Genomic DNA, 144,179 nt, shown 5'->3' with positions numbered 1-144,179 from the left:
ATGTTGAGATGCTGATTAGATGCCCACATGGAGACTGCCCTTATGAGGTCAAATATACAAGTCTGAACCTCAAGGGAGAGGTCTAGTAGAGAAATTCAGGATTCATTAGCAAAAATATGCTATTGAATGCCTTTGAACTGAAAGAACACCTAAGGTATAAGTGTAGGACTGAGCTCTGGGCTCTGGAAAAATTTAGAGGTAGAGCTGAAGAGAAGGCACGTTCTGGCTTCTGCACTGAGGATATCCACTAGATAGAGGCTGGAAGAGACGTTAAAAGAGCACTTCCTCAGAATCTGCCACAGTGACTGAGACGGTTTGTAGATGGGAATAGGGTCAAGAAATAGAGTCCAGCTTGTTGAACTTTAGTACCTATGGCATCCGGCATCTGGGTTTGAAGCTCAAGAAAGAAGTCTGGGCTGGAGACAGATTTGAGCATCCAGCATGTAGGTCAAAAACTGAGGTCAGTATGAAGAGTGAGAAAAGAGAAGAGACCAGAGAAGAACTTTTAGAAAGACATATGTTGAATGGGGAGGGCAGGGCATAAAATGAGAAAAATCTGTAAAGGCTCAAGGGAAAACTCAGGTTATTAAGTTCAGGTTATTGGGAAAAAGGAATGTACACTGGGACTTAGCATATGGAAAGTGGCTATGCTTCAACCCTGACACTCAGTTGAATAAGGTCTGTGTCAGAAGAACAGAGGCTTTGGAGCTTTAAAAAAAAAAAAAAGGATCAAGGCTGTAAGTTTATTTCCACCATTTAGTAACTGTGTGACCCAGAACCAGTCATTCAACTTTTTGAACTTTAATTTTCTTCTTTGTAAAACAAGGTCAATAACATTTACTTCACTGGATCTCATAGAATGTCTGGCACATGACAAGTGCTCACCACCTGATCCTCTCCTTTCTTCCTCACTGCTCTAAAGTTTCCATCAAGAAGGCAGGGCAGGATAAGATAAATAGCAATTCTGAAAATGGGAATGTCAGAGGCGGGTGAGGCCCTGGTGGGCAGAAGAGGTGGAAATTGTATGGACATTTGTCGACCAGGGTGGGGGGTTCTCAAACTATCAGGGCCATTAAACCACCCCGGGCAGCTTGTTAAAAAGCAGGTTCTTAAGACCTGCCCCCTGGCGGTCTTTAGGTTAGAGGGGGAGTCAAGTGATTCTGCTACAAGCAGAGCGCAGACCACATACTGAGGAGACACTAATTTAGGTAAGTGGAGGAGTGGACAGAGCATCCTGGGGGGGTGGGGCACAGGGATGTACCTGGTTTCATGATATGTTTCTTCTAAGTAGAGGGTTCACGTGACAAATCGCAGCATGTAAAGAAGAAAACTGAGTATCCGGTAAATGAATTCTTGAATCGTGGGCAAGACTGAGAAAGAAGTGAGTATACACACAGCTTTGATTTTAAAGCTCTGCATTTAATTTCATGACTAGGAGGGGTCACAGAAGAAGAAAAGGCCATGGAAAAAGAGATGCAGACAGATCCATGAAAGGGAGAGTACAAGACAGATAACTCTAGAGAAGGGGAACAGAGGAGTGGCTTGGGAAAATACACTGCTACCAAAGAGCCACTCACGTTGAGCAAAGACTTGTTAACCAAAATTTGAGAAATGGAGACATGATTGAAATAAAAAGGTGTTTATTTGGGGTTTGTTAGGACTGCAGCCCAGGAGACACAGATTCAAGAAGCCCAGGGGACCGCAGATACAAGAAGCACTTGAACTGTGTTCCACCAAACTACAAAATGGGGGAGGTCTGTAAAGGCAAAAACTGCAAGGTTCCGGTTAGTTGCATGAGTGGTTTATCAAGAATCATAATTGGAGCCGGCAAGAAGTAAGGGTGCTTATGAAGTAAGGATTGGTTGGGGTCCGAAATGGTTGCATAATTAGTTACAAGGGGGAACAACCCTGAGACTCAAGGTTGCAATTACCAGATGTTGTTTTAAAAATGGCTGGTGTCCTTGGCATAGGCATAGTTCACAGGAAGCTCTGGTTCTCAGTGGTGCAGGGACATGTCTGAGACCAGATACTCAATGGCTACCTGACTCCATTTTTGTATGCCTGAGCTATGATTACTCCATTATAATCTCAATTTATCGTCAGACTTAATGTCACACCCTTCGCTTCCCACATATGGAAGAGACAGGATTGGTTTATAATTCCTGAGATTCTTGCGAGCACCAACTTCCTGTGGTTCTCAGTTGGGTGTGGGGTGTGGAGGAAAGCAGTCCATGAACTTGGATGGGAAAAAAATTACACATTTATTCCTTTCTTTTCACTCACTGGTAACTGAAATTTAGCTTTTCCTTCCATAATGAATAAAAGCAGCATGTGGCCGTAGTACTAGAACTACTTGTGACTTTATCAAAAAGTAGCAAATATCTTTATATCATGTTATTTATATCACAGACAAAAAATGTCTGCTGTGTGTACAACTCCAAACAATCAACACTTTGAAATTATAGTAGTCATTATACGCAACACTAGATCTTATTTAATACATTGATGAAAAGCACATGTATTGTCATATACTCGGCTTTTCGTCTCTCAGTGTGCCTTTTTAATCCTGTATATGCTCTTTTAGCACTTGGAAACATTATTCTGAAATGGGGTCTGTTTGTGTTATCTATTGCTGTATAACAATTCATCACAAAACTTTGTGGCTTAAAACAACAATTATTTTATTTTTCTCTCTCACGGTTCTGGGGCTGACCGACCTCCACGAGGCCAGTCTCCCTTAGGGTTTCTCATGGAATTACAGTCGGGCAGTGTCTGGGGCTGGAACCATCCATTTACGAGTCTAGCTCCTAGGCTGGGAAGACCTGAACCACTGGGGACAAGAACGGGTGGGCTCACTCAGCATCTCTCTACCTGTGCTGTGTATTGGTTTGATACGATTTCAAACGCACTTATTTATGACAAAGACCAAAAAAAAGTTGTTTTTAGAAGTAAAGCTGTGTCATCGTCACATCAGTTGTCCTTGACATGCACAGCTGCTAAGGGGCCCCGCTGGGGGCCTATCGATAAGAGCACGTGGAGAAGCAAGGGGACTAAAGGCAAGGGGACATTTAGACTGTGAGCACCTAGAGTTTGTGAGGAATATCCGAGAGTTTCGGTCTGGGCAAAAGCTACAGACTTTGAGTTGATGATCTAGCTGTCCACTTGCTCCTGCCGTGGCCAGGCTGCTCTTGGTCGGCAGTGGTGTTCAACTGTACAGCAGTCTAAAGAAGAGAAGGGACATCTTTTTCCTGTCTTGAGCACTCCTCGTTCGCAGTGGTGTAAGGTGGGCAACAGTCCCGGAGGGATAACCCTGGGAGGAGCCTACCCTGCCCCACAGGTGCTGTGGTTCCCTAGCAACGAGCTCCAGCAGCAAGGGACTTTCCTTTTGTACTGGCAGCTGAACATCAGCTCCCGTTTGCTTAAGCCTTCTTTCCCTAGAAACCAAACTTGCATAAAGGTACACCTTGACTTAATTTGGACTTTACTTCTGTCATCTCCCCTTGCCCAGAACAAGAGTGTGATTAACCTATCATTGGTTTAGAGTATATTATTTCTTTATTGTCTTATTAAGAGACATGACCCTGTATACCAGTGGCTTGTGAAATTCCTGCAGTGAACATGTGTTAAATAAACTACTGGCAAAGAGAATATCAGTCTCAGCATAATTTGCCATTCCCAAGACAAAACACTGTGTCTTTCCATGTGGTCTCTGTAACGTGGCAGCTTCAAGGTAGCCTGATTCCTCACATGGCAACTCAGTAACCCAAGACAGAGACAGCCAGAGGGAAGCTGTACCACCTTTTATTACTTAACTTCTACTGTACCCTATTAGTAAGGCAGTCATGAAGGCCCATCCAAGTTTATGGGGGAGCATACAGACTCCGCCTCTTGATGGAGAAGAACTAAGCTGCTGGAAAAAGATGAGATCTGAAATATGGTTGAGGCCATTTTTTATAAATATTATCTACCACAGGATTTATAAATTTCAGCAGCCTGTCAAATGAGCCCATGGCATTAAAAAGAAAAAATTAAGAACCCCCCCTTCTAGAACCTCACTGCAACAGAAGTCCACATTACATAACTCACCCTAAAATGCTAATCACCTGGACTGAATCCTGCCTGGTGATCATATCCAGCCTGTTCTCTAGTTCAACTGTTCATCTTGTGTTTTGATGTGGTTTCTTTGAAACTATGCCTTCAATGAACCACACCTCCAAAACAGACACAGACACAGACACACACACACACACACACACACACACACACACAGGCATGCACTCTTCTGCATTTCATTTTTCTGGCATAAATCCTGTCAGAACCAAAGTGAGCCTGTTTGAAACTCACCAGTGAACTCTATTTTCAACCTTTCTGAATTATATTTGCCTAAACAACTGGCCCTCCCTGCTTAGAACGCTGTCAACAAACCCTTCTGCTTTTGGCTCTCAGGCCTGTGGGGAGCCTCACCTCAGCCAGGCCCTCAGCGCACCTGTAGCCTCCGTGCCACGTTTCCCTGAGTGTCTCTGCCATCTGGTGGCCAATAGTGGTAACTGCACCCTGCGGTCCATCATAGTGACTCCCTGCACTGCTCTTTCCTTTATCCGTCAAGCCAGGATGCTCTACTTATTATCTGTTTTAGGTCCCAGTATACTGCACCAAGTTATGCAAGGCAAAATCCTTGAGTTATCAAAACATATGCTAAGTGGTATTTGTGGCAAGTTAACTAATCACAACCTGTAACAGTGCCTGTGGATGTGGTTTGAAGTCTGACAGAGGGGAAAAAGGTAAAAAATACAGGAAAAAGAAAGGAGGGAAGGTAATTCTTGGGGTGTAGTGAGTTCAACTGACCCACTGCATTATATAGCTCTGAAGTTCAAAAATCAAGTGGGAGGGACTTCCCTGATGGCACAGTGGTTAATAATCCACCTGCCAATGCAGGGGACATGGGTTTGATCCCTGGTCCAGGAAGATCCCACATGCCGCGGAGCAACTAAGCCCACGGGCCACAACTACTGTACCCACGCACCGCAACTACTGAAGCCTGCACGCCTAGAGCCCGTGCTCCACGACAAGAGAAGCCATTGCAATGAGAAGCCCAGGCACCACAATGAGAAGCCCATGCACTGCATCGAAGAGCAGCCCCTGCTTGCCACAACTAGAGAAAGCCCATGCACAGCAATGAAGACCCAATGCAGCCAAAAACAAAATAAATGTTTTAAAAAATAAAAATCAAGTGGGAATCCTATATTGCATCATTGAGGACGACAACTGGATTCTGTCCTAGCTGTATAACTGACCAGCTGTGGGCAAGTTACTTGATTTCTCTGATCTGTGGTGCCATCATCAACAACGTCATGATTATAATATTTGCTCTGTATAATTGTTCTGAAAGACAATAGAATACTTCATTTTTTTAAACATCTTTATTGGGGTATAATTGCTTTACAATGGTATGTTAGTTTCTGCTTTATAACAAAGTGAATCAGTTATACATATACATATGGTCCCATACCTCTTCCCTCTTGCATCTTCCTCCCTCCCACCCCTCCAGGCGGTCACAAAGCACCGAGCTGATATCCCTGTGCCATGCGGCTGCTTCCCACTAGCTATCTACCTTACGTTTGTTAGTGTATATATGTCCATGACTCTCTCTCGCCCTGTCACAGCTCACCCTTCCCCCTCCCCATATCCTCAAGTCCGTTCTCCAGTAGGTGAAAGACAATAGAATACTTTAAGAAAAACACCTACTCAAGTGGCTAGCAAGCAGGAAGTGCCCAGTCATTGGCTGCTTTAACTAATGCTACTACAGAGATGGTTCAAAACGTTAGAATCCTTTCTGTTAAGACTAGACAAACTCTTATTACACCCATGTAATAAGTGCTAAAAATTTAGAAGGGGGTTAGATGCTAAAAATTTAGAGGGGGTTTAGATATGCAGGAGAACCTGAGGGAGAATCTGGGACCGGGATTTATTTACGAAGAAGCCATTTAAAATCTTTTTCTAAAAAGGCTTTCCCATGGAAAATGGTAACAGCTCACTGTCCCACCTCATGTCCACTAAAGCGGGGGTCCCCAACCCCCACCCGCAGCCTGTTAGGAACTGGGCCGCACAGCAGGAGGTAAGCGGCCAGCGAGCAAAGCTTCACCTGCCACTCTGCATTGCTCCCCATGGCTCGCCATCACTCACATTACCGCCTGAACATCCCCACGCCCCGTCCGTGGAAAAACTGTCTTCCACGAAACCGGTCCCTGGTGCCCAAAAGGTTGGGGACCGCTGCACTTAAGGAAGAACCAGAGGAAATGAGGCCAAATGGTTTGTTAGCAATTATGCTTAAACCAGAAATAACTTAAAGACATTTATGGATCCTCTTTATGCTTTTAATCTCAAAAAAAATTGTATCTCCCCTTAAACAGAATGAAGTCCCAGATATGGATTGGCATAATATGGTCTGAATTGCCACCGCCAAGGTGGAAGAGGTCTAGCGTTATCAACCTGCCACTGAGCAGCTGGCTGATCTCCTCCAGGTATTGTACCCCACTGAGGGTTCAATGTCATTCCTTGGTACTAACATGCTGGAAATTCAGCCTTGGCGGTAGCCAGTAACCAGTAGGTCAGCCTTGGTGAGAGGCAGCTCCATTCTGTTAGAAAAATACAGAGCCTCAATTCATATTAGTACAGTCACTCTATTTACGGGCCCATTGCTCAAGCATTTGGTGGCCAGGGAGAGATATTGGCTGAGTCATCCTGTCCGCCTGGTTACTGAGCATCTCCACTAGAGTGGATGCCCTTGTATCCACTCTTATCGGTCCACCTACATATCTCCAATCTTCCAGTCTTGCTAGTTTCATGCCCCTGACCAACTAACCAAACTATTTGCTCCCTACCCAGAAGCCTATATATATATCCATATCGCTGGCCATCTCTCCTCCCATACAAATCAAACAACCAAGTATCCCAGCCACAGCTCTGTCCACTGGGAGGATTCCCCTCACTCTGTCCTTGAAGATCAATGTTGAATGACTATTATGTGACAACTGTTCATTTCCTTCTCCCAATATGCTGATCCAACCCACCTATGAACCAGACACAAGAAGTTTCCTCTTCGACCATTGGATCATCTGGAAGCTGCTGTGAGATCAAGTGCATAAGTTGAGGAAGAGGTGCTATGCCACCAAGGTGACACACGCTCTAAACCTGCTTGGGCATGATCTGCATGAACCATTTTCCATCATGCAGTGGACTGTGGCAGCTCGTTATGATTCAGTGGTTATGATGTCGCCCAGCCCATGATGATATCATAGTCACTTGATATCCACGTCTACAGTGTCACAGTAGCCCTCATGGAGCTTTTTTTTTTTTTTACTATGGTGAGTTGTTCTCTGCTACAGAAGGCATGGTGATGTCCAGAACCCTTCAGGTCTGTGCTGTGGTTCCCCTATCAGAGCTTGTCAGAGACTAAACAGTATCCTTTCCACCATGGGTACATCTAGCACCATTTGGTCTGCTGAATCGTTTAGCACAACCATCCGAGCAGACTGTAATGCAACCCTAACCTGTGATAAAGTCCTTTCTTGCTCTGGTCTCCACTCAAAACTGGCTGTGTCCAAAATATAAAGTGGCCCAACAAGCACTGAGCCTCTTTCTTAGTGATTGAAGGTATAAGGTGCTATAAGTTGGTTTTCTCCTTAAAGGGATGTCCCAGCATACTCCAGACAATTGAACCCCTAATAACTTCACCAATACGGCAGGACCCGGAATTTTTTCAATTTGTCTTTCATCCTTTGGGCCACATATGTCTAACTAAATCATCCATAATATTTGCTACTTTCTGTTCACCAGCTCCAATTAACATTATATCAGTGATATAACGGACCAGTGTGTTATGCTGCAGAATATCAAGATGATCAAGGTTTATGAAGGTTATTTTGTGCCAGAGATCAGGACAGTTGATATAACTTTGGTCAAAATCAGTGAATGCGCCACACTGTCTTTTCCACATTGTGAACTCTTTTGATCATCTTCACTGAAAGAACTGAAAGAAAATGCATTCCCCAGACCAACAGCCATATACCAAATGTCCAATCTGCAACAATAAAGATGCCACATACAGTACAGCAGCTATAATTGGGGGTACCTTTGTTTACGTCTATATAGTCCATCTTTACTACAACAATCCACCTGGTTTTTGCAGGGGTCATACAGCTGAATTGAACAGGAATACAATGGAGAAACTTTAAGATATTGAGCTCAGTCCCTATATCTGTGTGGACAGTGCTCAGATAGAAACTGTCTCAGTATATACGTCTATTTGGGGAAGAATTGAAGGAATATATATTGTATATACTTGCTGGAGAGTTGCAGAAGCCTACCTCCAGGGACCCTTCCTCCCCTTCAAGTGATGGGCTTTGGGTCTTAGAACCACTCAAATATGAAAACTGGGAGAAAGATTATTTATAGTGGAAAAGTGACATCAGTCTTTTGCTCACCAATTCTTAATTTTTTCTGGTGATACAAGTCAAGCATCTCTCCAGTTGGCAACCCATTTTTCTCATCCCCCAAAACACCACAGTCTATTAACCAACACTATTGATCCCTGCAGGTCAAGGTGCTCTGCCTGATATTCCACCCTCGCTGTTAATTATGATAATTATGCATACTTTGCATCTGATGTTTACGTGCTGCCACTGGCCTCTGTTACTCTTCCCATTGACACTAGGAAGATTAATTTTGCAAAAGCACCTATGATTGATAATCCCCGCCTACAAGGACAGCTACCACTGAGCTTTCAGTGATTTTGGTGCCCCTCACGAGTACATTCGTTGCCACTTTTATACAAGCAGTGTGTGCTGGGTCTTCTTTGAGAATCCAGCCAGCAGGTGGCTTCTCTGGTCTTATTAATAAATCCATTCTTCATGCCCACCTCTTTGATCATACTGACTCCTTCCTCCATATGCCTCCACATCAGTTCTGGCATCTCCACATCATTTGCTGAAGGTCATCATCATGTTCAAGCTTCCCATCCCAGTGGCATATGGGGACCAGCTGCATGTTTAATCCCAGGTTACGGGAGATGCTCCAGCGTCATTTCACTCTCCCCCATCCGGTTTTATATTCTGCTCCTCCACCACCCTGCCCATCCCGATAGTCTCAAAATCCATTCCTGCACATGCTCCCCTGGTTCTACACAATACATACTAGCCATGCCCTGCAATTATTTGGGTGAATACCTATTTCTCCCACAGTAAGTTTTTTTTTTTTTTTTTTTTTGCGGTACGCGGGCCTCTCACTGTTGTGGCCTCTCCCATTGCGGAGCACAGGCTCCGGCTGCGCAGGCTCAGCGGCCATGGCTCACGGGCCCAGCCGCTCCGCGGCATGTGGGATCTTCCCGGACCGGGGCACGAACCCGTGTCTCCTGCATCGGCAGGCGGACTCTCAACCCCTGCGCCACCAGGGAAGCCCTACCACAGTTAAGTTTTAAACCTCCCCTCCTGGGTTATCCTGAGACCTAACCCTGGTTATTGCCTCCAGGCAATGAGCTGGAGGCTGGGGATGGGAGTGTCAGATCTTGAGAACAAACATCATCTTGTAACACAGTCACCTCATGGGTGGTCTTTGAATGTTCTCCAGGCAAGAGGAGACTGTTGCTTCTGCCAGCCCCGTGGGTTCACAGGAATATAGGGAGGGGTTCAAGGTTCTTAGACACATCCTTGAAAATGTCTTCATCCTGAGGCCCTGACTTTAGCACGGGAGACTGGTGGAGGCTGTGCACTTGAATAGTGTTCTTTGCAGCCCAGCCACCTTATTTAAATCTTGGGCCTGATTTTTAGCGCAGATTGCCCTATAGCTGCAAGAGATAAGACTCTTTTTATATGCTGCCAAGCAAGCCTTCTGGCTCTTAAGCTTCCCTTGAGTTAATAGTTGGCTGACCAGGATGTGCTCTTTTCCTTCAAAGATTCCGAGGCAGACATCCAGCCAACTCCATCAACTTTATAATAGCCACTGCCCATACCACTCAAGTGCTGAGCTTCTGAACAACTCAGGGCTTCCCCTTTCACTTATACCTCACACAACGCACCACACTGAGAGCCTTAGCAACTGTGATGCTACCGCAGGCAAAGGATAACATCACCCACTTACCACTAGCCAACCACCAGTAAGACATTTCCAGAGACCATTTTAATAGCTTGTTTTCTAGGGCTAGTTCTGGTCCAAATATCTTAGTTCAGATTCACCCTAAAGCAGAACTTGAGACTAGGACTTGAGTGCAGGTTGTTTATTCGTAAGATGAGCCCAGGAAACAAGAGTGAAGAAGAGGGGAAAGTGAATCAAGAAAGAAAGAAAAGTCAGTATTAGTGTGCATTGTCAAGGTTGGTCCTATCTTGATTCTTCTGGTACCTTCTGAAAAGTAGAATTTTCCATCTGAAGGATGGAAAGCTGTAGCATTTATTCAGTGGCTCCCATCCCCCATTGGCTGAGGACTGCTCCTGGGGCCATTAACTCCCCTCACTTCCAGGCTGCTCTTGGGGGGGGGCGGGGCCTCATCTTTGAATATTAATTAAAGTAATAATCTACAGAAAAGTATAACCTCATGAATTCTGAGTCTTATGGACATAAATTCTTTCTTTAACCCAAAAGACCCTCATAATCATAGGCTTATAGATAATATTCATCAAGTTTGGGGGTTTTGATACAATTTACTCATGGCAACATTACCTGTTGACTATATAGATTCAGTGAAACCGACCATTTTAAAGCTCCATATCCGTTCTTTACATAAGACTAGAAAGCCATAGAAAAGTAGGCAGTAGAAACGTTAAGTGAATTTTTAGCAAGATCAAACATAGATACCAATTTAACTATGATTTCCATAGGTCTATTATATCTTAACCTTATTGTCTAAAATGTTAATTATCTTGGCACTAAACTTTAGATTTCATAAAGTTGTTCCTATACAAATTTCATGGTTATTAAATGATGTAGTAAAAAATCCAACATGAGCACACAACAGTCACTATAAATAGTCCCTTCAACATCAAACACATACATACACAATTACATTTCATATTTATTAAGACCTGACTGTTAGAAAACAATCATGAGAAATATTTAAGACTAATGAGGAATATGAAAAAATAGTCAAAGAAATAAGAGCTGAAGAATTTATATACATACATGACTATGTAATTCTCTTGGCCAAAAGACAAAGTCGCCATATGTCTGCCTCTTGGGAGATATGAAAGGTAATAAGTATTGAATGGGTCAGACGGTCATTGAAAAAACATGAAAAAAAATGGCTAGTGGGTCTGTTGCAATGGGGTATATATAGGCTGGGGTTCTTCCACACACCGTCCTAGTTTCCTAGTGGCTGTCACTTTATCCAGCTCTTCCTTGTGTGAGAAGTTGTGGCTTTAGGCTTTAAGCCACATTCTTGGTCATGACTTCTGGGAGGGTCCTGCCTCTTAAATCCAATACCTTCCTCTCAGCAAGACTCCAGAGCTACTTTTTTTCAATCCAAGCATCTCAGTGGACTAATGTCAAGAGCACCTGAAATACTGTTGACCCCAGGTTTGAGTATCGTGCTTCTGATTGGTGGAGGCCTGCTATTCGGTCCAGTTTAAGAGAGTGGTCCTCCTTGGGGAGCCTAAGAGGCAGCGGAACGTAAAGCGAAGGGTATGAATTTAGACATTGGGCACATCTGGATTTGAATCCGAGCTCACTGGATGACTTGGAGAAATTATTTATACTCTCTGAATTTCTACTATCTACTACATGAGGAAACTAATGATGGCCATTTTTCAGGGCTGGGTCAAGAATAATTTGTATAGAGCTCCTGTCCTATTTTCCACTCAGTAAATAGCAGTGTGATATGGGGTTGAAAAGTGTGGGCTCTAGGGCTCTTGCCACGTAGTCACTGTTTGATCTTGGGCAAATTATTAACCTCTCCATGCCTCAGTTCCCATGTCTGCAACGTTGGAATAATGACAATACCTTCCTCACTGGCTTGATGTGAAGAGAAAAAGTATTGCTGCTCTTTGTACACTGACCTCTTTCTATTCATCCAACATAAGCTTATTAGTATCTCAAAAACTTTGTGCCTTTTTCCCTGACTGTAATGTTCATTCAAAGACCGGTTTGTTTGTTTGTTTGTGTGTGTGTGTGTGTGTTTATAAAACATTTAGAACAGTGCCTGGCACACAGTTAGTGTTCCATATGAATGAACTATTGATAATAAGGAGAAAAAAAAAAAAAAGATTGAGCTATTACAGTATCACTATTATCCCGTAACCCTATAGAACTGAAAATCCTGAGGTCAGGCTCTTCCAGAACCAGTTCCTCTGTCTTCTAGAAATCTTCAAAAGCTAGCTGAACTGCTGCATGTAAGTTCACTAAGAAATATATCTCTCCAGGACACCTCCATTCCCCAATCCCTTTATCATGTACTTAGTATGTGTGCAAATAAAATACCACATCCACACTCTTGTCCTTGCCATTAATCTTACTTGGCACTCAGCTGGTGCCCAGAGGACAACACTGGACTTGGAGTTTGAAGAGCCAGGTTTCAGACTCTGCTCAGCCTTTGCTGGGTGACCTCTGGATCTATCACATAACTTTTCAGTATCTTTCTTTCTTTGTCTTAAGCACTAATTTCCTCATTATCTGTTGAAAGGATTAAATAAGTAATATAATTTGTATATATGTAAATAATATTGGGTCACTCACCTGTTCAATGGCTCTCCTTTGTCCTCAGAACAACATTTAAACTCCTCACCATGGCCTTTGCCTGTCAGACGCACCCCACTACTTCGCTTCCCCTCTCTCCACTATAAATACATCAAACACACCAAGTTTACTCACAGCTCAGCAGCTTTGCCCTCGTGTTTTCCCCCGTCTGTAATGTCCTTCTCCAGATCTGTTCACAAGGGTTTGGGGGGTCTATCTGTGTGTTTGGGGCCTTCTTCAGATTTCTCCCCAAGTGTCCTCCCGTGGGAGGCTTTCCCCACCTGCCGAGTCTAAGTGGTGCTGTCCCAGCTGCTCCCTATCACATCATCCTCTTTCATTTCCCTCACTGCACTTATCAACATCTGAAATTATTTTGTTCACTTATTTAATATTGCTTCTGTTTTATGTTTCGGTTTTTTGGCTGCAAGGCATTTGGGATCTTAGTTCCCCAACCAGGGATCGAACTCGCACGCTCTGCATTGGAAGGCAAAGTCTTAACCACTGGACCGCCAGGGAAGCCCCTGTTCACTTATTTAACAATTTTCTCTGAAGGCAAGGGCCATGACTGTTTGGTTGACAGCTCTCCCCACAGTGTCTAGACAGCACCTGGCCTATGGGAGATGCTCCTTAAATATTTGTGTATAAATGGATGTGGACATGCTCCACAAAGGGGTACGAATGCTGGTGTCCTAGAGGAGGTATTGCACTGGCTGTGACCACTCACTGCTAGAGCCACAGCCAAGAGAGCAGCTGTTCTCAGGGAGCCAGCCTCAGAATCCCCTGGAAGGCTTAAGACACACATCGCATCAGGAACCCCCAGCGTTCCTGATCCAATTGGTCTGCGTGGGACCCATGAATGTGCATTACTAATAAGTTCCCAGATAGATGCTGATACTACTGGTCCACAGACCACACTTTGAAAACCACTGCTCCCAAGGATCTAAGATCCTCCTTTGTGTCTTCAGAAGCAGAGGGGAAACAAGGCCAGACATTTGAAAAGAGACCATACCAAAAGGCTCAGGAGGAAAACAACCCAACACCAAACCAAAAAACCCACAAACACCCAGAGCTAGACCCAACCAGATAATATGGTTTATATTTTATGGCTTTGAGCTCCGAGAGCCCTCTGAGTCCCAGCTTCCTGACAGATCCAGCCTCTCTTCCCCAGCCCCTTTCTTCAGAGCATATGCACATGCCACATAGAGATAGTAAGATGTTTCACCCCACAGCCTTAGCAGGAACAAAACCAATGAGAACATAATACAACACAAGAATTGCATAATCTGAGCAAATGTGATACATATAATATAGCAGGAAGTCTTTATTTCCTTAACAGTGTCTTATGTATTTTGCAGCTCCCTCCAGTTCCTAGGGCAGGGCTTTGTCCCTGGAGTGTGCCTAATAAATATCAGAAGTGAACTGAGTTATGGCTTATAACATCTCTTCACCCACAGAAGCACAATATACTTTACTGATGTTACCCATTTGTTCTTATCCAACTGTATTTATCCATAGTACCTGGGATCATTTATTATGTTTAAAGTTGCTGTAGCTTTCTAGATAGCACACAGGCTCAATAAACTACACCTTTATCCTTCCTTCTCTCTGTACTGTCTTTCTGGATCATTATCTTGGAAACCTGTGCTTAATTACTAGCCTTGTATTTATTTCAGTTGTCATGGCTTGCCATGACTGTGGGCTGTTTTTGAAGAAAAATATGCATAAAAATTTCTCCCTTAAAGCTCAACAATAAATAATTACCCTTTAATGCCATCTGTGATCCTCTTGAGAATGAAAATTAAACTTCCCACTATGTTTCCCTTCTTATCCTTTTTTTTTTTTTGTGGTTGTGTGCCCCTTACATATAGAGGACCCTGTTTTCTTGCACACAAGTATTTCCAAAAGCCTATTGGTCTTCAAAACATAGACTAAAGCAGGAGTAGGAGGACATGAGGACTGACAAGAGATGACCATAGCATCTAGATGCACAGTAACGTTTCTCTGTGGATATCACTGAGTTCCAAATAAAGAACAAGATAAAGTAATGGACAGAAGAGTACTAGAAGGGGTGCAGATCAAGCTCCACCTGTGGTAGTCATGGGTATACCAGTCCTCTTCACTCCCCAACCCTAAGTCTCAGGCAAAACCTTTGCTCTAGACCTTAAAAGGACATGCCAGGAAGAAACTGGAGTCAAAGCAGGTCTAAGACAAGGAGCAAAAGAGAATGTTAGAGCGTGAAAGTAGAGAAAATGAGTGAGAAGATGGAGAGAGCACAAGAGAAGGAGATAGAGATGCAGAGACTCTTCTAGAAGGATGAATCACTCTTCCGACCTAGCTACACACACACACTCCCCCAAAACACCCTGCAAGTCCCTCAACCTGGAAGTCCAAGCTTCCACAGACTGATTCACCACCCAAGCCCTAAATAAACTGCTTGACTTAGTTCTGAAGAGGATTAATCTTAGCCTTAGTCACTCTTAGATTAGTATTTCCTTTATACCTGCAGTGGCCGCCTGTTTTGTCCACCCAAGGTGATTAATGGACTAAAGTCATTTTTCTGACATCAACTTCATGCAGCCAGGTTTTTTTTTTTTTCTTTTAAGACCATTCAAAGCCTAAATAAAATAGAATGTGGCCTCAGGATTCTCATCCAGATTCAAACAATTGAAACAATTCCTTCATTCCTAGACCAGGTTAGAGAAACATAAACAAAGAAATCACAAGAAGTTAAAATGTGGCAGCTGTTTGCCAACCCTCAGCCAAAAGGTAATCTTTTATGAAAGGATGTCTTGAAGAGCAAGTGTCATGCTTGCAGATCTTTGTGGAATGGAGGGATTTAAGAAATTTCTGACTGATGATTTATGGGTGAAGACAATTGGTATATCACATTTGATCCCCATAATGGCCCAGTGAGAAAAAAGAATTTCATTTTATACATAAGGCAACTGAAGTTCAGAGAAGGTAAGTGATACACCTATGATCACACAGCAAGGACCAAGAACTAAAACCCAGGCCTCCTAACTCATAGTCTAATGCTTGTGAAAGTATGTACAGGCAAAATGCTGGCCCTCCCCAAACTTAAGACAAAGAAATGTATCTCCTTACAGTCAGTACTATTAAAAATCTCCCACAAAAGTATGCTTATACTTACATTCGCCCATAGAAAGCAGAATCATCTTATTAAAAAGTCAAGATTGGGGCTTCCCTGGTGGCGCAGTGGTTGAGAGTCTGCCTGCCGATGCAGGAGACACGGGTTCGTGCCCCGGTCCAGGAAGATCCCACATGCTGCGGAGCGGCTGGGCCCGTGAGCCATGGCCGCTGAGCCTGCGCGTCCGGAGCCTGTGCTCCGGAACTGGAGAGGCCACAACAGTGAGAGGCCTGCGAACCGCAAAAAAAAAAAGTCAAGATTGCTTGCATTTTTTTCCTCCCAAGGCAATAATGTATGAAGTTGAAAGGACAATAATCAAGAACTAGATGTCTAGTTCAAAAACAATGGCAGCCAAAGCAAATCCTCTTTATCCTTTAATTTCCTCTCAGTCTCTCAAAGAATATATTGTTTGCTATGAATCAAGGATAGTCACACATTGTTGAAAGCTTCAATAGGAAAGATAGAGGCCCAAACCAAACATAAAAAAGGGAACCCAGAGGAAACAGGTATAATGTAGGAAATAGCATAAAATATTTTTTAAAAACCATCATTATTTTCATTGAGACAAGAGGAGATATTTCATCCATAGAAACTAAACAGTGTGCTATGGAAAAAGAATCAAGAATAAAAAAAGTTCTTTGAAAACTCAGAGTATGACCAAACAACTTACAAATTCAATAGAGGAGTTAGATGATAAAAATTAAGTAAATCTCCCAAAATGTCTTACATAAAAGACAAAGAAATGGAAATAAGAGAAAAAAGACAAGAAACTTAAAGAGGAAATCAAAGATATCTACCAAGTGACAAATAGCAGCACCAGAAAAAGGAAATAGATAAAATGGAAGTAATATTATCAAAGAACTAATACCCAAAACAAAACCATCCGGAATAGAGGAACATAAGTCTCCAGTTGGAAAGAGCTCACCAACTGCCTGATTTAAACAAACAAAAAAAGACTCACACCTCAGCATATCACAAAAAAATTTTTGGAGGAACAAACTAAAGATTCATACCACTTTCAGACAGGAAAAACAAGTCACAAAGGATGGGGAATCAAAAGGATATTTGATTAAATATTAAATATTTAAATATTAAAATATATATATATACATATTGCCAAGAGAAAAAAGAAAAAATAACTTCATTAAGTGAAGTGCACCGTTAATTCACAACAAATATGTTTTTGAAAACTAGATATGGCTTGGCTGTCTTAGAAACCTTTCTTGTTATTCATTTGCATCAGACTCAGTCATTATTAAAGGAAATTTTGCAAAAAAAGGATATTTGATTCTGAAGAGCAACACCAACACCAAAAGGTGTGAAGACAATTACTTCAAAATGTTTAAGCAACAGTGCCCGCCAAATTCTGTATCAAATTACAAATCAAGTGTGAAGATAAAGACACTTACATACATGCAAGGGCTCCAAAAATTTAGCTCATGTGTCCTTTCTCAAGAAGCCACTGTAGAATGTCCTTCAGCAAGGTAAAGGAGTTTTAACAACAACAAAGGAGATAGCATGGAATACAGAAAACAGGGACCCTACAAAAGGAAGTCACAGAATTGAGAGGCAGAGCGGTGACCAGCAATTCAGAATAGACCAAGGGGACCAAGGACAACAATGGTCAACCTAGAACCACATTCTCAGTAAAACTCTTTTCCTTTTTAGAAAAACAAAAACTAAAATTGCTTACCACCAAAAGACTCTCACTAGAGAAATGTTAAAAAAAAAAAACATACCTGAAGATGGAAAATGATCACAGGTGACTGAAGGAAATAGGAAGGAGGGGATAAAGAAATAGGCTAAGATCCTGGTAAATATAAACACATTAGATTGACTATATAAGTCAGTAATAATGAAGTCTAATTAGGGGGGGAAACAAAAGAAGATAGAATTAAAACCCTGACAAAAATAATGTGTAAGACAAATGCCAAGGTTCTTGAATTCGGGGGGAAACGGATTAACTTAGATTTTGTTAAGAACACACATTAAGATTGTAAGGGTTAACAGGAAATAATTAAACCTTTATACCATCTTTGAAGTAAGAACTGCAATTAAGAGTAACCCAACAGCCCTAGCCAGAAAGAAAGCTCTTCCTTACCATAGAATTTCAGCTAATACATGTAAAAGAAATTAAAAATTAGGAAGTCACCAATTTGTAGCCCCTAACAAAAAAAAAAAAAAATGGGTCCAGCAAGGATTACAAATGAACAGTAAAACCAACAGGTAAAAATTTGATGGAGAATGAAATATTTGCAAAGCAAATATTTCACAGGTTACTTGTGAGTCACAAGAGGAAAAACCAAACATCATGTTGAAGGCATTAGGCTTACCCCATCTGAACCCAGTGATGGATATTCTCATCACTATTAAATGGAATGAGACATTATGTGCAACTTGATGTGATGCAATGGGAAGTAAACAACATTGCCTATGATGTATTCTTGCCAAAAATGCTTAGCCTGAATTTAATCAAGGCTTTAGCTCTCATTTGTAGTTTACAGGAAATACAGGGACTAGAATAACAAGTTAAACAGGACTACAAGGAAGCAGTCAAACAAAACCAGAACTGAGGTCGTTCTACAGTTAACTCGACAATGTCATGAAAAGGTGTGTGTGGGAGGGAGGAGAGGAGTATTCTAGATTCAAGGAAGCTTAAGAGACATAAAACATTATGACCAAAAGATACATACAAACCAAGATTGGATCCTAGTACACACTAAGTAACTGCAAAAGCTATTTTGGAAATAGTTGGAGAAATCTGAATACTGAGTACTCAGTGATATTAGGGAATTATAGTTGATGTTGTTAAGTTTGATGACGATATTGCAAATATGTAGAAATATTCTTATTTTTAAGAGACCTGTATTAAACTATTTAAAATACAAGTTTTTTCCTTTCTGCAATTTACTTTTAAATACATAAAGAAAAAATAAATATATGAAGTAATTATGGCAAAATGCTAATATTTGTTAAATATAGGAGATGTTTTTTTCATTAAACTAGTGCTTCTCACACTTTAAAGTGCACATGAATCAACTGGGACCTTGTTCAAATGCAGATTCAGACTTAGCAGTTCTGGGGGGCCTCGGATTCTGCATTTCTGAGAGGCACTCAAGTGGTACCGATGTTATTGCTTCATGAACCACATTTTCAGTAGCAAGATATTATAATATTTTCTATGCATTTCGGATTGTTAATTAAGGCTATTCACTAAAGAAAAAGAAATGAGTGCATAAAATCCAAAACAGAAGAAACCAAAGTCAAATTGAAAATAAATTCAGAAGAAAGTGTCTCCAGCAAAGCCCACTCTGGGTAATAAAATAAAGTCTAACCTTTTTTTTTCCTTTCCCTTTGTGCTTAGTCTTTCACTTGCTTGTAGGACGCCGCACTCGGAAGCACTGCACGCAGCACTTCAGACGGAGCTCCTAGTGAGAAACGGCTGTGCTGACACTTGCACTCGGAGGACGCGTGCGCAGAAGCGCCGCGCGGAAGCGCTGCGCAGGACGCCTCCGTTCAAGATGGCAGCGGCGGGCTGTGTGCAGAGACGCTAGGCCTGGCGCTGGGATCTGGAGCCTAAGCAGCACAGCTGCGTCCAACATGCAAGAGCTCTGCTCCCTCCCCTCCCCACTGACAAGATCCCTATGAAACACACCTGCCCACAGCCGGTGGGGAGAACAAGTACTCCAGAGTGCTAGCTCGCACCTCTCCATTCTTGGATCGAAGAATAGAACTTTCCTTTGCTTCTGAACCAAACTTGGTCTCATTCTCTTGGCTACAACGACACTGGGCAGGAAGACCCTTTTAGGGTACCAACCCGAAAGGGTCAGTAACAAAAGCAGTGGTAGAAAAAAAGAGGGAATATAGGACACAGCAGGATGAGAAAGCAAAAGATAACTTAGAAATAAATTTGGGCACATCAGGAATCACAAAAAAAAATGAAATCAATTTACCTGTTAAATGACTGAGATTGTCAGACTGGAAAATAAAAACTCTAGTCATATCCTATATACAAGAGAAAGACCTAAAACATAAGAACATAGAAAAACTGATAATAAAACAACTGAAATATAGATAGTACTAACCAAAATAAAAGCTTTTGTAGCTATAGTACTAATACAAAATAGAATTTAAGGCAAAAAATATTATTAGGTTAAAGAAGTTCCCTAGGTTGGTAAAAGTTTCAGGTACTAAATTGTGGTATTCTTGTAAAATGGAATACTCTTAAGAGCAGTGAAAAGGAATGAACCAGAGTAAAAACAGTAAGTTATAGAAAGATGTGTGCAATATTATACCATCTCTATAAAGTATAAAACCAGGCAGAAAATATATGCACACACGTGTGCGTGTGTGTGTGTGTATAATATGCAAATACATGTGTGTGCACGTGTGTATAGTTTAGGGATACATAGACAAGGGAAAATTATAAAGAAGTACATGGGAATGACAGAACATGAATTCAGAATAGTGGATCCTTCTCAGGGGAGAGAAACACGGGAATAACAAGTGTCCTGGAAACATTTTATGTATTAAATGGCTCTGGTGTTTATTACATTAGTCTTCTATATTTCATAATATTTTTTCAAAGATGATGTAATGACAACATGTACTTACCATTTGTTCAAATCCCATTGTAATGGCAGAAAAAAATATTTTTAAAAGAATGAATTCCTAATAGCTTCAGAAGCAACAGCAAAAAGGGGACACAAACCATCAGACTAAAACAGTGCAGGTTCTTACATAGAGTAGTAAGAGCAGGGAAATCATATCCCCAAACCCACAGCAGGACAAAGAAAAGAGCAGTCCTCTGGGCGAGACTGGAAGCTCACAGTCATGACTTGAAAGCACATCTCAGTTGCTAACACCTGGAAAACTCTCCAAAAGCAACTGTTGACAGGCTGACTTAATTAAGTCCACCGGCAGCAATCATCACGGAATAACTGGGCCAGACTGACCCTTCTCTTTCTCCCCCTCCTCTTTAAAGCTGAGGCAAGTGGAGCTCCATGAGATTAAATGATCTGCCGAAGGTCATACAGGCTCTTAAGCGTCAGTCTACACGCCAAGCATCTCTTTCCACTTTACCGTTTAGTCTTCCAGGAAAATAGCTTTAAACCAAATGATCTCTAAGAATGCATTCAATTCAAAAACTCTTTATTAATTTTAAAAAATATTTTTAGTTTTTTCAAACTCTTTAAGATTCTTGAAAATGTTTCACTAGTACCTCTGCCTAGTGCCTGCAAGCTCCAGAACCTTCTACTTCTAACCATAAATAAGTGAATAAATTGGATTATCTTTTTTTGCTTTTTTAAGGCAGGAAAGTATTAGCAATTCAGTTAAATCTATTTCGAGGTAATGAAAAGTAAAGCAACAGTAGCACATATAAAAACGGAGCCCTGGTGAGACAAGACACTGATAGGTAAAAGTTCATGATGAGTTATTCTTGTCCACAGTTTAATAAGACTCAGTGGTTTAGGTATCCATTTCTCCTAATGGCCTGAGGGAAATTGTTTCCTGCCACAGACCCTGGGATTACCACAGTAATCTCTCTAAAGATGTTGTATGTTAAAACATGAATTGTATGCCGTATCTTCCTCATAATTCTTGCCATTTAATTTCCAAAAGGATTGTGGTATGTTTTTGAGTTCATCCATTCTTTTCAGTTTATATTTATTGAGGGCCCACCATATACAGACTTGGGGCCCACCATATACAGACTTAGGCTCTCACATGAAGCCTAGTATCTAGTGGGAGAGGTTGGTCAATGAGAATGTCAGTAACTAAAAAAATTACAGATTTTGAAAAATGCTAGGAAAAGAAAAAAACCAGGATGTTGAAATGTAGAGTTTCTGGGGAAGGATACTTTGGATAAGGAGGTCAGGGAAAACCTCTCTGAAGAAGGGATATTTGACCTGAAGAAACCTGAAGAATAAGAGGGGGCTGGGTAGAAGAGAGCTGGGGAACAGCAGTCTGACATGGGAGCAGTTAATACAAAGTTCCTAAAGTGGGAATGAGCTTAGTATTCTTGGGAGACAGCAAAAGCCGGTGTGACTGAAACACAAGAAAAGAGAAGAACCCTATCAGATGAGGTTCAGGGTGGGCAGGCCACAGATGAAACAGGTCTGAATGCCTTGGAAATGAATCTGGATCCTACTCTAAGAATAATGAAAACCCAAGTAAGTGTGCTAAGCAGACGGGTCTTCCCGTGTCCCTTGTCAAACATCAATCCCCACTTTTTCAACTACACACCTACCAGGAGGGCCAGGCTAGGACCTATAAAAGCGAGGCATCAGGGCCTTTAACGAGCATCATAGGTGATCCTGATGCATCCCCAGTTACAACCCATCACTCTAGATCACACGCTCAGGGAGACATTCCAGTATTTGGTTCACCTGGGGTCAGTGTTAACTCAAAATATAAACAATCCAATAAATTGTTACATTACTTACAATATGGAAAAGCAGTGAGTGTTATTAGCACACCAAAATCTAGAAAAGTCAAACCAAAAAAATGGATACAACTTTCAGGGTTTGGTTCGGAAAGCTGTTTTTCAGTCCTTCCTGGTTAAGAGGGCAGCTATAGAACACTTGGCTGAATCATCCCCCTGGCTTAATGGGATTTACGGGAAAAAAAAAAAAGAGACACTGTACAAAAGAATAGAAAGTCCCAACAGGACTTCAAAATAAAAATATCCATCATCAGGAACGCAGATCCTAATGTTCAGTAAATATAATGTGATTGAGAAACCATCACCGACTGGTTCAAATCATGACCCCTGAAACTAAACTTTGTAAACTTCGTAGCCAAAAGAAAGAAAGGAGAACAAAGCCTCCACTGGGGATGGAGGGTGGAGGGTGGATAGTGAAAATACTTAACAACAGGTAGCACATGGTCATGGATCAGTCAGCACAGAGGCCAGCTGTGAACCCCTGAAGCTACATCTACAGTGTTTGAGCAGGAAGGAGGTGAACGTCAGACCCACTTCCTCTATTCCCACTCTCCTATCCACCACGGACAAACCAAGAGGTCACTCCAAAACTGTAGGACCTCTTCTGAGGCAGTTAGAGCCACTGTCACACCCCTAAAGTGATTATTACTTTCTCTCTATCCATTCTGAGTCTTCAAACCCTAGAAATGCAGCATGAGCAGTGATGCTGATGCTGGCCGTGAGCTTAGGAGGGCTCTGAAAGCAAGTGTTGCTCTCTAGGCATTGTGGTTTTTCAGGTACCACTTCTGATCAAAACAAAGCAAGAAAGCAAATTTCAGGGTTGGGAAGATCTCTCCTTTTTTTTTTTTTTTAATTTTTTTTTTTGCGATAAGCGGGCCTCTCACTGTTGTGGCGTCTCCCATTGCGGAGCACAGGCTCCGGACACGCAGGCTCAGCGGCCATGGCTCACGGGCCCAGCCACTCCACGGCATGTGGGATCTTCCCGGACCGGGGCACGAACCCGTGTCCCCTGCATCGACAGGCGGACGCTCAACCACTGCGCCACCAGGGAAGCCCTAATTTTTTTTTTTTTTTTTTTTTTTGACTGCGTTGGGTCTTCGTTGCTGCGCGCGGACTTTATCTAGTTGCGGTGAATGGGGGGCTACTCTCCATGGCGGTGTGCAGGCTTCTCATTGTGGTGGCTTCTCTTGTTATGGAGCATGGGCTCTAGAGCGCCAGGGCTTCAGTAGATGCGGCACGTGGGCTCAGTAGTTGTGGCTCACGGGCTTTGTTGCTCCACGGCATGTGGGATCTTCCCGGCCTAGGGCTCGAACCCGTATCCCCTGCATTGGCAGGCGGATTCTTAACCACTGCTCCACCAGGGAAGTCCGGGAAGACCTCATTTTTCAAGGAACAGTACACAGAAGACAACACTGCAATACTTATGGAATATTCTGCAACAAAAGAGAAAGGACATTGTGTCAAGCTGCAAGAGAATGCCTTACTTGTTGAGAAAAATATACTTCATAATACTAAAAACATAAAATAAAAATAAAAAGCATTTGCGTTATGTTCAAAGGCAATAACATATAAGAAAACGGTGCCTTTGAATTTAGATTCATAGTGGAAAATCTTTACAAATAATATCATAGAAAAAGAGCCACTCTCCCTAATACTTAAAGAGCTCCCAGAAATCAAAAAGAGAAAAACCAAAAAACCAGTAGAAAAATGGGCAAAGACCATTCACAGAAAAAGAAGTACAAATGACTGTAGATTTATGAAGAGTTGCTTAACCTCACTCATAATGAAAGAATGCAAATTAAGACTATCCTGAGATACCATTTTCCTCCTCTACTAGATTGGCTAAAATTCAAAAAAGTAAAAGCACATTCTTTTAGCAAGGAAGACCGACACTTCACTCTGATTGCTAGTAGGAATTTAAATGGACAACCCCAGTCACTTGTTAAAGTTATTAAAGATACTATTGCAGATTCTTTTAATCCAGCAATTCCATTTCTGGGAATTTATCCTGTATCCATAAATTCATACCTTTAAAGTGACATATATATAAAGTTATTCATTGTACAATATTATTATGACAGCAAAAGATTGGACCATCAATGATAGGGGACTGGTTAGATAAATTATGATTGGGGGAGGAGCTGGGGGAGGAGAGAATCATGTTGCAGAACAGTGTATATAATAACCTTGTGTATATAAAAGAGAAAAGTTTGTTTCATCATTCCTCTATAAAGGGGCATTTTGATTGTTTTCAGTTTGAGGCTATTACAAGTAAAATTTCTACGAACATTCATGTACAGATTTTGTGAACATGAATTTTCATTTTCATTTTCATTTCATTTCATTTTCATTTGAATTTTCATTCATGTACAGATTGTGTGAACATGAATTTTCATTTCTATGGGATAAATGCCCAGGAGTGTGATTATAAGTCATACGCTAAGTGTGTGTTTAGTACTTTAAGAAACTGCCAAAGTATTTTCCAGAGTGGCTGTATCATTTGACCTTCCCACCAGCAATGTATGAGAGATCCTTATCCTTGCCAGCATTTGGTATTGCCACTATTTTTAATTTTAGCTGTTATAATAGGTGTGTAGTGATAGCTCAGTGTGGTTTTCATCTGCATCCCCCTAATGGCTAATGACGTTGAATGTCTTTTCATGTCCTTATTTGCCATGCATATATCCTCTTCAGTGAAATGTCTCTTCATGCCTTTTGCTCATTTTCTAATTATATTGTTTGAACACACACTTGTAAAAAGTTTATGGATTTACTTTATAAATGCAAGTTTATTTTGTAAGCACGAAGGAAATATAACAAGGCTATATGATGATATGGATAATTAAATTAGTTTCAGGAGACAGAATGATGATGTCACTAAGACAAATATTGGGGAGATAGTACCAAGATATGAACATAAAAAGGAAAAATAAAGAGAAAAAAGGAGGGGGAGTGAGGGAAAGTGGATAGAGGAAGAGAGGGAGAGAGAAGAGAGGGAATACAGAGTACAGAGGCAAAGACAGGGAGGGTTAGAACAGAAAGAATAAAGAAGGGAGAATAGCAAGAGAATAATGCCTCCAAGGAGAAAGATGAAATAAATCAAGGCTAAGTACACCCTAGGACTAAGGGCTTTTACTGGGGACTAGAATGTACCTCCAAGACGAGTGGACAAGGAGACTGAGGTTTTCCATAAAGAAGTTTTTGGTATTTTAAAATCGAATTGAAACCTGCAAAGTGGTGAGACTGACTTTTTCAACTAAATCTAGGCTGATTGTTAATGGTGAAGTTGAAAGAGAATTAGAGTCAAAGGATATGATTTTTAATCCCAGCTCTGTCGAAGACTGAGACCCCGGACAAGCTTTTATTTGTAGACTAGGAAATCTGCCCTTTCTCTCTCTTGGGGGTGTCGTATGCTATAAGGCACTTCCTAGAAAACACTTTTGCACCTGTAAGGTATTCTACAAATAAAAATTGTGATAGCTGATATTACAATGACGTTGTGCTCTTCACATTATAGTTAATTTCAAATGTAAATGATACAATAATCTACATAAGTATATAGGACCACAGAGAACAAGGTGGGGTGCAGGAGACATGAAAGAGGTTAGAGTTAATGGCATGGGAGGCTGTGACCCAGTACAGCCTTTGGTGAGAGGAACCTCTCAACCTCTGTCTTCCTGTTATGGCAGTAAGAGGAAAGCCTGGGGTCATCTAGCGGGTAGAGAGGTGGGAAATTCCAGGGGTGGTTTCCCATACTGAACCCTGTCTTCCCAATCCAATTAGACACCAATTCAAAGACACTGTTCTCTTCTCAAAGCCACCACTGGATCAAAATCCTTATCACTTCATACCAGAATTTCAGCATCAGCTTCCAACTCAGCAGAGCATCAGTATTTCCCATAAACCAGCTTTTCCTGATTTTGCCATCTCAGGCCATGACACATTTAGCCTTTCTGTTTAACCTTTTCAGTTTCTAAACTTTAAAGTCATTCCTTGTAAATTGGTGCAGCCACTATGGAAAACAGTATGGAGGTTCCTCAAAAAAATAAAAATAGAGTTGTCATATGATCCAGCAATCTCACTCCTGGGCATATACCCAGAAAAAAATATAATTCAAAAAGATACATGCATCCTTATGTCCATTGCAGCACTATTTACAATAGCCAAGACACGGAAACAACCTAAATGTCCATCAACAGATGAATGAATAAAGAAGATGTGGTATATATATGTACACATACAGTGGAATATTAGAGCCATTAAAAAGAATGAAACAATGCCATTTGTAGCAACATGGATGGACCTAGAGATTATCATACTAAGTGAAGTAAGTCAGAAAGAAAAAGACAAATACCATATGAAATCACTTATATGTGGAATCTAAAATACTACACAAATGAACATATCTATGAGTCAGAAACAGACTCACAGACATAGAGAACAGACTTGTGGTTGCCAAGGGAGTGGGGAGGGGAGTATGGGGAGTTTGGGGTTAGCAGATACAAACTATTATATATAGGATGGATAAACAACAAGGTCCTACTGTATAGCACAAGGAAATATATTCAATATCCTGTAATAAACCATAATGGAAAAGAATATGAAAAAGAATATATATAAATGTATAGCTGAATCACTTTGCTGTACAGCAGAAATTAACACAACATTGTAAATCAACTATACTTCAATAAATTTTTTTTAAAAAGACGTTTCTGAATCATCCTCCTACATATATATGTATATATATAATAAAATTTTATAACTGTATGGTTATAAAGATGGATACAATCCAGACTGGATTCATTTTATATATTCTTTTTTTTCTCGTTTTGAGATAAATTAAAATTCAAACACTGTTGTGGGTTCCCGAAAATATCATGAGTCCTAGGCACTGTGCCTACTGCTTAAGGGGTAAGTGAATCCTGTTGTTCACTAAGTTCCACAGGCTGTGGGACAAAGTCCCAACTTTCTATACAGAAGTTCAGAGCCTTCAAAAATCTGACTATTGCTCACTATTATAAGTGTTTCTGCCTTTGCTTTCCCCAAAGGATACTCTTCCTCTCTCAAACTAGCCTGCCCACTGTTTTTCAAACACAGTTGTTCCTGCTGCCATTGGTAGAGTTGCTTCTAACGTTTTGGAATCTATTTCTCCAAATCTTTACTTTCACTTATATCTGTTATAGGAGGCCCATTTCAATTTCTGGTGTGAGAAAGAAAGAGAGCACGGTATAGGCAGAAGATTGCCATGAACAATCTCCTACTGGGGATTGCCAGAGGTTTCATAAGACATTCTGTCGGTCACAGATATTTGGGGTATGATTGGGTGTATGGGTCATAAGGCTCAAGTGGCAGGGCAACTTGCACCTCAGCCTGCACCTGTTTCAGAATGCTTTCTTGCACTGGAGCTCACTCAAAACTGTCAGCTTGGGCTTCCCTGGTGGTGCAGTGGTTGAGAGTCCGCCTGCCGTTGCAGGGGACACGGGTTCGTGCCCCGGTCCGGGAAGATCCCACACGCCGCGGAGTGGCTAGGCCCGTGAGCCATGGCGCTGGGCCTACGCGTCCGGAGCCTGTGCTCCACAACGGGAGAGGCCACAACAGTGAGAGGCCCGCATACCGCAAAAAAAAAACCAAAAACCTGTCAGCTTCACAGCTTACTAGGTAAGTGGGTTGGAACATTATGCTCAAATGTGGCATATGCTGCCTCCAAAATCCAAAGAAACCCAACATACTTTGTGCTTCTTTGTGGTAGTCAATGCAAGGTGCAGCAACTTGCCTCCCACTTTAGAGAGACATGCCTCAGCCTGTTGCACACATCAAAACATCACACATGTGGAAGGCCCTTGAACTTTCATAGACTTTTGTCCCACCTTCTAGGATGAATGTGACTTACTAAGGCATCTAGGATACATGCTACTTCCTGTTCCCCAGTTCCTATTAGCATTGTGTCATTATTGTAGTGGATTACACTGATGCTATGTAGACTATCAAGATGATCAAATTCCCTTTGGACTGTTTTATAACAGAGCAAGAGGGTTCACATGGCCTAGAGACAAATCAGGAAAGGTATACATTGTCCTGCCTTGAAAAGGCAAACTACTTCAAGATGCTTCTGATTTTTATTAATGATGAGAATGGAAAAAAGCATTTGTCAGGTCAACAGCTATGTAGGTAAATTGTCAGGTAAACAGATATGTAGGACTATATTGATTTGTTCTAGTAATGGTACTCCAGTCAGGCCATGGTTATGATTGTCATTACCATCTGTTTAAGTTTTCAGTAACATCTCCATAAACCATCTGACTTTTATACTAGCCAAACAAGCAACTCGAAAGGGGATATGATAGAATCACACCACTGCATCTCTCAAGTGTTTGATGGTGGCACCAACCTCTGCAATTTCTTTAGAAACACAGCATCGCTTTTGGCTTACTATCTTGATGGGGAGAGCTGTGTAGCTCCAGCGTTTTCACTTTACCCTTTCTATAATAGTAACCACAATGACATCTGCTCCATAACTACAGGAGATGCTCTCATCTTTCAAAATCTGACAACCTTCAGAAGCTTCAAAAGGCTTTTGGATTATCCACTTACAGTTGGAAACTCACTGTTTCATTTCTCCTTTATCTTTCATACACTCTCTAAGGCTGTCAAAAGAAGCCAGGTGGCTCCATGATCTATATAATCATTTATTATCAGCATAATGACTGAATGCCACAGCTACTTGATTTCCCAATGCCTTATCCTCTTCCTGTACTTCATCTCATGCCCACACAGTGATAATCTGAATAATCACAATGCTGCCTTATACCAGGGATTATATTTCCTCTGCCAATAGTTAGTTTCTCCCACATCTCTCGCGTAGCACAAGATTTAATCTGTCCTGCTATATTTCCCTATGGCTCATAAATCTCACCCACATTTGCCCCTTACAATAGAATTTTTCCAAATATGGCCAGCTTGTCCCCATCAGTTATGGCCCACACCTAAGGTTTAGACAGCCCTGTGCCTGAGGGTCTGTAGTACCAGGCTGTCCAGCAGGGTGAGTCCATCCTTCTAGCTGTGCTAAATATACTGTAATGACACAATGCACCGACAGCTTGGACCTTGGCCTGCTGAGCCATTTCAGCCTTCCCTACTGGCTCCCCATACTAGCTGGTATCAACTTTGCAGAAGAGCTTTGCCTAAGGGGCTGGAGGATCAGTAGTTTAAATGCACATCACAGGTGATTTTGATGTACAGCCAGGTCTGGGGACCACTGCCCAATATGATATCTCAGTTGCTGGGGGTTTTCTGAGGGGGTTAATGGCACTGTACAGTGATCTTAGTGTCCACACTTTTGGGCAGTGGAGAAAATATTTTCAGTTTCAAACAGGAACAAATTCGTTCCACCAAATGGGAAGAGAGAAGAGAAAAGAAACTGCCTCAGGCAGAGACTGCAAGTGAGGGGCTTTTTTTTTTTTTTAATTTGGCCATGCTGCGCGGCATGCAGGATCTTAGTTCCCTGACCAGGGATCAAACCCAAGCCACATGCAGTGGATGCTCGGAGTCTTAACCACCGGACTGCCAGGGAAGTCCCACAGGGCATTTTTATATAAGATATTTTAAAATGTTTTCTTATAGAAAACTGATGCAGACTCATTTTATTTTTTAACTTATTTATTTTTGGCTGCATTGGGTCTTCGTTGCTGCGCACGGGCTTTCTCTAGTTGCGGCGAGCGGGGGCTACTCTTCCTTGCAGTGCACAGGCTTCTCATGGCGGTGGCTTCTCTTGTTGCGGAGCACGGGCTCTAGGTACACGGGCTTCAGTAGTTGTGGCACACGGGCTCTAGAGCGCAGGCTCAGTAGCTGTGGCCCATGGGCTTAGTTGCTCCGCGGCATGTGGGATCTTCCTGGACCAAGGCTCAAACCTGTGTCCCCTGCATTGGCAGGTGGATTCTTAACCACTGCAGCACCAGGGAAGCCCCAGACTCATTTTTGAATGAGAACACAAGCAAAGACTTAATGACTCTCTGATGTGGAGCAAAAAGGCTGCCGGTCCAGTGGTGGAAAAGAGCAACCTTGAAAATAAAACTACAAAATAAAAAAGAGGCTCTAGATGGACCAAAATGATTCCTGCTACTACAATGGTTATACACCATTTTCTTAGGAAGAACCAGAGGCTAATATGAGAATCTACATTTGGCTTTTATGGTTTGCTGTATACACAGTTTTCATTATTGAAGGTAGATCCAGTTATTCTTTTGTGCCCTTCCTGCAGTACCTGGTTGAACCACCTCCTCCAACCATGTTTGTTTATTTACACACAGAGACATACACACACACATACCTTTATACACATACTAAAATACAGAAATACTACTTTGACTTAAAGATAATGAAAGCCATTTCTTCACATTCTCAAGAGATGCCGCTCCCCCCCGCCCCCACTCCCTAGTCATACTGGACATGCCCACAGTATACCCACCACAGAAGAGAACAAAAATTCCTAACAGGAAATTTCATACTAACTTACTGGAGCAATGTGCTGGACTACATGCTCTCTGTCTTCCAATTCCAGAAATCTACCCAAACAAACAAGACTGCATGCGCAATGGTTACTCTAAAATTTTCGTAAATGATGTAACATGTAGCTGGGAGGGGCAGTGGACAGTTAGTCAGGCTTCAGGACTGCAAACATCCATAGCTACCAGAGGGGTTATTATGTCTCTACACTGGTAATTTCTTAATGTGAAGGATACTATTTTTAAATTGAGTTACATTTATATATCTGCCACAGACTGGCAGAAAAATATTTCCAATTTATATCAGATAAAGGATTTGTAAGAAAACAACCCCATTTTAAAAATAGGCAGGGGCTTCCCTGGTGGCGCAGTGGTTGAGAGTCCGCCTGCCCATGCAGGGACACGGGTTCGTGCCCCGGTCCGGAAAGATCCGACATGCCGCGGAGCAGCTGGGCCCGTGAGCCATGGCCACTGAGCCTGCGCATCCGGAGCCTGTGCTCCGCAACAGGAGAGGCCACAGCAGTGAGAGGCCCACGTACCGCAAAAATAAATAAATAAAAGTAGGCAAAATATCTGAATAGACATATTACCTAAGAAGATATACCATTGGCTGATAAGCACATGAAGAGATGCTAAGTCAACATCATTATTCATTAGGAATATACAAATTAAAACCATAATAAACTTCAAACCCACTAGAATGGTGATCATCAAAATGGAGTGGTGAGGATGTGGAACCTCCTCAATGAGAACCCCTCAACACCGATGGCAGGTTTATAAATGGTGCAGCCACCCTGAAAAACAGAAAAAACTTGGTAGCTTCTTAAAAATTAAATGTAAATTTACCATAGGATCCATCAATCTCACTCCTAGGTATACATACACTCAAGAAAAATGAAAACATATGTCCACACAAACACAATGCAGATGTTCACAACAGCATTACTCATAATAGCCATAAAGTGGAACCAATAAAGATTGGAATGGGTAAACAAAATTAGTATGGTCATACAATGGGATATTATTTAGCAAAAAGGAAAAAGAGAATGATGAACTACTGATACATGTTACAACATGAATCTATCTCAAAAATGTTATGTTCGATGAAAAAACCCAGACTTACCGACTACATATTTTGTGATTTCACTTACCTGAAAGGTTCATAAAAAGCATTTTTATAGACACAGAAAGGAGATTAGTTGCCTGGGGCTGGGAATAGGAATGGGGAGTGACTAAACACTGGGCATGATGGATCCTTCTGAGGTGATGGGAATGGACTAAAACTAGATTGTGGTGATAATTGTACAACACTGTAAACTTACCAAATCATAAAATTAAACACTTAAGTAAATTTTATGGCATATAAATTATACCTCAATAAAGCATTTAAAAAGTATAGAGATGGAATTATCACTATGTTGTATGAAAAGCTTTTATAGAATTTTACAGAATTTATAGCACAGTGAAGGCTGATACTTTTAGCAGTGATTCTCAACCATTTCCAGGACTAGAATCCTTTTTTAACAGCAAAAATAGTGACAGCCCTGCATATTTATATATATATGCATTGAACATCTGGTATAAATTGAGGAAACATAATTTCAAGAATACTGTGAACTCAGTAATAATTTTAATTGAATTTGCATTTAACTAATCACATCTACACATAAAAATAGTAGATACATATGTAAGATGTATTATTTATTCAGTCTACTGTCAATGCTGAGTGCACATGTGGATTCATAGGCTTCTTGAATACTGGTGGGGTCAGTAGCCCCTGACTTGAAACTTCTTCGAAATTTTTTCATCTCCTAATGCAGCACTGAACCAAAACAAAGCAAATTTACTACTTTAAGTTCAGTTCCATGGTGTTTTAGTCATCTCTGTAGTCCCACATGGGGGCAAAATGTACTTAAGTGGATCATGGAAAAAGAGAAGTCGTATGACTGGAAAAATACAGAAAGTTTGGCTGGTTGGATGCTTGTTCAAACATACAATGGAACTGTTTTGTGGATCCCTGTTTTGTCTCCAATCCATCCCCAGGGCCCATTTCAGTTGTAACCAGTCGTGTCACTACAGTTCTCCAGCACAAACCTTGTATTAGGTGATCGTGACCATGCAGAGACAGCATACTCCCACATGTCTTCCTTCCTCTGGGATTTTCATTTTCTGTAGGATATCCTCTCAACTTTACAGACAGTGGCATAACGTCATTAAATATTTCCAGAACTACCAGTTGAGGGCTTCCCACATATAAATCAATCACTTAATAGGATCTGAAATGTACTATTTTCATTGCCAAGAAATGGATTCCAAAATTGTTTCCAAATTATTTATAAGAAACACTTGTTTGTTTCAGTAAGTCTTGTTTTTGTCACTGTCCACTAGCAGCCGCTCTTGCTGCACCTGCCTTGTTCAGCTGGTAGTCACAAATGTTGCAAAGGCGAGAAACATCGGAGAAACTTATTTTTTAAAACAGTGTGTAACTATTCAGTTGTACTTCCAAATAGTATGTTCAGTATGCTCTTGGATGAAGTATAATAAATACACTATTCTCCCTGTGTTTCCAGATGTTCTGGACACTCTGTAGTGTATCGATTATATATTTTTCTAGAATAACAATTGGACCTATTGCTTTAAATTCAGAGCACTTCATCAGGAAACGTACTGAGTATACTATTTGAAAGTGTAAATAACATAATTTAAGTCAGTTTATGTTTCCGAACTTCGTGGACATGCTGTAATATCCTCTTCTAAGGGACGTCAGTTTTGTCCCGTAGAAGATCATCTTTCCTAACCTCAGCTGGTCCTGGCAATTTCCCCAGGGCCAATTCATTTCCTGTATCAGCCATTGAGGTCATTGTTCTCCACGTTACTGTGATTTTTCTTCATAACACTAAGAGAAAAAAATAACTTTTACAGATTGAAGAAAATATACCCCACAAATAAATTGTGACTAGATTAAATAAGTGAAAATAAAAAGTAGAATAAACAATAACAATTACAAACAACTACACAAATAATGTTTGTAATTTAAATATGCAAGCTTATAATTTAAATAAAAGTTCAGTGTAACGGAATATGCTTTTCTAATTTATTTTGTATTTTTAATTCATTAGCTAATTTTAAAAATATAAATTTTTTGATCATTTGATTTACTAAAGTTTCTCAGTTCCTGTGTCTGTGTGATATTAATTACGGTTGGCAATATGGTATTACTTAGTTTTAACAAAGAAATGAAGGGCAGTTTATAAAGTTGTTACTGTCAGAAATACTTTTTCTAAAGCTCACTATTGTACTCACAAATTTATGGATTTTTTTTAAAAATAAATTTATTTATTTATTTACGGCTGCGTTGGGTCTTTGTAGCTGCGTGCGGGCTTTGTCTAGTTGCAGCGAGCAGGGGCTACGTTTCGTTGCAGTGCACAGGCTTCTCATTGCGGTGGCTTCTCTTGTTGCGGAGCTCGGGCTCCAGGCACGCGGGCTCAGTAGTTGTGGCTCGCGGGCTTAGTTGCTCCGAGGCATGTGGGATCTTCCCGGACCAGGGCTTGAACCCGTGTCCCCTGCATTGGCAGGTGATCTCTTAACCACTGTGCCACCAGTGAAGTCCCTGGATGTTGTTATTGAAGGGCCTATCCCTCACAAATACTAAAAATAGCCGATAGCAAGCCTGACATGTCTTATTACAAATGGAAGGGTTTGCCTCTTACTTTCAGCATATAGGAATTCTGTATCAAGGTTTCTTTTCTCTCCCCCACCAAAGAATTTTCAGTTTACCTATGTCTCACCCACACAAAGCATCTTGGGATAATTTGAAAGAAAATGTCTAAGCCAAAATTTAAAAAATAATATTTATAAGCTCTATGAATAGAGCACCTATGGGCCAGGAGCTTTATAGGTACTGTATTTAAACTAGTAGCAATCTTATACTGTAGAAATCAGTCTTCATTTTACAACTAGGTAAAGTGCACAGAAGGTAACTTCACAAGGAAATTGGCCCAGGGTCACAAAGCTAGTGAAGGAGCAGGGTTAGGGTTCAAACAGATCTTTCTGCCTCCAAGTCTCTCTGCCTGCTACTCTTCCTGACACCAAAATCCACATTGCTTTATTTCAAGGAATGGATTTGCTAATGGTATCTATTAATTTTTTTAAATTAAGTACTATAATTACTTTTGAATTCAGATAAAATTTAGATACAATAAAGTGAACAAATCCTGTTAAATTTTATATTTTTAGATACTTCTGTAACTATCCTTAGATCAGGATAAGGGCAATTCCAGCACCCCAGAAGTTTCCATTGTGTCCCTTCCTAGTCAATACCACACTCTCAAAGGTAGCCACTATTCTGATGTCTATCATCATTAGTTTTGACTATTTTTGTTCTGTTTGGTTTTGTTTGTTATTTTGGGGTTTTTTATTTTTGGCCACGCCGGACGGCCTGTGTCATCTTAATTCGCCAACCAGGGATTGAACCTGCACCCTGGCAGTGAAAGCTCTGAGTCCTAACCGCCGGACCACCAGAGAATTCCCAGTTTTGATTATTTCTGAACTTCATACAAATGGAATCATGAAATATATAATCTTGTGTTTGGATTCTTTTGTTCATCATTATCTGTGAGGTCCATCCATGGATAATGTATAATTTTAAAATGTTAATTACAAATTAATGTTTATGTTCAATTCAAAGACATTTGATTTGCCTTAGAAAATAGAAAAAAGTTATTTTTAAATATTATTTAAATAATATAAATATTGAATATTTGTATTTAATTTATATACTACAAATTAATATTTCTGGAGGTTACAGAAACTTCTAAACCAAATTTTGATGGAATATTGTATCACTTAGTCAACTTTTGAACACTAAGGTACTGTTTGTAATTTTATATCCAATATATTTTTTAAAACCCTCCATATTAGCATCAAGTACCAACTATACATTTTATAATGCAAACTATTTGATTTGAAAGGAAACATTTTTAAGATTATAAAATTTTTTTTACTTTTAAGATTATATAGAAGTAACTGATGTAACCTTATGTGTAGTTTTATGTAATGATATCTTTTGAAAGCCTGGTACTTTAATTCCTTAAAAATTAGTCTTATTTAAGAGATTTGGGGGTGCATAATTTTTTCCACAGTTGTTGATGAAATTGTGCAGCTCATTAGCATAAAGCTAAGTAATCCCAACGTACTCCCCTGACTCCATAAGTTTGCCAGTAAAAATTGTGCAAAACGACCTTGCAACATTTAACATTACTGACAAATTTGAAAATAATGAGTGACAAAAATTCTATGCCACAAGTTATATGGAGGATATCTATAATCTTTTTATTTTTTAAAAAATGTAGCTTTTAAACAGGGCAATCATTCAGTACAGGACTAATGTTACGAGAGAGGGAAAAGACCTAGAAAGAGGGACATAAGGAAAGGATAGAGGTGTGTTCAGGTTAATGTTATTACACATTTCACTTAAGAAGAAAAGCGTTTAGGAACATGGAATATTTGTAATTTTGCACAAATGTGGTTGAAATAATATAGGCTTTGGAGCCACATAGACTTGGTTTGAACCTCAGGTTTTTTACTTATTATCTTTTTGACTTTGGCAAGTTACTTAACCTCGAGCTTTAGGTAAGTCACCTGAAAAATGGAGAACACTAAGACTATTGCTGTTTATCTTTTACAATGAAAAAATATATATAAGCACCAAGTACATATAACAACTTTTTACTCTCCTAATAATTATTACCATATTAGGAGATAATCACTACAACTTACCTTCCCAATACAGCTACTAGATATATCCAGAATTGTTTGCAAACACCTATATTCCTTCCATTATGCAAGAAGGTCTCACAATAACATGAAATCACTAATTAGGAAGATCACAGGTATTATGATTCATATATGGAAATCAATAATCATGGAGGAGAGTACAAAAAAAGTGACTTGAATTCAGGTATATCAGCAGTGGCTAAAAACTTAAGCTCTCTCCAGTGATGCCTGGGACAGTTCTTCAGAAAAAAAGAGAGAAAAGCTCTAAATTTTCTCAAATAAAGAAATATGAAAGTGTGGCAGTGGAAAGGACTGTCAACAGAGCCCTGGAATAGTAGTATGAAAAATAGTGGAGTTATCCAGTCAGCAACTCACATATTTTTCTTAAGCATACTAATAGGCAGAATGGGGTTTGGGATCAGATGATCATGTAGGTTCAAAACCTGGACCTAAACACTTTGTGGATGTATGTCAATTTATTTAATCTCAGTTTCTCATCTGTAAATGTGGATAACGATAGTTATCACTATGCAGGGCCATGATATACATTCAAGGAGTTTATCATGTAAAGGGCTTAGTTTAGAGCACTGTCAGAATACAGTAAGCACTCAATATGTGTGCCTGTTGCCTTTCAGGACACCCTTTCTTGGTTCTCCTTCTACTTCTCTGGTCACTCCTTAGTCTCCTAAACTGCATACATGCAGGGCACAACTCCAGGAGTCCTAGCAGAGAACAGCTGCTGTGAGGCTGAGAGGTAGGCAGAGACTTCAGAGGTCACCCAGTGTTGCAGTTTGGGCTTACCCAGAGGGGAGATTCCTTGGTGAACACCAGTGGCATTAAGACCTCAGAAAATACATGCTTAGGAATAAAAACAATACTCAAGGAGTAAGAGCCAGGAATAAGTGTGAAACTGAAATAGACCACCCCAAGCCTAAACCCAAGTTTTGACAGGATCAAGGTGATCTGCAGTAATTTATTTTTCAGAGGAAGTCTCTATAATGTATCATCCACAATTTCTAGCATACAATAAAAGTTATTAGATATGCAAAGCTGGGGGTAGTGACCAACAATCAAGAGATAAAATAATTAGTAAAAGCAAACAAAAGTGAACAAGAACTTCAAAATAACTGTAATACATTAAAAACATAGAGAAAAAATGTACAAGATAGGTAGCACAGAATATTTCAACAGAGATAAATCTATTTAAAAAAAAGAATCAAATGAACATTTTAGAACTGCAAAATTCAGTATCTGAAATTAAGAATGTATTAGATGGGTTTAAAAGCATACTAGTAGGAATTGCCTGGCTGGTGGTCCAGTGGTTGAGACTCCGTGCTTCCACAGCAGGGGGCACAGGTTTGATCACTGGTTGGGGAACTGGGATCCCATGAGCCTCATGGCCAAAATAAACAAATAAATATAAATATATAAATAAATACACGCCCTTTTCACAGGGAATTATACTCAATATCCTGTAGTAAACTATAATGGAAAAGAATATGAAAAAGAATATATATATGTATAACTGAGTCACTTTGCTGTACAGCATAAATTAACAGTGTAAATCAACTACACTTCAATAAAATTTAAAAAATAAAAGCATACTGAACACATTACTCCTGTTTATATAGAAGACAGAATTACGAATGCAAAGAAAGGCCAATAGAAAACATACAAACAAACAAACACAAAAAGGAAAAAACATATAGAAAAAAGAAAGCAGAGCATGAGAAAGATGTGGGACACACTCCTATGTATATAGAATGGGAGTGCTAGAAGGAGAGGAAAGAATAGGAAAAAGCATATTTGAAGAAATAATGGCTAACGACTTTCCAAATCTCTTCAAGGACACTGACCAACAGATATGAGAAACTCAGAAAACCTTAAGTAGCATAAATAAGAAATTCATACCTTAGAAATCAGTCAAATGGCTGAAAACCAAAGATAAACAAAAAACATCTTAAAAGCAGGTTTCACATCATCTGACATTCCATTACCTTCCTGATCTTATCTCTTTCAACTCTCCAACTTAATCACTCCCTTCCTTGCTGTCCCTTGAACACACCTGGCACAGTCTTGCTTCAGAGGCCTTGTAGTGGCTGTTTCCTCTGCCTGGAACATTCTTCCCCAACATGTCTCTCTAGGCACCTTATTTAAAAAGACCACTTCCCATCCCCTTGTGCACCCTCATTCCCACCCCATCCATACCCTTAGACTCCCAATCACCCTACCATGCCTTATTTTTTTTCCCACAGAACTTTTCACCTTCTAACATTCTGCATTCCATATATAAACACATATATATGTTCTTCTGAAGAACATAGGCAAACAACCAAATTGACATCTTCATTACTAATAATTACTAATTACTTCATTTCCAGTTAATAATTACTAACTCATTACTAATATATATATACACACAAAATCACAGTAGCAATAATAATATCAGTTATTTAGTGCACTCATAGTTGGCACAGAAATATTAATTAATTTGTACCAAGTCACACAGCTAGTAACTGGCAGAGCCAGGACTTAGATCCATGCTGAGTTCCAATAAAAATAATTTTTAGATTAGAAAGGATAAGACCTAAAGATATGTAAATAAACTAAATATAACAAAGTTCAGTCTGTTGAAAAAACAAAATCTCTCTTAGCACTGAGAATGAAATGCAGATATTAGTACATGTCACTAGGTGATGCTCTTCATTAAATTTCTCTCCTGGTAAGGTAAGCTGAGGAATTATAACTCACTCAGATGGGGAAGAATTTATGCTAGGTCTAATAATAATTAAGCTGGCTCATTAACCACAAAGGTTACATAGTTCAGAAAACAAATTTACAAACAAAAAGGTAAGCCACACAAATTTACGGTAGAAAAACTTTCTGTAGACTGTAAACTTAGAGGTTTCTATATCATAAACATGATATCTCTCTCCATTTATTTATTTATTTATATTTATTTATTTTTTGCGGTATGCGGGCCTCTCACTGTTGTGGCCTCTCCCGTTGCGGAGCACAGGCTCCGGACGCGCAGGCTCAGCGGCCATGGCTCACGGGCCTAGCCGCTTCGCAGCATGTGGGATCTTCCCAGACCGGGGCACGAACCCGCGTCCCCTACATCGGCAGGCGGACTCTCAACCACTGCGCCACCAGGGAAGCCCTGTATCTCTACTTTTTTATGCTTAAAATATTTTAAAGTAAGTTGACTATACACCCTTTAATATTTCAATATGTATCTCTCAAATAACATTATTACACCTAAGCAAAATGATTCCTTAATATCATCTATTACCCAAAAACCAATGGTCAATAAACATTAAAGGGGGCTCAAGCTCATTAGTAATTAGAGAAATACAAATTAATATGACAAAGACATATGTTGCACACATATCTGACAAATTTAAAAGTATGATACCAAGTGTTGGAAAGGATGCAGAGCACAGGAACTCTAATACATTGCTATGGGGAAGGGAGATAACAATCCTTCTGGAAAGACAGCATTACATAGTACATAGTAATAGTGAAGATGCATATATACCTGATGCCCTCTACCACTGCTAGACACACCTAACAGAAACTGTAGCAAGAAACAAGAGAAGTACACCAGGAAACATTTCAATCTTCTTCTATTACATACCTAACAGAAAATATACCAAGAAATAAGACACTTATACCAAGAAACACTTAGTATTGTTTGTTATAGGAAAATTCTGAAATAACTCAAATGTCCCTCAGTATTAGAGAGGAAAAATGTAGAATAAAAATGTAATCTTAACAAATCAGAGCTCTTGCAACAACATGGATCAATTTCACAAGTTTCATAATAATGAAATAAGAAGAGATACAAATTAACATGCATAGTATAAGTCTGTTCATATAAAGTTTGAAACCAATGCCTGCCACTTATTTTCAAATGGTTCAGCAAATAAAAAATATATCCATATATCTATTCAAATATAAAGAAAATGTGGCAAAATGTTAACAATTGTGAATCTAAGTGAAGAGCATACAAAGGTTCACTGTACTACACTGCTACTTTTCTTTAGGTTTGAGATTTTTCAAAACAAAAAGATAGAAAAAATGTTCAAAAATCAGACAAAGCTAACTTATATTGTTTAGGAGTATTTTATTCACGTGGGTGATAAATGTATGATTTTTCTTTATGTGTTAAACTCTACATATAGATTTTATGCATTTTTTTCTGTATGTAAATTTCATAAGCGAAAAAAGTTAAAAATAACGTGATAAGATACATAAAAACATTTTCAAAGAAAAACTGCTATATACTTGTTAAACATTATTATTAAAAAACAAACTTTTTGCTTTACAACAAGCAAGCGTAAGCAAGAGGGCTTTTGTTATGTGGGACATTAACCTGAGATCAATCTATCAAAAGGTACCTCCTGAGGACCAATTTTTGAGGCTAGCAACATAATAATGTCATCTGATTTTTCCATGAGATAGTTTCTATATAAGCATCAATTCTGAATCTTGCTTAATTTGATACTAGATAGTATATTCTTCTAAATAATTCCCATGAACTGCAATACGATACTCCAATACTCATTTTGGCAGATATACTAGCATATGCTACTTAAAAATGTATTATAAGAAAACTCTGGATGAAAGTTTTATCACTATTCAAATATCATACACAATTCATATTGTCCATGTATTTTCTCTATGTTTTTCCAATGTCCTTACTAGTATTCCACAGTATTTTTCTTTAAACCCTCAAAATCAAAGTTGTTCAGAATTTCATGCTTCCAAACTGTCTTTTAATATAGTTATATCAATCCATCTGATTGTCTTCTTCTGTGTCATCTAAATCAATATCAAAATCTAAATCATCACTTTCTTCATTTCTTCTGCAGCTTCTTCTGTGGCTGGAACGTTATTTTCAACATTTTCTGTCTTTTCTGGTTCTATATTAAACCTAAAGATGGAAGAAAAAAACTTTATTTCTCAGGATTTCATTGTTTAACTGTGTAGACTGAAAAGACTTTTACACTACATTTCTTGATTAATAGGAGTCTAATGAAATAAAGAGGAAAAGATCCTTGAAGATTAACTTAACTCAAGAGCCAACCAATTATAATACAGTTGTCAATAAAGTATGATCAAAGAAATTAACACATGATGTCCATTAAAGAGAAGAAGTTATATAATGAGTAATTCTTTTGTAATGTGTAATAAGTGTGAACCTCATAAATATTTTAACTTTCTAAAAATGATGTTTCACTTTTATTATAATGATAGAAATATTTAACAATTAATTAAGATGTTCTTCCTGTTGGGTAGACATTAGTGTGACATTAGTGTGACATTCTGCATCTTAAGACTCTCAGAGCAACTGAATGTTTCCTTAAAAGAAAATTCACATATTAATTAAAAGAGTAAATCCCAAACATAAAAAGAAATACTCACGGAATAACATCTTCTCTCTTTCCACATTTGGCACAAACTTCAAGATCACAGGCACATGGTCTACACATTATGTGATAAGAATCCTTCACTGTCTTTTGTGAACATTTAACACTAAAAGTAGAAAAGAAAATAAAATCTTAATTTTTTACTCATTATCTAAGGTTTATTTAATGAAATAAGGGGGTGTGTGGCTAAGTGTATAGCTGATAAGCCTCAATCTCATATATTACTCTCATATGTTATTTAATTACATAGCATTTCTAGAGAACAGTGTACAGCTCAGAATAACAGTAGATTCTTAAAGCTTTTAAGAAATGTCATCTGCAAACATTAACAGTTTTACTTCTTCCTTTTCAATTTGGATTCCTTTTATTTCTTTTCCTTATCTGATTGCTCTGGCTAGGACTTCCAACACTATGTTGAATAAAAGTGGCAACAGTGGGCATCCTTGTATTGATCCTGATCTTAGAGGGAAAGCTTTCAGTTTTCACCACTGAGTATAACGTTAGCTGTGGATTTATCATATATGGCCTTTATTATGTTGAGAAACTTTCCCTCTATACCCACTTTGTTGAGAGTTTTTATCATATCATTGTGTGAAATGCTTTTTCTGCATCTATTGAGATGGTCATATGATTTTTATCCTTCATTTTATTAATGTGCTGTATCATATTGATTGATTTGAGGAAATCGAACCATTCCTGCATGCCTGGAATAAACCCCACTTGATCATGGTGAATGGTCCTTTTGATGTATTGTTGAATTCAGTTTACTAATATTTTGTTGAGGACTTTTGCATCTATGTTCATCAGGGATAATGGCCTGTAATTTTCTTTTCTTGTGGTATCCCTGTCTGGTTTGGTAGCAGAGTAATGCTGGCCTCATAAAATGAGTTTGGAAGCATTCCCTCCTCTTGAAGAGTCTAAGAAGGATTGGTATTCGTTTTTTTTTGGAAGAGTTTGAGAAGGATTGGTATTAGTTCTTCTTTGAATGTTTGGTAGAATTTACCAGTGAAGCTGTCTGGTCCTGGACTTTTGTTTGTTGGGAGATTTTTGATTGCTAATTCAATCTCCTTACTAGTAAGTGAACTTTCAGATTTTTACTTCTTCATGATTCAGTCTTTGTAGGGTGTATGTTTCTAGGAATTTACCCATTTCTTATAGGTTGTCAAACGTGTTGGCATACAATTGTCCACCGAAATCTCTTAAAATCCTTTGTATTTCTGTGGTATCTGTTGCAAAGTCTCCTTTTTCATTTCTGATTTGATTTATTTGAGTTCTCTTTTTTCTTGGTGATTCTAGCTAAAGGTCTGACAATTTTGTTTATCTTTACAAATAACCAGTTCTGAGATTCATTGATCTTGCCTGTTGTCTTTTCAGTTCCTATTTCAATTATTTCCAATCTGAACTTTGTTATTTCCTTCCTTCTTCTAACTTTGGACTTTATCTATTTTTCTAGTTCCTTTAGGAACAAAGTTAGGTTGTTTAACATATATATGGAATTTAAGAAAAACAAATGTCATGAAGAACCTAGGGGTAAGACAGGAATAAAGACACAGACCTACTAGAGAATGGACTTGAGGATATGGGGAGGGGGAAGGGTAAGCTGGGACAAAGCAAGAGAGAGGCATAGACATATATACACTACCAAATGTAAGGTAGATAGCTAGTGGGAAGCAGCCGAATAGCACAGGGAGATCAGCTCGGTGCTTTGTGACCGCCTGGAGGGGTGGGATAGGGAGGGTGGGAGGGAAGGAGACGACGCAAGAGGGAAGAGATATGGGAACATATGTATATGTATAACTGATTCACTTTGTTACAAAGCAGAAACTAACACACCATTGTAAAGCAATTATACTCAAATAAAGATGTAAAAATAAATAAATAAATAAAGTTAGGTTGTTTAAGATTTTTTTCGTTTCTTGACGTAAGAATTTACTGCTAGCAACTTCCCTCTCAGAAGTGTTTTGTGGGTTAACATAAAATATATCCTGGAGAATGCTCCGTGGACACTTGAGAAGTGTGCGTATTTTGTTGCTTTTGGTTGGAATATTCCACATGTACCCATATAATATTGTTTAAAAGGCCATACTACCAAAAGCAATCTACAGATTCAATTCAGTCCTTATCAAAATTTCAGTGGCATTTTTCACAGAAATAAAACAATCCTAAATTTGTATGGAACCACAAAAGGCCCCAAATAGCAAAGCAGTCTTGAGAAAGAAGAAAAAAGGTAGCGGCAGCACACTTCCTGATTTAAAACTATATTACAAAGCCACAGTAATCAAAACAGTGGTACTGGCATAAAAATAGACACATAGATTGATGGAACAGAATAGAGAGCCCAGAAATAAACCCATTCATATATGGTCAATTAATTTATAAAAAGGAGCCAAGAATATACAATAAGGAAAGAACAGTCTCTTCTATAAATGGTATTGGAAAAACTGGACAGCCACATGCAAAAGAATGGAACTAGACCACTATCTTACACCATACAAAAAAATTAACTCAAAATGGGTTACAGACATGAATATAAGACCTAAAACCATAAAACTCCTAGAAGAAAACTGGCAGTAAGCTCTTGACATCAGTCTTGGCAATTTTTTGGAAATCATTTTGGAAATAAAGTCAAAAAAAAATAAACAAGTGGGACTATAACATACTAAAAAGCTTCTTCACAGCAAAGGAAAAGGCCAACAAAATGAAAAGGCAACCTACAGAATGAGAGAAAATATTTGCAAATCATGTATCTGTTAAGGGGTTAATAACTCAAATATACAAAGAACTCATATACCCCAAAGGCAAAAAAAAAAAAAAATCTGATTAAAAAATGGGCAGGGCTTCCCTGGTGGTGCAGTGGTTGAGAGTCCGCCTGCCGATGCAGGGGACATGGGTTCATGCCCCGGTCCAAGAAGATCCCACGTGCCGCGGGGCGGCTGGACCCATGAGCCATGGCCACTGAGCCTGCGTGTCCGGAGCCTGTGCTCCGCAATGGAAGAGGCCACAACAGTGAGTGGCCCGCGTACCGCAAAAAAAAACAAATGCAAACACTAATCAGAAGAAAGCTACATTATTATTGAAATAGACTTCAAAGCAAATAAAACTGTCAGGTTTAAAGAAAGGATGTTACATGACAATGAAGGAATCAATTTTCCAAAAGCATGAAATAATCCTAAATATTTATGCACCAAAAAAGTGTGTTGAAATAAATGATGCAAAAGCATTGAACTAAAAAGAGAAATAGACAAATCCACAATTACAACTGGGGACTTCAACACTTCTCTCTCTGTAAGTTAAGAAACAAGCAGACAAAAATCAGTAAAGATATAGAACAGCTGATTGATAGAAGCCTATCAATCAAACTGACATTTACAGAACACTCCACCCAACAAGAGCAATATATTCTCTTCAAGCACACATGGAACAGAATCTAATATAAACCATATTCTGAGCTATAAAACCAACCTTAACAAATTAAAAACAAAAGCCTAAAATTTATATAAAGTATGTTCTCTTACCACAATGAAATTAACCAGAAATCAGTAACAGAAAAACATCTGGAAAATGCCTAAATATTCAAAAATTAAGCAAAACAATTCTAAATAACCTACAGGTTAAAGAGGAAGTCACGTAGGCCATTAGAATACTTTGATTGAATGATAATGAAAACACAGCACCAAAATTTATGGAATGGAGCTAAAGGTGTTCTTGGGAAACTTATATAATTAAATGCTCATATTAAGCAAAAAGAACTATCTAAACATCCATCTTAAGAAAGAAGAAAAAGAAGAGTAAATTAAACTCAAAGTAAACAAAAGGGAGGAAGCAATATCAATATGAACAGAAATTGATGAAATTGAAAAACAGAAAAAGAGAAAACCAATAAAATCCAAAGCAGGCTCTTTGCAAAGATTAATATAATTCATAAACATATAGCCAGACTGATCAAGATAAAAAAAGAGAGACCACAAATAATCAATTTCAGGAAAGAAAGAGGGAACAATACTAGAGATGCAACAGATATTAAAGAATAATAAGAAAAATATACTAAAAAATCTATGCCTATAAATCCAACCACTTCATTGAAATGGACAAATTTCTGGAAAGACACAGTATAAAAACTTGCTTAAGATGAAGTAGATAATCTAAAAACTCCTCTACCCATTAAAGAAAAATTTAGTTATGTTTAAAAACTCTCCCAATAAATAAAACTCCAGGCCAAAATGGCTTTAGAATTGGTGAATTCTACCAAAATACTATTTTTACACAAATCTTTCCAGAAAATAAAATAGAAAGAAACAGTTCCCAACTCATTTGATGAGGCCCTAACATCAAGATAAAAAAAAGACAAAATTACAAACGAGTATTGGTAATGAACACATGCAAGAAAATGTAACAAAATGTTAGCAAATCAAATCTAGCAATATGTAAAAAGGTTACACATCATGATCAAGTGGGGTTTATCTAGGGACATGAAAGGCTGATTCAATATTAAAATCAATAAACATAACTCATCAAATCAATTGTTCTAAGGAAGAAAAACCATATGATCATCTAGATGCAGAAATAGTTATTTGACAAAATTTAACATCTATTCATGAAATAAGCTCTCAGCAAACTATGAATTGAAACTTCCTCAACCCAGTAAAATGCATCTAAAAAGAATCTACAGCTAACATCATACTTAATGATAAAAGACTGTGTATGTTCCCCATAAGATCAGGAACAGGGTAAGAATATCTGCCCTCATCACTCCTTTTCAAAAACATACTGGAGGCCCTAGGCAGTACAAGAAAGCCAAAATAGAAATAAAAGTCATACAGACTGGAAAGCAAGAAATAAAACTGTCTTCATTTTTTATCTTTTTAATTTTTTCCCCCCCTCACAGCTTGCGGGATCTTAGTTCTGTGACCATGGCAATGAAAGCGCCAAGTCCTAACCACTGGACCGCCAGGGAATTCCCATGTCTTCATTTTAAAAAAAATTCATTGTCAGGCTTCCCTGGTGGCGCAGTGGTTGAGAGTCCACCTGCCGATGCAGGGGACACGGGTTCGTGCCCTGGTCCGGGAAGATCCCACATGCCGCGGAGCGGCTGGGCCTGTGAGCCATGCCCGCTGAGCCTGTGCGTCCGGAGCCTGTGCTCTGCAACGGGAGAGGCCACAACAGTGAGAGGCCCGCGTACTGCAAAAAACAAAAATAATCATTGTCTATGTAGAAAATATCACAGAATATACAAAAAAAAGTGTTAGAAATAAAATTGGAGCTCGGCTGCATGTTCGTGCGCTGTGCACCCTCCAGCCACTACATGCTGATCTTCTCCATGGCAACGCCATGGACCTGGGCCAGATGTGCAGCTTCTACATCGGCCTCGGCTCACGCATCAACTGCAACATCTTCTCCTACGACTACTCGGGCCATGGCATCAGCTTGGGCAAGCCCTCTGAGAAGAACCTCTACAATGACATCAACGCCGTGTGGCAGGCACGTGTGCATCGGAAGTGAGAAGAACTACAATCCTGCAGTTTTTGTGGAACAAAAACCATATCCACAGAAAGATAGACAAGATGAAAAGGCAGAGGGCTATGTACCAGATGAAGGAACAAGATAAAACCCCAGAAAAACAACTAAATGCAGTGGAGACAGGCAACCTTCCAGAAAAGGAATTCAGAATAATGATAGTGAAGATGATCCAGGACCTCGGAAAAAGAATGGAGGCAAAGATCGAGAAGATGCAAGAAATGTTTAACAAAGACCTAGAAGAATTAAAGAACAAACAAACAGAGATTAACAATACAATAACTGAAATGAAAACTACAGTAGAAGGAATCAATAGCAGAATAACTGAGGCAGAAGAACGGATAAGTGACCTGGAAGACATAATGGTGGAATTCACTGCTGCAGAAGAGAATAAAGAAAAAAGAATGAAAAGAAATGAAGACAGCCTAAGAGACCTCTGGGACAACATTAAATGCAACAACATTCGCATTATAGCAGTCCCAGAAGAAGAAAGAGAAAGGACCCGAGAAAATATGAAGAGATTATACACGAAAACTTCCCTAACATGGGAGAGGAAATAGCCACCCAAGTCCAGGAAGCACAGAGAGTCCCAGGCAGGATAAACCCAAGGAGAAACACACCGAGACACACAGTAATCAAATTGGCAGAAAGTAAAGACAAAGAAAAATTATTGAAAGCAGCAATGGAAAAATGACAAATAACATACAAGGGAACTACCATAAGGTTAATAGCTGATTTCTCAGCAGAAATTCTATAAGCCAGAAGGGAGTGGCATGACATATTTAAAGTGATGAAAGGGAAGAAACTAAAACCAAGATTACTCTACCCAGCAAGGGTCTCATTCAGACTCAACGGAGAAATCAAAAGCTTAACAGACTAGCAAAAGCTAAAAGAATTCAGCACCACCAAACCAGCTCTACAACAAATGCTAAAGGAGCTTCTCTAAGTGGGAAACACAAGAGAAGAAAAGGACCTACAAAAACAAACCTAAATCAATTAAGAAAACGGTAATAAGAACATACATATCAATAATTACCTTAAATGTGAATGGATTAAATGCTCCAACCAAAAGACACAGGCTCGCTGAATGGATACAAAAACTAGACTCATATATATGCTGTCTACGAGAGACACATTTCAGACCTAGGGACACATACAGACTGAAAGCGAGGGGATGGAAAAAGATATTCATGCAAATGGAAATCAAAAGAAAGCTGGAGTAGCAATACTCATATCAGATAAAATAGACTTGAAAATAAAGAATGTTATAAGAGACAAGGAAGGACACTACATAATGATCAAGGGATCAATCCAAGAAGAAACAGAACAAGTATAAATATACATGCACCCAACACAGGAGATCCTCAATACATAAGGCAACTGCTAACTGCTATAAAAGAGGAAATTGACAGTGACACAATAATAGTGGGGGACTTTAACACCTCACTTACACCAATGGACAGATCATCCAAACAGAAAATTAATAAGGAAACACAAGCTTTAAATGACAAAGTAGACAAGATACATTTAATTGATATTTATAGGACATTCCATACAAAAACAGCAGATTACTCTTTCTTCTCAAGTGCGCACGGAACATTCTCCAGGATAGATCACACTTAGGTCACAAATCAAGCCTCTGTAAATTTAAGAAAATTGAAATCATATCAAGCATCTTTTCTGACCACGACGCTATAAGATTAGAAATCAATTAGAGGGGAAAAAACGTAAAAAGCACAAACACATGGAGGCTAAACAATACCTTACTCAATAACCAAGAGATCACTGAAGAAATCAAAGAAGGCATCAAAAAATACTTAGAGACAAATGACAATGAAAACACAACAATCCAAAACCTATGGGATGCAGCAAAAGCAGTTCTAAGAGGGAAGTTTATCGCAATACAATCCTTCCTCAAGAAACAACAAACATCTCAAATAAACAATCTAACTTTATACCTAAAGGAACTAGAGAAAGAAGAACAAACAAAACCCAAAGTTAGTAGAGGAAAAAACTCATAAAGATCAGAGCAGAAATACATGAAACAGAAACAAAGAAAACAATAGCAAAGATCAATAAAACTAAAAGCTGGTTCTTTGAGAAGATAAACAAAATTGATAAACCACTTGCCAGACTCATCAAGAAAAAGAGGGAGAGGACTCAAATCAATAAAATTAGAAATGAAAAAGGAGAAGTTACAACAGACACCGCAGAAATACAAAGCACCCTAAGAGGCTACTAAAAGCAACTCTATGCCAATAAAATGGACAACCTGGAAGAAATGGACAAATTCTTAGAAAGGTATAACCTTCCAAGACTGAACCAGGAAGAAACAGAAAATATGAACATACCAATCAGAAGTAATGAAATTGAAACTGTGATTAAAAATCTTCCAACAAACAAAAGCCCAGGACCGGATGGCTTCACAGGTGAATTCTATCAAACATTTAAAGAATAGATAACACCCATTCTTCTCAAACTCAAGAAACTGCAGAGGAAGGAACACTCCCAAACTCATTCTATGAGGCCACCATCACCCTGATACCAAAAACAGGACAAAGATACTACAAGAAAAGAAAATGACAGACCAATATCACTGATGAACATAGATGCAAAAATCCTCAACAAAATACTAGCAAAGAGAAGCTAATAACACATTAAAAGGATCATGCGGGCTTCCCTGGTGGCGCAGTGGTTGAGAGTCCGCCTGAGGATGGCGGGGACACAGGTTCGTGCCCCCGGTCCGGGAAGATCCCACATACCGCGAAGCGGCTGGGCCCGTGAGCCATGGCCGCTGAGCCTGCGCGTCCGGAGCCTGTGCTCCGCAACGGGAGAGGCCACAACAGTGAGAGGCCCGTGTACCGCAAAAAAAAAAAAAAAAAAAAAAAAAAGGATCATGCACCATGATCAACTGGGACTTATCTCAGGGATGCAAGGTTTCTTCAATATACGCAAATCAATCAATGTGATACACCATATTAACAAATTGCAGAAGAGAAACCATAGGATCATCTGAACAGATGCAGAAAAAGCTTTCGACAAAATTCAACACCAGTTTATGATAACAACCCTCCAGAAAGTAGGCATAGAGGGAACTTACTTCAACATAATACAGGCCATATATGACAAACACACAGCCAACATCGTTCTCAACAGTGAAAAACTGAAACCTTTTCCTCTAAGATCAGGAACAAGACAAGGTTGTCCACTGTCACCACTGGTATTCAACATAGTTTTGGAACTTTTAGCCACAGGAATCAGAGAAGAAAAAGAAATAAAAGGAATCCAAACTGGAAAAGAAGAAGTAAATCTGTCACTGTTTGCAGGTGACATGATACTATACATAGAGAATCCTAAAGATGCTACCAGAAAACTACTAGAGCTAATCAATGAATTTGGTAAAGTAGCAAGATACAAAATTAATGCACAGAAATCTCTTGTATTCCTATACACTACTGATGAAAAATCTGAAAGAGAAATTAAGGAAACACTCCTATTTACCACTGCAACAAAAAGAATAAAATACCTAGGAATAAGTCTTCCTAAGGAGACAAAAGACCTGTATGCAGAAAACTATAAGACACTGGTGAAAGAAATTAAAGATGATACACATAGATGGAGAGATATACCATGTTGTTGGATTGCAAGAATCAATATTGCGAAAATGACTATACTACCCAAAGCAATCTACAGATTCAGTGCAATTCCTATCAAATTAGCAATGGCGTTTTTCATGGAACTATAACAAAAAATCTTAAAATTTGTAATGGAGACACAAAAGACCCCAAATAGCCAAAGCGGTCTTGAGGGAAAAAAATGGAGCTAGAGGAATTAGAGTCCCTGACTTCAGACTATACTAGAAAGCTACAGTAATCAAGACAATATGGTACTGGCACAAAAACAGAAATAGATCAATGGAACAAGATAGAAAGCCCAGCGATAAACCCACGCACCTATGGTCAACTAATCTATGACAAAGGAGGCAAGGATATACAATGGAGAAAAGACAGTCTCTTCAATAAGTGGTGTTGGGAAAACTGGACAGCTATATGTAAAAGAATGAAATTAGAACACTCCCTAACACCATACACAAAAATAGACTCAAAATGAATTAGAAACCTAAACGTAAGACCAGACACTATAAAACTCTTAGAGAAAAACATAGAAAGCACACTCTTTGACATAAATCACAGTAAGATCTTTTTTCATCCACCTCCTAGAGTAATGGAAATAAAAAATAAACAAATGGGGTCTAATGAAACTTAAAAGTTTTTGCACAGCAAAGGAAACTACAAACAAGACGAAAAGACAACCCTCAGAATGGGAGAGAATATTTGCAAATGAATCAACGGACAAAGGATTAATCTCCAAAATATATAAACAGTTCATACAACTCAATATTAAAAAAGCAAACAACCCAATCCAAAAATGGGCAGAAGACCTTAATAGACATTTCTCCAAAGAAGACATACAGATGGCCAAGAAGCACATGAAAAGTTGCTCAACATCACTAATTATTAGAGAAATGCAAATCAACACTACAATGAGGTATCACCTCACACCAGTCAGAATGGGCATCATCAGAAAATCTAGAAACAACAAATGATGGAGAGGGTGTGGAGAAAAGGGAACCCTCTTGCACTGTTGGTGGGAATGTAAATTAATACAGCCACTATGGAGAACAGTATGGAGGTTCCTTAAAAAACTAAAAATAGAATTACCATATGACCCAGCAATCCCACTACTGGGCATATACCCAGAGAAAACCATAATTTAAAAAGACACATGCACCCCAATGTTCATCGCAGCACTATTTACAATAGCCAGGACATGGAAGCAACCTAAATGCCCATCGACAGACGAATGGATAAAGAAGATGTGCTACATATATACAATGGAATATTACTCAGCCATAAGAAGGAACGAAATTGGGTCATTTGTAGAGATGGATCAATCTAGAGACTGTCATACAGAGTGACGTAAGTCAGAAAGAGAAAAACAAATATCGTATATTAACGCATATATGTGGAACCTAGAAACATGCTACAGATGAACTGGTTTGCAGGGCAGAAATTGAGACACAGATGTAGAGAACAAACGTATGGACACCAAGGGGGGAAAGTGGTGGTGGTGGTGGTGGTGTGATGAATTGGGAGATTAGGATTGACATATATACACTAATATGTATAAAACGGATAACTAATAAGAACCTGCTGTATAAAAAAATAAATTTTAAAAAATAAAAATAAAATTGACAAGCTGATTCTAAAAGTTATAAAAAAAAGCAAAGTAAATGTATTAGCCAAAACTATTTTGAAAGAAAAACAAGGTTGGAAGACTTTCTTAAGACTGGATTTCAAGACTTATCTTAAAGCTATAGTAATCAAGGAAGGCAGTATGGTATTGGTGAAAGATAGGTACATACATCAACGGGACAGAATAGACTCTTACACATAAATCAACTGATTTTCAACACAGTACACAAAGGGAATTCAATGGAGAAAGTACAGAGTTTTCAACAAATAACCATGGAACAGTTGGATATCCATAAAATTAACAGGAAATGGATCATAAACCCAATATAAAACCAAGAATTACATAACTTCTAGAGGAAAACAAAGGAAAAAATATTTGTAACCCTAGGCAAAGATTTCTTTTTTTTTTTTTTAAAGATTTCTTAACTACAACAAAACCGTCATCAATAAATCCTGATAAATTAAACAGATCTTCACCATACATTCACACAAAACTCTGTACATGAAATGCTTATGGCAGCATAGTTCACAGTCACCAAAAACTAGCAAACCTAAATGTCTACCAACCGGTGAATGGATGAACAGTCGGTGATACATCCTGATTGAATACTACTCAGCAATAAAAGCGACCTAACCACTGATCCACAAAACAGTGCAGATGAATCTCAAATCCACTATGTTAAGTTAAAGAAGTCAGCCTCAAAAGACCATATACTGTGTGACTCCATAAATATGACATTCTGCAATAAGGTAAAAGTATGGGGAAAGAAAACAGATCAGTGTTTGCCAGGGACTGGGAGTGAGGTAGGAGGAACTACAAAGTGGCATAAAGGAATGTTAGTGGGTAATAGAACTGTCCTATATCTTAATTGTGGTGTTTGTCTCACAACTGTATTCATTTGTCAAAACTTATAAAACTGTTGTTAAAAACAAAACAACTGCCCCCAAAATAGAGTCACTTAAGCTAAGCCCCAAATCACCAAATTGAGACAATTTCAGTTTTGGCTTTCCCAGAAATGGAATTTTAAACCAATCAGGACTCATCTAATCAGCACAAGCTAAGTACTCTGCCTGATCGGCCCTTGCCGATCTAAACTAACTAAAGGAAAGTTACCTTGCAGTAACCAATCTGCTTTTTTGTCTAGTGTGACTTTCTTGTTCCCACACCCTTCTGCCTACAAAAGTCTTTCATTTTCTACAGTTCCTCAGAGCTCCTTTCCATCGGCTAAATTGGATAAAGTCAATAAGATCTCTAAAATTCACTCAGTTGAATTTTGTTTTTTTAACACTGTACACTACAAAGGGTACATTTTACTGCATGTAAGAGACCTGACTAGGAAAAATGAATCAGAATTTTTAAAAAAAACTTCACAATCGAAGTGAAAATAATTATGAAAATTTTTTGTTAAATAATTTGGTATGTTTTGTGTTTTGACTTTCCAAAAAGCTTTACTTACTTTACAATAAAAATTAGATTAAAATTTTATGCCATTAGAATACACACAAAATTCTAATAATACAAATGGACTAGGAAAAATTTCAGTGTTTTTTGGCTTCAATTTCTTTTTTTTAAATAATTTTAAAGGAAGTTTATTTTGGTTAGATTCCTGAGGCTTCAAAGAAATTCATTTCTATTAATATGTTGTTTTATAACAGGGACTCCTGGAGTAAACTAATCCTTAAGTATTCAAATTGCTAATTCGGTAGATAAAACTGTATTTGTAGAACTGTTAATGTTAAAATTTACATGTAAAATAGGCTCAAAAATGGGATATCCTGTTTTGGAATGCAGAGTTAAAAGATACCAGATTCTACATTTTCTAGCACATCTAATCCTCAAAACAGTGACTTTTATCACTGGCTCAAACACCAGCATAGCTTATTAAAATGCAGATCTCTGGCCTCCACCCATTATTTACATAATCAGAATCTTGGGGATGGGTTCCAAGAATCTGTCTGTTAACAAACTCTTCAAGAAATTCTTAAGCACATTACCACTTGAGAAGTCCTGAGCAGATCAAAGTACTACTACCTAGATACGGGGGTCTTCCAATATCCTTCAATGTGGTTGAGAAGAGAAGGAATTTTTTTGCTGAAAGCAATTATGCTCTTTCCAAATTTAAATCCACTCAGAAAAACAGGTTGTATTAGGCTAGTAGCTCTGAGTATAAATATACCTATCTTATAAGGAGATACACACACATACACATTTTTCAAATGACACGTTTCCTTTTTATAAACGTGAAATGTTTGTGAAAAGTTAAATTATATACATTTTTAGACGTTTACATCCTTCCAGTTTCTCTGTTACAGAAGTGAGATCTTTGTGCGCCTTCAATTTCAAATCTCTTAACCTAGGCTTTATGTCTTCATGGGGAGTACAGTGAGAGAAGACCTGAAAGTAATTGAGTTTCAGCCTCTTTTTTTCACCTAAATACATCACATTCGTCTAGCCAAAGAATCTTGATCTTAAGCATGAAATGGTTTAGACATTATTTTAATGATAAGAGATATACATTCCAAGTTGTAATAAGACTTGTGCAGTATCTTGAAATATCTTTTAAAATAGCTGTAAATTATTTAATCACTCCTGAGTATTTTTTTCTTGCAAAATGTGTAGTAAGGAAAAACTTGGAATTCACCTAAATATAAATTTTACCTAATTTCCCCTGAAAATAGCTACATTTTGAATATTGTGAGTTCATTACCAAGCGAACTCCAGAGATGTTAAAATAATGGTGATTTTGCCTTCTTTTCATTGCTCCATGAAATACAATGCCCAGAAATAATCTTGACCATGCATATACCACAACTAATCATTTTAGTGGAAACTGTGCTCAAAAAAAAGCACAGGTTACTCCTATGAACCATGTTTACTAACAAAGGAGACAGTAATACACTTTTTTTAAATGTTATTATATTTACTTTTTTTATAATGAAAAACACAAAAGGAAAGAAAAAGTAATTAAAAGCTAAAAAATGTTCAGTACCTATTTAAGGATAAAAATCAGAGACAAAATTTGATTTTGAGGACCACTGTAAATACTAGAAAATATTATGTATTTTGAAAATAGCACTGATTTGGGAAGCAAGAGACCTAGATCTAGCCCAACTTTGACATATACTTGCCACATAATCATTGAAAGTCACTTTAACTTCTTTGAGTCTCATTCCTTACAATGGGTACTAAAAGTGCTGACAACTTAGCATGAACAAAGACAGCAGCACCAAATTGTACTAGTAATCACTGTATTTGTCACCTCCACAAATTCATAGCTAAATAACAAAAATGAAAAACCCACAGACTTTCTAATGACATTCTTGTAGTATTAACACATTTTCTATTGTATAATAAAACATAGCAACATTTGGAAGATCTGTATAATTCAATGAACTAATATTTTCCAAATGAGCAAATGCATGATGTTATAAAAACATGCATGAGTGAAAGATCCATTCAGTTGCAAGACAGACCAATGGATTTTAGTATAACAAAGTGTTCTCTGATGTGGTTTCAGATTCTATACCATAACAAACCTTTAGGAAATTACCCTTCTGAGATCTGGTATGGTATCAAAGATGAATTTCTGCAATTATCTGGAAAAGGTTACTAAAATTTACTCATACTCTTTTTGAAATGTACTGTTTCCTTTTCCTTCTACTAGTCAGACACTAATGAAATTCATAGAAATATAAAACAATGCCACTTGTCTCACTAATATTTTTGTTTCAAAAGTTATTTTTTCATAAAAAGTTATTAGTATTAACACTTAATGGGCATGTTGCTTACATTCATATTATTTATTAAATAATTATTTTTAAAATGTCTCAGTTTTCATATCTAATACAATAAATATCATTATATCTAATAAATATCATTAGATATAACCCATAAAAGCCAATATAAACCAAGCTATTGGGGCTTCCCTCGTGGCGCAGTGGTTAAGAATCTGCCTGCCAATGCAGGCGACACGGGTTCGATCCCTGGTCTGGGAAGATCCCACATGTCGCGGAGCAACTAAGCCCACGCGCCACAACTACTAAGCCTGCACTCTAGAGCCCGCAAGCCACAACTACTGAAGCCCGTCCACCTAGAGCCCGTGCTCTGCAACAAGAGAAGCCACCGCAGTGAGAAGCCTGTGCACCGCAACGAAGAGTAGCCTCTGCTCACCACAAGTAGAGAAAGCCCGCGCGCAGCAACGAAGACCCAACGCAGCCAAAAATAATTAATTTTTAAAAAACAACAAAAAACAAGCTATCTGAGGTCCTCAGTAATTTTTTTTTTTTTTTGCGGTACGCGGGCCTCTCACTGTTGTGGCCTCTCCCGCGGCGGAGCACAGGCTCCGGACACGCAGGCTCAGCGGCCATGGCTCACGGGCCTAGCCGCTCCGCGGCATGTGGGATCTTCCCGGACCAGGGCACGAACCCATGGTCCCCTGCATCGGCAGGCGGACTCTCAACCACTGCGCCACCAGGGAAGCCCCTCAGTAATTTTTAACAGTATAAAGAGGTCCTGAAACAAAAGCTCTGAGAAGTACTGATCTGGACAATAAATACCAATGGGAAAAGAACTGATCTGATATTCTTAGTAACTTCTATAAGTAAAAGACTCATTTTACTCTGCCACAACTTTTCTGGTACTGCCTTCATTTCCTGGTTATATTATTACACTTTAACCTTTATCATAGTTCAGCTCCACTTGTAATATTCTCACAGGTGACAGCTAGGTGCCTTTGTAAACGGTGAGCTGTGATACTCCACCCTTGGTGTACAAATAATAGAAACTCACATTGACAGAGTTCTATAAAGTGACATTTTCTACAGTGGCTCCAAGTAACCTGTGCTAACACAGAAAGATCCAGAATCCATACTAAGGAATTATATCATATGCTACTTAGGAAATGTTTTTAAGGAAACAATGTCCACAAATTCCAAGAACTTTGAGTAGAAGTTCAATTCACTTCCCTGTGTCCCTAAATGATGTATTTGAAAATATGTGGAGAGATTTTACCTCTTCTTATTGCAGTAAATTTGATTAGAATAATTCTTAAAAGATTACAAAATATTCACCTTTGACCAAGAGTAGTTTAGAAAAAAAAAAGAGAAAATGGAAACTACTGCTCAAAACTATTACTTGGAGCAGGTAATTTAAAATCAAAGCTTGCTATATCAATCAATACTAATGTCAAAAAGTAGGCTTTATGCACAGGTGCACAAGTGATGATAGTAATGAAAACTCTCCACTTTTACCTTTAAGTATTAAAGACCAAAGTTCTGGGCAAGAATAAGGTCAGGGTTTACAGTCACCGTATACTATAATATGATGCAGAGTGGCCTGTGACTAAAACTCCTCTCTAGGACATTTTAATACTCCTGGAATGTGGTGACGTGACTCTCATATCACTGATTAACCATCAGAGCCTCAAACTATTCAAGAAATGCTGGAGTTGAAGAGCTAAACCAAAGAGGCCAAACTGACACTCACTGTCTTTCTCTCATATATAGTTTATTGTCACACACTGGTATACATGGAAGGACTGACCATACTGTAGTATATAACAATGTTTACTTTTGTTTGATAAAAGATCAAAAAAAATTAGTGATCAATACACTTTTTTTAAGGCTAGAAATCTAACCGCTAAACCAAAATTCTGTCTTGTTTTCTCTTTGTTAAATATATACTCAAAGCAGATCTTTTTGATAAGGAACATTGATTAATGTTTATGAATCACCAAGATTATGTAACAAGAGGAAAGAAAAAATAAGAGCAAATGAATGAACAAATGACAACTTATGTAGAACCCAAAGACAAGACATATAGAGACAGTTTGAGAGTGCCTGCATTGTCCATCAAAGAGAACAGGGGATTCTTGTTCATTTTCCCTCCATTCCCTGGTGCCTTCCTCATAAGGTTTCCTGTAAACATTCTTTACAGCACTCTACTACATTTTCTAGATGTCTTTCCTATCTTCATCTTATTATTCCTCTGCAGTCTTAACTTGTGCCCTTTGGGTCTCTGTCTCCTTTTACTTACAACTAGCACTTCTTGCGGCCTGCCAACAGAGTTACCTGTGGGCCCACCTCTCCTAACAGATTGTAAATTCCTTGGTGTCACGGAGTCATTTTGGTATCTTCTATAATACATAGCACAGTGTCTTGTACATTGAAGATGCTATTTAAAATAATTGCAAACAGCACCATGGATTAGCTGGTTAAAGCGCCTGTCTAGTAAAATAATTGCAGGGCTTCCCTGGTGGCACAGTGGTTAAGAATCCGCCTGCCAAGGCAGGGGACATGGGTTCAAGCCCTGGTCCGGAAAGATCCCACATGCCATGGAGCAACTAAGCCCGTGTGCCACAACCACTGAACCTGCACTCTAGAGAGCCCACGAACCACAACTAATGAGCCCGCATGCCGCAACTACTGAAGCCCGCACAACTGGAGCCCGTGCTCCACAAGAGAAGCCACCGCAATGAGAAGCCCACATACCCTAATGAAGAGTAGCCCCTGCTCCCGCAACTAGAGAAAGCCCACGTGCAGCAACAAAGACCCCAACACAGCCAATAATAAAAACAAATAAATAAATAAATTTATTTTTAAAAAAATAATTGCAAACTGAACCAAATTTTTTATCTGTTATCCCTAGCAATCCCATTTCTTTGTCAGAAAATATCTATGTTTGGGATAATATCCTCCATCACTACCCTGGACTCTTCCTAGAGACAATTTTATTCCTAACAAAACATGTAGATTACACTAAATTATCTTTCAAATACAGGGCAGGTTTCTTGGTTCTTGTAGGTCAAGTAAGGAAAATCTGGTTATACAAAATAAAGTTTTTTAACAGATATGTTTTCATTCTACAAGGGAAAATTCTGTGTTCGTTAATTTAAGGTATAGAAATGGTTCAAGTCATAGTGGATGACTTTGAGTCAAACCTTAGGGATCTGATATTAAAATGAAAGCCAGGAATGAGAGATTATGAAAAAACAAACAAAAAAACCTCTGCATTCTAATTTTGAATCTGCTGTTTACTAGCTGTGCCTACGGTAAGTCGCCTAATTTTTTCTAAGGCCACTTTTTCATCTGCTGCTCCTACCTCCATAGGGTTCTTACTAGAAGCCAATATATGTAACAAAGCTTTGAAGACATGCAAAGTTCAGTACAAATATCTTAATTATCTACTCACTTAAGACGCTATCAGAAAAATGGAAAAACGTATAGTACTAGGGTTAAAGTGAAATCTAGCTTTATGTGATCTTAGGCCAGCTCTAAGTATTTGAGATCTTTTCCTTTCCTTTTACCATGATTCCTCAAACAGTATCAAGTTCCTGATAATTCTCTGAAGAATTCCAGCAATAAATTCTCCCAAGTCTCACCAACAGAATATAATTTCTACTTTTAAGGGACTTCTTAGCTTTCTGGCTTCTACCTTTTACAATTAAGATCCAAATCAGAAAGAATACATCATTTCAGTGCCCAAACAGTAAAAGTAAAATTCGGGACTTCCCTGGTGGCGCAGTGGTTGAGAGTCTGCCTGCCGATGCAGGGGACACGGGTTTGTGCCCCGGTCTGGGAAGATCCCATATGCCGCAGAGCAGCTAGGCCCGTGAGCCATGGCCACTGAGCCTGCGCGTCCGGAGCCTGTGCTCCGCAACGGTAGAGGCCACAACAGTGAGAGGCCCGCGTACCGCAAAAAAACAAACAAACAAAAAAGTAAAATTGGATTTCTAAAATACCAGTAAAGGAGAAGGTTCTATAATAACAAAGCTATTTCTGCATCCCAGAATACTAAAAAGTACTTTACTGATCTAAGACATAGTCTCTGCAATGCCACTCCCAGTTCCTATTCATGGAAGTCATGCTGTCTGAAAGGAAAAAGGCACTCAACTGCAGGGGTTTCCCCAGCTATTTACAGTACACCTTTCCCAGGTTGATGGGGGATGAAGGCAGGAAGGGGAAGGAAAAGAAAGAGTCAAACTACAGTTGAGTCTTTACCATCTTTTAATTCTGCTTGGATTCTGGCAGATAGCATACACTGTTAAACTATCTTCATCCCAATCACCTCTGCCATCACAAACTTACTTGAATTTCCAAATAAACTGCATATAGGTACACACACATCTAGAGAGAGGACCTGACTGACAATGAAGGTTTAATCATTAAATATCCTTTTCTCCTATTTTATTTTAGAACAATTTTTCTTCCTAATTTATTACATTCTTTGCAACAGTAAGTAATCAATTTTTCACTGGTCTGGAAACGTGATATTTAGTAATGTATTTATTTCAATGAAATTGATTGGGATGTTGCCTAGACCTGGTGTAAAATTTAATTCACCACTTAAAAATTCCAACCGTTTGTGCTTCCCTGGTGGCGCAGTGGTTGAGAGTCCGCCTGCCGATGCAGGGGACACGGGTTCGTGCCCCGGTCCGCGAAGATCCCACATGCCGCAGAGCGGCTGGGCTCGTGCGCCATGGCCGCTGAGCCTGCGCGTCCGGAGCCTGTGCTCCGCAACGGGAGAGGCCACAACAGTGAGAGGCCCGCGTACCACAAAATAAAAAATAAATTCCAACCCTTTTTGCCAAACCAATAAAATTTGTAAAATGTAATGAACACAACTGGTATAAACTTCACCTTCTATTTCCACCCAGTCTAATATCCTAAGTTAATAATAAAAATGATGGGGTTTGGGAGGTAAGATTAGAAAGAGCCTAAAAATCTATAAACCAGATAAACAATCCAACTGCTATGTTTATTTTAAATGGTAAAAATAAAAGAATGTATAGAAAGCCAGTCTTTATTTACCACAATAATATATATATGCTATATATAGGTATATACAATATATATAATACGCGGTGCCAGCGAAAGAAAGAAAAAAAGAAAAATAGAAAAACAGGAAGGAAGGAAGGGAATAAAAGCCAGTTGTCAGGCAATAAACCCATAAATTAAGCATCCAATTTTTACCAGTTTTTTTTTTTAAAGATTTTTTTTGATGTGGACCATTTTTTTTTTTTAACACTAAAGAGGCTATTAAGTATGTAGTATTATCTACAAGTACAAAGACTTTCCCAATCACGTCACTTAGAGATCATTTTAACCACTGCTCTGTTTGGCTGCCAGTCTCTTGTCTCTCTCCTCAGGAATGGTAAGGCGGATGGATACCCTTTCCACGAGGAACAGAGATCTATGGTTTGTTGCCTTTGCCGATAACGAAAATGTTGGAGAGCCGGGTGGCAAAGCTATTGCCGTTGGCATCTTTCACATAAACTACATCAAAAGAACCAGGATGTCTCTCCTGGTGAGTGATCATACCAATTCTTCCCAGGTTAGCACCTCCAGCCACAATGCACAGGTTACCAGTGTCAAATTTGAAGAAATCAGTAATCTTGCCAGTCTCCAAATCAATTTGAATGGTGTCATTCACCTTGATGAGGGGATCAGGGTAGCGGATGGTGCGAGCATCATGGGTTGATGTGGACCATTTTTAAAGTCTTCATTGAATTTGTTACAATATTGCTTCTGTTTTATGTTTTGGTTTTTTGGCCGAGAGGCATGTGGGATCCTAGCTCCCGGACCAGGGATCCAACTGCGCCCCCTGCATTGGAAGGCCAAGTCTTAACCACTGGACGGCCAGGGAAGTCCCCAATTTTTACCAGTTTTTAAGGAATTCAACTTTGTTCGTTAATCTGTAGCCATTTCACTATATAAAATATCACCAAGTCAACAGCCTTCTCTGGCTATGAAATACAATATTTATAAAATATAAAGCTTTTGCATTTCCATCCCAATTAATTTCGTTAAGCACCAATGTTTATTAGCACTGAGACAACTTTTCTATTAGAAGAGTCTACAATAAACAAAGCATTTAATTTTCAGATGTCCTGACATAAATATTTTCTTCAAATTTAAAAAAGGAAAAATTCTTTCTCTAATAATTTATTTAAAAACCCATTTATTTTTCCTTTTCACTTGAATCTGTTTATCTTTCCCATGCATGCAATATAGCTTTAGGCCCATAATGGCTCAGGGACCCCTCAAAGGTGTATCTTAATAACAGAAGCTGTGTTTCTAGAATGCAAAGAGCTGATAAATGTGCTCAGTTTTACAATACATCAAAAGGGAGGCAAGTCAAAATGTTCAACAAAACATGTGGATTGTAGAATTAGCCACCTAAACAATGGGTCTTCACTCAGACGCTATAAACTCAGATTATATGGAGGAATAAGGGCTCAATTTGGACTGGTCACGGCATATTGCAAACATTATTTTTCAGGTATCTCACAGTGAAGTAAGTAGTATGCTCAGTTCCTAAGCACTGAAAGCAAGTACACCTTGGATACTTATGAATAGAATCTATCTATCTAAAATGTGATTATAACTCGTTCAAGGAGATTCATGTTACAGTGTTTGAGCAATGAACAAATATAAGTAATGAAAGCCAACTCATGGACAAATAAAATAATTCAGCACCAAGGAATGAGTGCAAGGTACTATCATGATTTAACCATTAGCTGGTGGATATACCTGGAGCTTTCTGTGCATTAATTTGCTTTCTTTGAAAATTGAGGGCAGTGGTGCTCTTTATTAGGCAGAATTTTAAGAGTACAATACTTCTTCCCTTTAAAAAAAAGGGAGTTAACATATTTTGGCAAGTATGTAGAGAAATTTGAACCCTTGTGCACCACTGATAGGATTATAAAATAGTGTGATCACTATAGAAAAAAGTATGGAGAAGCCTCATGAAAACAGAACTACCATATGATCCACCAATCCCTCTTCTGGGTATACATGCAAAGAACTGAAAACAGAGTCTCGAAGAGATATCTGCCCAACAATGTTCATAGCAGTATTCAAAATAGCCAAGAGGTGGGAGCCACCTAAAGGTCCATCAATGGATGAGTGGATAAACAAAATGTGATACATACACACACACACACACACACACACACACACAATTATTATTCAGGTTTAAAATGGAAGGAAATTCTGTCACATGCTGCAGCACAAATGATTCTTGAAGACATCATGCTAAGTGAAATGAAAGTCAAAAAAAAGACATACACTGTATGATTGCATTTATATGAGGTATTTAAAGTAGTCAAATTCAAAACAACAGAAAGTAGAATGGTGTTTACCAAGAACTGAGGAAAGAAGAAGAGGGGAGTTGTTGTTAAATGGGTTATACAGCTTCAAACTTGCAAGATGAAAAAGCTCTGGAGATCTACTGCACATGTGATTATACATAACACTACCGAACTGTACACTTTTAAATGGCTGAGATGGCAAATTTTATGTTATGTGTTTTTCACCACCACAACAAAAATAGATAGATAGATAGATAGACAACTTAAAAAAAGAACACAGTTGGTCTATAAAAGATTATCTTTAAGGATTTAGTTTGGCTAATTAAAAAAAAAAAAGCTTTTAGTAAAGATGGAGCAAACATCTGGTTAGAGAGGCAAGCAATAGGGTAGCATGACCTGTTGAGCAACACCTCACTTTCTCCCCAATAGTACTACGTTTTGTTTTCTCCCACAGTTTAGAAGACCACCCCCATCCATTCCCCCAGCACACTACAGTAAACATACAAAAGCAAAACTTCTGGGGGGACAAAGTTCCACTTAGCTTCCTGATGCTGGAGACCCAACTCTTCCCCACAAGTGCACTTGAAACATACATGTGAAATAAGCCTTTTTAAAAACACTATTTTATTCATCTGAGCCAAGGGAGTAGAGATGAGATAGAGGAGAATTTATTTATTTAATGCAATGACGTGTGAAGAGATAAGGGTTGTACCAGGGCAGTCAGTGGAGATAAAAATTAAGAGGCAATACGTTTTAAAATTGTCAAGTAAGAAGTGCAATACCTGGGGACTTCCCTGGTGGCGCAGTGGTTAAGAATCTGCCTGCCAATGCAGGAGACATGGGTTCAATCCCTGGTCCAGGAAGATCCCACGTGCTGCAGAGCAACTAAGCCCGTACTCCACAACTACTGAGCCTGCGCTCTAGAGCCCGCAGGCCACAACTACTGAGCACGCGGGCCACAACTACGGAAGCCCGCGTGCCTAGAGTCCATGCTCTGCGACAAGAAAAGTCACTGCAATGAGAAGCCCGCACACCGCAACTGAGAATAGCCCCAGCTCGCCGCAACTAGATAAAGCCCATGCGCAGCAATGAAGACCCAACGCAGCCAAAAATAAATAAATAAATTTAAAAAGAAGTGAATACCTGGATGTGAGGACCAGGGGGAGTGACTTTGTTTAATGAAAAGCAAACATTGTTTTAGGCATAAAGCACCCACAAGTCATGAAACTGGGCAGACATCCCTAGAGCAATGTGGTTCCAAGGCATGGTAAACCAGTTCTTCTCCTCTTCACTTGAAATATGTTTCGGATGAAATCTACTTTCAATCAACATTCTTCCTTTGGCATTTAAGGTCTTCTCTCCATTCAGGGCAGCTCCATTTTGGTCTGTAGCATTCAGTGGACTCCTGGGTAACCTTTTGTTTTATTCAAAAACTCTACAGCTGCAAAGTTTGAAAACCACTGAACCAAATACGTATGACATTTCAGTGGCTTGACCCTGTGGGTATCCACCTATTTTGTATGCAACACGGTTCCTCAACCACGACACTACTGCCAGGTCAGGCAGCTATAGCTTCGTTGTAAGGGCTGTCCTGGGCACTGTGGAATGTTTAGCCTACACCTGGGCCTCTACCTCCTAGACGCCAGTAGCATCCCTCCCAAATTCTCTAGTCATGACAATCAAAAAGTCTCCAGACACTGCCAAATATCCCCTGGGAGGCAAAATCCTCCCCTCCCAGACTCTAATCTGTTTGTGGTCTGTTGCTATTTTATACTAGCTTCTTTCTCTTCTAATGGTTATGTTAAACATGAGCTAACACTATATTATTGGTGATTTCTTTTTAATGGGTAGGAAGAGAAAACAAACAGGCTAGAGACTCTAACAGATATGTGGGTATTTGCCTACCACATTTCAAAATTGACAGGAGAAAAAGGTTGCTTGGTTACCTGAAACACAAGGCATATGAAGTTTCTATGCCTTAGGCATTTCAGGACCTAAAAGTAAAGTAAAATTTGTCTAGATACAGGCATTTCAAAAAAAAAAAAAAAAAAAAAGCAGGACTATATATACTACTCAGCAGTAGGAAACTTCCATAAACAAGATAGGTGACTTATAAAAATTAATATAGTATTAGGCTCAGGTGAAGAGGGAAAAAGGACTTTTTGAATGAATAATAAAACACTGAAATCACTGTGGGAAAGTGGAAAAACAGAGCTTTGCAATAAGACAATCTGCATCTGAATCTTAACTCCATTTGCTTTACTTTCTTATCTTGATAAGACATTTAATCCCTCTGAGCCCAGAATAAAAAAAAAGAAAGAAAGAAAACAGCCCATTTCATTTCCTTACATTGCTTGAGGAAGGGGACAGTCTTAACCATCTGTATTTCTAGCACCCAGAAAATAATATAAATGTCTATAAATGAGTTTTAAGTGAAAAATATCAAGATTCCTTTCTTCTTTTAAGAGTTATACAAATCACTTTATATTTTTAAGATTTCTTGCTTTTCCAATAATTTTCAGCTCCACACCTTAAATTATTTACAGTGTTCATGAATGGCTTGTGATTGACCAGGAATGGTAACGAATGCTTTTAATTTATCTTTGTTTTTTTTTTTTCCCCAAAAAGTCAAAAACAAGACACTTGACAGAAACTAACACACCATTGTAAAGCAATTATACTCCAATAAAGATGTTAAAAAACAAAACATAACAAGGCACTTGAAAAATGAGGGGTTTCGGGGGGTTTTTTTGGCCTCACTGCGTGACTTGCAGGGATCTTAGTTCCCCAACCAGGGACCGAACCCCACCCTTCACAGTGAAAGCGCTGAAAGTGCGGAGTCCTAACCACTGGACCACCAGGTAATTCCCCTTGAAAAATGAGGTTTCATACAAAAAGATTTAGACTCGTCCTGAACCACAATTCTACATCTAGCAGTAATCTTAATAATGATTATACCATTCAGGGGTCAAGGGAGATGTCTGTCATAGCACCACAACAGCCCTCCACCAGGGAGTAGCGATTTCTCACCTTCAAATAAAAAAACACGAGCCAAAATGATGGGGAAATCCTGGTACAACTACGCTGACCTCTGATTAAGTGACAGTGGAAAATAAGGATGGCAGCTCATCTTAGCACTTTTACAGAGATGAGAAGCTGTAAAAAAAAAACTAAGCATTATGTTTATGAGCCTTTCATTTTATTTCTATAAAGACCTACAGCTTTGCACACTCAATGACATTTATATTATCTGATCATATCAAAGGGTAGTATCATATCAGAATCTCATTGTTCACACATCACTAATACGTGACATGCATTTTATCCCCTTCCCCTCACAGCCATCATCCCACCCCTCTCTAGCAAAAACAGTTTTCAACTCTTCCCTCTTTCAGCTAAAGTTAGGACATCTATTCTTTTCTTAAAAGTCTCTGGGAATGGTCCACGGTTGTTTTCAGTTATTGGGAGAAATTGTCATAAAGAGCATGCTTATAAAAGTCCTGTAGCACATCACCTTACTGAAGGAAAAAGAGAAACATGAAAATATTTTCTGCCACTTACAAACACGGTACAATTTTTGCTTCCCATGGTTGAATGAAGAAGTCTGAAGAGTTTAGATGTCAACCTCTGTTTCTTGGATCTGTTTGGTATCAGATCCCATGGACAATGGAAATTTGCTAGATGTGTGTGGTTTTTGGTGATTCACACGCCAAACAAATGGGAGAAAAGGCATTAATTTTCCCAATATTCAGAATATTATCTCATTCCAAAAGAAATGTCACTTATAAACAGTACCTCCTCCTCCATTTTATGTTCTGCTGAACTTTTCTTTATGTACATCATTTGGTTACATAATTTGTGGCATGAGACAGACAGATGAAACAATGCTCAGCATTTTAACCAAAAGTAATATTCAGGGTGCTGGAAAATGAATCTTTACACAAAAGACACATCTAGTGTCAAAGTAAACTACTTATACAAATCCTAACAAAGGACAAATTTAATTTATAAGTGATTAGCTTGAACAAAACATTTAAAATTTCAAAACAAGTTACGCTACTTTAAGCACTGTTCATCAATGGATTTAAAAACCTTATAGTATTGGTCAAGTTTTGATATGCAGAGACAGCAAAGTGTACATAGGTGATTTATGCTTTCTATAACACTCAATCTTGGTTTGGAGTTTGAAAGCTAGGCTTTCTAAAATGCCTAATGTAATCTAAAATTCTAACGTAGCCTGAAATTCATGATATTCTAGGCCAGGCAAGTTGACCTCCTAAATAACGTGTTCAGACTTGTTTTAACTAGTAGTTTCTTAGTCTCTCGTAAGCTACCATTTTTGTATTAGCTTGGGCTTCTTTATTACTAGAGATCTTCCTTTAGGCTTTAACGTCTTGTTACCTGTACTTCGGTATTTGTATAATATATTTCCTTCATTTTGCATTCAGTGGGAGCTATTCTATGGCTAACCTCATCTGCTTCAGGGTGATATAGAACAGCAGCTCCTGAGGTCCTCTTCTAGCTCTCATTTCGAAGACCTCTGAGTCACATACTACCGGGTATTGGCAACATCACCATGAGCTTCCCTGACTCCAAGGACTTCAATGACTCCAAGACAGGAAAGAGTTGCTGACCTTTGGGTCCGTGTGTCCACATTCAACCATTCTTAGGTTGTTGTGTTATAAGTTTTCTGGAACTAAACATAAGATTTGTTACTGTTTCCTTTTGTTTTTAATGGAGTCTTTCTATCTGAATAAAATATCTGTTCTTCTAGGAATTATAGTATACAAGTTCTTCTGGAGCCATAAAAATATTAAGGCCATAAGTAATACACAAAAAGAATAAAAATTCAAGAGCTGTCTAAAATAACTAAGTTCAGAAATTCTATGGCATGGGACTTCCCTGGCGGTCCAGTGGTTAAGACTTTGCCTTCCAACGTGGGGGGTGTGGGTTTGATCCCTGGTTGGGGAGCTAAGATCCCACATGCTTTGGGGCCAAAAAACCAAAACATAAAGCAGAAGCAATATTGTAACAAATTCAATAAAAACTTTAAAAAAAAAAAAGAAATTCTATAGCAAATCACAGCATCTGGAAAATGTATAATAATTGATATGATCTTTTATATACTGGCACATTCAATGAAGATAAACATAAAGGATGCAGCACAAATTAAAGAAAAGAGATTAAAATGCAGATAATGGATAAGGCACAAATGTTTTTAAATTATTTCCTTTGTTATATCATGAATCTACTAAAACTCTACATCTACATAAATATTTACTACCTATAAAAATTCTTTTAGGAACTAGCACTACCAAGAGAAAAATGGAGACTGGTGATGAAATCTCAAAATACCTTTATAAAAAGAAAGACCTGTTGAAAATATTCAAAAAACTACAAATCTTGTATTAGGCCTATTAACTAAAACTACACAGTTTATAGTGAATCAGCATCTAATTTCTGTGGTAGGAAACAGAGTTAATCCATTCATGGAAATCCAGCACTGAACAGTACAAACAGTTGCCAAATTTCCCTACTGCTAATTTGGGCCAATGAGCATAAAACTTTAAAATTTTCTTTATAAGTGTTTTCTTTGGGGAGGAAACGCTAGAGAATACAAAGAAAAGACTGGAAGACAGGAGACAGAAACTTATAGAGCTATTTAAAAGGGGGTCAGCTGTACCTGTAATAAATACTAAAAATTTGCTCTGAAAAAGCGATACAGAAGTAAAAAGCTGAAGTTAGTCTATCTTTACTTGAGGTTTTTAACCTTTCAGCATTAAAAAGAAGCATCTTAAGCAAACTAAAATGCCCAAACATTCAAAGCTGTTAAAATTCTCAAATAAACAAATTGCCCCATAGCTTGAGTTAAAGATCCACAAAAAAGCTGACATAATTTTTCAATAGAAATAAACAGCAAAGGTTATATCATATTTATTTATTATTATTGTTATTATTTTTTCTTTTTTCTTTTTTTGTGGTACGCAGGCCTCTCACTGCCGTGGCCTCTCCCGTTGTGGAACACAGCCTCCAGACGTGCAGGCTCAGCGGCCATGGCTCACGGGCCCAGCTGCTCCGTGGCATGTGGGATCTTCCCGGACCGGGGCACGAACCCGCGTCCCCTGCATCGGCAGGCGGACTCTCAACCACTGCGCCACCAGGGAAGCCCCATATTTATTATTTAGACTGACTTCCAAACTTTAATTAAAATTTCCTCCCAAAAAGGGAGAGGGAATACATATAAGGAAGTTGCTACTACTGAATAGCTAAAAGTAAAATAAAGCAACAATGAACAAATGTATTCTAAATAGCTACTATATAGACTACCTACCAAATTAAAACTCATAATTTTAAAAATAATATTGTACATATTAATGCTAATTTTTATATGTAAAATAATCAGTTTTCTCTTTTAGGCAGCAATTACCCTCCAATATGGCCCTTACTCAGCTGAGCCAAAGGATGTAAGGGAGCTGCACCAGGATGTACATAAAGCTGATAAAACAGAATGCCAAAATTACAGAGGAAGGGTAAAGGAGAGAGAGGTGAGAAACAAAGTCCAGTGTCTTTTCATGTAGACCCAAAACTTCAAAGGAATGAAATTATAAATTATCAATCTAGTGATTTATTTATGATACTCAATCTAAGGCATTTCAGTAATCTTCATGGGTCAAATTAAAAGGTCAGGCCCTTTTTAAGACCCCCTTTAAGACCCCCTTTGGTAAAAAATATTATTTAATTTAGTAAATTAAATAGTAAATATTATTATCTCATCAGTGGGAGATAGAATTTTGCAAAACAAACTTTCCCTTCTCTGCCTTAAGCCTAGTCTCATTTTATGAACGAGATGCTATAAAAATGGTGCATTATTTATTTAGGGGAGAATGGGGAGAGGGGAATGGTGAATCCACCCTTTCAATCTATTTGCCTTCACAAGCTAGGATTCAGCATGTAAGATGAAATTCTATTCTACAGGGAATGGAAATTTTTTCTCTATTCACCTTAATATTTATCTGGACACGATTTTGAAAATCAGGGAATGAAGTCATATACTATGATACTGATAGTACTGGTGAGGTAATTAAGAAACTTAACTTACCATTTTTTAGGCTTTGATAAGGGTTTGTACTTGCTGTATTTTACACGCCACTCAAGAACTTCTTTACAACGCTGACATACTCCATCATGAAGTTTTGCATTAATTTTCTTAAAAAGAAACAGAAAAACAAATTGAGAATTTCACTTGTGAGCCAGCATTACAAACCCCAAAAGGTACATGAGAAATTTAAGGTTTTTTTAATTTTAATTTTATTTTTATAAATTTATGTACTTTTGGCCGCGTTGGATCTTCGTTGCTGCGCGGCCTTTCTCTAGTTGCAGTGAGTGGGGGCTACTCCTTGTTCTGGTGCATGGGCTTCTCATTGCGGTGGCTACTCTTGTTGCAGAGCACGGGCTTTAGGCGTGTGGGTTTCAGCAGCTGTGGCACGCGGGCTCAGTAGTTGCAGCTCGCGGGCTCTAGATCACAGCCTCAGTAGTTGTGGCGTGCGGGCTTAGTTGCTTCATGGCATGTGGGATCTTCCCAGACCAAGGCTCAAACCCATGTCCCCTGCATTGGCAGGCGGATTCTTAACCACTGCGCCACTAGGGAAGGCCTAAGTGTTTTTTTAAATAGCAACCTAACTTCAACCTGGGTTAACATTTTATGGTATACTATGTATTTTTATGTACATTATCAATTTGGCTCTTTACAAAGGCAAAGATCCTTAACTGGCTGTAGCTCAGAATCATCTAGGGAGATTTTTAATTTCCTGGAAGGAGTATTTTAAGCACATCCCCATTGATTCTGATGCATATTTATTTTACAACTCAAACTGTATAGTTAAGATATATGCATTTTACTGTATGTACGTTATATCTCAAAAAAAGGTAGTAATAAAAAAGAAAGTCTAATTCATATTTTAAGACTACTGTTTTGACAATTCAAATCTTACCACTGAGAAATGAGAAATTAAACTGAGAAATTAGACAGTCCTGAATTGTCAGTCTGCAGGGGACAGCAGAGACTAAGAAACTTGAGAAAGGAGAGCCAGGGAGAAGCAGCTGGAAGCAAGAAGGTATTTAATTATTCAATTTAAACCTTTTGTATTCTCATGTAAAGATGTCTTAGAAAAGTTACCTTGCTAACCTGGTTTCTTCAAAACAGAAAATAAATATGTGCATGTAACTGTGGTAGAAAAGGGGCTTTATGAAGAAAATAAACATCTTTATTATAATATTAGTCTCAAAATGTGTTGGGAAATGAGGAAGGGAAATTTTTAAATGTGTCATGTGTTCTCACAACCGCTTTATATTTTATAACACATTTATTTGACTCAGGACCTAGACTATATATTTTCACTAAGTACTCTGGGAATTCTCTAACTTACTTTGTTTGTGGAAGCCTGGTCTTTGCCTGTTGTTGGAATAATGAAGAAAGGGCATTTTAAGTTCGCTTCCTTTGTTTCCTTTTTTAATTTCTCAAAAGGAGAAAAAGAAAGCATCCCAAAAGATGCAGATTCTTTGGAAGGTTATTTGATACTGAGTTAAAATCACAATATTTAGAAATCATCTGAAAGAAAACAAAACTTCTGAACAGCATTTGATATTCTTTGAAGTTCTAAACAAGAAGGTAAAATAATGACAAAATGTTTATTCAAAGAGATATTTCAAGGGTATTTTCAAAAACCATAAATTAAGCTGTGAATACATTATGTGTGAATTTAACGCTGTGGTGAAAAACATATTCTATTACTTATGAATTGTGTGTGGGGATTCTTTTATTCCTGACCTAGAAGGAGAGTCCCTGGGAAGATAAATTCTGCATGCCACTATATTCCCTCTTTTCTGTGGTCCACTGACTGTTGCCAGAAAGAAGGAAATCTGTGCCTAACACCAAACTCCTCTTCTTATCAACCTTGGCACTTAGTTATTGCATACAGGGCTTGCTAAGAAATATCCAGAACTAAAGTTCACATTTCATCGTTGATTCTCACTGCCCTCTGTTGCCTAGAATATCTTACCGAAAGCATTGCTTATATCTTCCTAACTCTAACAATAATAGAAACAAATTAATGACTTGATCTATGATTATAATATGAATGTGATATAAACTTTCAAATTAGAATGTTCTTAGAATGCACACCATTTTGTTACCTGCAATTTTATTATATACAACACACGCTACTTGTTAACTAGGAAGGATTATTTGGTTTCTTGCTTGTTTCTGTTCCAATTTCCGACCATTTCATCTTGATTTACAAAGCTGTGCATAGTTTGGAAACTGGTTTCTTTAGGGTGGATCGAGAGTAGAACAAAACAGGTCTCTGTGGGAACTTGTCCTGTATGTGATGTGTGAAGCAGTATAAATGGAGACGTTGTACAGCATCCACATGACCAGCAGGCACTACTACAAAATTAAACTTGATTTTCACGTGTTAAGAAATGAATGACAAAATAAATGAATGAATGAGAATGAACAGTACTTTCACTTAAAAATAAATGCAGAAAGAAAACTGTGTACCTTGTTTTACTGTCTTTTGGCAAACTAGAAAAAGTGAATTCCAGACAACTGAGCAAAGAAAGCCAAATCCTAGTTCTAGGAATCACTCTGCCTGGAGCAAAGGAGATGGCAATCTTACCTTACACCTATGTTTACAACCAACCCTGTTTTGGCAGTTAATTTTAGCATGTCCCTCATGGTAGAAGATAATAGGTTATTTAAGGTTAAGATTTAAGCATGTTCAAATATAAAATCAAAACTTAGTTTTATAAGTACAAAAGCCTATAAAGATCATTTAGTTTAACAAGCTACTATCCAGATATCTAAAGGAAAAAAATCATCAGTGGAAGATTCCACTGGACTTAAGAATCTTAGCTAAAAAAAGAAAACCTTCTTTATCAATGAATCCTTCTTTTAAAAATTAGAATAGACTTAAGATGTATCAGAAGACACTCCTACTTCACATACACATAGTCTTAAAAACTGTCTAAGCCATTATTAATTCATACAACACATTTTATAGTAAGTGCTGTTATCCCTGTTAAACGTTGTTATCCCACAATGCATCAGTGGTAAAATAATACAGCAATCCCCAAAAGAAAACTGGGTGAGGACTACAACCCCAAGAAGGCAGCAAGAGCATATTGTAAATGTAACATCTGTATCAATATGCTGATGCTGAAAAGTATTTTATAAAATATAAAGTATCATTTAACAGAAGGAAGGCACTACTGTGTTGGGGGGCAAGAATCTGAATAACATTCAAGAGCAACTAATATAATCTTTCATTAGGATTTTCTGTACATCAAAATTCTTTCAGAAATGCTAAAGGTAAAACAATGGCATATTTTACTTCCCTTCATTAATGGAAAAAAAAAATCAAATTCTCAAGAAAAATGCCAATTCTAATGGCAGCTTAATTTCCATGGAATGGAATGGAATGGCCTTGTTCTCTCCCCTGCCTTACACCAAAATAAGGTATTTGCTGCCAATATAGCTACAACAGTGTTATTTCAGAAAATAGGAATTTTATATTTTAACTATATTTAAAAGTATATATTTTAAAATTTTCTAGTAACACTCCTTTATTCTAAATCTGGTTAGAGGATAAAGGATCTCTGAATTTAGGAGTAAGATATTATATGACTAATAATAATAATGTGAAAATCTGTATTTTAGGTTGTGACTTTCAAATCATAAACTGTATTATTTTAAATCCTTTTAATATGGCTAGAAGATTGTTGGGCATAAAGTATCTTATAAAATAAATACAACCAAAAATAGATGAGGGAGTCAGATTGAGGGAATAATGAGAGTTGGTAGCGAAAATTACAAAGCAGTCAGGAGTACAGCTGGGAAGTGCACTTGCTAGAAATCGGCCACAAGTGAGATGTGAGTTTTCTAGCAGTCAAAAAAACATGAGCTCTGCTCACCTACCTGATTCAATGTCTGTAACATGCCAAAAATCCAGTTTCTCAGAAGCAGCACAACTATTCTTGTCATTGAAACCCAATGTTTCATTTTCCCAAAAAGGACACCATATAATACAGTAAACAATGCTCTCAAAAACATCCTTACAGGGCTTCCCTGGTGGCGCAGTGGTTGAGAGTCAGCCTGCCAATGCAGCGGACGCGGGTTTGTGCCCCGGTCCGGGAAGATCCCACAGGCCGCGGAGCTGCTGGGCCCGTGAGCCATGGCCGCTGAGCCTGCGCATCTGGAGCCTGTGCTCCGCGACGGGAGAGGCCACAACAGTGAGAGGCCCGTGTACCACAAAAAAAAAAAAAAAAAAAAATCCTTACAATTCAAAGTATTTCACAGAGCTGTTTTCTACCCTAGTTCTCAAAGTAGGCCGGTGTTATAGCATGCCAAACACAATGTAGTAAAAAAGTTATTTTCGGGTGTGCAAAGTAGATACAGAGGCCTGATATTCATAAGATCTATAGAAATGCACTGCAAATCATAAGGCCATCTTCAATAAATACTTTCTCCCAAATGAGTTCTAAAAACATTCACCTCTATTACGAAAAATTCAAACATGCAGAAAAAAGTTAAAACAATAATACTAACGCATAGCCATATACACTATCTAGAGACAACTGTTAACATTTTATGTGTATGTACACTTAAAATAAGTTGCAAACATCGAGACACTTCACCTGTCAATCATACATACCCTGGAAATAGACTTTCTCCTACTTAACCACATTACCACACCTCAGAAAAATGAAAAATAATTCTCTAATATCACTGAATGTAGCCCGTCTACATTGAAATGTCCTCAACTGCTCCCCTGCCCCCCCAAATCAGTATTCAAGTTCAGTTTATCTCTCTTTTGATCTAGAAGGGTTTTCCCCATTTACCCTCTATTACACTGATTTTTTTTCAATTATTTTTTAAAAAATTTTTATTGGAGTATTGTTGATTTACCATGTTGTGTTAATTTCAGGTATACAGCAAAGTGAATCAGTTATACATGTACACTGATGTTTTTGAAAATACCCGGCAAGTTGTCTTTGAGAATATTCCACATTCTGTATTTGTAAGATTGTTTTCTCTTGGTGTAATTTAACTCATTGCTTTATGTCCTATAGTTCTGCAAGGTGGAAGTTAGGTTTAAAGCCTTGATTAGATCCAGGTTTAAGATTTTTTTGACAAGGATAGTTCATTTGTGCTGCTGCTATGTACTCCATATTACTCCAAGTCAGGAGGCACAAGATGTCCAGTTCTCACCTAGTCAGTGATGAGAAATTTGACTGATCACTTGGTTAAGGTAGTCACTGTCCAGATCTCTTCAAATTACAAAGATTAGCAATAATGTATAGGGGTCATGTCAATATGCTGTTCCACAATAACATTTCACTTCATGGTTTTAGCATCCATTCAAGGTTCTTTGTCTGAATCAATCATTTTAAATGCTAACTCTATCATTCTTTCTACATTAATTAAATTTTTTTTAAAAAAGGTTGACAGCTTAAGTCAGTTTTGAGGTATAATACATATAGAGTAAAATTCACCCAATTTAGGTGTATAGTTCCGTGAATCTGACAATCAAAATATAGAACATTTCCATCCTTCTAAAAAGTTCCCTCATGCCCCTTTGTTGTCAACCCCCAGACAACACTAATTTTCAGTCTGCTCCTATAGTGTTGCCTTTTCCAGAATGTCATATAAATGAAATGATCAACTATTTGAGGACCTCATTCCTTTTTATTGGTGAATGGTATTCCATTGCATAGATGTGCTATAATGTTTATTCATTTACCATTTGAAGGACTTTTTTTTTTTTGCGGAACTCGGGCCTCTCACTGCTGTGGCCTCTCCCGTTGCGGAGCACAGGCTCCTGACACGCAGGCTCAGCAGCCATGGCTCACGGGCCCAGCCGCTCCGCGATATGTGGGATCTTCCCGGTCCGGGGCACGAACCCGTGTCCCCTGCATCGGCAGGCGGACTCTCAACCACTGCGCCACCAGGGAAGCCCTTGAAGGACATTTTGAGTTGCTTCTAGTTTGGGGTGCTAATGAATATTTACATACAAATTTCTGTGTGGAAATGTTTTTATTTCTCTTTATTTACTATCTAAGAATGGTATTGTTGGGTTGTATGATAATTTTATGCTTAACTTTGTAACAAACTAACAATTTTTCAAAGTGGCTATACCATTTTGCATTTCCACTAGCCATGCATGAAGATCCAGTTTTTCCACAACCTTTCCAGTGCTTGAAATTGTAAATATTTTTTTATTTTAGCCATTTGAATAGGTGGATAGAGTTATCTATTTATGCTTTTAATTTGCATCTCCTTAATAACTGATAATGTTGAATGTCTTTTCATGCACTTACACGCTATCATGTATTTTCTTTAGTGAAGTGTCTGTTCAAATCTTTTGCCGTTTTTTTTCTTTTAATTGTACTGTTTTGTTTGTTTTCTCATTATTTTGATGTGAGGTTCTGTATATATTCTAGATACCTGGCCTTTACTGATACATACTTTGCAAATATATACGCGCAGGCTCAGCAGCCATGGCTCACGGGCCCAGCCGCTCCGCGGCATGTGGGATCTTCCCGGACCAGGGCACTAACCCGTGTCCCCTGCATCGGCAGGTGGACTCTCAATCACTGCGCCACCAGGGAAGCCCCCAATCTGTGCTTTTATTTTCATTATCTTAACAGCGTTTTTCTAAGATAAAATATTTTAAATTTCAAAGAACAATGTTTCGATTTTTTCTTTTACGGACCATGCTTTTAGTGTCAAATCTAAGAAGTCTTTGAAGAATCATGATTTTTACCTACGTTTTCTTCTGGAAGTTCAGTAATTTTAGGCTTTACATTTAGTCTATGATCTATTTTAAGCTCATTTTTGTACATGGTGCAAAATACTGGTAGGAGGTTCTTTTTAAATTATCTATGGGCGGGACTTCCTGGTGGTGCAGTGGTTAAGAATACGCCTGCCAATGCAGGGACCATAGGCTCAATCCCTGGTCCAGGAAAATCCCACATGCCGCAGAGCAACTAAGCCCGTGCGCCACAATTACTAAGCCTGTGCTCTGGAGCCCGCTAGCCACAACTACTGAAGCCCGTGCACCTAGAGCCCATGCTCCGCAACAAGAGAAGCCACCGCAGTGAGAAGCCCGCGCACCGCAAAGAAGAGTAGCCCCCGCTCACCGCAACTAGAGAAAGCCCGTGCGCAGCAACGAAGACCCAATGCAGCCAAAAATAAGTAAATAAATAAATAAATTTATAAATTATCTATGGGCATCCAAGTTCTAGCATCACTGAATTGTGTTTGTATCTTTGTCAAAAGTTAAGTATGTGTGAGTCTATTTTGGACTCAATATTCCATCACATTAATCTGTGTCTACTCTTTCTTCAGTACCACCCTGTCTTGATTACTGGAGCTTTAAGGTCTTGAAGTCAGTACTGTGTCTCCTCCAAATTTGTTCTTTTTCAAAATTATTTTGGCTATTCTAGTTCCTCTGCTTTTCTGTATACATTTTAGGATCAATTTCTTAATTGTAACAAAAAAAGCCTGCTGTGGACCTACTAGAGAATGGACTTGAGGATACGGCGAGGGGGAAGGGTAAGCTGGGACAAAGTGAGAGAGTGGCATGGACATATATATATTACGAAACATAAAATAGATAGCTAGTGGGAAGCAGCCTCATAGCACAGGGAGATCAGCTCAGTGCTCTGTGACCACCTAGAGGGGTGGGATAGGGAGGGTGGGAGGGAAGGAGATGCAAGAGGGAAGAGATATGGGGACATATGTATATGTATAACTGATTCACTTTGTTATAAAGCAGAAACTGACATACCATTGTAAACCAATTATACTATAATAAAGATGTTAAAATTTTTTTTAAAAAAAGCCTGCTATGATTGCAATTAGGATTATATTGAAACTATAAATAAATTTGAGGGAGAACTGACATCTTAAAAATACTGACTATTCCAATCCATCACCATTGCATTCCTGGGATAAACCTCATTTGTCTGAGGTATATTATCCTTCTTATTGGTGAATACAATATGCTAATATTTCACTGAAGATTTTTGTGTTTATGTTCAATGAGGGATATTGGTCCACAGTTATTTGTTCATTTGTTTTTTTTTGTTGTTGTTGTTGTTTGCGTTACGTGGGCCTCTCACTGCTGTGGCCTCCCCCATTGCTGAGCACAGGCTCCGGACGCGCAGGCTCAGCGGCCACGGCTCATGGACCCAGCAGCTCCGCTGCACGTGGGATCTTCCCGGACCGGGGCACGAACCCACGTCCTCTGCATCGGCAGGTGGACTCTCAACCACTGCGCCACCAAGGAAGCCCTGTTCATTTGCTTTAATAACGTCTCTGGTTTTGGTGTTTAGTTCAGCTGCTAGAGGATTCATATAAAAGGGTTAAAAGGACTTAAAATAGAAGTAAAGATTTTATATATCTTAGAAGAACACTAGAATATTAAAAGTCTTGTAGAATAAGCTCAAGTCCTTATTTTTAAACGTTTAAAAGTACATTTATACGTTAAAAGTGTGTTTTTGGTTACAAACCAAGAAAAAGTTGATCCTAACTAGATGGAGTTCAATTTCTTATAGCTAGCCTTTGGTTTATCATATTATATAACACTTTAGGAAATCAAATTTATCATTCAATAAATATGTACAGGGAAGGGGAAAAAACAGAGTTCAAGCTTCACATAGAAATCTCTTTTGTATTCTGTCCAGTAGTCTGTAAATTTTGTTCATCTCCTACCACCTCATTTGGTTTTACAACTAGTTCTTTCCTTTTAATGCTTTTTTTTCCCACTGTGTATTAACAATGGTATACTATATTGTATAATCTTCTTATGACAAGAATTTATTACTTTTGTAAATGAAAAATAACTTTACTGATCAATTTTATAGATTTAAAACAATATGAGCACTTATATATAAATATTCACATTGTAGAAATTTTTATAAAAATACAGATAAAGAGAAAAAGACAAGTCTTATCACTCAGAGATTCTATACTTTCCAGCATTTCAAGCATATATATTTATAGAAATTTGCACTTTTTAATGTATGCATTGCTTTATAACTTATCAATTTTTTTCATAAGAGTATATACTTTTAAAACATGTTTTCACTGGCTGTATTATATTCTCTCAGAGTAATACTTTCATTTACTTAACCTATTCTCTGAGAGTTTGCTTGTTTCCAACTTCTGACTGAATACGTATATTTTTAAATGTACTATGTTATAAATATCAGAAAACTTTTAATGAACATGCAAATTCTCATTTACACAAAACAAGTTCTTATCTCATTTCAACAAAAGAGTAAAAATAACAGGAATTTTATCAGAAGTAAAAACTCATAGTAAAGAATAACTGTCCCTTTCTTAAATCAAGTACATAATTATTTGGACCTTAAAGCAAATGTTTCCTAATATTGTCTATAAAAATTTGCTTTGTTTTTTTATCCTGGCAGTTAAAAAGTTAAAAAGAATAGAAGACACTTTCCTTTTCAAAAAGGGAATTAAAAATCATTCTTGCTGGGAATTCCCTGGTGGTCCAGTGGTTAGGACTCGGCTCTTTCACTGCCAAGGGCCCAGGTTCAATCCCTGGTCAAGGAACTAAGATCCCGCAAGCCTCTCAGGACAGCCCCCCCCCCCAAAAAAGCATTCTTGCTATAATCAACAATATCACAATTACTATAGATAGAACACCACTATTACATGATCCAGAATATTAATACTGAGTTCTAGTCTCTTAAAACTTTCAAACGTACAAACTCTTTTTTAATGTAATAAGAAGTAATAGTCTGAATGTCTATTACTCTCAGAAATACCTTATTTGGATAAGTTACTGAGTCTTACTATTTTTATGTATTTTATTATTTCACAAAATGAGCTAGTTATATAAATAGACCAGAAATACTTTTTTTTTTTTTTGCGGTACGCAGGCCTCTCACTGTTGTGGCTTCTCCCGTTGTGGAGCACAGGCTCCGGACGCGCAGGCCCAGTGGACATGGCTCACGGGCCCAGCCACTCCGCGGCATGTGGGATCTTCCTGGACCGGGGCACGAACCCGTGTCCCCTGCATTGGCAGGCGGACTCTCAACCACTGCGCCACCAGGGAAGCCCCAGAAATACTTTTGAAGTGAGTTCTCCTAATAAATTTGGTTTTATTGTCATTTAAGGATAAATAGAAGACCAAAGTTACTATACGCTTACTTCTTTTTAGGAAACTACATTAATTTAATGTAGCTAATTAGAGATTAGCTCTCAACATTTATAAGCGAAATATTACCTTAGTGTTCTAAAATACCTGACATACATATATATATACATCAAATACATAAACATTTCAGTTACCAATATTTGATTTTTCACTATATAAAATTCTAATTAAAAGATACCTAAGGCATAAAATGAGGTATCTTTCTACTGTAAGTTAAAATAATTAATTTTACTCCCTGAAGTCTTGTCCATCTTCCTCTCATTCACTCTGTATTCATCTTAAGTCCTAAAACACCAATACCAAGCAGAGGAAAGTGAAAATATATACTAGAAATACTCAAAATTCTCCTCTTGTTCAACATATTTACAATACTAGCTTTTCTAGTCACGAAATAATATTGGATTCCCTCTCCCACTTTTTTTTTTTACTGCTGAAATGTTTAACAAACGACATCTGCAAAAATAAACAATTGCATTTTCATCCAAAGACTGAATATAAAATGAGTTCTGATCATCCTAAACAGAGGACTATTCTCTCAAAAAGTGGGTAGAGCTATTGTCAGTTGCAATTATACAGAGAGGGTCTATGTACAAACTACCTACTGATTTATTTCAGCAGCCATGCAAACTACTCAGATTTTCACTGACAAGCTGAATGCAGACAGACACTTAAAAGAAGCCACACCTGCCTACAGGCAGAAACATGCTGTTGCAATATCTTCTGGCGTAGCAAAACCTATTAAGAAAGCAATTTTTTTTCCAAAGTATATTTCACTCATTTACTTTTAAGGAAAAATTAAAATAAATTGGCGCTGTAAATTTTAACAAGCAAATATTTCTGAAGGATTCTAACAACCAAATCACTGCACTGATAAACCAATCACATCTTTAAAAGGTGTGGTCAGTTGGAACAAAGAGCACTCTGGTATGAAGATTTTTAATTCTCTCCATCTTGTTCTAAAAGGAACAGTTCAGGAGGACATGTTATGAATGTTAAAAAATATTTCCATAGAAGGACCCAAAATGCAACGCTAAGAACAAATTATAAGCAGAACATAGAATAATCTCCTGAGGACAAGAGAAATTTTGCCTTACAACAATTAAAACATTGGGAACTTAGTATTTTAAGATAATGTGCTTTCAATTATATTTAAGCCATCTTCATTATTAACTATGGGACGTTTTTAGTAAATAAATAACCCAAGAATAACTTCTCTAAGAGGAAATAGCATTATTGTCAGAGCAGTTTTACGGGAAGTAAGTTTTTTCTCCCTCAAAATTTTGCTGTAAATGGTCAAAATATCAATGATTTTATCTAGGGATAATCTGTGTCGTTCCTGAAAAAAGACCCGCCTTACAATGTAGGATTGTACCCCAAACTCCATTTGCTCCTTCTTAAGATCCTTTGCTAATACTTCTTCCTCTGATTACCCCTTAAAATTATACATTCCTCAATATTTAGTCATCAACTCACTCACTCACCTGCCCACTCTCTCTCTGTCTTTGTCTCTCCTTCAACTTAGATGTCTACCAAGGAGGTGATACACTTTTCCTTAGAAAGAAAGTTGATTACTATAGTTGAAACACCACTGGTTAGTGTGAGAAGAAATAATAACAATAATGGTAATAATAATAATGACATTTATATAGTATCATCTTAAAAATCAATATTCACAGTTAATCATATCATTTCCTCATGCCTATCTTAGGGATAAATAGTATTATTCCTATTTTACAGATGAAGGAACAAATCCAGACAGGTTTAACAATCTGCCTACAACCACACAACTACAAAGTCATACAACCAGGGCTCAAGAGCATGCTGACTCCAAATTCCATATTTTGCCCCACCATTCCATACTGTCTCTCTTTTAGAAACTAAATCTCAGGGCTTCCCTGGTGGCACAGTGGTTAAGAATCCGCCTACCAATGCAGGGGACACGGGTTCAAACCCTGGTCCGGGAAGATCCCACACACCGCAGAGCAACTAAGCCCGTGTGCCACAACTACTGAGCCTGTGCTCTAGAGCCCACAAGCCACAACTACTGAGCCCACGTGCCGCATCTACTGAAGCCCCCGCACTCTAGAGCCCGTGCTCCACAACAAGAGAAGCCACCATAATGAGAGGCCCGCGCACCGCAACAAAGAGTAGCCCCCGCTTGCCACAACTAGAGAAAGCCCGCGTGCAGCAACGAAGACCCAACACAGCCAAAAATAATAAATAAATAAATTTAAAAGAAAAAGAAACTAAATCTCAGTCTGATTTCTAGTTTCCCCATTGAAAGCATCATTACTTGGGAAGATGCAGTTTGATTTCCAATCAAGTAACTTAGAGAAATCTTTGAAACATACAGTGTTTGTTGAAACGTACAGTGTTGTCCAGAATAACCTCAGAACTGACAGGAAAACCTATGTTAGAGACATAGGTCAAGAGTCCAGAAGAGCTATTACTTAAGAAGCTTTTCCAAAGTTTAATATCAAAAGATATCACCCCTAAATGTAATTAATCCTAGATTCTCAGTCTGTATGTCTAAAGTCCCTTAATTCAGACATGGTTCACAGTGGTATTGCACTGCATAGAAACCATCTGTTTTCTACTCTGACTTTCTCATGGTCAGGAAAAATAGAATTTATAGAAATAGTTTATGGCCTTTATTCCTATTCCTGGAATTTAGGCCAAATCTAAACACTCTGAAAGCTGGGAAATTACTTCTTCACTCTTCCCTATGTTTTAACCCTGCCTTAGTTAAAAGGTCAAACGTCAGACCAAATCTCAATTAGCTATGGAATCTAAGATTAGGAACATGCTAGGAAATCTGGGTAATTTCCAGATCAGTGATTCTCAACCTTTGTTTCTCCCTCTACTGTTCACAACCCCATGTTACTCTCATCATCAAATACAGAAAATAGTACAACTTAATTAACAGGAGAGTTAATGAGTATTTGGGGGAAGCACAGGGAAGAGAGGTCCTGATACATTCTTTTCCAACAGAGGATGTCTATCAAAACTAGAGGAGATAGAGCTAAATATATGTATTTCTAGCTTCTCGAGAAATCTTCTACTGTACTTATCATTTAACTCCCTGCTTGGTTGTTTACAGTTCTGGTCAATGTTCTTTTGCTTATGCAAGTCCTTGAGTGATTTCATATCTATGGGACATGTCCGTACTTTGATCAGGTGTCTAGACAAAACCATGCTTAGGGAAAGGTTATTTATTTACACGGTTTATTATAAAACAGGTCTTTTTGGTTTTCACTATAAAAATAATAGCAAACTAAATAATTTTTATGCAAAAGACTGCTATCATAAATCTATAAACCACATGCCTAATCCTTTATAAAAATTCTCCCTGCTGCTATTCTTAGCCACATTCCTGTGGCTAGGGGCAGGCATAATTATCTTCATTTTGCAGATGAGAAACCTGAGGCTCAGAGAATTAAGAGATTTGCCTGAGGTCACACAATTAATCAGGACAGCAGAGGCAGAACCCATAAAAAGATGCCTTTTAGTTTAGGGCATTCTATTAAAGTTACAAGTAGAAAGTGTTCTCCTATAGCTTTCAAGGTTTTCTAAATAGTAAAGGAAAAAAGAAAAAAAGAAAAGCACAAAATTTTGCAGAGTAAAATTCTGTCTATGTTTTTGTCCTATGTTTTGACTCAAATTCTAACACTGGTATATTGTTTTGCAAATAGGGCCAAACCTGCTGGCTTGTTCCTAAGGTAACCTAGCAGTATTATATGTTATTTGCTTAAAAGGCACAAAACAAAATTCGAAAGTTAGAAAAATTCATTTAAGAAAGAAAATATTACCTTTGCTAAGCAATGTTCTAAAAGAGGAGGATTTAATTTTCTACCATGTTCTTCACAGATTTTCAACACACTGACACCTAAAAAATAAAGTGTAAACTAAAGTAGTGAGCTACATAGGCCAACTATGTACAATCCAATTGGAATGCCAAAAGCCCTACTCAAGCAGCAATTGTGTAGTGTCATGAGGCAACACGTGTTTTTATAAGCACTCATTAAAAGTTAGTCACAATTTGAGATCCTGTCCAACCAGTATGGTATGCCCCAAGTTAGTGATCTTAAGAGACAAACTACTGACCAACCATTGTTTAGCATGTATTAAACAAAAAAGAACAATGATATTCATTTCCTTCTAATAGCATATTTTAGGAATTTATGGATTTAACTCTTCCAAGCATAATAATTGGCAATGTCCACAAACCAAATGATTTTATCTTTTAAAATAAATCAGCATTGTATGTCATTTACTTAGGTACAGGTATACAAGGACAATTGCCATACTGAAGGTAGTTAATTTCTTCAAAGATAGTTGCCTTGTTCGGGTCACATTAATATATCATAAGAATAGCCTGTATATGCTGAGGAGTCAAGTCACAAAAAATTAGGTTTGTGCCATGATTCGTTTAGTCTAGAGCGCAGTATTCACATGTGACTTACCTAACTTCAGTCGAGAGCATTTTCTCATTCTTAAAAAAGAAAGATATTTTTGATGACAAGAATATAAAAAAACTAAGGGATAAAATTAAGGTGTGTTCTGAAGTGAAGGATGCAAATCACCTGTAACAAAACACTACTACATTTTATTTCCATAGTTTTTTTAAAATCTGAAGTTGTCCTGTAGTTCTTATTTTATTCTCACATCAGCCCTGTGTGGAAGGAAGAAAGTAGTATTGTTATTTATTGTTATTCTAATTTCTAGAGAATTGATATAACTTACCCATGGTTACAGAGAGTGACTCAGTAGCCATACAGGAAGGAATCTAAAGAGTCTACTCCTGCTTTGCCCTGACTCCAAGTTTAGGACTCCTTCCAACAGTCAAATTATAAAATGTATCACAGGTTAGAAGTAAGTGCACCATGTACCGTGACCATCTCTCTGCTGTCTACAGGAACAATTCGAAAAAAGTACAAGCTAGTGTGTACTCAGTACTATGCTAGGCATCGCAAGGATTCAGAAGATTTACAATATACAGTTCTCTCCTCACAGTGCTTCACATCTAGTTGAGACAAAAGTAATGGGCATGAAGGAAATCTGAATAGCAAGCAATAGTATTGTTAAGAGTTAAAATAGTGTTTAAAACAATAGATTAACTGTTAGCTTCTTCAAACTGGGCTTTTGGAAGGATTTGGATTGAGGGATAGGGGAGTCACTGGAGATTCAAGGCTGACTGGTAGCCTTGAAGATTTAAAAACTGCAAGTCCCAACCCAATGGGACAAAGAGAGGGAGTTATCTATCTCTACTACTCAATGACAAATTTGCAAAGGTGTCACAAAATGGGGAAGACATCTTATGTTTTCAAAGACCATTGTTAATCTTGTAAAATTAGTCCTCAAAAGGTTGCAGATCAAAGCGTAACGTGACACACGGGTTTAATTTAAAACAGCAGCAATTCATCTTCTTTCATACCTTCTTTGTACATTCTACCAGTCAAGTGTTAAAACCAGAAGTGGGATTTATCCACAAGTAGAAGCAGGAGAGACTATATACAGATGGTCACACAGCCCATATTTTTCGGCCTTTCCTGAAGGTGTCAATAAAATTTCTAGTTTGCTCACTATTACTTCTTGTACACTGGTCTTAACTCCCCAGCTATACTACAACACCATGAAGGCCAGAACAAGGTCTTATTTTCATCTCCTTATTGCTTAGCACAGGCACTAAATAATGGGCACTTAGACTTTAAAACTTTAATGATGGAGACTTCCTGGTGGCACAGTGGTTAAGAATCCACCTGCCAATGCAGGAGACACGAGTTCGACTTCTTCTCCGGGAAGATCCCGCATGCCGCGGAGCAACTAAGCCCGTGTGCCACAACTACTGAGCCTGCGCTCTAGGGCCCGCCTGCCACAGCTACTCAGCCGGCGTGCCGCAACTACTTAAGCCCGCGCGCCTAGAGCCTGTGCTCCGCAACAATAGAAGCCAACGCAATGAGATGCCCACGCACTGCAACAAAGATTAGCCGCTGCTTGCTGCAACCAGAGAAAGCTTGCGCGCAGCAATGAAGACCCAACACAGCCATAAATAAATAAATTTATATTAAATAATAATAATAATTGTAGGAAATGATTTTTAAAAAAAAGAAGAAGCCTTAGTAAAATTTGACTGATTTTTTCTTACTGGGTAGCAAAAAGTAGGCATTAATAAAGGTGTCTCTAGAGAATCCCTAAGATGAGTGTTAACTACCAAGATAAACCAGGATTTTTATTTAAATATACCAGGGAACAGCCAAAGAAATCATCGTATGAGGGTCAAAGAACCATCCATGGTTCAATAATAAGGAGTTTAAATTAGAGCAACAGCATCACATATGTAAAAGTAACCATAATATTCTTTCATATGGATGATAAATGACAACTTATCCCATATGGCTATTCTAACTTTATTAAAAATTAGATCTAGCATTATGTCCTACAAGCATTCACGTTTACAGGAAACATGATATCATATCACTATAATGTCTTGTGATAAGGGCTAATGATGGTATATAGAACATTCACAAATACAAGTATATACTATGAAGTCAAGTATATTATTCAATTTGATGACTTCAGGGACATGAGTAATTTCAAAACAAACGAGTCAGCCACCTGGTAAGACAGGGCTGAGCATTTAATAATATATAAATCTTTACAGAACAACAAAGCATTTAAAATAATCCCTAGTTTAGCTTGGTATTTCATATGCATGTTGTAAACGGCCTTCAAAACCAGGTGCAATTAATATAAAGCTACAACAGAATTCTAATGCTGATGGGCCATCACTGAAAATTATTATACATGTATACTTCTATCACCTACAAGAAGAAATACTTCTTTGTTAATAACATATAACTCTGCCAAAGCAAAAACAAAAAAGAAAATGTGTCATACAACTCCGTTCCATAAGGACAATTTGAATAATTACATTAACTTTAGAATATAAATCTAACTATTTCAATTAGAAATGAACTTGATAAAATATCTAAGAAAATATGCACCATAAAGTTCTAAAAATGTAATTCAACCTCATAAGTAGATAAATTGGAAGACATTTAGGACTAAGGTTGAAATAATCAACTCCAAAGCTAAAGGAAAGTTCAAATTTACTCTTGATAGTTTTAGAAGTCAAAAATCCTACAGGAACCAAATCAATCACTTGGAAAATCAAATCACACCAATTTCTTTCATCCCAAAGAAGGATTATATCAAGTCGTGTTGTACATTTAAGCAGTTAAGATGATCCATCAGGATGCTTGCCTACATCCACTAATACTATTTCTGTAAAGAAAGGCTGGTCATCCAGGCACCTATAACTCTCTCTCCTTTGACTCCAAAAGCCGTGACTTTAAGGTTATTTAAAAATACTTCATATTCATCAAGATAATGGTTATTAGAGGAGAGAGTGGTGGTGAATAGGAGAGGTCAGTGACATTCTCTTGATCTGAGTTGACTGGGTTCAGTTTGTGAAACTTCATTGAACTCTATTATGATTTTTGCACTTTCTATATGTTGTATGTTATACTTCAACAAAAGTTTAATAAATGAAAATGCTCCATATTTACCTTTTTTCACTTTTTAGAGTAGTTACTAGTCTGAGATTCCTGAATGAAGGATTCATAACATACTCATCTTTTGCAAATGCTTGCTACATAACAATAAGACAGATGCTATGTCAATAAAGACAGATGAATTAACAGAGACCAACAATCAATTGTACAATGTCAATAAGAACTACTTGATTTGCATTCCTTCATTCCAGAGCACTGAACTGCTGCTACATTTTACGTAGTACACCATGAGTAGTTAAAAAAAAATGCTTGAGCCCCTCCCGTCAGAGGTAGATGGCATTTGTGTATGTACGCGTAAGAGAAAGAGAAAGAAGCCAAGACATATATACTAATAACTAATAAGACATGCACTATATGTGTGGTGAGAGCAATAAATGCCACAGGGAAGGAGTGAGACATTCCGATGGGATTAACCAGGAAGGGCATTACTGAGGGCGTAGTACAAGCATGATGAACGTCTTAGTAAGATGAAGGAATGGACCAGCATTTACAGAATACTTAACACTGCATGCCAGGTACCATGTGAGCATTTTCATAAACCTTACTTAACTTTCACAATATAGCTAAACCCACTAAGATCTTGACTAGGTAAGAAATTTATCTAAGATCACAGAGCCAGTACATACTAGAGAATTTGACCTAAATCTTTTCACTCCAAGATCAATGTCTTTCTACCACACCATGCTGCCACTGTCTTGAATAAGAGCTTGATATCTGTGGCCAAAAATCCAAATCTGAAATCTGACAAAAACTGACAAAAAAATTTTTTCCTACCCAATGGATGCACTTCAAAATATTTTTATTCTTCAAAATAACCGGATCAAAACCAAAACAAAACAGACCACATCTATGTATAGGAATGATGGCCTAAATTGACAGTTTTGGAATTCTAATTCACAGCTTGAGATCAACCTATTCGACTATCCTTTTTGGTAAAAAGATCTCAGTCAACCATAGTCTTCTAACAAAAAGCCGACTACCAAAATAATGAGAAGGTTATGAAAATTAAGATAATTTAACAGTTGACAGTCTTGCTGACAAACTGAAACACAGAATGTGAGAAAAGGCCAAGAATCAAGGGTAATTCTTACATTTTGGTTTGAGGAACTGGGTAAATAGTGGAGTTGTTTACAGAGTTGGGAAGCACAGGAGGAGGAAAAGGTTTGAAAGAGAAAAATTAAGAGTTCTTTCTTTGCCATGTTAAGCTTAAGAAACCTTTTTGATATTTAAGAGTAGAGGTCAAGTAGGTAGTTAAATATACAACTTTGCAGCTTAGGAGAGAGGTTGGCCTGGAGTTCCAGATTTGGAAGGTATCATCATAAAGATGGTATTTAAAGTCATGGACTGAGCTGAATGAAAAAAATTATTTCAAGACAGTGCTGGAGAGGCAAATGCTGCTGATCAACTGAGTGAGATGAGTACTGAGCATTAACAAAGATTTGGCAACACAGAGATCAACGACCTTGACAAGGGTGCTTTTAGTGGAATGGTATGTACAAAAATTATTTAAATAGGGATAGAACAAAATGGGAGGTAAAGAAATGGGAGATCCAGGAGCTTTTCTATAAAGAAGAAAGAAGTAGGATGGGGCCAGAAAAGAACATGGGTTTTATCTAAGGAGGATTTTTTTTTTAATTGAAATAACCCATTACAGATGGAAAGATTGATGATGCAACAGAACATGGACAATTGAGAAGTCTTAAGTTTTTAAGTCCTAAGGTAGGCAAGAAGAAATGAGCTCTAGGGTGCAAGGAAAGGGACCAGTCTTAGGCAGAGACAGGCACTTCATCCACTGTAACAGGAAGGAGAGTGTATGGCTGTAAGGCCAACTGGCCCGAGGCAGGGGAACACAATCAGATTCACAGGTTTCATCAGACCGAAATTCTCCGGACCACCCAGTTCCAGAAACTGCCCTGGAGACATTCCGGACCACCCAGTTCCAGAAACTGCCCTGGAGACATTCCGGACCACCCAGTTCCAGGAACTGACCTGGGGACTTTGCACCCGGCCCAGTCTTCCCGCCTTTCGAGGGCCGGGACTAACGGTCCCCTAGGATACCCGAAAAGACCACCAAATAAGGAATACCCTGCGCCCTCCCAGATTCACCACACCCCTTTCCCTTCTTCCCCTATAAAATCTTGCCCAACCCCCTCGCCCAGGTGCAACTTCTCTGGCCCCTTTCTCTTGGACCAGTGAACCTCGCCCGGGAGCGCTCCCTAATAAAGCTCACTTGAAGCTTTCCTCTGTTTCGCGGTGCCGTTTGTTAAGATCCGACCTTACAATGGGTACAGATGCAGGTAGTTTGGTAGATATGATGGTGGATAGAAAGCTGGATCTAAGCAAGGTTAGGATTCTGTCAGGTAAGTACCACAGAAGGAAAGAAGGATAAGGGATTTGAAGTACATGCAAAAGAGCAGTTGTACTGATAGAACATGGTCTCCAAGCTAGATGAGGGAAAAAAGGACATCAATGAGGTGCAGTGGAAAGTGGAAAACTTAATGCACATGAGCACCCAGTGGAGTTAAAAAAAATTATTTGAGGAATAAGGAAGCCAGGTAAGTAGACAGGGTTTTTTTTTGTTGTTCTTTTTGTTTGTTTGCTTGTTTTAAGTTTATAAGAGGAGCAGTTACCAGCAATGAGGTTTAACATTTGACCATGGGAATAGATTTCTGAGGTGGGGGGATCTAAAAGCTGTGAGATCAGATGTTTGATTATCCATGTGGCTGTAGCAATCACTAAGTCTAATGACAGGAAAACTGTGGAAAAGCAGTGAGCTGGGTACTAACGAGGAGGTAAGGATGGATCTGGAGGGGAAAATAGTCTGATGGCATGCATTTCAGAAGAGCTGGGGTTCTGAGCAAGGAAAAATGGACTGAAGCAACAAATGGGAGAAAGGGTTCTAAATGAGGGGTTGAAGATGTGGGGTGAAAAAAACATCATTACTTAAAGACTATAGGGAAACAGAGTTCCCAGGAATAGTCAGGGCAAGAAAGTGAACGAAATTTTATTTTCAACACTATGTCTGTTTGATGATAGTAAACTATCAGTTCCAGGAGGCAAATTGGAAGGGTTAGGGGACGGGACATTGAAAAGTTAAAGGATTGTATCAATTAGGATCTACATAAAGCAAATGAGTATAAAATTTCCCAGCAAAAATGGCCAACTTGGGAATCCTCGACACTAAAAATGCAACCGAAACAAATTAACAAACACCTTTTCTAAGCTTCATGAGAGCAGTTCAGTATCTTTCCAATAAATTCCCTTTTTGCTTAAGTTAGCAACTAAAGAATCCTAATGATAATCACCTGCATGTAGAGGGCCTTGCATACATAGACAAGTTCAGAAGAGGAACGTTTATTCAATTCATTCAGTATATTTAAGTGCTATTTGGCCTGGAGTGATAAGGAAAATCTCAGAAAGGAATCTTAGGCATGTTAGCTATCCGTTTATCCCCTTTCTCATTTCATTTCTTCCTTTCACAAAAGTCAATGGTGAGAAAAAGATCAATAACAATTAGGCTGGAGTGAGCGGGCAGCAGGGTTGCTCTGAGGACAAACACAATTCTCTGTACACCTGCCTGTGACCTCACAATAACACTTGTGCAGGTGTGGAGAGTCCTATAGCTTAAAATAACAAATGCCGCAGCAGTCTGTAACTGTCATCCCTGAGGTTCCTTGTCCAACTGCGCCACTCCGTACTACACAGTGTTTCTCCAAACGGAAAATGACCCAAATTTAGGGAAGAGTTAATATACATTACGACTTTCTCTCTCTCAGGTGAACTAATTTACCTAGATGAAGAATTCTGAGAATACTTTATTTCTAACAGGGTAGTATTTAACTTTATGTAGAAACAAGTGTTGACAATGTAATTATAAAATTTTATAATCCAACAGTGAGTATGGTAGTATTCCTTAACACATAGACCAAATCAAGACAAATTAATTTCAGTTGTCATTCATTGTACATAAAATGAAATGTCTACAACATATGGTTGATGTAGAAAAAAACAACTGTAGCAGGCATCAAAAATAAGAAACATGCAAAATCAATTTATTGGCTTCAAGTGGAAGCACCTTGGGAATGTAGGTATAATGAAATATCCCAAAACATGGATGAGATTATTTTGTGTAAAAGATAGGGAATACTATGCTTCAAAACATTCAAAACAGTGAATATTCACTAGCACTATGACTTTTATTTAGTACAATACTCTTATGTATCATAATGCCCAGCACACCATAGATTAAATCACCTTGTCCATTGAAAAAGTATGTTGAATTTAATATGAAGTCAATTGCGGGGAGGATACATTTAATTTCAATCCATGTAATAGACAGCCTTGGTGAAATATATCAAAGCACTTCCCAATCTGGAAAAAAGATCAAAGGGGGTCCCAGGTGATCTCCAGAATGCCAAAGATGGTTACCTTGAAACTACAGTGGAATCTATTTCTGCCCAGCTGCAGATTTGTTTAATGGCTACTCACTCATTTAAAACTTAATTGTTGAAATCCATTAAGAAATAACACTTATTCCCATGACTGGCACTTCATAACTCATACCAAAATTACTCACATCAGAGATAACCTAAACCAATCTGAGACCATTTCCTAAATTACAACATCTTTGGGCTAGAGGTGATAGGACAAAGATCCCATATGACTTGATTCCAAGCTACCTGAACAAAATGAGCCTTACCAATAGTATCTTTTCCATAGCAAGGTTTTATTCATTCATCCTACAGTGTCAGGCATCATGGCCAACTAAATTATTATGACTCTATCCTGGAGTCAATCTAGAAAAAAAATCCAGGCTCAGTAATCTTTTTTTTTTTTTTTTGCTGTACATGGGCCTCTCACTGTTGTGGCCTCTCCCGTTGCGAAGCACAGGCTCCAGACGCGCGGGCTCAGCGGCCATGGCTCACGGGCCCAGCCGCTCCGCGGCATATGGGATCTTCCCGGAGCGGGGCACGAATCCGTGTCCCCTGCATCGGCAGGCAGACTCTCAACCACTGCGCCACCAGGGAAGCCCCAGGCTCAGTAATCTTATGAACAAGATCCTTTGTTTTTGTTTTTTGTTTTTTATTTTTTGCCACACCACGTGGCTTGTGGTATCTTAGTTCCCTAACCAGGGATCGAACCCACGCCCTCAGCGGTGAAAGCAGAGTCCTAACCACTGGACCACCAAGGAGTTCCCAAGATCCACTTTGTAACGACCATCTGTATTTCTCTTACAGAGAGACAATATTTAACTTAAGGGTCATGACTGGAGTTTGTAGATAAAAGCTTAAAAAACGGGAAAATATTAGAAGACAACTATTAGAATTAATTTGACTTATGGTTAGCTAACATATTCAATATGACAGAATGTCAACCTGTCATTTGTTTTCTTTCTGGAGAAGTTAAAAAAATAGTTTTCTTTTTAAAACATACTGATAATAGGTAGTATTTCTACAACTTCCCCAAACAAAAAGCAAACAACAAAAACAGAACTTCATGACATCTGAGTAGTTAATCAGTCATTCTGCTGTCATATCTGTTTATAATTGAGGTAAAATTTATATCAGTGTCATGCACAGACCTTAAATGCTCAATTCAATGAGTTTCAATAAATGCTTGTGACCTTCATGTTTCCGTCACTCCAGAAAGTTGTCCTGAACCCCTTCCAGTCAATTCCCCCACCACCCAAGGCAACTACTGTTCAGATTTCTATAGATGTGAGAAACACCTGACTTCTTTCCTTCCACACAATATTTTTGAGATTTACCTACATGCTTGCATGTATCAGTAGCTTTTTTTTTAAATAGCAGAGTATTTCATTATATGATTGACACAATCTGTTTATCTATTCTCTTGTTGAAGGATATTTGTGGGGGTTTTTGTTTGTGTTTTGTTTTGGTTTTTTGGCTATTGTGAATAAAGGTGCTTGTAAACACAGAATCCTGTTCTGCTGTATAAATGTAATCATATCACCTTAAACTTGACAGCTTTCTGCCTAAACTAGGAGCTGAGGGTCTTGAAGGAATTAGCATCTGCTTTCACACAAAATGAGTGAGGAGCCCCACCCCTGCTCCAGAGCCCTGGCTGATTAGATGGGACCTGCTCCAACCAGCCCATATCTGTGATATGTGACACTCCAGGGGGCCACACTTTATGAGAAGAGACTCTTTCCCCTGAACATTTCAAACAGGTAGTGTTTAGGGGTAGTGTCAATAAAGCTCATCTCTGTTCCAACCCTAATCTGGTATCACATTGCTTCTATTATAGACAAAAACACAGTATTCAAAAACAACAACCAACACACAGACACAAAAAGGGACTTTTAATTTACCTGTTCTTTAAGGTCTCCCAGCACAGGTTACACCTAATCAATGGATAGCCAGCCACATGCTATTAATGTAACTTTGGGCACATCATTCACCTCTGAGTCCTAATTTCCCAAGATGCAAAATGGGATAACTGTAGCACCTGTCTTAGGGTTATTTTTGAAGATCAAATTAGATAATACATATCAAGTGTTCACAGATGCTAACATACTTAAGTACATAGCATTAGCTATTATTAACAAAACTTTATTTCCAAAACTATTTAGAGAGTATAACCTCAGATTTTCCTTTTCCTTTTCCATTTCAAGGTAGTAACAAGAGTTTCCCAAAATGAGTGTGTTCCCCCCAAAATTAATTCACATTTAACTGGTATTATGTAAACCAAAGTCTACAGCCAGGGAAGTTTTGGCTAAATAATTTTTTTTAAAACTGCAAAACATCTAAGTGTTTTATGCTAATGTACACTATGACCCCCTAAAGGTGAGATCTAGTATTGACCACGAAATTGACTTCTGCCCTAACAAAATCATGTGATCCTGGGGCTCTAACACTTTCAGACATGCTAGTAAAAACAATGCTGACTACACATATGAAACAAACAGCATCCTTAAGAAGATAATATATGCTCTTCCCATTTCATTTAGTTAAATGCTATCCATCCTTCAGACCTCAGGGAAGCCTTCTTAAACCCTCCAAACTTACTCAAGACTTCCTGCTAGACACTCTCAAGGTTCCCTTAGACTTTTCCTTCCTAGCTCTTACTTCCATTTGTATTAACATACTCAAAAAGATTATTTGATTAATGCCCGTCACCTTGCCCACCAAACTATAAGCTTCAATTAAAGGCATGGCTGTATATTATGCTCAACCTTATACCCCTAGTATCTACCACAATGTCTGGTACCAAATAACTGATAAGGAACAAATATGTGAATACAAGAATTCACTGCAACTTTATTTGTCATAGTGAAAAATTGAAAACAACTCAAATGTTTAATAGGAAAGTAATTAAATAAGCTACTCTACATATATATTGAAGAATATTATACACCCATTAAAAAGAATGAGCTTAATCTCTATGTTCTGACATACTCACTTTTCTAAATGAGAAAGGGAAAATGCATTTTATTTCATATGTACTATATTGTGCTTAGATGTCTAAAAACATACACATCTCTTAACGGTGACTACATCTGAAGAGGAACAGGCCTGGAAAAAGGTACTTTCACTTTTATACTTTATACATTTCTCTGTTGTTTCAATATTCTTCAACAAACATGTATTTCTTTTCTAATTAATTTTTTAAGCTTTGAGCAACTGCAAGTCCACATAAATTATCATATGCTTTATGCTTCCACAAAGCAAAAAAACCCAACAGAACTGGAGCTAAAATGTGGCTCTTTTTTCTTGGTCCAGTGTTCCTTCCACTACACATTATTGCCCTTCCAATGAGGGACACAAGCCTGATATTGATACAATCAATATTTTAGTACCAAATAACTAGAAGAGATTTAAACCTACTCCCATCTCCACCTCACCTCTGCAAGTCATGAGAGGGCACTGCAGGCCAATGGCCATAGAGGCTTCTTTTAATAACCCCAGTGACGGGGAGGTTACAAAATTCTAGTGCATGCTCCTCACTATTAAGACAATTCCCTTATATTGAGCTGAAACCTATCTCTTTTACTTTGACCCGTTGGTTCAAGTTTGGCCATTTGGAATGCGAAGCTTCTCTCCTCTTCTGGAATATATTCAAGTATATGAAGACAGTTATCACCTGTGTCTTTTTGGGAGCGGGTGCTTTACTTAGATAACTTTCCAATAAAACAGCTGTCATTATCCAACTTCTAATTTCAGTCCTGACAAACTGCTTGGCAGACGAGGAGACAGAGAACCATCATGCAAGACTATGTCAAAATAATGAGGTACAAGTAGTCAACTGTTACTACAATCCTTCAAGGAGAGTTACAGAGAATCATGCACATCTTACCACTCCTTTATTAGATGTTGCTGAATAAAACATCTTTCTGGTATAAAGCACAGGAATGAAGACAGGGTCAGATGCTTCTGACAAAATCTTGGCTTTAGACAGCTACACATAGCTGGTTCAAGAATTTGCCATGAATGCAGCCAATTATTAGTCCTCCATCAGACAGATGAACAATCAACCTAATGATCTTCCTCAGTAAAATATTTCTTGCTGTTTTTGTTAGAACCTCCAATAACAAAGCACCTGGTGGTTCTACCAATGGACAAATGAGACTTCCTCACTATTTAAAAGAGACAAAGGAATTAATGATAAAAGTGATAAACAAAATGAAACTCAGGGACTGAACTTGAGACTCATGAAAACATTTCAGACCATAATGACATGGTTGTTAGATAACACCAGAAAATACACGATGAAAAGTACAGGAAGTCTAGGACGAAGTACTAGAACAAGAAGTACAAGTTCAAGAAGTCCTGTACTTAAAAGGACAACAAGCACAGTAAGCGACACTGTAGCTAAATACTTATTAAAACTGCTTTTTATCACCTGATGAAAAACAATCAGCAGTAAATGCTTGTGAAAAAACTTAGAGTAAGAATACAGGGCAAGATAGACATCTATTTGGAATAGCACAGCTTTTTTACTCTGGTTTACCTATTGATGACAGGTACAAACTTGGGAAAGTCCTCCCAAACGTTGCTCCAGGTTTTCCTTCTGAATCTGAACCTAATTAAGGGAAAGGAGAGGTCCTCTGAGCACCCAATTGAAAATATCCCTCCTTATTCTTCTTTACTCAACTGTGATTCCCTTCATCATAATTTATAATTATATACCTCTGTGCTTATTGTCCCATGACCCAGAAAACCATAAGTTCCTTGAAGGCAGGGTCAACTCTTTTGAACACTGTATACACATGCACATGGGACCCTGTACATGAAAGATGCTCATTATATATCTGTATAGTGAAGACAGAAAGGAAAGAAAAAGGAAGTCACTGGTTACCATGAACTGTCACTTTGGGACTTCCCTGGTGATGCAGTGGTTAAGAATCCGCCTGCCAATGCAGGGGACACGGGTTCGATCGTCAGACCTGGAAGATCCCACATGCCGCGGAGCAACTAAGCCCATGCGCCACAACTACTGAGCCTGCGCTCTAGAGCCCGCAAGCCACAACTACTGAGCCCACGCGCCTACAGCCCGTGCTCCGCAATGAGAAGCCAACGCACCGCAACGAAACGTAGCCCGGCTCGCTGCAACTAGAGAAAGCCCGTACTCAGCAACAAAGACCCAACGCAGCCAAAAAAAAAAAAAAAGTTACTTTTCTTGCGTAGCCAATGTTGGGAAATTTATCAGTTGTTGGACACTAATGATCCAGATCATTTATATATATCACTTAACCTCTCAACAATACAGGCAGGTTTCTCATTTGAGACCAAAGTAAGACTCAGAGAAATTAAATATTTAATAACTTGCTTAAGCCACACACCTAGAAAATTTGAGCTCCAGTTTACGTTAACGTCAGGTTTATCTGATATGATGGCGGCTGCCCCCAAGCTGCTCTTGTCTTCAATTATCTCCCCTCCATACAGCTAAGTGAGGAGGGAGAAATACCTAACAGCAAATTAGTAGCTGTATACAACTCAAGACCTCTGGCTATCTATACAGTCTGAATTTCCTTCCAGCTTAAAGAAATCTGCTAAAGAAATATAAACAGCAAAACAAGCAGTTTTGCATTCATCAAATAATTTGATTCTCAAAACAATCTTACAAACGAGAGAGAAATCCCCATTATGTTGGTGTGGACACTGGGGCTAAGAGGGCTTAAGAGCTTTCACATTCTCCCTACAAACCTATGGGCCTGGGATTTTCCAAAAAGAAACAGTGACTGCATAAACCTGGTGCAACATTTGAAAAAGACACTAGCGTCATAATCCTCGTTTTCCTACTGCAAATATGTAATCCAAATGAGCGTTCAACGACTCAATTTTCCCTTTGCATTTTAGGTTTGATGAGGGTCCCGTTCATTCAGTACAATTAGTCAAATGTTGACCGCCAAATATATTTACAAGGAGACAACACATCCAGGTCAAAGAAAAGGCTACACTGCAGCCAAAACTAACTCTGGGCTGCGGTCCACATTTGCCCTGGCCAACTCCTCTCACTTCCTGAGAGCCAACTCCTCTCACTTCCACTGAACCATTCCTCCCTGGAGTCAGATTTAGTGTAATAGGCAGGTTCCTACCTTGGTCTGAACACTCTTATCAAACTTGTCATTTTTGAAGCTAAACGTATTCTGGTGCCTCTGAGGCCTGGAACGAGCCACGTTCCCTTTCTGGGAGCTCATCGCCGAAACCACAACCACCTCGAGCTCGGACAAGGAAGATGCACACAAGCCTAGGATACCAGGAACTATCTCCACGGAGTTCACGCTTCAGTCTCTGACCCGGAAGGAACTTAACCAGCATTTCTGCCTCCGCCTCCGGAATCCCACGTGACTCCTCGCGGAGGTCAAAGGACACCTTTCGGCCCTTCAGCTCCAGCAAGGGTCTTTTATTCAGCCCAGTCTCTACTCCTCCCCATCCGTGAAGCCTCTTTCTCAAACCCGGCGAAAAATCCCACTTTCTTCGAAGCGAAAATTCCCCCATTGGTCCGAATGTGGCAGTCCGCCCAAGTGAAGGGGAGGGAAAACTTTGCTCCTATTGGCTCTTCTTTTCCGCAATCCCCGCCTCCTGCCGACTCAGCTCGGCCTCTCCGGGCGCCCTACTCCTCTGGGCGGCTTGTGATTGGTGGAAGTCGGGCTAAACTGGACTGCGTCCAACCCCCAGCCCGCTCGCAGGCTGGAGTCCGGGTCAGCCTTGGCACTTTCCTTCAGTCAGTGACCAACTCCTAGCTTAGTGAGCTCTCTGCTAGAGCCTGGGTTCCCTTCCAGCCTCCTTCCCGCCACGAGAGCGAACCCCGCTGCCGGCAGGCCGAAGGGGAGCAAAGAAAGGAGGATTAAAAAGAAGAAAGACCTGGCTGGGTCTGGGTGGTGTCTGCAGTGCCAGAAAGGGAGGTGGCGGCGGCTGCGGCAGCAGCGACCACGGCCGCGCGGGACGTGAGGCCCAACAGCAGCCGGCGGCGGAGGCGGCCGCTCCAGCGCCTCGCGCCGAGGCCGTTAGTCAGCAGAACGCGAACCCGTGTGGAGGAGCAGGGCCGGCGCGAGGCGAGACTCGGGAGCGCGAGCCGGCCCCCTCGGGAGCCGCCGTTCTTGCTCGTCCCGGCGCCGGGGGCTGCCGGCCTCGTCCCCACTCTTTGGCCGGGCCCGCCCGCAGGCCGGGAGAGTCGGGCGGCGGCAGCAGCGCGGATCGCGCCTCGTAGAGGACAGCGCGGCGGCAGAGGTTCTCTCCTGGCCCTTTCTGCCTGACGCCTTGCCTGCGGCCCTCAGGTGCAGGTGCGTGGGGCCACGGGCGGCCGGGGCGCTGCGGCTGGGCTCGGGGAGAGGGCGCTAGGCCCGGAGCAGCAGCGCGGGAGGGACGAGCCCGGGCCGGGCGGGGGGAGGGGAGCGGGAGGCGTCTTTGTTGTTGGCGACTGGGATGCCTCTCGGCGCCGGCAAAGGCGGAGAAGCCACTCCCGATCGCGTCTGGGTTTTTGAGAAGATTCTCTGTTGGTTCGGTGAAGGGGAGAGGTAGGAAAGTCTTCGTAGTCGGTAAGGCTGTGGGAGTCTGGGGGCGGGAGAGGGACGGACAGACGGACTGGCAAAGGTCTTGGGCCCTCCTTGCAAAGAAGGGCCTCATTTCATTCCTTTGCTATTCTCCCTGTGGACGGAAAGATGGGTCCAGGTTCACATTTCGCTCTCTGGCTCATTGTGAGAGTCGCGAGGCCTGAAGGCTGTCTCCTGGATGTCCTCGTGTGTGCCAGCCTAGACTTTAGCTCGAATCTGCACCGTGCTTGGTGATTTGTGTATTCTGGTCCGCCGCCGTAGGGTGGTTTTCTCTCGATGGTTGAACTCTACTTGTTTTCGAACTCTAGGGTAGGCTCATCAGGAATTGTTTTTGAATTGAAAAATTAGAGTTTTTCTTTGGAATTTTTTTTAACCCTGAAACGAAAAGTTAGATTGTCAAGTTAGATTGTACTGTCAAGTTAGATTGTACTGTTGTGAAGGGCTTTTGTAAAGAAGAGAGTTTAACCCTGGCTTCTTATTCAAAAAAAAAAAGAAAGAAATGTTCAGAGCTTTGATCCATGGAGATTTCTGCCAACGCCAGGATATAACTTTTTAAAATGACTCATAGATTTAAGTCAGCGTGAAGTGGATTTGTTAAGCAGAAGGATGAGTAACGGAATACAGGGAGGGTGACCTTTAAATTTTGGCTGTTGGCTTACAAAAAGGTATTCATGTTTAAAACTTTTCTGTAATATGCAGTACTTGATCCGTAAGATAATTCATTGATTTTTTTTTAAGGCTCCAATAAATAAAAAGTTTGGAAATCTCGCGTCATTTAAAACTACTGGTCATTAGGTAATGAGTCTGAGTACAAAGGTACATGTTGTAAGAGCATTCATCTGTTTACATTAACAAGAAGACTTAAAATAAAATGAACTTTTCTCTATAAAGAGTTTGTCTCATATGTTTATAGCATAAACTCATTTGGGTGATTTAATATCTAATCAGAGCCAATATTTTGATAATTATCATAATTGCCAGTGTTCTAATTTGGGTGCCCAACTCTTTGGTTGGGAGTAGGGGTGGAGGCTTACTTAAAGAAGAGCAGTGGAGATAGACATGTTTCACCTTATAAAAGAAATAAGGTCCCTGTTGTGCAATAATTGCTATATTACTTGAGATCCAGGAAGAAACCCTCACCTATATTTTGACCTCTCTTTTCTCCTGCTGTAGAATTAATAAGGTTAATTGTCAAGGATAGGATTAGAGTTTTAGCAGGCCTAGGCAGTTTTAATCTTGTCACTTGCTGTGCAGTACTGTAGTTGATAAGTGGCTTGTTTCCTTGAGTATCTTTGCCCATTTTGAAACGTGCATGACATCTGACAAAGAATTTTCTATTTCCTGTGACATACAGAATTGCCATAAAGCATTATGGCAAAGTAATGTTTTTGGTAGTTTAATGAACACAGAAGAACTAGGCAGTTAGTGTCTGTTCCAAGTTTTGTCGCTGAATTGGTGTACAGCTCCAGGCAAGCTATCCCACATCTTGAGTTTCTCCATCTGTAATATAGGACTAATAAAATGTGCATCTGCTCACTATGTAGAAAGGGCAGTGAGAACCAACAGTTCCTCTGGTTGTGACATTGATTGTTTTAGTTAATAAGAGTACTTTTTAATGCAATTTTGTTTTGGTATCATGAATTTCAGTTCCTTGGTGAAGAATTACGATAAAGAAACATAGTTATAATAGGGAGACTGTCTATCCATATGCCATCACTTAGGAAGTGATAAACTCAAAATTTCTCCATTGTTAAGAAAATATAATTTGGTGTCATAGCTTTAGAATCAGTGATGACAAGAAAATAGAGTGACAAATTGACTTGCTTGGTTTGTTTACTGATAGATTTTATTTCTAATATATCCAAGGTTTTGCTCTTAATTCTCAAAAATTACTCCTACCTACTCCTACCTTTCCTATCCTATTACAGATTTCTCACATAGCAATATGGCTCTCAAACCCAGCCTTGTGAGTTGGAGAGGAAAAGTGATGCTTTATGACTTTATTACAGATGAAATAAAGCCTAGAGAAGTTCGTTATTTGAATTGCCTAAAGCTACACAATTTGTAAGAACCAGAACTGAGACTTGAATCTGGGTCTTCTGTCTTCTAGTCCTGAATCTTTGCTTTGGAGCAGTATTTTCCAAACATCTGTCTAGGCCCAACAGTTTTCGCCAACTGAGGTGAAATGAGAAATAATGTAGCAATGTAAGTATTGATAATATACAATATAATGAATATTCATGCACTCATTACCCAGTTGGAAAGTTAAAACTACAAAACAAAGCTTCCTCTGTACTTGGTACCGCTCTTAAATCCTATTCCCTCTTTTCCCCACTCCCAACCGCTAACATGCATCCTTCCGTTTATACTTTACTACATTCCTTTGTATCCATGAACCCTGTATGGTTTTTCTTTGATTGGTTTTAAGACTATTTATGAATTTTGTATCTGTAGCTTGCTTTCTTCACTGATCATGCCAAGATTTATCTATGTTTATTCAGGTAGCTCTAGTTTATTTTTACTGTCATATGGTGTGTGTTTCATTATGTGACTGTATCAGGTTTCTGTTGGTCATTTTAGTTGTTTCCAATTGTTTGCTTATTAAACAGTGCGTAGGGAATATTCCGGTATATGTTTACTTAGGTGCATGTGCAAGGCTTCCTCTAGGGTAGTGGTTCTTGAACCTATATCCCATTTTTAAAGAAATATTTTACAACTGCCTCATTACTGTTAAAATGAAGTTCATAATAATAAACTTACATTCATATTTTAAATAAAGTAATGCCCTGACTAAAATAAAGAAGTAATTTATAACAAAGTAATGTATTGCACTGTGTCAATGCTCAGGCTCAACCACACTGTAATCTTGCTACCAAGTGTGATAGTAGACTAGTAACATTAGAATTCTGGGAGCTTGTTAGAAATCAGAACCTCAGGCCCTACCCTAGTGATTCAGGTGCTGAATATTAACAAGATTCCCAGGTGAGTTGAGTGCACCTTAAAGTCTAAGAAGCACTGCTAGAAGAAATAGTAGTAGTCACATACTTTGCACGGATAGGATCACCATGAATAGGACAGCTGCTAAAGCAGATTAAACAGGTGTGTTGAATTGGCCATTCAAATACCAACAGAGGCACTGATACTGATAAGGGAGTTTCTGAAATAACTAATTTCAGTAAAGTTGGAACAAAAATAAAAGTGCAGTCTTCTCTCTTTACACAAGGGTTGCATTCTTTAAAATCTTCACCTATATTAAAACAATACAAATATACTTTGTGTTAAATCCTATTTATTAATATTTGACCTTATTTTTTCCTTCTGTTCCCTTAAATGATTGCCCAGCAGAATGTTCAAAAGTCATGGGACGTGTCACAGCATTATCTTTACACATCAAGTGTGCCTCGTGTCCCTGGTATCTATACAGTAGTACCCCCATTCGTTACAACAACTAAAAAGCCATTATTGAGAAAGATTGCACTGGGATACAAATCTAGTAGTAGGTTGCTAGAACACAGGGTAGGAGCTGCTTCTTCAACTTGATTTGATAACTACCAGTTTTCTCTCCAGAGTGTTTGTATCAGTAATGGATTAAAGGGTCTGTTTTCTCACCTTCCAGATACTTTAGACTTGTTAAGTTTTGACATTATGAGGAGTATGAAATGTTACTTCATTGTAGGTTTCTTTTGTCTCTTCCCCAGTTAGTCACACTGTTGAGAACACTTTATTTTACTTATTTATTTTATTTTTTATTTATTTTTTGGCTATTCGTGTTCCTTCTATGAATTGCCTATTCTGTTTTTCTGTGGGTTTATTTTATTGATTTGTAAATGCTTTTTATGTATTCTGGATAGCAATGCTTGGTAGGCTTTCAGATATTTTCTAGTCATTTGCATGCCTTTTCACTTTAAGTATGGTATCTTTTGGTAACTAGATGTTCTTAATTTTAATGTCAAATTCTTTTATGATTATGCTTTTTCTCTTTAAAGGAAATCTTCTCTATCTTGAGATTATAAAGATTCTGTTATAGTTTGTTTTAAAAGTTTTACTTTTTCACATGTAAATCTTAAAATACACATGGAGCTACTTTTATAAATGAGGTGTTTGTGAATCTAAATTTACTCAATAAAAATGACTACCCTTTATACTGAAATTATTTTTATGTTAATGTTTGCTTATGAAATTATAGTGATAGTATATTATATTTAGTTTGTAACACCCCTTTGTGGCAAAATTAAAACTTGTTAACTCTTGTCATTCTACTTTTTTTTTTTAAATTTGGATCGAACACACACGCCCTGCATTGAAAGGCAAAGTCTTAATCACTGGCCCACCAGGGAAGTCCCCAATTTGACTTTTTTAATAAAAGGTTTGGGAACCACTGCTTTTAGAGTACTCTGATTCCTTTTTTCATCTGTGTCTCACATTCGGCCTCTAAAACATCACAGAAAGTGAGCAGGTACTCTAAGGTACTAATCTTTCATCATTTGCATTTCCACATTTTACAGTTTTATGTGTCTTGTCATCACTTTTTATTCTGGCTAGAATTTTTTAAATGATACTTATTATCCTAATTTTTTAACAGAATTTTAGACTAAATTCAAATATTTTAATGTTAATTTGGCTCAGATGTAGGTCCTGTTTTGTTTTCCCAGGAATTAAAGGTGAAAATGGTTAAACAAGTCCTTGTACAGTTAAAGATGAAAAGTGGGAAAGGAAGAATGGGCCGGTGTCTACTATCAGTCACTCTTCTAGGTTTGAGGGGTGCATCTGTAAACAAAATAAACAAAGATCCCTAACTTTCTAGAGCTTACCACCTAGCAGAGGACCATACACAATATGCACAATAAATATCTAATATGTTAGAAAGCGATAAATAACTTCTAAAGAAAAGGTAGAGAATGGTAAGGAGGAAATCAAACGAGGAAGTTTTGACCTATTAAATAGGTCTCCCCTTTGAGAAGGGGAGAATGAGCACAATGTGCAGTGAGGGCATTAACCATGTGGACAGTCTTGGAAGAGTGGACAGAATATAGTCAAGTTAAAACTGTGTTCCTGGCTCTCCCATTTAATAAGTTGTGTTAACTTCGACAAGTTGATTGACTTAACCTGAAGTCTTGATTTCTTCATATGTAAAGGGATGATAAGCTGAGAAAAGTATTATTAAGATTAAAGGAGATAACAAGTAAAAGCCCCTACCTCCTTCCCTCCCTGCCCCAGCCCCCTGCCATGTAGTTTCATGTAGCACTCTGTACTTTATTTTTATAGCAATAGAGATAGGAGTCTTTACCCTTAAAAATACATACTGCTAAAGAAACTCTTTTCATTATGTCTGTCTTAGCATATTTAACCAAGATTTATTTTTAGAATGTAGCCACAGTGAAAGAATAGGATTAAGAGAATAAGTATATGCTTGATGTAGGTCAGGATGAAGAAGAAAGAGACGTTGAAATAACCTCATTAACTTGGTGTAGGCAAGTCTCCATTCCAATCCCAACAAACCTGAAATAAAAGAAAATGCCTCCAGGAACAAAAGTAGAAGACATTATCAGTTTATCTAATGCAACAAATTTGTTTGGCTTCTGAATTTACATTATTCTTAAATGTGTTTTGAAAATTAAAAGCAGTTGAAATAATTCCTGTAATAAACTCCCCCCCCCTCCCAAATTCCATCAGCAAACTGTAGCCTAGATTTTTTGTTTCTGACTAGTATCCTGCTTGGTGTACTGATAATTTTTCACTCTTTAGCTTTGCCATCTCCACCCCTAAAAAGTAAAAATTATTCTCCACACATCAGCTATTAGCGAGAAAATAATGCCATTCGGTAACTTGGTTTGGCAAGCTTACATTTCATTCACAGCTTTTTAACAGACCTCACTGTCACTTTTATTAATGAAGATTTAGGGCAGTTAAGTTAATGGGAGTGAGGAAGACCTTTAAAAATTATGCATGGAAGACATTCTGATAGAATTCCCTAGGGTAGTTGCTTTCAATTTTTCATTTGTTAAAATCCATAAGAAGTTTTGCTTTCACGACCTAATACATGCATATGCACACACAAAATAATGTTGCACCTAAGATTATCTAAATGCTCAGTAGAATGAATGGAAAAGGAAGTACTCAGAAATAAGGATAGATGCCAGGAAGGGAGGAGGGTGGGGGAATCATGTATGACATGTTAAAGAGTTTAGATTAATCCAAGAGGGATATAAGACCTATTGAAAGATTTTAAAGAAAAAAATGAAATCACTTGGCAACAGTGTAGAATGTGCATTAGAGGGGTATGAGATAGATACTACTGAGTGACTTTTTAATATTAATTTGAAAAGTGGTTGAGCTAAGATGTGGCTGAGGGGATGGAGAGGTACCTAGGAGTTAGGCCTTGAATGAATGAGAAAACTGAAGAGAGAGGGAGGGAGGAGGAGGGAAGGAAATACAGATTTAGATATTCAGGGTCTATAGCTTAAGGGAGAGGTCTGTGCTAGAGATTTAGGTTTAGTTTTTTAGATTTAGACACCATCAGTGTATAAATGGTAGTTAAAGCCAGGGGTATGGCTGAGAACAAAAGACAGGAAGGCAAAAGACCAAAGTCGTAGCTAAAGCATAGGTTTGGGCGAGTTAAACAAAAGATAAGAGGACAATAAAAGGCAATTTGTAAATAATAGTAATAATAATAATAGTATAACCTTTGAAAAGATCACCAGAAAAACCTAGATTGGAAGTTAGTTTCAAGAAGGAAAGGAGAGGACGATGGTGTTTAATTCCACAAGTGATTGTGTAAAAGGAAGACTAAGAAATACCCAATGCACTTGAAATTATGAGGTTACCGGTAATCCTAAATGGATCAACAACTTCATGATAGATGTTAGATCATAATTCATTTTGGCCCTCATGGGGAACAGTGGAAAATGAGAAGTAAAGAAGTTTGATTTTGAAAGATAGTCAGAGAAGGTAGTAGAATCTAGATATATACACTTTTTTTTTTTTTTTAAGAGGAGACTCTTGAATATGTTTATAAACAGCAGAGATGGATCAGAAGAGCAGGAGAGGCTGAAGATACAGGAAACATCAGAGAGGATAACTGATTAGGCAGGGTCTCTGAGGATGCTAGAGGCATTGGAACCCTCCAGAATATGTGTGGAGGAGTCGGTCCTGAGGGAGTGACACTTCGCACAGTCAGGATTTGATTGATTTCGAGGGTCCAGAAAGGGATTATAAAATACATGCCTACATTTTCCAAGTAAAAAGAACATCTTGTCTGCATCTAGTATGGCAGGAATTTAGATGTCTCATTTCATGTTCCCAGTAACTCTGCACAGTTTACAAGTAAGATTGAGGCTCAGAGAAGTACTGTGATTTGTCTAAAGCCGACACAACTTAGAAGGTAACTGAGCTGTGATTTGATTGCATTTATATCTAGTTTCAAAGCCCAGTAGTTCTAAAATTTTTTAATTTTGAGGGGAACAGTGAAATTCCCAAAAAGGGGGAAGGATAATGAGAGGCTACCAATTGATATTTTGCTCAGTACAATCACTTCAAAAATAAAAACTTAGTACCTATTACCATTTCTTAGTTTCTTACAAGAGTTTCATTTTTCACAAAAAAAGATATATTTTAATGTTAGAAAACTGTTGAAAGGATATAATCTCCAAATGCAGGGCAAACCTTTAAATTTATTAACTCACTACTTTTGTCCATAACTTTTCTCATTTTGCTGAAGAATGGTAAAAACTTGATTATAGGCTAGTACCAGCCCTCAAACCACCCATGCCAACAAAGATTCATGAAATGAAACTTATATATATACAAAAATATAGTACATTGTTACCATTGTATAACAAACTTCAGTTGTTATAGCTGAATATTTTATTGTGTTCAAAAAAACTAAATATTGTATTTCCCCCATATTAGAAACTTCTTACATATTTTGTTTTGCTGCAAATTGATTTCTAAGGGTTCTCATTACCAAACTTGTAAGAAATTAATAAAATGATAAACAAAAGCAACTCCTAGAAATTCAAAGCATTAATTCACAAACTGTTTCCTTTTGTAAATTTCTTAGATACTTCTGGGTTTTGTGTATTATGGCTTATTTTTTAAATTGCTGAAAGCCGCTGTAAATCTAAATACTTTCAGAAATAGAAAATCAAATTGCTCTAACAGATATTTTGTACCATTGCTTACTACCCTACCTTGTCCCACTTTGGGAATATTATCCTGTATGTATAAACTTATTTGCTTATAGAAGTGTAAATATTGCCTAACCAACTATAACAGTACATCTTTAATCAACACATGTGTATCTTATTTTTTTAGAGTTCCTATCAAAGTGAAGAACTGACTTAGTTCCATCTTCTTCTCTTTAAGTTTGAAGTTCTGCTTCTGCCTGTGATGGCACTGGAAAGTAGTACTAGTAATACAGGGGGGAAAAAATCACTGTTCAGGGGCTTACAGTGGGGCACTGACTGATAACTTATCACTTAGGGACAATATGCTCCACCTGAGGGCTGCAGGAGTGAATCAGTTATTTTAAGTGCCCAAATCATTTAAAAGTGAATGCTTTAAGAATATAAATTCTTCCCACTAGCACACATTTCATCCCAAAAGAAACTATCAGTAGCAGAGAATGTTCAGTTTTTGCCAATACAAAATTTAAATTAACTCTTCAAAGTAACTCATGAGAACTAGGCTCGCTAAAATGGCTCCCAAATTAATCAACTTGGAAGCATTTCAACTTTTTTTCTTTTTGCCACCATTCAAATAACTTTTAAAAAAGGATTTTCTAGCCTTGTCAGAAGATACTCGTGATATAACTTAATATAGAAAAATATAAAAAAATAAAATAAAAAATAAAAAATAAAAAAAAGAAAAATATAGTTTTATAGCTTTATAATCAGGAAAATGGATTTGCTATTGCAGTTAATGGGTATTAACCAGATAAAACATCCCCAATTAGCACATTAGTAAAATGTACATGTGGTAATTGTCCTTAACTTACTGGTCTGCTTATTTAACTACCTTTCTTAAGGATTTTAAGTATATCAGAAGGTGTTTTTTTTTAATGCATAGAATGTAATGTAAATAGAAGCATAATTTGTTAATTATTATGGTTTCCAGAAAGATTCAAGCCATAAATTACACACATTAGTGTTGTGAATCCTGGTTCAGAATAACAAAACAAAACCTATTTTAATTATATTTAGCATTATCTATCTCAGTTTATGTTCTGTCAGGTCTTTAGGTATAACTGAAAGTCCTTATTTTCTTTACTCTCTCTTTCATTTCATTAGTAAATTATTATTGATCAGGTGCTGCCTGTATACTGCTGAAGAAAACACATGGTCACTAACGTCATAGTAAAGACAGTAGGCATTAATCAATTAAGCACACATGGCAGGGATCACAATATTCAACTGTAAACGAAAAGAACTGGGTGCTATGAGGAAGAATAACAATTTAGATTTGAGGCTTTTAAGACGTCTGGGAAAAGTGGCATTTGAGACTGGAATATTGAGAGGTCAGAGGGAGCAAATGAGGCAAGTGTGCAAATCCTGACTTGGAAACAGCTTTCAAGAAACTGAAAGAGGGTGAGTGAGGGAGTCTGCAATCATAGAGGTGAAAGTATCAAGATAAGTTTGGAGGGGTAAGCAAAGGCCAGATCACACAAGGCCTTTAAGGACCTGTGGAGAAATTAGATTTTATTACAGGTACAGCGGGAAGCTATCAAGGAGTTCTTGAGCAGATTACCTTGTAGGCTATGTAGAAAAGAAATTGTAGGTTAGGAGAACATATGAATGGAAGAAATTCACATTTACTCTCAAATATTTTCCATTTGTTTGTTTACTCACACATTCTACGTTGTTCCTTCTGCTATGTTATTCTACATAACCCTGGTCAGTCCTTTATTTGTAAAAGCCAGGAATTACTATAAAAGAGTGGAAAAGGTAACCTCAGTAAATCAAAGGAATTGCACGTGTCCTCATCTGCAATAAAGGATGAAAGAAATTGTTTTTCCAAATTGAACTCTCTGTTTAGTATTTATTTAGACTTTACAATATTGAGGTCGAGGTCATTGAAAACTACCTGTTTGATACTGTTTTAACTTCAATAATGTTCCCACAGGTTTCACAATTTTTGTTCTCTTTAAAAATGTTATACTTCAGAGGCTATTTTTATATTCTTGGTATTTTTAATAGAATAAGCAATCAAATTTCTATAGGGTCAAGGAGAGGAAGGGAATTATATCCAGTTGTATAAAGAGCAACATTGTGAACATAGGATACAATGCCCCCCAAATCCAGGCAGATTACAGAGGAGAATTAGGATCTTGCTGGAAAAGCTCTAGATGTTATAATTGAATCTTCTCACATTAAAATTGAGGTAGTTGGGGGCATAAGAGCTCATTTAAATAGAGTTGTAACTAGAACCTGAGTCCCCTAACTCCTCAGCTGGTGCTGTTTCTACCATTCCTTTACTTTATAAAAGTGAGGTACATATAATGTGAAACAAGACTTCTTCAAAAGGTAAAAATTATATGCAATACCAAAAATCATTAGATGAGTTTAATATTTCATGCCTAAGATGATATTTAGTAACCCAGTTGATGACATTTGAAAGGATGAGTGGACTACCCATCTTTAATGCTTGCTTTCTTCCTCCTCCCAAACAAGTATTTACACCAGAGATACACAAGACATGTATCTAAAACTAGCTCTCAGATTCTTCTCAAATCAAGTATCAAGGATTTGCCTCAACTGTTTTTGCAATCTTCTGTTCCCCTTCCCACCATCCCACTTTTCTCCAGTTGCATCACTGGGCATACAGCATCAGAAACATCATTGTTCTGTATCAGCTTTTACTAAAATACTTTTCAGACCTATTCTAGAAATTGTCTCTAAAAGAAAACAAACAAACAAAAAAATGGCTGCAGTATTTACTTTGTTTGCTACTTGCCTCATTAAAAGGAAAATTTAAGACAATTTTTATTAACTAAAATATCCAGTAAATCAAGATTACCTTTAGTTTATTTTGTGTGGGAGAAAGTTTTATGTGTTACTAATTTGGAGAAACAATTACCTTTAAATGTAGTCATGTGTTGATATTTAATTAAAGGATGTGGTTTATACATTGTGCACCATATAGCCATTTGTTAAATCTTCTGCTTTCTAAATAATGTGTGTTTGATGTACCTCCATGTAGCAGGTTGAAGAGTATGCCTGTTTGAGGTTTGTTTTTGAAAGCTTAAGATTTAAATAAATAAAGTTCTTCAGTAGTACACAAGTTACCAAGTTACTGTGCTCTAAAATCATCAGTACTATCAGATTCTAATGTAATTCCAAGTCAGTGCAGGCTTATATGCAGTTGCCTAAATGACTGCATCATTCTTTATTCCATGTGTAAAGAACTACAATGGTTTTCTATACATTGTTAAACAGATTTATTTTTAAATTTCTCATTTATCTAATCCTCCCCTTTCCCTGTTTTTTTTTTTCTTCCTTTCTACCATGTACCTTTGCCTTAGTTCTTTCTCAACTGTCATACTTTTACATGTATTATTCTCCTAGCCTGGAGGGTTTTCCCTCTGCTTTTGGAAGTCGTATTTACTGACTTTTTAGTTCTAACTCCTTCATAAGGTCTTTCCTAAGTGTTATCTACTTTCGTCTGATTTCTGAAACTTAAAGTCTACCCTGTATTACATAGCATTTAATTTTTTATAAGATGAAAAGAGCCTGTAGAGCATTAATTTATTAATAATATATATATTCATTCATTATAATACATTTAAAATACTGACAGCCAATTTACAAAAGAACACATGAATTTAAGAATTAAAAGAGACTTGAATGAATGTTAGGCCAATTACCTTATTTTTTCAAATGAAGAAACATAAGAGTTAAATTACTTGCCCGAGGTCTTAAAGAATTAAAACTGACTTTTAGTCTGTTAAATATGTTCTTATTTTCTTTAATTGGGCATTTAAACCTTTCTTCTTTGAAATAGTTATTCTAGTTCTTATCAGGCACTCCTGAAAAAAATTTGCACAAAACTTCCATGTTTGAAGAAATGATGGCAAAATGTTGATTTGTTGAGGCCAGTAAAGGTATTAAGCACAAGTTACAGTCATGAGGATTTATTACACACTTTCTAGGAGTGGTAGTATTTCTTCAGACCTTTACTTAACAGGTGAGTATAGCTAAGGAAAAGCAGCTGGCAACCAGGAGAAAAAGGAAGCGGTTCAGATGGCAGTTTATGTTGTGTTGATAGACAAACTGAAGGCCATATTAGTAAGAATTGATTGGCTTGTTACACAATCTATATAAGAGAGGTAATGATACTTGTTAAGGAATGTTGTACTTATATTAAGGCCTCATAAGTGCCAGCATTCCCCCCATATCCCTACTAAAAATATGGAGAAGGGATTGATATGAGGAATATACTTGTATGCTGCTTGTGCAGTTCTGTGGTTCTTTTGTCCCAATGCTTAATGAAAATACCTCTTTCAAAATCATATCTATAGGAACACTTGAAATTGTACCCTGATCCACCCTGAAGCCATGTGGTTTTGTGTTTTTTTGTTGCCTGCTTAAACAGATTTATATGTTTCACTTCTCTGTACTGCTTTATTAAATAATGGTAGGATAAAACTGACTTAATTTAAATAATCTAAATTTCACTCCTTCATCAAATAAACATTTTTAAGAGGTTAAATCTCAGAGCTGGTCTAGTGGAAGAGCCTGTTATTTTGAGAATTGATGTTTAATATATATATGCAGGTTTGGACTACTTCCATTTTCAGTGGGAAGAATGTGCCAAGCTCTCGGCTTCTGTAATGCCACCTTGTCAGTGTTCTAATGCTTAGAATTGTTTCTTATTAACATCTTCTACCCCAAAATGGCAGTGTATCAGGATAACATAATAATGTATTTCTCTCAAGAATTGACATTGGACAAACACTTAGCAGGATGGTTCAGAGCTAGGTACTATTTAATCAATTCCATGCAAAAGCAGTTACTGTGCTATCAGCTTGGGTGTCAAACCTGAAAATTACCTTAGATACCAACAGCACTATTAAGGATATGTGTGGTTCTATGAACCCTGAAACTATATGCAACATAGAAAAAAGGATCCAAAACATTTAATAGCAGAGTGACCTGAAAACTCTGTTCTAAAAAATCTGGTGGTTCTTGAGTTAGAATTTCTGTTACATAGTCATTTTATGCTTCTTAAGTCTTATTCACTAACCTACCTATACTTTGATTCTGTAAATGCTCACTTTGTCCCAAACTTCACTTCTGTATGGTTAATATTCTCAGCTCTATATTCTCCTGACTTCAATTTCCTTTTTCCCTTTTGGCAGTGCACACAATCCAGATTACAATTTTGGTAGCGACTTCCTGACCTTGGAATATGCCTTCAACCTGGGCATTAAGGAATATTCCTAGCTTGTTGTTGTATACTGTCAGTACACAAAAACATATTACATTTCTATACATTAACAAAGAATTAGAACATGGTATTTTTAAAACGGTTAAATAGAGAATACAGGAATACAAACACTCAGAGCTTTCAGTTCTTCCCAAATTGATTTCTAGATTCAGTGCCACTCATCAACATCCCAGAGAATATCAAGTATCAAAGTTAATCCAAATGACAAATCCCCATCGGGTGGTTATATAGTTGTTACTGGAAACTGATGCCACCTTTGAGAGCAGTTTGGCAGTCAGTCCATTTTGGATACATTTTAAGAAATAGAAATTTGGCAATATTAAAGCATATATCCAAAGACTTCCTAAAATCCTTGCATACTTGAAGGCCACTGAAATATGTCATCTTCCATGTAACAAGTACAATTTGCCTGTTTTAAACAGTGACTTCATAATCTTCAGAAAAGAACATCAAAGCTGTGAATTTATAAATGCCAGTCTAGGTTTTACTTACTTTTTTGCCACCTGGTGGCCAAGACCACTTTCTTCCTCTTGCCCCAGGTACATAGTCTCATATTCTGAACACCCAAACAAACTTTTTTTTTTTTCCACGTAGTCTTAGATTTTAAAATTTTATTTGGTTTGGCTTTAGTTTGTTCTTGTGTATGAAATGGGAAGGTCTTTCATCCTTGTTCTTCTTTCTCCACTGGACTCGTTATACTCTCTCCACATCCACACCATAGCGAAACATTTCATTCCCAATACTAATCTTAACTCAGTGATTAAAAGCATGGACTCTGGGTCAAACTGCTAAGTATCAATCCTGGCTTCACTACAGCGATCCGGGGGAAACTAAAGTTCTCGGTTTTCTCATCTGTAAATTGGGCTGGTGGGGAGGATAATGGCATTTCTTTCATAGGGTTGTTATAGGGATTATTTCTGAAGTTTTTTTTTTTTTTTTAACAAGATCTAGCTATATAAGTATTTTGGTAAATAAACACTAGCTTGGCTTTTGTAACCTAGCAAAATATCATACCTGCAGGTTTAGATTTCTGAATGTCAAAAGTGATACTAATATTTGATTTATTTTGTTTTACAAACTAGCTCAGCTATCATTGGCTTTTGAGTGACTTCTGTGTGGCAGCCATTGCTAGAAGTAGGTATACTTGAATGTTGAGTATATACAATGAAGGGTATGTGTGAGATATGGTTCAAAACAGAAATGTCCTTGTGGTTAGTAAATAGTTGGTAATTTACAAAGTGGTTCAGCTGATGAATTGTACAGTAAAGAAAAAACATTTTTAAGCCCAAAAAGTCTGGCTCCTTTTGGAATAGAACTTCATGGGCCCCTCATATACATTTCCATGCTTTTAGAAGATACCTTTTAATAATCTATACAGACTGGAATTTAATTTTTTAATGATAACTCACTGAGTAGTGCAGATATAAAATGTCTAAAAATTTTGAAGTTTAGGAGTTTGCAGAGTATATACTAAAATTTCTTGGAAAATTGAAATAAGTTTTATTTTAGGACTGTAAAATATTTTAAATATTTGTATAATTTTCATATTCAACATATTAAAATTTAAAGTATATTTAACCCATATTTTAAAAATTAACTTTGAATTGTTAACCTAGTTTTGTTTTATTTTATTTAAATATACAGCTTGCTAGATACAGCATTTATTTTGTTTCTGATAGATGGGAAGTGAGAAATAATTCAAACAAAATAAATCTACATTAGAATGAAACTAAAAATATTTTTATACTTTTTGAAACATTGTTTCTCCCCCAAAAGAAATGAAAGCAAGGACTTCAACAGATGTTTGTTCACCCATGTTCATAGAAGCATTATTCACAGTAGCCAAAAGTGTCCAGCAGATTGATTAATGGATAAATTAAATGTGATGTGTACATAAAATGGACTATTATTCAGCCTTTAAAAGGAAGGAAAGTCTGACACATACTGCAACATGATGAACCTTGAAGACGTGCTAAGTGGAATAAGCCAGTCACAAGGACAAATACTATATGATTCCACTAGAGTAGTCAAATTCATAGAGACAAAAAGTAGGATGGTGATTGGGAGGGGCTGGGGGAAGGAGGGAATAAGGGAATCATTGCTTAGTAGTACAAACTTACAGTTGGGTAAGATGAAAAAGTTCTGAAGAAGACTGGTAGTGGTGATTGCCTAACAGTATAAATGTACCTAGTGCCACAGAATTGTACACTTAAAAATGCTTTAAATGATCAATTTTATGTTATGTATATTTTACCACAATTTTAAAAAGCACATTGTTTCCCCCCGGAGTGGCCAGGAGACACAGAGATCACTCATTTTGAAAAGCAACTGTGTGAAATAGGAATCTTTCACCCCCCTCAGGAATGCCTGCACTCCCCCTCCCCACATTGTCACTAGCCTATCCCCTCCCCCAAATTACAACTCGTTAACTATAATTTGCAAAATATAAGTTAACATGCTTGTTTAGGTACTTTTTTAGTGGTGGGGGAAACTTTGAAAATCTCTGAAGTTTTTCAAATTATGTATTTCTTCACCCTTTTACATGCTATGGAAGATTGAGTGAATTGAAGCTTTTGACTGTAAATGAAGCTTAATTGTAAAGTTTTAGAACTAGAAGAAATCTTAATATCTAGTTCAAACTTCTCATTTTATTGAAAAGGAGAATTAGATTTAAAGGGATTGACTTCCCTAAAGTCACCAACTTTATAGTTTCTGGACTATACTGTACTCATTTGAATAATTTACTGGGTAGAATCCCTAATTGCATTACTGGACCAAATAATTAAAGCTGTACCATGTTCTTGAATATTTGTAAGGTATCTTCTGTTCCCATTGAAAACGGTAAATAGAACACACTTTTTTTTTTCCATAGGCAGAGGTGGATGGATGTATATGGGAGAGATTGATAGACTTGAGACTGACTCAAGTAAAGTACCCTATCCCCAGAAATCCTCTTTATTTTCATAGTTATAGGAATTCTAAGACTGCAGCCAGTCAGTCCTATTCAGACTAGAAGTCTGCTGGGACAGCATGCTTACACAAATATAAAGGATACTCAATTTAATTCTTTGCTCATAAATGTGAACAGTCAGTGAAGAAGCAGTCTTAACAGCATGAAAATCAAAGATGGACAAACAGAAGGAACAAACATCTGAAAAACACAGATGGACAGAACAACAAAAATTTGGCTCACTTAGTATTCTAAGAGATTTCAGAGGATATTGCACCCATAAACCAAAAAGTTGGGGTTTTTTTTGTTTTTTTGTTTTTGGCTGTGTTGGGTCTTCATTGCTGTGCGCAGGCTTTCTCTAGTTGCAGCAAGCAGCAAGTACTCTTCGCTGTGGTGCGCGGGCTTCTCATTGCGGTGGCTTCTCTTGTTGCGGAGCACAGGCTCTAGGCGGGTGGGCTTCAGTAGATGTGTCTCGTGGGCTCAGTAGTTGTGGCTCTTGGGCTCTAGAGCACAGGCTCAGTAGTTGTGGCGCACGGGCTTAGTTGCTCCGCGGCATGTGGGATCTTCCTGGACCAGAGCTTGAACCTGTGTTCCCTGCATTGACAGGCAGATTCTAACCACTGCACAACCAGGGAAGCCCAACCAAAAAGTTTTAATGTTAAAATTGATTTTATACTCGAATACCAAAGTAGCGATCTGTGAGATAAACTAGAAGAAATTACCTAGGAAATAGAACAGAAAGAGAAGGGAAGAGGAAAGAAAAGTTTGTACGTATAATAGTCCTAGGATTCCTAAATAGGAATTCCTGATAGAAAGAGAAAGAGGTGGAGAGGGAATTAAAAAACAGAAGAAAAATTCTTTGAGCTAAAGAAAAGTCTTAAGGCTTTAGATCAAAATGACTTGTTAAATACACAACAGAATGAATGAAAACACATTTAGATATAGTCTCATAAAATTTCAGAGCTCAGGATAAAGAAAAATCTGTGGCTTTTTTTGTGGAAGAGAGATGGGAATTACTTTAAAAAACAAAAATCAGATTGGTATTAGGAATCAACATTGGATGCTAGAAGATGTGGGCCAATGATTTAAACTGGGGTGGAAATTTCTTTAAAAACTTGTAATTCTAAAGCATGCCTAGTTTGCCATTTGTGAACTCTAAGTAAGAACTTTAAGTAAATATTTTTGGCTGCGTTGGGTCTTGGTTGCTGTGCGTGGGCTTTCTCTAGTTGAGGTGAGCGGGGGTTACTCTTCGTGAAGGTGCACGGGCTTATTGCAGTGGCTTCTCTCGTTGCGGAGCACGGGCTCTAGGCGCACGGGCCTCAGTAGTTGTGGCTCACGGGCTCCAGAGCGTAGGCTCAGTAGTTGCGCTGAGGCATGTGGGATCTTAACCACTGCGCCACTAGGGAAGTCCGAAAGTAAGAACTTTTTAAAATTGTACATTAAAATATGCTTTATTTCCCCTAGGCCCTTGTGAGGGAGGGAGGGCAAATGCTTGGAGATGTATTCTAGCAAAACCAAACAAAAAATAATCCCACAGAAGAATTAAAACATGAGATTATGAAACAACAGAAGGATGATGAAAAGAAATCCTAGCTAGACAGACCCCTGGGCTTTGAACTGTCCCAGAACTTAATTGTTTCAGTTCAAAATAACTCACTGGGGACTAAGAACATCTTCAGAAGCAACACAGATTCTGTTGCACAAATTCGAAGAATAAGAAGTTGGAATATATTAAATGTGATAAAAGTTTATGAACTTTCTGAAAATTAAAAAAAGGCAGCAGCTCTAGGAAAATTAAAGGCTCTTCAGAAAGTCAAATATGAAACAAACTGAAATGTGCTTTATTTTTGAGCAGTTATCAGAGTTATAAACACCTTCACACTTGGAATTTAGGGACATAAAATATCCCACTACTTGGATGGCAGTGGATAACATTGTAAATACTTTTTGCTACCCAGTTTAAAAAAATCAACCTATAGATAAAACAGAAAAATTTTATAATTACAAAACAAACTGCAAATTATATAAAACTTAATGTGAAGGTAATTGTATAGCCAATTATAATGGTATTTGATTACATAGGAAACCAGTGGAAACATCCTAAAGTTGATGGAACAAGAAATGGAGGGCTTCCCTGGTGGCGCAGTGGTTGAGAGTCCTCCTGCCAATGCAGGGGACGCGGGTTCGTGCTCCAGTCCAGGAGGATCGAGCAGCTGGGCCCGTGAGCCATGGCCGCTGGGCCTGTGCATCCAGAGCCTGTGCTCTGCGTCAGGAGAGGCTACAGCAGTGAGAGGCCTGCGTACCACAAAAAAAAAGAAAGAAAAAGAAATGGAGATTCAAGTATAGTGTTGAAAGTTATAAAAATAACCTATAAAAACTTAAAAATAACAGAATGAGCAGAGAAGGGAAAAAGTAGGGTAAATTCTCTAATCTTTCATAATAATGAAACATTATGATAGTGGAGGATAAATACATGAGTGTGGTATTAAACATCAGATCTAAAAGCAAATGACCCAACGTCATAATTTCTGGGATTGAACCTGGTTTGATTAGGGAAGAGACTTTTGTTTTAAATCTTTATTTTTATTAAATTCGTACAAGCATATGGTTAAGGAGCCAAATGATTCTACAAAGTTTGTTGTGAAAATTAGCAAGCCAGGGCCCTGTCTGTCTCCTTGATATATCCTTTCCCAAGGAGTATTAACTTTTTGAAGGATTCTTTTTATATTTACCTCCATATCTCTAGATAACAGTATTTTTTTATACATCATTATTGGAGTATAATTGCTTCTCAATGTTGTGTTAGTTTCTGCCGTACAACAAAGTTAATCGGCTATATGCACACACATATCCCCATATCTCCTCCCTCTTGCGTCTCCCTCCCACCCCTCTAGGTGGTCACAGAGCACCAAGCTGATCTCCCCATGCTATGCAGCAGCTTCCCACCAGCCATCCACTTTACATTTGGTAGCGTATGTATATCAGTGCTACTCTCTCACTAGTCCTAGCCTCCCCTTCCCCACTGTGTCCTCAAGTCCATTCTCAATGTCTGCTAGATAACAGTATTATATTGCTACTTCTTATGTGTTGACATCCCACTTACAGAAGGCCCCCTAGTGTAACACGCATCCTTCTCATTCCCACAACTTCCCCATGTAACCTCTGCCATATAAGTATTGTTCGATCTTTCTTTCAGATTAGTCTGATTCCTCAGAAAAGATTCTTCCAATGTAAACCTCTGGTCTTCTGAGTTGGCAAGAGTATCTAGGGAACTGAATTCTTAAATTGACTTTTAACCAGTACTTATTTTAGCCTGGCAGGAAGACTTAACTTTTTATTTTTTAACCTCTTGTGTTTTGACTTTTTTTAAACCGTGTCTTGTAATACTTTTATAATTACAATGTTACTTTTTAGTATTTTAGTAATTTTAATTATGCAGCCTGTTTAATAATTATTTGAATATAGTAGTAGTGTTATCACCATTTACATTTCTGTCTTTTGACTCTGGGTACAGGATATTTTACAGCAATTCAATTGCCTGAGAACAGACACTTTGCCGTTGCTAAGTAGTTTCTTACTTTATTGGAACAGCTTATTTTATTTACTACTTAGTAAGGAATGGCTGATTGGGTACTTGTTCATTGTTGATGGTAAATGGTTTTGTAATCTCTTTTATAACTCTTAGGAATTCGAATTGGGATACCAGTAATATAAGCCCTCTTTTTGAAGAAGATTGTGTTCATAATTTATAATCATCAATAGTCCTTAAATTTTCTATAACTTGTGACTACTTTAATTATATTGTGCTATAGATGGGTATTTTAAGGTGTGTAGTGTGTTTTCACCTGGAAAATGTCCCAGAAACAGATTTTACTTATTATAAATGTGGAGAAAATAATGTATATTTGTGGAATATCTTCACCAACGTACGTTGACAGCTTTTCTGTGAACTTTGAGAATAAGCATGTTTTGGAAAGTTTTTCAGTAGAAGTGCCAAAAACTGATGATTATGGGTAGGGAAATGTGTGCCTGTTTTAGCTTATGCTTAGCAACGTGTATAGGTGTGACTTTGAAATTACACACTGTCCAGTCACCAAGAGTTTTATGGGAATCTGTGATATTAGCATATGCAAAAGTCAACAGCCTGTCCTACTTAATCAGGAAAACTTGATTCACTTTGTTCAGGCATTGCTTAAGTGGATCATCAGGATTTTAAGTGTTTAGAATACTGTATGGGCTGTGTTCAGAAATTAGTTAAATAGTAATAACTTCTTATGGTTTACTTGCAACTCCAGCATACAAGGAACCTTTCAAGAATATTGATTCCTGGGCTTCCCTGGTGGCGTAGTGGTTGAGAGTCCGCCTGCCGATGCAGGGGACACGGGCTCGTGCCCCGGTCTGGGAAGATCCCACATGCCGCGGAGCGGCTGGGTCCCGTGAGCCATGGCCGCTGAGCCTGCGCGTCCGGAGCCTGTGCTCCGCAACGGGAGAGGCCACAACAGTGAGAGGCCCGCGTACCGCAAAAAAGAATATTGAATTCCTTTGACACCTTAAAACCATGCATTAAAATGTATAGATAGTCTGATTGATTTGCATTCCTCGTTTTAAATAAAATGTCTCTTACATTAAGGTTGGGCTTGATGTAATATTTTTGTCAAGATAGTAATCTTCTAAAACAGTATCTAGGTAAACTCATTTAGTTCTGGGTGGTTACATTGTTCAACAGGACCTATGAAAATAGCTTATATGTACTATGATGGAAAGACTGGAGAGGAAGGAGCTCCAACATTTAAATCTAGTATGGATATGAAGCATGTAAGTTTTGGTTCTGCATTGCCTGGGTTTAAAAGCTTTTAATTCAGCGCTGCCCAATTAGGACTTTCTGCAGTGATGGAAATGCTTCTTCTACACTGTACAATTGGGTAGCCACTAGTCAACATATGGCTAGTGTGGCTGAGGAACTGAATATTTAATTTTAATTACTTTAAGTAGCCATATGTGGTTAGTGCCTCCTGTATTAGTGCAGTAAGAATTAAGAAACTAGGGGAAAACATAAGTACTGTAGAAATGGCTACATTGACCTATGTAGGAGTGCTGAGCCAAATTAGTTTGCTTGGCCTAGCGTATAGGCTCTTCAGCCTTAATTTCCATCTTGTATAATCTTGTCATAAATCCAGTTTCCTCACTTCTGATTCTTACTGTTTAACTTTCTTTTACTGAAGAAAAAACAAATAAATAACTTCATACTAACACTAGGATTGGGACTATTTTGGTACCTCTGGTAGACCTCAACTTTCTTTATGTGTCTAACCCCAACTTTTCTCACCAGCGGGAAAGGAAACTTATTTTGACATACCCATTATGTTTTGCCTATTTGAGAAACTCCTCTAAATTTTATAAAACTCGCAATTATTAAGGCATCTGTTCGATTTACCAACAAAAACCACGTTTCATAGGTGTTTTCAAGTGATACATTGGCCCAGGTACTAAGTATCTCTAGAATCTTATTAGTATTTAAAACTTATAACTATCTTTAAAAGTAACTGACATGACTCTTTAAAAGAAAATAGTTTTGCCAAATTTCTCCTTCCAATTTGAAATACAAAAAATATAGTGCTTTTAAAAGAACTTTTCCTAAGTTTTTAAGTTTCCATTCCTATGTAACACAACCCATGCATTCTGTCTTCCAAGTTTTCCTAGCAAAATCACCCAATCAAATCCTTTGATCTCACAGACAGTGGAGTACTTCTGCTGCTGATTCTTATAATGATCTAAAAGAAATAAATACAACCTACCCCAAAGAGATAAGGGCTACATAAGCTGTATTTCTACATAAGACATATACAAATAAGAAAATGTGTTAAAGCGACATGTACTAAACACCTAGTTTCTAAGTAACATTTAGCAGAAATTTTGATCATTATGAGTATTTTGGATACTCTGTCTTGAGTGAAAAATAAGGCTGGTGCCAAACTTCTTTAATGGTGATTATTCAGCTTCTCTGTGTACGTTAAACTCTGTAATATATATAGCTCTCTAAAAACAGTAACACATGTGGTTTCACTTGTTGCTGTACTTTGGTAAATGCTACTACAGATTACATGCTGGATATTAGGGTGGCAGTACCTAACTCCTTTGGTGCCCTCCAAGGATACTGAACTGAGCTTAATTTGATTTAGATTCACCCCTAGGCTACTGAGCTGTATGTGATTGACCCCCTTTATATAGCAGTATTATGGTGATTCCCTTTGGATTAGTCAACTGGGGATGTGTTGGGCTCATGGCCCCCTTTTACAGAACTAACCTAAAATCTGATTTTTTTTTCCTGCTTTTTCATAGTTGAGTATCTTCTGTGCCATCACTTCGAACTTCATTCTGATCTTTGCTACCTCTTGCTCTTAATAATCAAACATCTACCTCGTTTATCCATTTCTGGTATTAGGCAGGCTTTGCTATAAATCTATTTTTATTTTTTCTGGTTTCTTCTGTCAGTTTAAAAAACATCAAGCTTTAATTTTTATAACCAAAGATAAGCATCAAAAATGGGTTGTTTTTACAGTAGCAAACAGACCAGTCTTTACATTTTGTGCAGTCTTCCCTTTTTTAGTTTTTTTTTTTGTCTTTGAATGCTCAGATATTTGTTTATCTTAAAAAATTTAATCTCTGGGAAGTGTTGCTGTTATTCTGAATCACTGGGACTTCTTGAAGCCTGATTGCTAAATAGATAGATGTATAACTAACTGAAAATAGTAATCGCAGATTCTCTAGGTAACAAATTCTGACATTCTACAAAACAGAATATGTAATATTACTTCCCCAGATTTCCATGCATGAAGCCAAATTCAAAGAAATTCATCTTGGATTTTAGAATGTAGTTCTTAACATGAAATCTAGTATATCAAAATTTAAGCAGTTTACTGACTACACTCTAAATTGGGTAAGACTTTAAATCAGCTCAGATACTATTTAGAGTGAAATTGTCAAAATACCACACAAAATAAAGAAAAGTTATAAGTATTGATACTTTTAAAATGTTTTCTCTAAAACCTTTTTAAAAAGACTATTGAGTACTAGTACTGCTCATTATGACAAAATCTTGAACCCTAAAAGAATCAATCAATTGTCCTTCGTAGATGGTAGTAATATGAGTCAATCTGCATTACCAAGAAATTATTACAAAAGAGTTGAAAGGGAGATTTTTTTTTCAGTAAATGTTATTACATCAGGAATTAATAGAAGTCGTTTCAGTAATTTCTTCTGTCAGAAGAGAGAAAGGGAGGGGCTTCCCTGGTGGTGCAGTGGTTGAGAATCCACCTGCCAATACGATCCCTGGTCCGGGAAGATCCCGCATGCTGCAGAGCAACTAAACCCGTGTGCTACAACTACTGAGCCTGCGCTCTAGAGCCCGTGAGCCACAGCTACTGAGCCTGCATGCCGCAACTACTGAAGCCCATGCGCCTAGGGCCTGTGCTCCGCAACAAGAGAAGCCATCGCAATGAGAAGCCTGTGCACCACAAAAAAGAGTAGCCCCCCCCCCCGCCGCCGCTCACCGCAACTAGAGAAAGCCCACGCGCAGCAACGAAGACCCAACTCAGCCAAAAATAAATAAATTTTTTTAAAAAAAAAAAAAAGGAGGGGCTTCCCTGGTGGCGCAGTGGTTGAGAGTCCGCCTGCTGATGCAGGGGACACAGGCTCGTGCCCCGGTCCGGGAAGATCCCACATGCCGCGGAGCGGCTGGGCCCGTGAGCTATGGCCGCTGAGCCTGCGCATCCGGAGCCTGTGCTCTGCAACGGGAGAGGCCACAACAGTGAGAGGCCCGCGTACCGCCAAAAAAAAAAAAGGAGATTATAGTATGTCATTTTATTTAAGGACATTATTTAACAGTAGTCTTCCTGTTTTGCTGAGAAAGGACTCAGGTGTTCATCTCTTTTCCTTTGTCATTGAGCAGGAAAAAGTTACCAGGAGAAGCAAGTTCTTAAATTATTATTTCATGCAATTTTAGGAACTTCCTCCTGCTATATAAGTGAAGTAACTCTGAGTCCCCTGCCAAAAGGAAAACCTTAATTTTCACAATGGGCCATCTGTTTAATATTGAACTGACCTTTCATTTGGTGAATTGATTTCCTTCTCCCTGGACGACTGTTCTGTTCTGTGCTTTATAACACACTGAATGATTTCAGTAACTAGCAATGCTTTTCCTGCCTGAACCCTCCCTCATTCAGGTTCATACATTTTTATTTGATTGCTTCTATTCTGACCCATACAAGAAACCTAAATAATTGTCACAAAATATGTTGGATCTTTCTTAACATGTAATTTGTAAACTTTTTTCCTTCTTTTGTGGGGGCCAGAGGGTTGAATTAATCTTAATAATTTACTAACTCATTCATCTAAAAAATAATTAGAAACCTCATTATGTGTTAGATGCTCTGCATGGCACTAGAGGCCCAGAATGACCTCTTTTTCTGTTGCATTTTGTTCTCTATTTTGTTGATATCTACCATTAATTTCTTATTTCTTTGTGTTTACACTCCTTCTTGAGTTTTAACATGTTGATAAATACTCAAGGCTAGACATTTGTAATGAAAACTATAACTACTCTTCAGGTGTATCAAAGTATCATTTTTATGCTGGTTATGTCTGACTTATTAAGAGTCATAATGGGAATTCCCTGGCGACCCAGTGATTAGGACTTCATGCTTCCACTGCAGGGGACATGGGTGCATTCCCTGGTCAGGGAACGCAGGCTCAGTGGCCATGGCTCACGGGCCCAGCCGCTCCACGGCATGTGGGATCTTCCCGGACCGGGGCACGAACCCGTGTCCCCTGCATCAGGAGGCGGACTCTCAACCACTGCGCCACCAGGGAAGCCCTAAATTGGTATTTTATCTGTGTGAAATTCTAGCTTCAAAGCTTTTTCCTTACTTTAAACTTATCCCTTCAGTGTCTTCTGGTTTCTAGTGTTGCTATTCAAATGTTAGATGTTCATCTGATTCTTGTTCCTTTGTAAGTAATCTGTTCTTCCCTTTTGGAAACGTTCAGATTTTTGTTTCTGGCAGTTTTAATATTTACTGTAATTTGTCTAGCTGTAAAAGTTTTCTTAAATACCTATTTGGCATTCTGAGCTATTTCAATCTGAATTTTCTCTCTTTAATTCTGAAAAATTATTACTTTGTCTTTATTTTCTCCTCTCTTTTTTTGGAGGGGACTCCTATAGTGATATTGGTATTTCTACTGAAATCCTCCTTAAATTTTCTTTTATATTTTCCATCTCTTCATCCCCCTGAAAAATTCCATACCTGGGAATTCTTCAACCTGATTTTCCAGCTCACTAATGTGTTCTTCAACTGTTATCAATATTTGTACCCAACCCATCAGTTTAATTCTTTATTTCAGATACTAATTTTTTTATACCAGGGATTCCAGTTGAACTTTTCTTTCTGACACTTTTTTCTGCTTCATCTTTAAGTTTTCTCTCTCTCTCACTCCCTCCTTCTCTCTTTCTCTTTTTTTTTTTTTTTTTTTTCCTGCGGTACACGGGCCTCTCACTGCTGTGGCCTCTCCCGTTGCAGAGCGCAGGCTCGGACGCGCAGGCTCAGCGGCCATGGCTCACGGGCCCAGCCGCTCCGCGGCATGTGGGATCTTCCTGGACTGGGGCACGAACCCGTGTCCCCTGCATTGGCAGGCGGACTCTCGACCACTGTGCCACCTGGGAAGCCCCTCTCTCTCTCTTTTTAAATAGGTTTATTATAACTTAGTTTAAATCCTTGTTTTGTCTGGTCCAAAAATTCAGCTACAAATTATTCAATTTGTTGTATGACCTTTGTGTACTCTCATAACTCTATTTTCCATCTGTGATTACTCACTGCCTTGTCTCCTCAAGATTTTGTTGTCAAGAAATAACTAGTAAATAAAATGTTTATATTCAGGTGAGTTATATGAAACAAATTGGATTTAAATTATCTAAATTTAACAAGATATTTCAGTGATTTATCAAGAATAAGATATTCTCCCTCAGTAATTTGCCCAGCTCTGCTCTGATCATACTAAAGCATAGGTTTATTTATTTTATTTTCTATTGTGAAAAATTTCACATTTATAGAAAAGGAGAGAATAACTTTTTTAAGCAAGTCTATGTTGCTGCCCTATATCAGACCTATCATTAGGAAAGTGATAATTTCCAAGTTTATGTTATTAAGTGGATACCAGTTGTCTGGGTTTGAGGCAGTGGAGGTGGGAATAATTTCTTCTGCCACCATTAAGAAGGTCAGATTGTCTTTCATTTGACTTGACCCTGGCATTGCAGCTTTTTCTCGTCTAATTTTTTCCTTTGGTGTTCATCTTCAGAATCGTTTCTGCAGCATTATATGTGTTCGGTCAGCCAGTTTATTTCAAAATTACTTTATTATATAGTACATAAAAGTCTTCACGTTCAAGTGGTAATTTACAGGAACATAATATAGTACAGCTATATACAGTTTACTTAGTCAAGGTTTTAATATGCTCTTCAGGGTCAGCAGTTGATGGCGTGTAAGGTAATTGGGGGTAAGAAATGACCATAGGTAGATTATTAAACGGATAGCACTGATATATTGTACCTTCTACCTCATCTTCTTTTTCCAGGTTATCTCCTTCTTTGTTTTTAGGTTTTTTTGTTTGTTTCTTTTTGTTTGGGGATCATCTCCTTTGGAACTGACCCTTTGAACTCCCTTCTCTGCCATCTTCACCAGATCCTTTATCCTCCTGACCAGGATAATAGATTTGTAGCCAAATTCTGTAGTAGACTTTGCTAATTTATCACACATTCTTTGCCTGCGAAGCCCTGGGCATGCTCTCAGAATCCTCCTCAGTACAACATGTCATGGAGCCAATTAGAGTTAGCACTAAGGATGACAGCTAGTTGTCATTTTTGTTCTATCTGACTCTTGTTCCAACCAGAGTAAGACATTAACTTATTCAGGCTATATTCATTTTGAAGGCCGAAAGGGAATAAAAATAGAATAACAAGTAAAGGTGCTTCCCATTAGCCAAGAGACATTTTTCTGTCCTTCCCTTACTCATCTTTTAAAGCCTTTCATGTCACTCCTACTCTTCTCTCTGCTGTTTCTGCTTCTTCTTTCTACCTAATTAGTTTACACTGGGAAATTAACACATTTGTATTAAGCAAAATAAACTAGATTTTGAGTCAGTAATTAATGAAAAAGGCATTCATTTCTTTCCATATGTACTCAACACTTTGGTCACTCTTCTGAGGTGATAGTTTCTCATTTTTTGGTAGGATGAAGTTCTTTTTTTTCCCCTATCCTTTTATTTAGATTTTTTTGGAGAAAATTAGGTGCCACCAAACCTCTGGAAGGTGTTTGTTTTGAATGCCTTCTTTCTGGAACCTAAGCAATGGTCTACTGCTAAAAAGAGATAGGAATTTGAGAAAGGATAATTAGAAGGAAATGCTGGTAGGGCAAACAAGTAGTACTTTATTTTGTTTCTGAGTTAATATGAGCTGTGGATACTTTTAAAATATTGATGAAAAAGGCATAGGAGAAAGTGGACCATTTCTGAGTGTGTCAGCTCTACGACCATTACTATGTTAAGTGCCTTAACGATATCATTATATTTGTTCTTCACAACCACTGTGTTCATTGTAGGCATTGGCCTCATTCACTTATGAAGACAGTGAGGGTCAAAAAGGTAAATAATTTGCCCAAGGGCACACGGCTAGTAAGTGCTACCACAACTCTCTCTGACTTCAAACCTTATGCTCATTTCCATCTAACCATTTAGGAAATTTTCCTTGAGCAGATCTTTTTTCCATAATAATGCCTTCTTAATTTGGGCAATAATTTCATATATACATTTTAATGTTTTACAGGTTATTTAGGCCGTTGGCACTATGGCTAACATAATAGGCTTCTGAGACAAATATGGCTAAAATAATAAGCCTCTGAGACAAATAGTGTTTTGAGCCCTTGAAGCAGTGTATGTAGCCCAGTGATGTAGGACGATGACTGAGCCTGGTGTCAAATCCTGGCTCCCTCACTCAGACTACCATACAGGGTTGCTTAGAGGATTAAACATGCTGATATGCATAGAACCCTTAGCACAATGCCTGACAAATAGTAAGTGCTATTATTATATATTTACTATATTATGTTAAATCCCTAGCTTCTCACAAGATTCTGAGAATTTTCACTGAGTTACACAGAAATTAAAAGCTAACTAAAGATATTTCATACCTACTATGTTGTTATTTGTAGAGAAATAACAAATTTATACCTCTACTCTCTGGTAAGAGTATCATTTTTCATATTTTGGTTAAGTATTATAAAATATCAACTACTGGGCTTCCCTGGTGGCGCAGTGGTTGAGAGTCCGCCTGCCGATGCAGGGGACACGGGTTCGTGCCCTGGTCCAGGAAGATCCCACATGCCGCGGAGCGGCTGGGCCCGTGAGCCATGGCCGCTGAGCCTGCGCGTCCGGAGCCTGTGCTCCGCAATGGGAGAGGCCACAACAGTGAGAGGCCCGCGTACCACAAAAAAAAAAAAAAAAAAAAAAAAATTCAGCTACTATTTGCAACATGTCACATAGTATTTGAGTCCGTTTCCTGGTCAGGAATATTTGTCTCACCTCATGATTTCAAGTGTTTCTAGAAAGATGCCAAAAATCTATTTGGGAAAGCATACTTCATATAATAGTAGTAGACACTGTCCAGTAGTAGAATTTACTGGTGTCTTTGTTTTAACTTTTATTGTATGCAAATGCAGAATGGACATACAGTGATTAAAACATGACTATTCTTTTCTTTTTCAGAAGATGAATAATCTTTCATTTAGTGAGCTATGTTGCCTCTTTTGCTGTCCACCTTGTCCAGGGAAAATTGCTTCAAAATTAGCATTTTTGCCACCTGATCCAACTTACACGCTGATGTGTGATGAAAGTGGAAGCCGCTGGACGTTACACCTATCAGAGCGAGCAGACTGGCAATATTCTTCTAGAGAAAAAGATGCTATTGAGTGTTTCATGACTAGAACCAGTAAAGGCAACAGAATTGCCTGCATGTTTGTGCGTTGCTCACCCAATGCCAAATACACTTTACTCTTTTCACACGGAAATGCTGTTGATCTTGGTCAGATGAGCAGTTTTTACATAGGACTGGGATCACGGATTAATTGTAATATATTTTCATATGATTATTCTGGATATGGTGCAAGTTCTGGGAAACCGACAGAGAAGAACCTCTATGCAGACATAGAAGCTGCTTGGCTTGCTCTTAGGACAAGGTAAATGGTGATTGGGAATTGTTTTCCACATTTGTGATGGCTGATAAAATTGTCTTGTATAAGAATAGAATAAAATCTGTTTTTGTAACACATCTTGAAGTACTAAATAAAGATTATATTTACCAGTATAAACCTATGAAGAGTTACACTTTTAGATTGTAATTTTAAATTTTGTATAATAGCATAAAAGAGTTTGACAGCTTGTGTGTGTGTGTGTGTGATTTTCCTAAAAATGTAAGCCAGTGAAAAATGTTTGGTTTTAGAAACTTATTGGATTGTGGTATAAAAATGTTTATTCAAAGTTGCAACATTTCAAGGGAATGAGAGAAAACAGTGATTTAGCTAATCATTCTCTTGGTCTGTCATTAACAGAGTAAGAGGCTAGATTGTTAAAATCCTAAGGCAGGGTTTGCATCATTTTATATAATTAATAATTAAAAATTAATAAATAGAAATAACATTAATCTTTGCTAGTCACAAAAATACTTATAAATTTTTCTTGAAAAAGATTGCAATTTTGTATACTTCAGTGTATTTTCTCATCAGTTAATGTACACTAAACAGAAAGATACCTTAGTACAAATTATTCTTCATTGTACATTAATAAGCTGCCTGACTTCCAGAGGTGTTTTTTGTTTGTTTGTTTGTTTGTTTTTTGCCTGCGTTGGGTCTTCGTTGCTGTGCGCAGGCTTTCTCTAGTTGCGGTGAGCAGGGGCTACTCTTCGTTGCAGTGCGCGGGCTTCTCACTGCGGTGGCTTCTCTTGTTGCGGAGCATGGGCTCTAGGCACGCAAGCTTCAGTAGTTGCGGCACACGGGCTCAGTAGTTGTGCCTCTCCAGCTCTAGAGAGCAGGCTCGGTAGTTGTGGCGCACGGGCTTAGTTGCTCCGCAGCATGTGGGATCTTCCCGGACCAAGGCTCAAACCCGTGTCCCCTGCATTGGCAGGCGGATTCTTAACCACTGCACCACCAGGGAAATCCCTCCAGAGTATTTTAGACTGAAGCTAGAGTACATAAAGAAAATCTACCATTCCTAATTTAATGTTTAAATATTAATGGTTTCAGTTAGTTGGGAAGAACTTTCTCAATTTCATTAGTAGATATAACCTTTTTTAGAAAAATCTTTAGAAACATTTACCCCTCCAAGATGTATAGTAAAACTATAGTCTCATAGCAGAGTTCTGTATAAAAGGGATTCTTAAGTCAATTGAAATGATATGAAAACATATTTCTGACAAGTAAGAAAAAAAATAGATGGTAAGTAGTAATTATGGAGTTTAGGAGTGGGAGGGAGGCAGGCACAGAGCGGTAAAAATTTATAAACTTAAAAGCTACCTTAAATGACCACAGTCAAAATATGCTTCGAAAAAAAAAGAAAAAAAAAATGCTTCGGTTATACTCATGTCAGTCCCCTCAGGCCCGCAAACAAAACTGAGTTCTCCCTTTCAGATTCAACCAGTTGAATATAGTATATATAATACCTGTCAGGAAAATATGATAATTTTTTAATAACAGATTTATTGCAATATACTTCACATACTATAATTCAACTTCAGTGAATTAGTATAGCTTTTAAAGGTGCTAAAAGCAGATAGCCTTCATTATTAGTGCTTCCAAGTAGCACAAAAGTATAAATTATTCAAGCAAAACATGTTAGTATCCAGTTAAGTGTTCTTTCTATGTTTATGTAAAAGAATCCCCTCTTGTAAGTGGTCAGCTTTATTATTTTTTTTAAATCTTATCAGATATCAATTTACAGGAAACTTTCTTAAGTGATTTCTAGCCTGGGTTAATTAATCTTTTTATACACTCGACCAGTATGAATGAAGACTAGGAGTAGAACAGATAGATTGCTACCTAGTCCCACATACTAGTTTAGCATAGAATTTCAGACTTAAAATTTCTCTTATGTTGAACTCTAAATATGGTTGGAAGAGTTAGTAAGGGGAAATTTTATTTAATTTTTCTGAGCCTCTGTTTCTTAGTCTATTTAATGAAGAGCTTAAGTTAAATGATCTCCAAGATTCTTTCCAGTTCTTGAATTCTGTCATCTAATAAAATGTGTGTAATTAGAATTCATGCCTTTCATTTCATTTACTTGATTAAAGTAAAAAAGAGCTTAAGTAACCAGGAAGGGAAAAAATAATGAACTTAAATAATTATTATTTGAATAACCTCCCTTTAAGGATAATTGAATATCTATAGTAACCATGTTTCTGAACTTCTGATGGATCAACAGAAAATAAAGTATGAATATTCACTATGCAGCCTTTCCCCCACAGTATTTGAGCTCATTATCTGTGTGCTATAATAGAAAAGGCACTGGACCTGGAGTCAGGATACCTGGGTTCTAATTACCGGTCTGTCATTAACTTACTCTGACTTTGAACATCTGCTCAGTAAGCAGCCAACCTAGATTAGATGGTCTCTGAAGTCCTTTCTAACGTGTACTATTCTAAAATTCTGTTACTGCTTTGAGTCCTCTGATAGTAAATTGGCAGCTGCTTCAGCTACTCTGGAGCCTTGCCATTGCTAGCTTTAGCCTAAAACCCATCGTTGCCACCCACAGTTCTGCTGTTCAGCTAAACAGCATCCATGCAGCCCCAAGCGTTATGCTGATGCGATGCTGCAAATGTTCATTTTCCTAATTTCTTCATTCCTATGAAGCTAGGTCTGTTGCAAAGAAAAAACCTTTTCTTTTTTTTATTTTTTTTTTAAGATTCTGTGTAGAGAATTTATTTATTTATTTATATTTTTTGGCTGCGTTGGGTCTTCATTGCTGCGCGCGGGCCTTCTCTAGTTGCAGCGAGCAGGGTCTACTCTTATATTGTGGTGCGTGGGCTTCTCATTGTGGTGGCTTCTCATTGCGGAGCATGGGTTCTAGGCGCACGGGCTTCAATAGTTGTGGCTCACAGGCTCTAGAGTGCAGCCTCAGTAGTTGTGGCACATGGGCTTAGTTGCTCTGCGGCATGTGGGATCTTCCCAGACCAGGGATCAAACCTATGTCCCCTGTGTTGGCAGGCGTATTCTTAAAACAGTGCATCACCAGGGAAGTGCAAAAAAAGTTTTTCTGAGTTTAGTTACATTTAGAGTCAGTCTATAGTAGATGGAACCCAATCTTTGGGACATGGTCCAAATCCTTCTGTAGGACTGATTTGAAGAAACTATGGAGAGGTAATTAGCTCCTATAGTACCTCACTTACACTTGCAGTAGTTTATAGTTAGGACAGTTATACTGTACACAAGTAACAATGCCTGGAACATAGTATATACCCAATATAATTGAGTTAGTGAGTTCATATATTTAAATCTGAATCATTTTTAAAGGAAGTATTCATAAATCACTGACCCATGTGACTTTTGGAATTCTCATTCATCTATTGATCTTTCCAATCATTAGTCCATTTCTATGGGTAAATAAATGCAAATCTCAAGAAAAATAAGTAATTTGCTCTTGGCTAAAACAATACATATATTTTATTCATCGTTCCATACTGTAACTATATGTTGCATTTTCATCACTATGACCAACTTCAGAAAATAAAATGAACCACTTTTAATGCCTAGAGAAATAAAGAACCTTTTTTACATTGAATGGAAAATAAACACTAAATCTCCATTAAACATCAGTCCATTAAAATATTAGTGACATAGTATGTTCCAAATATAGTCAATAATATGCTACATTGAACTGCCTAAATGATTTAATAAATTCATTCCTTAAGATTAAAATTTTAAGAGACCTCAGCCATTATTTTTCCGAAAGATAGACTTGAAACAGATGAAATAATATAGATTTTATTGTGGCATTAAATATGTTAGTGATGACTAAGAAACTTAAGTTTTAAATATAAATTTATTGACATTGTCTCATTGTCATTCTTTTTTAAGAGTAAGTCCTTAGTAGTGATTGAACACTTCATACCAGTCTGACTCTCCAACTCTTTTTTTTTTTTTTTTAAACTTCTGGACTCTGTAGATATGGCATTCGCCCTGAAAATGTGATTATATATGGCCAAAGTATAGGGACAGTACCATCTGTGGATCTTGCTGCTCGGTATGAGAGTGCTGCTGTTATTCTTCATTCTCCGTTGACCTCAGGAATGCGAGTCGCTTTTCCTGATACCAAGAAGACCTACTGTTTTGATGCATTCCCAAAGTAAGTATTAATATTCAAATAGTTTAATTCGAAGAAACTTTTGAGGGAATTTTTTTCCATCACTTAAGGTATTCATGATACAGTTCACTCAGCCATGAGCTCCTATTTTACATATATTTTAGCAATTGTGGAAAAATTACTTTGTGAGGAAGGTGGTGGTAGGACATCTGTCAGAAGGCTGAAGTGTTTGAGCAATAGTAACCCAAGTGAAAAGTGCTGAGAGCCTTATACCCCAGATGGTGGCACTAGTATTGGAGATAAGAGAGTGAATTTGAGAAAAAATTGATAGAACTGAATGTCAGACTGTATATAGGATGCTAAACAAAAGAATTTGAATATAATTCCCAGGTTTCTGACTTGAGCTGCTAATGGACGATAGTACCATCCAGTGAGGTGCATAATACTGGAGGAGAGGAACAAGTAGAGGGAAAATGAGACACATGTGCATAAAATATGAATGAACGGGGCTTCCCTGGTGGCGCAGTGGTTAAGAATCCGCCTGCCAATGCAGGGGACACGGGTTCGAGCCCTAGTCTGGGAAGATCCCACATGCCACAGAGCAACTAAGCCCGTGTGCCACAACTACTGACCCTGTGCTCTAGAGCCTGCAAGCCACAAGTGCTGAGCCCACGTGCCACAGCTACTGAAGCCCGTGTGCCTAGAGCCTGTGCTCCACAACAAGAAAAGCCACCGCAGTGAGAAGCCTGTACACAGCAACAAAGGGTAGTCCCCACTCGCGGCAACCAGAGAAAAGCCCGCGCTCAACAACGAAGACCCAACACAGCCAAAAATAAAATAAATAAATTTTTTTTTTAAATCTTCTGTAAAAAATGAATGAATGATGTCTAATTAGTGATATCTGATTTACAAAGGAAGTGAATTGTGAAAATATTGAGTCTTAAATGAGCCAGAATAATTACTGCCCCCACAAAGTCTGCAAACGTGTTAGACAAATTTAAAAGAAGGGCTACTTATCCTCATGCTTCTCAACACAGGATGGTAGTTCCCACTAGCTCTTCTTCATTGTTACAAAAAAATTGACGGCCTATTTTTCTCAAAGAAAGGAAGGGAAGAAGTGACAGGCTAGCAAATTTCAGTCTTATTTCCTTTCCCAAATTGGTAGCAATACAAAGATTCTTTGTGAATGATAGATAGGCCAAAGGCCAAGTCACCACTTGATTCTTTATAAGAACAGCAAGGGTCATTTCAAAAACAAATTTTTTCTTCATTAGCCAGTAAGGGGTTACTTTGGTAGGGAAGCATATGGGAGCATATGATATTATCACCAGAGCAGGCTGTGGGAGGTTTTTGGTTTTTACATTTATTGGGGGTTTGTTTTTGTTTTACAAAATGGTAGATTGGAAGGTATGTGCATTATACTTTGTCGCTGAATGGTAGGAATGATAGGGAGACAATTGGGGTAAACTATTGCCAAGTTACATCTCTGTTTAGCTCCCTCTTTCATTTCAGCTGCACCAACAGAGTATGCAGCACTAACAGTAAACTGTTTGAAAAAGATCATACGTTTCCTTCTTTTGTAATTCCTCTACTATTGAAGAGTTGACAGCAAATAATATACCCAAGCATTTTTTCCTTACCAAATGCTGCCTTGAATTATTTCATTGATGATTTTCTTCTTTTTCAAGATTCTGTCCTCATTTTATAGTTATGCCTTGCGCCTCTTTCTCAGAAAATTTTTAAAGATTGTTCTTTGTAAGGTTTTTTCTTTGTATTGTTTGTCTCTTCCAAGTTGCCCTTTTTTACTGTTTATTTTGATCCTTGTCTTATATGTAAAGTGACATCTCCTCTGATGTCTGATAATTCTTATTTGTGTGCTCATATGGAAGAGTAAGGAACTAAAGAGCTGAGCTGAAGTGTGGGGAATTAAGACTTGTTGACTGAGTTTCACTATCCAGTGATCTGGCCAAGCCAATTAGTTGGGGATCCCACCCCGATGTCAGTATTTATTTTTCCTCTTAAGGCAGATATATAGTCTCCAAAGAAGACTCTTCCTACAACTATCTCTTAAAAGGTGGAGGCTTGGCTGCCAGCATTCTGGGAGCCCAGTAGGGAAAATGGGTTCATAGCAGACAACATGTATATGTTTACTTGCTATTTGGTACCTCTGCCTTAAACTGTGTCCGGCAATCCCCTAGTCCACAAACCTTCCAGTTTTAGATAGAGGGCATTTACCCAGCTGCAAAAGGAGGAGGAAAGAAAAGAACTGGGGTGGCGGGGGCGGGGGTTCAGGACACTATTTCTTAAACAGACTTTGAACAAATTCTGTAGATTTGAATCACCCGCCTTTATCTGCATGTCAGTTACTAGCCTTCTGGGGGTATTCCATGATATAAATTGGATTGGTTCTTCACTTTACCCTTCTGTCCTCTTAAAAATTATGTTTTCTCCTATACTTTTAATCTGTTATCTCACATATTCATCTGCTTTCCAGCTCCAAAATGTTATGTTTTATTATATTCTTCCTATTTTTGTAGTAAATACCCAAAACAAAAAAAATATTTTGCTTATCATTTTAGTAGGATATTGGGAGGGAGAAAAAAATGAATGCAGAGAGGTATGAAGTTAGCACATAGCTGAAATGGTCCTTGGTTTCTTCCTCTCCTTGCAACCTAAGTTTCTGTGCTAAAATATCAACATTGTAGAAAGGCGAAGTAGGATGACTATAATGATTGAGTGATTCCCTCAAAACAGTAGTGCATGAAGTTAACGTCCTCAGATAATCTTAAGGTAGGGAGTAATGTAAAGATGACTTTTGAATCATATTTGAAATCCAAGAGGTATCTATCCCTTCTGAATTGATTCAAAGATGGTTCTGATATTTAAATTATCTAATATAGCACAAGAAAATTTTTTTTGTTTCCTTTTCATACTTAATTTGTTGACTTCTTTCCTCCTCTTTCCCTACAGCATTGACAAAATCTCTAAGATTACCTCTCCAGTATTAATAATTCATGGGACTGAAGATGAAGTCATTGACTTCTCACATGGCCTCGCATTGTTTGAGCGTTGCCAAAGACCTGTGGAGCCCCTGTGGGTTGAAGGGGCAGGTCACAATGATGTGGAACTTTATGGACAGTATCTTGAAAGATTGAAACAGTTTGTGTCACAGGAACTGGTAAATTTGTAAAATATTCTGAAAATTTGCATACTGGGTTTTCTTTCTTGCTGAACTGCACTCTTTGGTAAATAACATAAAACCTGAAGGTTTTGTTTGCAAATCATGTCAGTTGCCTTCATAAATGTACAGGTAATGATTTGTTAACAGACTTAATGAAGGTTTTAATTACCAAACTAGAAACTGGAAATAACAGTATCATGCAGTCAGGCTATGTAATTTATATTTTTTCTGTGAATTTTTTTTTTTAAACATCAAGATGAGTACTGTATGAAATTTTAATTCTATAAGATCAAACGCTATGAAAGTATTGCCAAATGCTTTTGCATATCAGAAACAAATTTATAAATATTTTTAAAACATCTCAATGTACTAAATCTTATCCTGGTATACAAATGTAATATTCTTTCAATAAAAAGCTGTATATCTTAATTAAAGTACTCAGAATAAACCGTATGAAAACATGCAAGTTCACTAAAGATGACCTAAACCCTGTTGTACAGGGATAGAGATTTAAACGTTATTTTATTGTAAAATACATTGAATTTTCTGTATTCCCTGGTTATCATACATTTTCTCCTTTTAAAAAAATGATGTAAGTCTTAATTTTTATGCCATTTGTTAATTTACCCACTAGTTACCTTGTAAATGATAAAGTCACAATAGCACTGAATTTTAACTAGTTTTGATTTATAAGTTTGGTACTGTGAGGCAACTACTTAAAATTTTCATTTTAGTAATTTAAAAGGCATTTAGAGCTTCAAGAATAATTTTGTACGCAATGTTGTTTTAAATTTTGACTAATCTCTTAGAAATGCAATACTGTCACTGTTAGAAAACCTGAAAGTCCATTAGATGTTCTTTAAGACCACAAACAGACTGGCTATTTGATCCCTTTTCACTTTGACTATTTTTAAGAATAGGACCTGTTGTTTTGGATTACTATCCGAGAATTTCATGGATTTACTCCTGGATGCAGGAGATAAGAAAACGTCATAACTTTTATATTAACGAATGTAGTGAAAAAAATAAAGCTCACACAAAAACTAAGTTGCCTTTCCTTGAATGAATCCTGCTTGAATAAAACAATGAAAGAAAAATAAAAATAAAATTAATGGTATGTACTCTAATTTGTAAATGAATGAATATTGAAATAATACACACTGTGGATATATTTTAAGGCCTTATGTAGTTTTAATTGTTCTGCTTGTTCTGTGGTTATGTCTAAGACTATAGTGTATGACTCTCTTCAAAGTATATCAAGTATTGTGAATGCTTTGGTTCAGATGTGTCAAATTAACAGTAAAACAAAAATATGCCACTCAGCTGTGCTCGTTTTCCTTCTTCCATGCTCCTCACTCCTTACTTAGTACAGGGACTAAAAAAAAAAATACCATTCATCTTTATAGTACATAGATCTATAGTTTCCTAAATTTTATTATTCCTTCTTTCTTTTAGAGAGGTTTTTCCTTCTCAAGATTGTCTTAAAGCCTATACGTTTCCTTCTTTGTACAACATACACCCTAGAGTTTAACTGTTTTCTTTGATCACCTGGGAAAATCAAAATATTGATCACACTAATTCAGTATTCATTCATTCATCCAACAGATACTTATTGAATGTTTAAATCATTCAAAACCCTATGCCAGATAAAGATAGACATCAAAAAAAAAAAAAGACATCAACCTTGTCCTCGCAGCCTTCACAGTATAACTGAGACAGACACCTTATTGCACAAGTATTATTACTGTTTGTATAAGGCTGAAGGAGCTTTGTAGGGTATTATAATAGGTAAAAGGTGCCCTTGAGGGAACATGGGAAGAAGAGCAAGGAGGAGTCCCACAAAGAAGCGGTATTTGAACTGAGCATTGAAGGATGACTAGGAAAACACTGGGCCTGGGTGGTCCGAGGGGAACAATATGTGGAAGCCTAGAGGAAGGATGGTGGGTTTGAAATTAAGAACACTGGTCAGAGGTCAAGGGGAAATGATGGCAGAGGGATGAGGGTGGCGGCTGACAAGCTAGTTAGCAGCACAATCACATATGGTATCATCATTCTAGAAATAGTAGAAAACCGTTGAAAAAAATACGAAACTACACTTGTCAAGAGCTTATAGATGAAAAATATCTGGGGACTTCCCTGGTGGTACAGGGGTTAAGAATCCGCCTGCAATGCAGGGGACACAGGTTCGATACCTGGTCCGGGAAGGTCCCACATGCCGTGGAGCAACTAAGCCCATGAGCCACAACTACTGAAGCCTGTGCGCCTAGAGCCTGTTCTCTGCAACAAGAGAAGCCACTGCAATGAGAAGCCCACCCAGCACAAGGAAGAGTAGACCCCGCTTGCTACAACTAGAGAAAACCTGCACGCAGCAATGAAGACCCAACACAGCCAAAAATAAATTAATCAATTTTTTTTAAAAAAACTGTGGAGCAAAAACATAAAAAAAGAAAAATATCTAGAGATTTTAACTTGCTGGAAATAGTATTTGAGCCAATTGTTTACAACCTGAAGTAAGATGATGGTGATGAAAAATTGATCATGGGGAAATAAATCTTATATACAAAGTGCTGGTCAAAAACCACATCTGCAATAATTTCAGGATACAGTGACAGGATATTCACAAATTAGAGCAAATCCTGGGGTGTTTTACCAAGTTGGGAAGAATCCCATAAACTGAAACCCAAAGAATAACTGAAGGATTATTATCACTAAGGAATGATAGCTGTTTTCACATATTTGACAGGTATGTACAATTTACCCTTTTTGTCTTCACATATTTGACAGGTATGTACAATTTACCCTTTTTGGCTTGGTGGAACTAGGTGAAAGTTGCAAAATGGCAGATTAGAACTCAGGGTAAGAGAATTTATGGCTCTTTGTCCATCAAGGAAAGGGATCACCTCTGAAGGATAAATGAGTATGTTAACCACTGGAGTAGAAGCTGAATGACATCTGACATGGTGTTACAGAAGAAATTTCAGATTTAAATGAGAAGTTGAGCTACATGGACTGCCTTTAAAGTGCCTTTAAGATTTTATATTCCATTTGGAGTTATACCTAATCAAAGGATTGCCTGCTCTGGCATCTAGGAGAAGGACAGTATGATGTAGAATTGGCAATCAGATCTGGGCACTCTTCTCAACTGACAGTAGTTAGATCTGTGACCTTGGCAAGTCACTTCTTTGGACCACAACTTCCTACTAGAAATGAAAAGATGGAACTGATTAATCCCTTACATTTTTAATGTAATGTGAAAATCTCAGCCCCATTCATATGTAATGACTCATATCAGTTTTTAACCTTCCTTGACTAGAGTAGCCCCAATAATATATTTCAATATGTGGCTTTTGTGCATACCATCATTGTGCAATTTGAATAGCAATGTTAATCCTGGGATAAGGGTCAGCAGTGTACATAACTCCTACAATATCTTACAATGAGCAGAATAAGAACTTAAATAAATTGATTTATCATCTTCACACTTTCCCCAGACTTCTAACTTAATAAAAATCACCAGTTCTATATTCCAGCTAAGAATATATTCCACAGTAGTTTTTTTCTTGGTGATTTCTATAAATATATGGGTTTTGCTCACTTTAAGAAAGCTTAATAAATGAAAATGAATTTTTAATTATAAACAGATTAATTGTCATGTAAATAGGATGTTCTTGGTGCAAGCAGACATGCTATATGGCAAAAACTTAACTTCAAGAACAGCTATTATGGGAAGTCAGATAAACTCTTAAATCTTAAAAACTTTAGACATAATAAAGCCTAATCCCTTCATTTTACAAGTGAGGAAGCCCAAACGAGAAGTTACTTTGCCAAGGTCTACAATCTAATTGTCAAGAATTGTACTGTCTCTCATTATCTTCTCTTAACCAAATTTATCTGGACTAATACGTGAATGATCATTTTGAGCTATAATACAGCATAAACTTATTTGCTCTCCAACATTAATCATAAGTATTTTTAAATGGCTCCTAGAGTTCTCCATATCAGCTAGTTATTCATTGAATAGTAAATTGATAGGTTGTATCTTTAACATTTCTCAAATTAATTATTTCTATATTTAAAGTATTTAACACTAATCCATTTCACAAGGCTCAGTAACAGCTATTTGGTGTGTTAAAACCTAGTGAAGATGGTAACTATAGTCACATGAATAAACAAATGTTTACTTCAGCAGCACATTTACTACAAATTATAGCATGCCAAGAATAAGCAGTTATGTTGAAAAAAGCATCAAAGCGGTTGTTACTAGTTGGTGATGGATGGGCTTTAAGTGTGTTGTTTTGGTTTAAAACAGGCAGTATGTTTAAATACATGACAGCATGTTGTGTTCTAACAATAATGTATATCCCAAATGTCCAGTAACCAAAAAAGGAATTATGCATATGATAGCTGGAATTGAGTTATAATTTGCAGAACGGAGAGGTCTCTACTGCATCTATAAATGGTTATGCCTCTGGCTGAATTGGTTGAGTAATGCTAAGGAAGGAAGCAAATACCTCTATCCTGGAAGTGACCACTTGACAGAGTTTGGCCGGGGTGGGATGGGGGGAGAACAGGAAGTAAAGCATAGAGTCTTTATAAATATCAGTGAGCTAAAGTCTTTTAAACTGGTTATCACATTAGAAGCCAGATGGACCTTAAATTATTTTTCTCCCTCTTTATTTCCTCCTGTAGGCCACGTACTGAACTTGCATAATACAACTATAACACTCCTAGAAAGAAAATAGTATGCTTTAAGAAATGACATACTTATATTAGAAAAATTGGGAGAAAAGCTGTTTTAAAATAATTTGTGATATTTTGTACGTGCTGATAAAAATGCAAATTTCAACTATTATACTACTTGATTAATTCAGAGTTGAACTTTCTTTTTCCAAAATTACTGCTTAATGCAGTATATTAGTTGAGGTAATAAAGGTAGCAGGTAGCTTTATGAATATAGGGCTATCTGAATCAAACATTTTAAATGTACTGCTCTTTTTCAGATTACCTGCAGAGTATGGTGGATTCATAGACTATAAATCAAAACTTTTAACTTCTAATAGCATTTTACATTATAAATATTAGATGGAAAAAAACATCTTATTCAGATGAAACTTGTATTTATATTTAAACACTTAATTTCAAATTGTGTAAGTTCAGTTTTAAAGCTTTGGTAAAGTAAGAGGCTATATTACTTCACCGAAGTTTTACATTTTGCTATTTTTTCCTAGCTGGTTTGAATCTGAAAATCTTGAGCCTTCTAAGTCCACCAATAGAAAATAGAATGGGCAGATGGGAGCGAGACATGAGAAAATAGCTTATATATCTCTGAATATATGTGATGCTATCAAAAATGATAATTAAACTTGCTGAAGTATCCAGTGTAATATCAACTGAAAAAATAAAAATATAAATGGTTATACCTCCATAAAATAAAATGTAAATTCCTCTGGAATAAAACCAGAAGAGAATAAATACAAAGAAAAATTATTGTGTTGAGGTAATAGGATTGTGGGTGAGTTTTTTCCTTTCCTTAGAAAGGTAACTTTTTATATTGCTATGTTTTTGTTTGTTTGTTTGTTTTTTTGCGGTACGCGGGGCTCACGGGCCCAGCCGCTCCGCGGCATGTGGGATCTTCCTGGGCCGGGGCACGAACCCGTGTCCCCTGCATCGGCAGGCGGACTCTCAACCACTGCACCACCAGGGATAGTTTGATAATTTTTAGAAAGAAGTTTGGCTTTAAAAATGCCAAGATAACAGGAGAAGCAGCTCCTCCCAACCAAGAGGCAGCAAACAAGTTCCCAGATGCCATTAAGAAAATCATTGAGGAGAAAGAATACCAATATCATTGAGGAGAAAGAAAAAATGCCACAAAGGACATTTATTAGTAAGGAAGAAAAATGAGCACCAGGATTTAAGACAAGAAGGGATAGGTTACTGTTTTGTGCAAATGCAGTTGGGTTTATGTTCCAGACTGCCCTTGTCTATAAAGCTGCTAACCCCCAAGCCTTGAAGGGAAAATATAGATACCAGCTGCCAGTCCTTTGATTGCACTACAAGAAAGCCTGAACAATGAGAACTGTTTTTCTGGACTGGTTTTATTGATGCTTCGTCCCTGAATTCAGGAAGTACCTTGCCAGTAAGGAACTGCCTTTTAAAATTCTTTTGATATTGGACAATGCCCCTGGCCATCCAGAACCCAATGATTTCAATGCTTGAAGGTGTCAAAGTGGTCTACTTGCCCCCAAACACAATGTCTTATTCAGCCTTTAGATCAGAGAGTTGCATTACACATGGTACTCTATGGAAAAGGATTGTCAACACTATGGAAGAGAACCCTGATAGAGAGCGCATCATGAAAGTCTGGAAAGATTACACCATTAAAGACGCCATCATTATGGAAAAAGCTGTGCAAGTCATCAAGCCGAAAACAATAAGTTCCTGCTGGAGAAAACTGTTCGGATGTTGTGCATGACTTCACAGAATTTACGACAGAACCAGTCA

At 38.0% G+C, this 144,179-nt stretch overlaps 2 protein-coding genes across 2 annotated transcripts; one reads left to right on the top strand and one right to left on the bottom strand.

Annotated features, from left to right (window-relative positions):
* Positions 1-41,342: 41,342 nt before the first annotated feature.
* Positions 41,343-99,417, bottom strand: CUNH9orf85 (chromosome unknown C9orf85 homolog). The gene is made up of 4 exons (XM_029201381.1): positions 99,256-99,417; positions 70,977-71,083; positions 42,014-42,124; positions 41,343-41,522 (listed from the first exon to the last, which is right to left on the bottom strand). Exons 1-4 carry the CDS (start codon positions 99,355-99,357, stop codon positions 41,429-41,431), a joined length of 414 nt encoding a protein of 137 aa, XP_029057214.1. The 5' UTR covers positions 99,358-99,417; the 3' UTR covers positions 41,343-41,428.
* A 414-nt stretch (positions 99,418-99,831) lies between these two features.
* ABHD17B (abhydrolase domain containing 17B) lies at positions 99,832-138,996 on the top strand. The gene is made up of 4 exons (XM_029203103.1): positions 99,832-100,443; positions 129,914-130,383; positions 134,360-134,539; positions 137,468-138,996. Exons 2-4 carry the CDS (start codon positions 129,917-129,919, stop codon positions 137,685-137,687), a joined length of 867 nt encoding a protein of 288 aa, XP_029058936.1. The 5' UTR covers positions 99,832-100,443; positions 129,914-129,916; the 3' UTR covers positions 137,688-138,996.
* Positions 138,997-144,179: the final 5,183 nt, after the last annotated feature.

This window comes from Monodon monoceros, unplaced genomic scaffold (genome assembly GCF_005190385.1).
Source record: "Monodon monoceros isolate NGI ecotype Baffin Bay Population unplaced genomic scaffold, NGI_Narwhal_1 Super_Scaffold_5, whole genome shotgun sequence".
NCBI lineage: Eukaryota > Metazoa > Chordata > Mammalia > Artiodactyla > Monodontidae > Monodon > Monodon monoceros.
This window is presented reverse-complemented; position numbering and strand designations above follow the sequence as displayed.

What these genes read in the sequence shown, in the direction of transcription:
- CUNH9orf85 (XM_029201381.1), bottom strand. Translation starts at nt 99,357, where the DNA reads ATGAGCTCCCAGAAAGGGAACGTGGCTCGTTCCAGGCCTCAGAGGCAC. An exon ending in TTATCAAAGCCTAAAAAATG is followed by an intron (nt 42,125 to 70,976) that starts GTAAGTTAAGTT and finishes TTCTACTTTTAG; the next exon opens with TGTTAAATGTTCACAAAAGA. An exon ending in AAGAGAGAAGATGTTATTCC is followed by an intron (nt 41,523 to 42,013) that starts GTGAGTATTTCT and finishes TTCCATCTTTAG; the next exon opens with GTTTAATATAGAACCAGAAA.
- ABHD17B (XM_029203103.1), top strand. Translation starts at nt 129,917, where the DNA reads ATGAATAATCTTTCATTTAGTGAGCTATGTTGCCTCTTTTGCTGTCCA. An exon ending in TGGCTTGCTCTTAGGACAAG is followed by an intron (nt 130,384 to 134,359) that starts GTAAATGGTGAT and finishes TGGACTCTGTAG; the next exon opens with ATATGGCATTCGCCCTGAAA. An exon ending in TGTTTTGATGCATTCCCAAA is followed by an intron (nt 134,540 to 137,467) that starts GTAAGTATTAAT and finishes CTTTCCCTACAG; the next exon opens with CATTGACAAAATCTCTAAGA.